Genomic DNA, 144,179 nt, shown 5'->3' on the forward strand with positions numbered 1-144,179 from the left:
TGCCCTCCCGGGAAGATGGGGCCACTAGTGAAGCTGTAAGTGGTGTTCCAAAAGCAAAATGGTATTTAACTCACTTTTTAAACCATTATTTGTGATTCATTGTCAAGTTTAATCAGAGCTCTCATGTTTCCCAATTCTGTTCATGTGAAAGTCACCCTGTCCAGCTGTTTTCTCAGAATTCTGGGACTTGTCGTTTTCTCAATTTAAAATGGAAAAGAAAAAAACTGCGTCAGAAAACTCAAAAGAAAAAACAGGACTGTAAGAACTTCTGACGCATGTCATGGGGAAACCTGAGCCCTCTGGTTTAACAGAAAACCGAATAATGATGAATGCAGAGCAAAGCAAGAGGGCAAACTGCTGAAAGTGGTGCGTTGGCCTGTCCTGTGTGCCAGCTTGACTGCAGATTCTGTGAGACCAACATGTCGCACAGGGGCCACAATCCCATAGGCCTTTGCTCAAACACATACGAAGTGCTGGAATATGGGCATGGGTGAAAATTGCTGTATTTCTTAAACATGTGTATTCAATCCAGCAATTTTGTATGGTTTACGGGAACTTCTTCAAGTCATTGAAGGACAGTGACCATGACGCAGAATGACTTTTCATTCTCCTGAAAACATATAGATCCAGTAAAATAAGGAAGATATGGGATGGTTGCCTTGGGACTCACTCCTCACCATTTCAGCACGACTGTCCCATCCTGGTGGCCCGCATTACACCTTCACCCATCACTGGGGGAAACCATAAGGATTACACATCATCCACAGTATGCAGGGCACAGTGAGGCAGGACAAAGAGGATGATGCCAGGCCCTCTAACCCTTATATGAGGGTTTCTCCAGTGACGTCCTTTATGCCCCAAATGCCCAGAAAAGGCAATGATGCACGTCACGTGACGCTCCGGCACAGTTAGTGACCCCTAATCGCTGCCACAACATAGGGTGTGATGTCATTTCCATTCCATTTGGGAAATGCTAGATGATAATTCCAGAATGCAAAAAAGATAAAAGCAGTACTGGGCTATCATCACACGCAAGATGGAGAATGGGACATATTGACATATTTATGTGTGAGTGTGGTTTTAACTTTTAAATGGAGGACTGATAGTAGATATGGAAGTGGTGAAAACAATGCAGATGTGATTAGCAAAATTTGTGTAGAATTGATTGAAGATGTATGTCTTAGAACGTCCTCCCTGGCTGTCCCCTCCCACCTCTTTGAACACCCTGAGATTGGCTAGTTGGCATACTGGGCACACTTCGGAGAGGAGATTGTTTTCAGTGGGTAATGGTCACCTCATCTTCTTAATTTCACCGTTCCAACCACAACCAAGTAAGTCTAGTATTGAGCTATTGGCAACACAGAGTGCAGAAAGCAGGCAGGTTTACACAGTGCACCCCACCCCCCCCCCGTATTTGCCCTCACTCCATAGCTAGCAGACGGTCACCACTGGTAGGAGCTGCTGATTTGGTTAGAGGATCTTATAAAAGAGTAGCTATCCACATGCATAGGAGCTAGCAGGCTGCATGGATCTAGGGCACTGTCCCTGCCTATGCTGTGCAAGTTGCCTGCTGAGCAGTGGAGAAACTTTGCTGAAAATGTTGGGGGGGACATGACCTCTGAAGAAAAGGCGGCCCATTCAAATGAATGGGGACAAAATAGTGTGCCATGAAAGTTGGGGTGACAAACATCCCCGTACCCCCTAAAATTACGCCCATGCTGCTGAGGGAGCTTGTCACGGCTCTGACCATGTTGCATCTGTACTAGTTTAGAAGTGAATCCTGCACGGGCCTTGCACATGCATGCTGTACCTGAACCAGTGTGTGAGTGCAGCTTGCACTGATCCTGCTTGTGTCAGAAATGTTTGAGTGATGTTTGCACAGGCCCAATTTGTTGCTCTTCCAAAGCTGTACTTGTGCTTATTTGTGCAGGAAACTTGCTCTGGCATGCTGTGTGAGTACCTGTTTGCACAGGACTTGCACTGACACTGTCCATGTTGTAACGGTTTGTTAGGGAAGCTTGCAGTGAGCCTGCACAAACTTGGTCTCATGTTGAGTTCGGTGGTGTGGCCAAAATAGGGTGGTAATGCAGTGGTAAAACTGCATTACTGCTGCATTACCACAACACCGAACTATGGGGTTGGAGGTAAGGTGGAGAAAAAAACGCCAGAACAATGATGGAGATAATTCCGCCACCATACCAGCAATAAACAGCCAATTATGGCAGAATTACCACTGGTGGTAATTCTGCCAAAATTCCATAAATGTGGAGTAACACAGCCATACTGCTGCAATCCGGCAGTAATTCTAAGTGCTGGTAACGGTAAATCCATTTGCTAGGAAAACATGTCATAGATTTGTTAATGCTGTACGTGTACCCAATTGTGAGGGAAACATGTACTGGTATGTGCACTCTATTCCTGTACTTTTTGTGAGGGACGCTTAGGTTGGCATTTTTGTGAGGCAACTTTCACTTCACCATGCTGAACCGTTTGGAAGAGTAGTTTTCTCTTGTATAAATGCTGTGTTTGTTTGAGGTGGAATGTTGCACTAGGCATGTCCATGCTTTATTTATTTTTGGTTTCTTGGTCTCTAAAGAGGCTTGTAGTGACCCTTCACATGCTGTACCTGTTTGTGGAAAGTGTCCAATGACCTTACCCAGGTTGCTCCTGATGGATTTTGAAGAAAGCTTGTAATAGCCTTGTCTATGTTGTACCTGTTTTGCGGAAAGCCTGGCCTGGTCCTGCCTATGTTGTGCCTGTAGCAGTTCTGTTTGTGAGGGAAGCCTGTGCTGCTCCTATGCATGTAGTAACTGTATGTGCTGCATTTGTAAGAACATATTGCGCTTTTGGAAACTTTGCAGCACCTCTGCCTAGACTGTGACACATGCATGCCTATGAAGGAATTTGGAACTGCTCCCTCATGCTAACCTGTGTGGTGAATGATAGTAACTTGCAGTGTTGCTGTCCATGATGTATCTGTCCAGTGTGTGATGGAAGTGTTCAATTCTGATCCCTATGCGGTTCCTGTTCTTTGTGTGAGGGTAACTTGCACTTATACGCATATTATACCTTTCCTGTAAGTCAGGGAAGTTTACACTTCTGCTGCGTGTGTTGTCTTGTATTTCCTGTGTGTGAATAATGTTTGGACCGTTTGTGCTAGTACTGTACCTGTTAGTTAAGGAAGCAGTGCTGCACACATTTATGAAACACATTAATAACCTTACAACGCAAATTGAGTAGTACCAGGAGGACCTTTTTTGGGGGGGAAGTTTGTGAGAAATGGGCCGTTTTAAAGAACATTGAGCCAGTAAAATTGCACCCCAGCTGTACAGCGCAATAAAGCCCTGTAAGGGTGCAGAAGTAAGACTCTGACACAGAATGCTCATGGTGTTGGCTATATACTTTTACTAAAAAGTTAAAAGGAAAAGAAAACCCTAACTCACCCTAACTCTGAGAGGGGTTTCCCTGCCTCAATGGAAATAACTAGTTTCAGAAGGTCTAAAGTAAACGTCCCAATGTCCAATGTCAAAATGCTAACTCTGTCCCTTACACACTAAGCTAACTAAATCAAAGTGATGTTTTCTTAAACCAGAGGAATGACTCCCTTACCCTGGACAAAAGGAAGTTCTCATTTTGATGAGGTTCTCCTTATACAACTACAGCCAATCCTTGCCTGTTGGAGAAATGTCTTGCTTTCCCCCAGCCTTCCTCAGGCTTACAAGTCAGTTACCTGGGGTCCCAGACCCAGGTTGGCAGCTTTGGCTTCCTGTCACCAGTTACTGCGCTCAGGAAGAACACCCTGGATACTCGTCCTAAGCTGTAATGGGTCCTCAACCGTTGGATGGAGACCTGGTTCTATCTCACCAAGTACTGCAATGAAGAAGCGTTGCCTAGATACTCTTTCCAAGCTATAATGGGTTCTTGACCTTTGGGTGCAGACCTGGTTCCCTCTCACCAAGTACTGCGATGAAACAGCGCTGCCTGGATTCACTTCCAAGACTGTAGTGGGTCAGAGATATTGGTTCAGTAATCTGCCAAGTACTGTGTGGACCTTCCATTATTTTCCAATTCTCCTTATTTGGGTGCAAGTCCCAGACCCGCAATTCCGGCTTTATTCCTTCCTTCAGTGGGCCTAGTTCACTCTCCAGCCAATCCTTATTTCATATCCATGTACAATTTTAGTTGAGATTCCCAGACCCACCTTTCTGGCTTTCATCTTCCCTTTGGTGGACATGGTTCACTCTCCTGCCAAACCTTAGTACAAGTCCATGTATGATTTGGATGTGAGTACCAGAATCGTCTGTCCAGGCTTTGCAAGAATCTCCTTGAGGTCTGAGAGATCCTATGGTTACCTGTGTACCTTGTGTTATGGCTCACGCAAGTGCTGGCTCCCTTGATGCAGATGGGCTCGTTCACATCACTGCAGTAACTTTCCGGAGCATTCCTCTCTCTGTGGCGGCTCCGCAGTGTAGAGGAGGAGCCAAGTGCCCCGACCGAAAGTCCTGTGCCCATTTTGCCTATATGTTGTAAACCGGAAATTGCGACATGAGCAACGCCATTGATGGTATCAATACCACAAAGAGTCCTTGAAACAAGGGATCCATTGAGAAAACCCTATATGATGTACCCACGAAGAAATGCACGTCTTCTGAAGGAGGTTCCAGAAGAAGTGGGAAGATGAATGAAAGAGAAGGCTGGTGATGTCACATAAAGCATAAAGCAGAAATGACGCATCCAGAAGAGATGCCAATGAAGAAGGTGAATAGACCTTACAGAGTCTGATGGCCAAGTAAAGAATTTAGCAACATTTCATGAGCAAAATGAAGATTGTACGTGCGGAGAAGCACTGAAGAAAATGCAAAGCTATTTTATAATTTTACAGATGCAGAAACACAAGTAGACTAAGTGATCATAAGGCTGGCTATACGTAGTGAATAGACTGCAGGCGGTGCCACCACTATATATATAAGTGTGTACAGAATCTGGATGTTCCACGACACATTTTAGCAAACGTGGACCCTGTGAATAGAAGGGCTGAAAGTGTGGCGCAGTACATGAAAACAGCTGATGCTGAAGTAAGATTCAAGAAGGCTTGTCTGGCCCAGTGTCAAGGTTTGGGGCAGCCAAGAACCTGGTTATCTATTTGAGAAGATACATTGCAGGTGAGAAGCGAGCCAAGCTCCTGGTGAGGTGTAATGGAAAAACACTAGAAGTGCCAGGTTTTATTCATTTAATAGTGTTAAATGCAAAGAAGGAGCTCAAATCATGGTCTCCTGTCACATGGTCAGATGAAAATAGACTTTGGGCAAGCTACAAAGAGACCAGAAGATAAGGCCATGCTCACACTCCCTTTTATTCTCAGGCACAGTGATCCTTTGCAAGGCAAAGTTCAAAGGATTAATACAATAGCAGACAGCAGGATTGATTATGGATGTTGGCCTAATTGGGTGGGGAGGCATGGTCAAGTCAAACCCTCCAGCACCTGGGGTACCAGCTTCCGTGCTGCTAGCGAGTGGAATATTCCAGAAGGGTACAAGCATGCCATCCAATTTTAGAGGGCCACGTAGCAAAGAGCCCTATAGATTGAAAGCCAATGAAACGTGTATTTTTATGACACCAAAGATGACTTGCAATAGGGGTGGGCATAGCTGTCCACCTGAGCTTAGAGACCCAATCATGATCCCATACCCCATAGAAAGTATACTTAGATGTTTCTTTTAAGCCTATCACAAATCCCCATAGGTTTTGTTTATTTTTCCACATAGTACGATGTCAGTGATGATGAGTTTTTGCTATATTTTGTCATGTGTATCGTTGAATCGTTGAGAGACTTGAGCGAATGTACGTTGATGTCCGTTGTACTCCCTGTTTTAGAAACATGTTAATAAAACAGCTTAAAGTGTTGCCAACTTCCTGTGTTGGTCTGATTATTGATGTACGAATAAGATCTGCAGCCCCATTCATCCCAGGTAGTGCTACCTCGTCTTAAAGGGCCTTTGGGTTCACTTAGTAGCAGGAAGAGATGGTTCAGATCCGTCGGTTAAGTAGGATTTTCAGATAGTCGGACACCCTTCGCCATCTAGCCAGAGGATTGAAAGGTTTCCTGTGGAGAGCGGCCGATACAGAATTCTTGTAAGAAAATCAATACAGGTGGGACCGGTCCACTCTATCACGAAATCCCCCCTGGATCTTGAGTTGAAAAACGAATGGTGAGTAGATTGAGTGCACTGGCAAAATAAGGGAATAGGGATTGTGGTAATGTAGAAAAGTAACAGGGGTTTGTTCAGTGTATGATGAAAAGTGTTTGAACGAGGAGCGTCCTGTAGAGCCCGGTTTCCTAGCTCAATGAGCTTTAGAAGGAGTCATTTCAAAACCCAAGTGGGTACTTAGGCGGTACATAAACAGGCTTATGATAGGGAATGACTCAAACTCCAATCGGGGTATTTTAGGTGCTGAGAAAAAAGGAGTATCATGATGAGATATATGTAAAGTCGACTAGGCTGTCTGTTTGTTTATTTTGAAAATGAAAGGAAGTGTCGTGGAGCGACAAGAGCAAATTGTGAGGTTAAAGAAGAGATCAAAAGTTGTTACCTATTTTTTAGTCATTGTTGGCGCCGGATGAAAAGATAGGTTGAGATAATTGAGAAATAGAGGCTTTGAGCAGCGAGGTTGGAGCGTGCTCATATTTGTTAGTTTTATGAAATGTATCTGTGTCATTAATGGTGAGTATTGACAGTCAATTGAGACTTTTCACAATGGGGGAAGTTACTCCACTGATGCACCTGTGCAAGACACTGCTAAAACACGCACCCAAGCTCAAACAGTATAGTGCGGAATGGGTTAAGGACACAGCAGATAAAATGTTCCTGCCATGGCCACAAGGGGGATCGCTGTCAAAGGTGGTCTTGCAACACGTGATCACATACTTGCACGCTGCGTACACAGGGAAGAAATTGGAAATGAAGTTAGCTATTCTAGAGCTCTGGAAAATGTACCAGGAGGAATGGGAAGACCCGCCTCCTGAGGACTGTATGCTTATATCAGTGTAGGCAGGAAGGTGTTGAGCCTCCTGCTCCCCTTACCTCACCTGATGTAAATGGCGATGGTACAGCAGATGTAGAATTGCATCCATTAAGGGAACTGAAAGCAGCAACGGGATATAGTAATCCGATATATGAACCACCTACCTACGGCACTGACGATAGTCCAGAGGAAAGTAAGAGAAAAGAGGACATCTTTAAGGTCTTACAAGACAAGGAGGAGAAAAGCAAACAACCAAATGTGTCCCTAGATATAGAACGAGAGATTAAGAGATAGAAAGGAGAAAAGGATAAAGCTGATGAGGTAACGCTCATGCAGTACGAATGGATGAGTGGACAGATATTGCTCAAGCTCGATGTGAAAAGTATCGAAGAAGTTAGGCAAAGGGAGGATCAAGATGAACAGGATAGAAAAGACAAGGAACGAGAGAAAAGATTGAAAGAAAATGAGCACAAGAGAAAGAATAGGCAAAGATGAGAACAGATGTATCAGGAAGAACAGCAGAGAATGGAAGAAAGGGCAGAGGAGCAAAGGAAGTATGACAACAGACAGAATCAATCAAAGAAAGAGACAGGCAAGAAATGAAGTGACAAGAGGAGGAAGCGCAGAAATTACAGGATAAAAGAATGCAAAGACGAAGGGAAGAAGAAGAGTGTGGAGAGAATGAAAGAACGGAAGAAAAAAGACAAAAAGAGGAAAGGGTTGGACAAGAAGCAAGAAGCCGAAGACAATTAGATGAAGAAAAGGAGCGAAAAAGGAGGCAAAGGGAACGCGATATTGATCGCATTCAAAATTAGTTAATGGAATCAAGCCCAGTAATATCGTTGAGCCACATAGAGAAGTTACTCCCTTCAAAGGTTACATTAGATGAGAACGTTGAGATAGGGCGTATCGGGGATAGGATCAGCAGACCCTATCAAGTTTTGAGAGCATGAGGTGAATCGGGAAGCCGTGGAAAAAGAAGATCGATCAATAATTGCCCAATTGCGAGGTGAAGAAGGAAGCCTGTTTAGTCTGGAGGAAAGAGCCTTGTCCTTAGACAGGCTGACATTAGACAAGGGCGAAACAGAAGAAAGCCATACTAGTTGGGCACTAGATATGTCAGACGAAGAAAGAGAAACCTTCTGTGGGGGAGAAGGAAGAAAGTGCATGCAGTCCCAAGTAATGTTTGCAGACAGACAAGGAAGTGAGATTGTCTGATCTAGAGCAACCTAAGGATAGGAGGCCAGATCCTATAGCATATCCAGAGCACCCTAAAGGACAATCGAATAGTGAAAAGGGAGAGACACCATCATTTATGAACAGGCTGAGGGCATTGCCAGTTAGAAGGCGATCAGTAACCACTGTCCCTACTATGGATAGGCAGATGATGGGAGCTGATTGCAGATTTGGGTTCAAGCCGTTCCCTTTATTGGTGAAAGAAGGGGCCAGACCGCAGTATATCCCCTGCCCACAAATGTATAAGGATAATTTATGGTGCAAACTCCCAAGTTTATCGACTGGGGTGAGTAAATGGATTTATGAACTAGAAAAAATGACAGGAGGAAATACTCTAGCAATAGGGGACGTTAAGGGTCTCCTATCAGCCGTTCTTGGGAAAAGGGCTGATGACATTTGGACGTGAGCAGGCTACTCAATTGTTATGGGACAGAACACAGTTCAGGACGGAAAGCCATTTAATGATAGTAGAGCAGAGGTATGGCGGGCACTCAGGGTACAGTATCCTGATACGTCAGATATGGGTGCAACTATGGCACGTAACATGAAAGATGATGACGATCTGCTTGCTTATATTCAAAGTATTCAGGAATGAGGGAGTCTTGGGGGAAATCAGTGGCAGTATTTTACCACATTTTGTGTCAGGGATTACCAGAGCAGGTACAGAGACAACGCAAGAAATTAGTGGGAATGGAAGCAAAGCCATGGGCAGATATACAGTTGATTGTAGCACATCACTGTCGGCTGTTGGAAGAGAAAAATAAGAAGAAGGAAGATGCTAGAAAACTTGAGGAAGCCAGGTTAGTTCAGAAGAAATTGTCAAAGTATGCCATTGAAAGGGCAGTACTGACAAGCGGAGAGGGATTGGGAATGCACCAAGCAGGTGCATCGCAGGCGAATTCTCAATGCCAATGTACCAAGGAGGGAATGGGTTTATGCCACGAGGTAGAGGAGTGGTCTACAGAGGAAAGGGTGGTTTTCAAAATTACAAAGGCGGGTTTCAGAATATGCAGAATTATAATCAGAATATGCAAGGAGGTATTAGTCAAGGGGGGGGCTAGTCAGAAGAGCTCCTCCTATATCCTGGGACATGTGGAATGACAGGGCCAATTGTGCAAACATGTGGCAGTCAAGGGTATGTACAAAATGGGCAATTCTCAAGAGGGGGGGCAGCTTATACTCCAGCATATAGCTCACAAAATACAGATGGGTTTGCCCAAGATCAGACAGTGTATCAAACACAAGTGCCACAAATGCAACAGGCATTGCAACCACAGCAAGCACCATTGAATCCACAGCAAGGGCAGTCACTGCACACACCCATGCAGAAACAGCAGAATGCAAACACAGGCAGTTATTGACACCTAGAGTAAGGGGTTTCACTATGGTGGGAGGAAGTCCTTTTACGGGTACATGGATAAGTATGTATCCACAATAAAACAGCTCACAGGGCAAATTGATGTGTTCTGTACTATCGGTGACACCAGACCCACAAGAGGAACCAAGGGTTGATGTTACCATAGGAGGCAAATCTTTTTCTTTTTTAGTAGGCACTGGGGCTACTCGTTCATGTATATGAGAGGGCAAATATTCAATGTCGGGAAATGCCATGAATGCACAAGTTTTCTCTGGAGCTACAAGCAGAGTTTCTTTTACTGATGAATTACCAGTCTCTATAGGAGAGTGTGACATGTCTGTTTCATCATTGTATTCAAGGCAGACACTGGTTAATATTCTGGGTCGAGATTTCATGACAAAGCTAAATATGAGAATTTCTTTCACTGATGAAGGCATAGTGTGTTCCACTCCAGGGATAAATTATCTGAACTGGGCAAAATTTATATTGGCATTTACAGGGCAAATGGCTCTGCGAGGAATGCCATTAGAGCCAGAAGTATTTCTTTATGGGTTACGCATTTTATTGACGTGGGAAACATTATGAGAATGCCTGATGAGTTTTTATTCAGGCCACAGATACCTATGGATGAAGAGGTGGGACAGACTATTCCCCTAGGGTTAACTGTAGCCATAGTGTGAGGGGAATTGGCCATGCTCGAAGGAACCAATGAGGGGGGGCAGGCCATGGAGAACAGTGATTGCTATTGGGGAAGGGTATAGATTGACTGATGTCACTGATGAAGATATGTTCAGAGATGATGCATCAGATGATGAAGTAGTATTCGAAATGAGTATTACGTACTGGCTCAGAATAGAGAAAAGGGACATCCCACAGTGAATGATGATAGTGCAGCAGCGCCCAGCATTTTTTTACAAGTATTTGGAAAAAGTGCCAACCTCTTTATGGACTATAGGGCCCTATGACGCAGGCCTATTGAAAGGGCTAGGTGAGGTTAAGATTAAGCTGAAGCCAGAAGCAATTTTACCTTGAGAAAGACAGTACACCATGTCTTGAGAGGCGGACGAGGGTATTTTTAAGACTATTTCAGCACTACTGGAACAGAGTATCTTAATGATGTCAGAGTCATCATGCAATACCGCAGTGCACCCTGTGAAGAAATCAAAAGGGCGGGCATTTTGACTAATCCAGGACATGAGGCCAATTAACTAGATTATAGAGGCAGAGTTTCCTTTAGATCCAAACCCGGCGATGATTTTATCTAGTATCCCCACAGAGGCACAATATTTCATGGTGATTGACACAAAAATGCATTTTTCACAATCCCGTTGCATAAGGACTCCCAAGAACTTAATTCATTTATGTTTCATCAGACTAAGCTGAAGAGCACTTGTTTGCCCCAAGGCTATTGTGAATCTCCATCAATCGTTAATAGGGTCCTGCAGATGGACCGAAGCAACATTGATTTGCAAAGTGTTGTGCGGCAGTACGTAGATGACATTTTAGTTTGTAGCACAACAGAGGATCAATGCAGGCAAGATTCAATTCAGTTAATGACTAGCCTAGCCGACAAGGGATATAAAGTAGACCAGGAGAAGTTTCAATATTGTCAAAAAGAGTTGTTGTATATTGTCAGTTAATCTCACATGAGGGAAAGAAAGTTACACCTGAAAGGGCTGAAGCGATTATGAAAACAGCAAAACCGCTCACGATAAAACAAATGCAACTATGTTAGAGGATGGGCATTTGATTATAGTTAATACACAAGACCCCTTTTGCAGGCTCTAAACAAAGAACAAGTGAAAAAGGAAAAAATATAATGGACTGAGGAAATGGAGGGATGGTTTGAGGAATTGAAGAAAGCCATTTGTATAGCTCCAGTTTTAGGAATTCCCAACTTTTCAGAGGAGTTCTCCTTGTTCTCGCACATGAATGGGACAGTTATGACAGCGGTGCTTGCACAGAAGACTACACTAGGGTGCAAACCTCTGGCATATTATAGTGGGATTTTAGATCCAGTTATGAGAAGACACTTTCCTTGCTAACAATCGCTGCCAGCAGCCGCGTTCGCCATTGAGAAGTCTACCAGCATTGTGATGGTGTGTTCTATGATGTTGTTTGTTGAACATACTTTGTTTGCTGTTTTGGAGAAACCTGAGGGTAAATTGACATCTCAGAGGGCTTCTGCATACGAGGTAGCTACATCGATTCCAGCGCTCAAAATAGTCAGGTGTAAAATAGTGAACCCTGCCACGTTTGTAGCTGAGCCTGTGGCAGAGGGTGAGCAGGTGCATGGTTGCTCTAATTACGAAGAGTTCTATGATGATATTGCAAGAGTAAAGTAGAATGCGCTAGCAGGAGGGGAGGTTCTCTTTATTGACGGGTCTTCAAAAATTGATCAAACTGATGGGAAAAGGCATTCAGTTTCAGTGGTAAGTCAAAGAGCCAATGGGGAATGGGGAGTAACGTTTAGCGCCCAAACGATGATCCGACAGTAATACAGCCGGATATGTGAGCACTAACGCAAATAAAGTTGGCCGGGATACTGCCCAACTTGTTATGAGGCCCTATTAAATATCTCTGGTCTTGCCTTGTTTAGCATCCTCTGGCCATCATAAATAGCTCTCTCATAGTCCGCAACTTGCTCTAGTGAGGGTTGAATCAGAGTACGATTATCATTTTTAGCAGTAATGAACTGCTCAATAAATCTCATTTTTCACTGCAACATTGCTAGTAGTGTTGCATGATCTTTGAGGTTAATTATTTTTTTCAAAATTTGTTTTCCTTTTTTTCAAAAAGAAACAAACAAACAGACAAACAAATGTATACAACCAGTACGACTAATGGCTGAAATGTGTCTCCTTCCAGACGATCATAATGTTCAACTCAGCATATAACAGTCCAGTATAAGTGAAGTAAACCATGCTAGAATCACACCTGGCTTAGATAAGTACAAACAAACACCCCCCCGTCCCTCCCAAAAACCAAACCCATTACTAAGAATACGTACAACAGTAAATGCTTGTGTAAGTGGGATTAAGGCTGTCGCTAACTGAAATAGGGATCCACTTACGCATCTTGGAGGGGCTCTCATTCATAAAGTCTAGTATTATGGCCATAGCCAATTGCTATGGGTCACCTATGGGGGCATGCCATCTGGAGAAGCAAACATTGCCTGAACCAAGGCCTGCCAGGCCAACACATCGTCACTTACCTCCTTCAATCCTCTACGCACTTCTCTAATCCAGTCCGAGGTCTCTGCTACCGCCCACATCTTCAAATCACTCCACCATGCATTCACATTGGGTCCTTCTTTCGCCTTCCAAGCCATCGCAATCCTGCATTTAGCAAGCACACACAAATTCTTTCTTCCTAACGACGTGCGCAGTATGTTTCCTTACATCTCAACAACATTCCCAGGAGACAAGCCTCCAGGGGCCATGCATGCATCTCAATACCATCCCGGGGAACCCTTTCTGCAATCTCCATCCATTGTTTCCGTACTACCGGACAATTCCAGAATGTGAGCAACATATTTGCCTTCTCATCAGCACACCGGGGACAGACCTGCAGCACTGCTCCATGAAATTGGGATGTTGTGTAGGGGGTCATATACTCCCTGTGCGTAACATACAGCTTAGACAACTTGAAGCGGGCATTCCTGGAAATCTTCCAGATGGAAAGCAAGGCCCCAGCCCATTCTGTGTCATTGAGGGGCCTGCCAGATCCGACTCCTATTGTGTTTGTACTTTCAAATCCTACCCTCTCAATTTGCTGAGGGCTAGTTTGTATACTCTGAAGACCACATGGCCCCCCTCAGACACATACATTGGGCCTCATTCCGATGTGGGCGTAAGGGGTTAACGGCGCCGATATGGGTGCTGGTGCCGTTAAACCCTTACCGCCGCATTACAAGGTCCTTTAGCGGGTCCCGCTAAGGGCGGCTGGTTTTACCAGGCGCCCTTAGTGGGAGCCGCTAAAGGACCAGCATGCTAACAACGGTCCCGTTATTAACGGGCCCGTTGTTAGCATGGTCCCCATTCCCATTGAGCCCTTGGGGGGCTCGAATGGGGATGGGTTCCCTGAATGGGGAAATACCGGGTCCTCCAAGGTTGGAATGGCCCGGTAATTCCCCATTCAGGGGACCCGGTATGCAGTAAGGGGTGTAGCCATGGTGCTAACAGCCATCTGGGGGTAGCCATGGCGCTAACAGCGCCATGGCTACCCCCAACCTCGGAATGAGGCCCATTGTGTCCAAAACCTGATTTGGTTCAGCGCCCTTAAAGGCAGGCCACCTCTTATTAATCTCCTCAGGATGCCCAAGTACAATAAAAATTGGCCCGCTGTATCCCGGAAGTCTGAGTTCATGACTCAAAGTTCATTACCTTACCATCCGCCATTAGACCTCCTATTGTGGCCACCCCATTCACCTCCCAATATCGTCTAACTTTTTGGACCCTCTTGAGTTTCACTCCCGCCACCATCATGAGGGGGATGCTCGATGAGGAAGGGTCCAGGGTTGACAAGAGCCTCCACATCCTCTGCCACACAGATTTCACCAGGGCTAGAAGTTGAGACAGTTGGGATAACGCACTGGTATCCACAGGACCTCTTTCAAAAAATATCCTAGAAGGGAGGACTGCAGTAGACTAGTATCTAAGGATGGTCCGTCTTCCAGCCACTGCATAATCAACTGTAGCTGCCCTGCCAGAAAATACAGATCAAAATGTAGGAGTCTGATCTCCCATGTAATATAATCCCTCTGCAAGGTACTCAGTGCGAACCTGTTTCTTTGACTCTTCCAGATGAAACCCCTAACAAAAGCACTAAGCTCTATAAAAAAGCTTTGCAGGATTTGTAGGGAATATTAACAAAGTAGTATAACCATTTTCACGAGCGCCACTCTCCCTGCCATTGATAGAGGAAGTATATTCCAATACACCACCGACTTCTGTATGCCATCCATGGCCTTCAAGGTATTATGTACACAGGAAGCATAGAAATCATGGCGCACACTCACCTGCAGATATCTAAAGGTTTCCATCTGCCATGCCAAACCCAAATGGAGTAACTGACTTCCCTTTAGACTTTGCAGCCTGGCTAATGGGAACAGGCAGGATTTAGCCTTACTGAAATGCATACCAGAATAGACAGCAACACGATCTATCACATCAAGGAGGTACTGCAGGTTCTCCTCCGGGCGTGCAACATAAAGGAGCATGTCTTCTGCATACAGTGAAATCAAATGTCTATCCCCATCAATCGGAATTCCCACTGCAGAGTATTCAGATCTCAGATATAACACAAATGACTCTAAAGCTAAGATTAACAACCCTAGGGACAGTGGACAACCCTGTCTCGTGCCCTTCATCAATTCCCCCCAACATCAAAAATATGCCTGCCCGTTTTCACTCTAGCCCTGCGATTGGTATACACCAAGCGGACCCACTGTATAAAGCCCTCCCCGATATTGATGCAGTGCAAGAACTTGTATAACCAGTTCCACCAAACAAAGGTCTTAACGGCATCCAAGGAGGCGATCGGGCACTCCAAGTCCAGTTCTGCACGGCCATCAATAACATGGTGAACCCTGTACAGATTCCATGCAGTGTTCCTACCATGGATATACCGCGTTTGGTCTTGGTGGAGCAGGATACCAATCACTTCCTTTAATCTAGCTGCTAGTACTGCCATAAGGATTTTACAGTCCTGGTTGACCATGGACAGGGCCTGTAAGAGATATAATCTAATGAGTGTTTATTTGGTTTTAACATAGGGATTACAATGGATTCCTGCAGGCTCCTTGGAAAGAGTCCCACATCATAGGCCTCCTGTAGTGTGTTAAGATGTCGAGGTGCCAATATTTCTGCATAATCTTTCTAGAATACCATCAAGAGCCATCCGTTCTAGGGGTCTTCCCAGATCAGCAATTCCCCAACAGTGAGTGGGGCGTCAGGCAGCTCCCTTTGCTCTGCCCCAAGACACAGCAATGTTATGTGTGTCAGAGCCTCCTCCATGTCATAGCCACATTCTTCTGTCCCTGGCGAGTACAGAGCCTCATAATACCTAGTGAACACTGTGATAATCTCCCTCTGTACATATTAAATGGTCCCTTGCTCATCTCTGATAGCACTAATCACCACCCTCTTATCCTCCCCACAGCCACACCAGTAACTGACCAGGTTTGTCCCCCTCTGCATGCAATTTCTGTTTGTACTCTGCAAAATCAAATTTTCCCAACCAGTCTCATGCCAATAGACACTTCTGCAGTAGTTTAATCAAGTCACTCGATTCCCTCCCAGTTTCCGCACCTCTGCGTTCCATCGCTGCAATGTCTGCCTCAATACTCGTGGGGGAGTGCAATAACTCTCTCCGAAGCCCTCCCATTTTGCTTATGGCTTCCGCCGTACAACTACCTTAATGGTTTTCCATAGGGTGCACATCCCAGTCACACTACCTGTATTGGTGTCAAAGTAGGTCTCTATGACATCCTGCAAATTCTCCGTGAATACACTGTCCAGTAGTGCCTCGATTCCTAATCTCCAAGTGGTAATCAGTGGTCTGCCCTGTCTTCCAAACCATGTAATGACCAATAGGTCATATTCTGAGAGGACTCTAGACTGATGCCCTGCATCCTCGAATTCCCTGAGTGTTTTGCATCCCATGAATATATAATTAATGCAGGTGTGTATTGTGTGAGGAGCTAAGAAATGTGAGGAGGTTCGATCCGTCAGATGAGTCGCCCTCTATATATCTGTCAACTAAAAGTCTGCCAGTAGCCTGCCAGGGCCTTTTCCGGAGGAGTAGGTCTCCGAAATCTGTAATCTGACCGATCCATCTGCGGGACTAGTGTACAATTAAAATCACCTCTCCATAGCCATCGGGCACTCCTATACGAGGACAGCCTCGACAAAAGCGAGTCAAAGAATGGCGTAGTAGCATGATTAGGGGCACATGAGTTGATAATACATACCTCTCTACTCTCCAGGAGCCCCAGGACCAACACCATCCTGCCTTCCCTCATCGTCCCCTCTAGTTTCCAGGAGTCAGAAAGGAACAGCCTGCACAATCCATACCAGATTGCCTCTAGCATATGCAGAAAAGGAAGAGCCATATAATTACACTCCCAATTTCTTCGACAACTTAGATTGCCTATCCCTCGTGTGGTGTGTCTCCTGAATATAATCATTTAGATCGCGAACATTCCATGTGGTCACCCTCACCTGCTAGCCATGCTTCAACATTGTCTGGTCCTGCTCTGTCCCATCAGCCCCTCTCCCTTCTCCATAGCTCTCAACCATTTGTTTCGCAAAGGCGGGTGAAATCACCCGATTTTGTTTTTGGCGGGTGAGACGCCCATTGGAATGAATGGGCGTCCAGGAGGCTTGGCGGGTGAGTCAGCCCTTTAAAAGGCGGGTGACACCCGCCAAAAGCGTGTGAGTTGAGAGCTATGCCCTTCTCCAACATCTTCACCTCCCATCTCCATCTCCAACACCCAGACTAGCTCCCCGCTCCACACACCACCAGTCAGCATACATAAAGCCAACCATAATTAAACCTCCTTGCACAAGCAAAAAGAACCCTGATCCCTAAAACCAAGCACCAGGGTCGGATTGGTCCCTCGGCCTTTCGGCCCGTGGCCGGGCCGAAATCGTCACTGGGGTGTTGGGGCTGGTTTCTGGCCATGCCTGGGCCGCTTTGGAAGAAAAAAAATAGAATTGTTTTTTTTTTCCAATGTTTTGTTTTTTTTCTTTTCAAAAAGCCCTTCATCCTTCTTAGGTCGATAAATAAGTACCAACACAGGTTGAGTGATATTGTATGCATATTTGTTTTTGAAAAAAGAGCTTAAGTGTAAGTGATATACAATAACATATTATCATTTGGCCTTGGACATTTGCTTGGATTCACAGTAACTTAGTGTACTTTCGAACAATGCTATTTGATGCCACTTACTGTTTTGTCAAGGGGTGAAAGGTCATGTTTCATCGCTTCCTGGGATGTCACTTTGGGTTGGGGTCAAATGACATCACTTCCGGTGATGTCATCAGAGGTCAAGGGTCGGGAGGGGTGGGCCACTTTATTGAGGCGAGGGGTGGGCCACTTTTTTTGGGTGACCGGGCCTATTTCTTGTCCCAGTCCGACCCTGCCAAGCACCCACCAGTCAACCACTCCCTCACCCCCCAACCAACCAGACTCCCCAATGAACAACATGTAAATCCATGTACCAGGGCCATCCTGCCCTCATCATTTGTGCTTCCCCTTACTGTCTAAGAAATTCTGAAACCCAAGAACCGCAAGTGCAATGGCACTCAGAAACGAACTACAAAACTCAAAGAACAAGGTAGAGTCCAACCCAGATCTATCTCCCAACTCAAAACACAAAGACCCAGTAGCGTAAATCCCACTCAGGCCTCACTGCTTCTCCCGCTCCCCATTCTCCCACCAAGGGTAGTGCATAGCAGATAGATGTCATAAAACGGGCATTCAAAATAACGTCTGTCAGGGTGTCCCAGCGTCCAATGCATGCGCCGGACCACCTATAGAGATTAAAAAAACTCTAGACTGACAGCTCCCACACATTGTTACATAGACATTGCCCAGTGTGATTCTTGTGAGGCAGTCTCCTCCCCTTCCCCAGCGTCACAGAGTCATGTGGCATTGTTCCTTCTCTCTGGGAGCGGTGCGATGCACATAGTGTCCATCCAGGTGTGCGCTGTAGTTGTGTGCATGAAAAAGTGGGACTGGCCGCCATGGATCACCTTGAGCCTTGCAGGATACATGAACATATAGAAAATGTTGGCCCTGCACAGTCGTTCTTTAGTGGGGCCAAACATAGCCCTCTGCTCCTGGTCCAGCATAGTAGTCAGGATAAATAGCTAGCTTTGCTGACACGTGCACAAATTCTCCCGCTCCCTATAAAATAATAGTATTCAGTATTTATCTTTAAAGTTCATGATCTTCATGATCACAGGGTTCAGGGGGCTCCCGGCGGTGGTCTGCCGGCCAGCGACCTGTGCGCCCTTTCCACCGTGAATCCTTACGTCAGCGTCACAGGGCGCACTCCCTGTAAGAGTACATTTTCAACATAGGTGGTCTGGTCGTTCCCTTCCTCTCCTTCGGGTAGCCCTAGGATCCTGATGTTTTTCTTACAGGCCCGACCCACTGAGTCTTTCGCCTGGCACCCCAGGACACTCGCGCTGCTCATCAGCTCTGTCACCTGCGCCTGGGCAGTAGTGATGTTGGATGTGTTTTCATGCACCTGTGTTTCTACCATCCCAATTCGGTCAGACAGTGTCCACAAGTCCTGGCGCAGCACTCCAACCTCCATTATAACTGTGTCTACTTTATCTACTAAACTGGACTTCAAGGATGCAACATTCGCCAGGATTTGGTTCTCTTCCTGCTGGCCCAAAGACGTCATATGTCCACCACCCTCCGTAGTCTCAGGCCTCTTCTCCGCATCTGTGTCGTCCTTCCAGACATATGCATCCATCACTGTTTGCTTCCCCTTGATCCAATGATGTTTATCTGGCAACTGAGGGCTGGGAAGGGGCACACACAGCCAAAACTACTCAATCACTATCCTCAGTCTAGCGCCTCGAGTGCAGCACCAAGTACAATGAGGTATTTTCCACAGGTTACCGCAGGTCCGTCCCTCACTCGGGAAAGGGGGGAGAAGCAACAATGCAATGGCGGGTCTTGCTGCACCCTGCAAAGAAACATCGTCCCATTGCCCAATGCCTCTGTTTCCAGCATGCGCAGAAAAAACACTGGTGCTCCTGAGACACCCACCATCCACCATCCAGCATTGGCAGGGCCAAGCCTCCAAAATGTCCTGGCATGTATGATCACAGCCCAGAGCCGCAACTTCAGAGGCTGTCTGCCTCATCAGGCCTCTATCCCAGCTGGGCTCCAGCAGAATCTGGGATGCACACACCCCTCAATTCCCTGTGCTTCTCCAGGCCCCGCTCCTTCAGTGTCCTTGGGCGTCCTACCTCTCTTAGCAGGGAAACTGGCAGCACACCACGACCGGAGCCAGTGTGTGTTGTGTGCTCCAGCACTGCACCGCCATTCCCCCAAACTGCACGCAGGCCTTCCTGGCCACCATGGACGCAGACTCCCAGCGGTATGCTGCGATCCTGGGCCGTAGTGCTACGCACTCACTGGCAACGCTGTAGCTCATCCCACATTTTTTTTGTTGTATTTGGTTTATTTACATACAAAACCTTTACAAAAAAGAAAACGAATTAATTAAAAACAGAACACCAATTAATAAACAATCTTTAATTGTACAGTAGAAAAAAGGACAAGTTCAAGCTTATTCATAACAGAATCAACAGATTAAAAGAATAGAAAACAATTTTTGAAGCATATTCACAATGCTTACATATTAAAACAACAAATTGTTAAAAAAATACAAATAATGATCCTTGCAAAATTATTCATATAGTACATGATAAAGATTCATTTAATTTTAGTTCGATTATTGTCAGAAGTTCGATCAACTTTAACGTGAGACGTAACTTTGCGCCACCCATACACCGTTTCCAAAGTGATTCCATGGTGATAAATGTCTGACTCTGGGAATCAAGTTCAAAACCTCTACATCGCACTATTGTAAAGTATGAACAGTATGCTACTAAATGTTTAAGTGTTTCCTTTGCCTCCATAACAACACAGAAGCGACAAGAGACTGAACTATTAGTTCCATTCAATCGATTCCAGTTTTTGGTTTTTATAAGTGTGGGAAGCTGGTTTAATCGAAAACGAAGAAAGGTTTTTCTTCCCACAGAGGAGGGGAATTGAATTAGGTAAATTGGTCGGTCACCCCATTTCCTTCAGAACATATTGTATTCAGAATATGAAGAATAAGTTCCCATCGCATCAGACATAATACACCAATGGAAAAGATTGTATTTCTTCTTTTGAGCAGGAAGAAGCATGGCCATTGTCTTTGGAGTTTTATTAATTGATTCCAAAATGGAATTCAATTTGTCGGTTTTTGTTTTCAATGAACGGATACATGTATTATCCAGGATTTTGTTAAGCTCAACATATAAAGTATTTTTGGGTGGATCAATCATTTTTATATAGTTTTTTATTTTTCTACAATTTCTTTTTGCAGATTGTGGAAGCAAATTAATTTCATGACATATGATGACGTTTGGAATGGATTGGGCTCGGCCCAATGCAGACTTCCACAATCTACCCTGGAGTACGTCAAGGAAGGCATCAATATCGTAAGAGCATATGTCAAGAGGATATAAAAGAATTGGTTCCACTTTTAATAGGTAAAATTGAATAAGAGGCAGTAATGAAAATAAACAATATTTATGATAAATGATTTTCATTTGAGAAGAAAGCATTTTAGCTTTATTATTGAGGTAAGTTTTCCACATGCATATGGAGTAAGTGTCAGTCCAGTCAAAGGATAACCTAAATAACGGATGGTAGACGAGTAAGTGAGGGCAACTCCATGTAGAGACCAAGAATATTTGTTTACCTTACAACGCCCTGGAAAGAAGGTTAGGATGAACGATTTTGCAGGATTAACTGTAAGGTTATGAGCCATTGCAAATTCGTCAAACAAATCAAGTTTTTTTTGCAGGCCAAACAGTGTCCGATCGAAAAATAACAGATCATCTCGAAACCAATCCAGTTCAACTTGATGGGCCCCAATTTAGCAGTAAAAACTGTCTGATCTTTTCAAAGCAGGTCTATACCTTGCAGATAGAGGTTGAAAAGCACGGCCGCCATGTTACAGCCTTGCTTCACTCCAATTTCAGTAATGATTGCATTAGTTAATGCACCATTACGATTTAAACGTATACAATATGTGGTGTGTTGGTGCAAAAGAGCATTCAAAGCAACCAAGGAATAGGAGATGCCCAGATGGATCAATTTGGCCCAAAGAATTTCTCGAATTACACTATCAAAAGCGACTGTCAAATCTAAGCTGCCCATGTACACTGGCCCCATATGCAAACTAGAGATCTGTGCTTGGAGATGTGCTAAAATAGTAGCATTGAGAGGACAACCGATGTATTTACGAAAGCCAACCTGGTAGATAGACAATAGAGAATGTTGCTCAATAAAGGTTTGTAGTTCCCGTAAGAGTAATAATGAGAAAATCTTAGAAGAGGCATCAGTAAGAACTATTGGGTGATAGTTAGTAGGAAGATCAGGCGGGCCTTTCCTGTAAATTGGAATAATATGAGCCGAACACCAAGACGGTGGAATAGTACCAGTTTGAAGAATCCGGTCAAAACAGATCTTTAGAAGGTGTGCCCAGAATAAAGGATCAGATTTGTAAATGCATGGAGGTAGCCAGGGCCAGGCGCTTTAGAGTTATTTAGTTTTCCAATAGCATCAATGATGTTGCAAATAGTCCATCTCGAGGGCATACTGGGTTCGACTTTAGGTTGATTACCTTTGAGAAAGGCAAAACGATCAGGGATCTGGTATTTCTGCTTGATGTAACTCATCCAAACATCTGCGGGAATTACAGATTGCATGTCAGACGTCTGATCTGATTTAATAGAACGCAGAAATGACCACACTTGTCTAGTGTCATGCTTAAGCAGATGATAGAATATTCTTTGATTATCAGCAACATAGATAGAAGTTTTCAACAATTTAATTTTATTTTTATAAGTCTGCTTAATTTTCCTTATTTGTGTCAAAGTTTATTTGGTAAAAGGCATTAATCTTGAAATCTCTTTAATGGTACGGTTTTTTCCTTCTTTAAATTAGCAAGTGTGAGGTTGTATGTATGTGCATGGCTCGAAGTCAAAGAGTCTACAGACTGAGTGTCAAGGGCCATTTCAGTTAAATGAGAATGAATACGACTCATGTTATTGGCTTCAATTTTTGACAATGGAAGAGAATTTCCCGCCAAACAAGTAACAATATTGCAATCAGCGGCAATCTTTTTCAAAACTCTTTGACAGCATTTGAAACTCCAGCGGACAGACAAAAACTGTCTATCAGGTTCCAATAAGGTTAAACAAGGATTCGCAGAGAATCGGGCAAATGGTAGGTGTACAATTAGTTTGATAATCATATGATCACCTAATTCCGGATTAGAAATAGTAACAGGGGCAATATTTGGATATAAGCAAGATGAGATGAAAAAGAAATCAATCAATGGTTTAAACTTGCCCCTGTGCCAAGTATAATTGTAAGGGTTTAAAATAACAGGGGTTGGTTGAATATCCCATTCTAGAAAAAAATCTAACCATATTTGCCTGTTTCTTGCAGAAAGAACGGAATGGGGTGGTATCGAAGCATTATCACATTGTAGGACATCATAACAAAAATCATTAAAGTCACCACCAAAAATTATCTTAACCAAAGGATTGGCTGCAATTGCAGATTCTAATACAGAATTCACTTCATCTAAAATAGAATCAAGAGTTGAGGTCAGCCTATTCCAATAAATGCAAATCAGCAAAACAGCAGTAGCTGACAATTCATCAGGAATTAGCTCAATAGCCAAAAGACCATGGGTACAATTAATCAACTTGACAACACATTTGCATACAGTATTTATCAAAATGGCCAACCCCCCGAAGGTCGTCCCAACAGACCACGCGAAGCCTCCTGCGTAAATACAAGAAAACCCTCAATAGTAAAGGGTGATTGGCACATGGTTTCCTGTAAGAAAACAACATCAGGCTGGGGACAGGACCCTTGGTTAATCCAAGCTCTGAAATTGTTTGGTCCACAGGAATTCCATGAGACAATAGTTAGCTCATCCAAGTTAAGAGTGCCCTAAGGAACCAGGTTGCAAATCTGGAGGAGCCAGGGAAGATCCCAGTGATTGGATACTCTTCAGTGCGGACACAATCGCCATCAGTTGCGAAAGAGTATTGTCATCAATTCCTAAAGACCCTCCTTGAACATTCTGGCTAGGAGGGTTCTGGACCACAGGGATGTAGGTGTTGACAAATGTTTCTGCATCATCAATGGAGTAAAATAGCATAGGTACTAGCCCTATTGTGATAAGGTCTTCCTTTTGTTCCCAAATTACTTTCATGACAAGAGGCGAGTTATATCTGCAGATCATTTTGTTGTTATTAACAGATGCAAGTTTGACCCAATCTATATCATTTGATCTAATCATTCCAAGGGCGGGAATCTGTTGCAGTGTAGTAATAAAGTAAGATCAGTTTAGCCTTGCTTTGCCATGACGCTCTGTAACACTTTCCCATCCCATTGCAACTGCTGACTTAGGCTCGTCGGCCGAGTTAGCAACAACTGCATTAATAGAACTTTTTTGCAAAGGAATGCAGTTGGCTGCTAAAGAGATGGTCCGAGGACAGTCACTAGCAAGGTCCTGAATCGGATTTACTATCTGCGGCTTAACTATCCTTTTGTCCTGAATTGCCGCATTGTTGGCCGAGATAGCTTTAGGTGTATCTATAGTCCCCTTTTCCTTTTGTATTTGAGATTTTGCTTGAGTTTTAGAGGACTCATCGTTACACAGGCCAAGTATCACTCTGTCAGTTTTCTTTGGTGCCAGCATAGGATAGAACTTAGATAACATTGCTTGTTTTGGGACCTGCATGGAATCTTCAACCAGAGGCGAAAGGGTTGAGGATCCCTTATCTTTGCAGGAGTCAGCCATCGATTGCTTTTTTTTTTTAAGATAACGACTTCAGCTCCTCCCTGCCAGATTTCATGCAAACTTCTTTAGGTTTGCAATCGAGTGTCAAGGGATTTGAAGTCGAGGGATCAGAGAGATTAAGCTTTTTTTAGACTCAGCGTTTAGTTGATTCAAGTCAATAGTACAATCACCACCCGATAAATTACATATCTCTTTAATATTGGAGTTATGTCGATCGAGTTTGGGAGCAGCTTGATTTTTAGATTTTATTTCTATTTTTTGCTTCATTCTTTTGTCAGTTGCCTTATGTTTTTCCACTCTATCCAGTGCTCTTTTTTGTTTTCTGGTAAGGATAACCAAAGGTGTCGCACACGAATAACTAGCATCATCAAGCATGTCACCAGATGTATTCAGCTCAATATCATCATCAGATAAGTCAATTAAGTTTGTAAGAGCCGATGGACTATCTGGAGATCAAGATTTAGGAAGATCATGAAAAGGAGGAACATCAGCGTTATTTAAAGCAGATAGGGCCGTGGGTATAATGTGGACCTCTTTGATCGCAATTAGCAGTTTATCAATATTTGCTGCATTAAGAGCGACCAGTTGTGCAAGCGTTGGATCAAGAACTGTCGGCACATGTGGCAGAAAATTCGGGCTATCTGAAACCATTTCTGCAAAGGTTTTTGTCTGAGTGCATTTATGGCTAGATAACACTGATGTTGTATGGTTCGAGGATAAGGAAGAAATGGCATTGCAGGTGAAAAGCAGCCCTTCTATTTTGTTTATTTTAGTTCAGTGTTTTGAATTTGAAGGTATCTAACTTCTTCGTGAGTTCGTTAATGACCCTTATCTAGCAAATTGAGTATCCGAGTAATAATTGAAAAAAGCCTCAGGATTAAGCGGCAGGTCACTAAGGGGCGAAGCTTTCGATGTATACATATTGTCAGCGGTACGGCCGGATGTAACAAGTTGTGGTAAGGGAAAGCATTCGTGAGGAATAACAGATTGAGATGGTTGGATATCTGACTTTACAGAGATAGGAGAACTGTTGTGTTGCACGGGGAGCGTCGTCATTGAAGGTCTGCTTGCAGTGGATGTATTCCCACTTTTGCCCCCATCATATTGAGCAGTAAAATGGTTGGGAACGGAGCATGAATAGTTTGGCGCATTATTGAAAAGAAATACATTTTCCACGCCATATTTTCTTTGTGTAACCAATGTAGATGGTTCATGGGACAGTCTAATACGTCTACCCAGTTCAGATTCTATCACCAGAGGAAGAATTGAGAAATCAGCCAGCTGATGATTAAAGCATTCAATTCCCTTTTTTTTATTGCATCTCTCACAAGGCTGTCATCCAAATTAACACTGTCATCCATCCATCCTCTTGGTGAGATGGAATTGGCCTCCTTGATGGTTAAAGAGCCCACCACAGGGGCTAACTTAGACTGGTCAATATACAAGCCAGTTGGCTTTGGAACAGCCATAGGAGGTAAGGAACCTTGGGATATGTTTGGGGGTGCGGAGTCTCTAAGTTGCAGCTCGCGACCAGGGGAAAGACCCAACAGTTGATTTTCTAATTCACCAAAGCCCTTCCCAATTGAATCAGTTTCGGGAAGGCTGAAAATGACATAGGGGCATCTGTATGCCCCAAATCCTTAGAGGTATTGGTGATATCAGCACTGGGTTCCAGCATTGTAAGATTCTCACTGCTTGTATGCGCCATATCCTGGGTACGGGGATTATCAATAATTGGAATAATAGCAGGAATACTCTCAGTTGGTAAACAACCCTCAGCTTTTAGCAGAGTGGACTGATTAAGCTTGTGCCCACTGCGCAATCCATTAACCATTACTTTAAAAAAAAAAGAATATAAACCAATATGCTAATATGCAGTCAGAGAATTACAGGAGCTTTTCTAACTTTTAAGAAAATACTCACAAGCCCAACCAGCCCCTCAGCCCAACAGCCACTTACAAAGCCACTTCTGATGCGCGCGCGATGCGCGTGCATCAGACTAAATATCCGAAGTGGAGTCCAACAGTGGCGCAAAGGCAGGAGGTGGGAGGCGGGACCAGGGGGCGGTGTTGACTGAAGAGGAAAGAAGAAAAAAAAAGAAAAAAAAAAGAGAGAAAAGGAATTCAAGTCAGTTACGCTTTGTGTGATGATTGAATCCAGCGTAAGTAATCATACCAGTGAGCTGCGGCGAAGCCGCGGTTCTGTGAGTTAAAAAAGATACAGTAACAAATTAAACACAAAGTCCATGTATCAATTACTTGTAGTTAAGTCCAAAGAGGGAGTCCACAACAGCGTGTTGCACCCAGTAGCGAGCTTCCTCTTGCAGACAGCGCTTATCCTTGGGCAAAGATAGGAAGGCAGAGGAGAGTAGAAGCAAAGTATCTGGCAGACGGCAGCCCAACAGCCACTTACAAAGCCACTTCCGATGCGCACTTCCCACATTGGTGCCCTTTCCGCAGATGCAGTCCCGCAGGTGGTGATGCTCAGCGTTCCAACCGGCGTACAATGATTGCCATCTTCCCCAAGGCCAGCTACACTCTCTGCGGCTCGTGCCCACCGCAGTCACTGTCCTCGGCCGCCACAGGGTGTCTCAGGCAGCCCACCGAGAGACAGCAGATGCCACCTTGGGGGCTCGGGTTGCTCCTGATCTGTGTCGCTGCACTCACCAGCGGCCGATTTTGATGGCGATTTGGCTGTCGTTTGCTCCAGTTTGGGGCTAGCTGCTGTCCCACCCCAATTATTGCCTTTAAACCTTGAAAATGGGCAATCTAAAGCTGCTAATTGAAAGGATCTGGCGGGAGCTCACGAGGAAGGCAGCCTCACTGCATGGCTGCTGGCCCGAATCTTTGAGGTTATCGTTGATAGTCTCATATAATGCAAGGAGATGTGCAAGGGTAATTGTGAGAGCTGACATTATGTTAATGTTCACTTGTTTATGAGGATCATAACTACTTCTCACATGTCTAGGCACCTTCCCAGAGGGGCCAAGACCCAGACCTAGTGTTCTTTCTCCTAAGGAGTTTGTTGAAAACGATGAGTCGTTCGACTCTTTCTCTTCATCTTTGCTCAATACTTCTTCCCTTGCCTCTTCTATCACCAGTCTGGAATGCAAATCTTTCTGATTCATTTGACTTTGCTTCATCTTCCTCTTCACTTGTGCTTCATTTGCTTGTTCCTACTCACTTTCAGTTGAAGCCACAGGTGTACGTAACATGTCCGTTACCTCTATCATATGATTTATGTGAGCAATGCCAGATGATATTAATTGCGTTAAAGTCTCCTCCGCACTTCCCCGGTTCATACAATCCTGCTGAGTTGATGGAATAAGCAGATCGAGTGCTTCATTGCTTTCCAAGGTCTGCTGATTTGGTTTCCTGGCACTCTCTAATGTCTCCAAATCGGTGAGCTCTTTAGCTCCCCATGAGTCACTCAACATTTCTGACACCATCAGTCTCTTCGGAAAATACAAGGTGATTTTTGAGCACTCTAACCTTATTACCTTATCAATAGTCACCAGCTCCAATCCCTGCTCATCTTGCATGGCGTTGTCAGACCCCCTTTTAACAACGGGAGTTAATTTTCCATTCAAGGCTTCTCATTCTGGTTCCCTATTACAGTGACCACAGGTGGGGGATCTAGTAAGGTAACCCAGGCGTTCTCACTTTGATCAGGCTGCAGTATTGTAGTACATCTACCAACAGTCTCAATGGTCTCAACCGTTTCTAAGCTCTCCATACATCTTTCTCTCACCAGGCCATCAGGTACTGCTTCATCCTGATGTCAGAACTGAAGCCTGATTCTTAGTGGATAGTTGGACTCCATCCTCTTTTAACTTTGTAACCTTAAACTTAAGCGTATTCCTCGTGTCACGCTGCTGCCATACTGCACCAGACCATACATTACACAGTACCTCACGCCGGTTCTTCACGCATCCGGCACAGGTGTTAAAAGGTCCTCCTCACTGCGAATTAAAGGAACAGTGCACACCAAACTCCAGCCAGTGGAAGACACGTCTCTGCACAGCCTCCCACAGCATACTGCACTTTACACTGCATTCCCTCCTCCTCTCAGTACTAAATAAGTATTGAGCAGGAGACTCACTACTACTCCTTGTCTCAGTACTCTCTATTGGAATTGCCTTAGCAAATTACAGAGGGTATGAGGGTAGGTGTGAAGAGGAATGAGGAGAATAAGGGAAGATGGGGTAAAATTGGGAAGGGTTACCAGGGTCATATATTTGGTGGGGATACCGCATTCTCCCGATGTGGTCATCACTGGTCCCAAAGGGGGTTTCACCTCCCACGGGATTTGCCTGCTGAGTACCACCCCATTGGGACTATCAAGTAGCGGCCTCACTTCACGGGAAGAAGCAGCCCGAATGGGATTCGTCACTGCTCCTATTTAGAAAACCTGGTGGAAGCAGAGCTTTCACAATATCCTCACTCCATCTCATGGCGACCTGGCCGGGAGACAGAGGCATTTCACCATTTTCGTCTCAGGAGGATAGTTCACGGGCAACGTGCTCGCCTTGGAAGCAAGATGATGCAGAGCAGCACATGTTCGATCCCCGGGTCCGCGCTTAGAAACCTCTGGGTATTAAGCGCATTACAAATAACCTATCATATCATATATCTGTCCCTAATGGCAGTCAATTGTTGGTCATCAGACTGGCCAAAGAATTTTAGACAGGTGAATGTCTGATGGTCATTATTTTCAATTCTACTGATATAATAACCTTTTTGTGCTTCTGCCTATTGTATTGCTAATCCTTTCTGATCTGGACAAAGTTTCTAATCCAGCCTGTATATGATTTATTGTGTGTGTAAGAGAGAGTGATTTAAAATGTACCTTGCTGTTCGAAGGTCTAAAACATGAAGAAGATGCTGCATTTGTAAACATGGTGTGCAAGATATGAATGTGAAGTGGTGAGGACACCTCTAGGATGAGGGGGTTTGCCTACTCTCTACCGGCCCCCCGGTCAAATCATCTCTTTTCTCTCTGATTGGGCAGACCTCTCATCTTCCCTCCTGGCCTCAACCACTCCACTCATCCTCCTTGGTGAAGTCAACTTCCATCTCGATTCTCCCTGTTCCTCATCCTTACTCCTTCGCGACCTTTGCGATTCCCTCGCCCTTTATATCCTCCCCTGTGGCCCGACTCACTCTGCAGGACGTACACTCAATGTCTTGATCTCCTCTGGTCTCCCCCTCTCTACCGCTCTGACCACTCCTCTCTCCTGGAGCGATCACTGCCTCCTCGCATCTCATCTCTCCCTCTCTTCCCCCCAAGCCAAGCCTACCCCAACACTGCCACCGGATCTATGTGATCACTGCGCCTCCCGCATCTGCAATGCCGAAAATGTCGACAGCAGTTATGGCGCGGCGCAGTGATCATATGGATCACTGTGCCCCCTTCCACCTCCCCAACCCCAACACCAACACACTTACCTTTAGGGCGGCACACTTCTGCGTGTGCCGCCCGCACTCTGTGATCCCTGCGGTGTCGGCTCCTCCCACTAACGTGGGTTGGAGCTGATGCCGCAGGGTGCTTTTCATTTTTATTTTTTATTTTTATTTTTTACCGTGTCCCCCGCTTTCCGAATTGGTAAGCGGGGGACACCCCCGCAACTCCTGACCCCCATTACTGTACCCAGGAAGAGCGGGGGACACAGTAAATGTCACCCTCATTTTGTGCGCCTCCAAAGTCGCAGTGTCTGTGGGGGCGCACAAATGAAGATGACATTTTTGTACGATACTCTGCCACCTACCTTCTCGAATATCCAACCCATGAAGTGTGTGTCAGTCAAGGCTTTCGCTGCCACCTTCTCTCCCCCCCTGCATCCCGTGCTGACTCACACCCTGACACAGCCTTATCGCTACTCTACTCTTCTATTTCTGATACTCTTGATGCTCTTGCCCCTGCCATGAGGATCCGTTTGAAGTCCAAAGCCAAGTGCAATTCCTGTTATGACTCTGACCTAGCTACACTTAAACCTAAGTGTGGGGTGGCTGAGAGGAAATGGAGGGCTTCTTGTTCATCCTCAGACAAACTGGCCTGTTGCCTGCTCCAAAGGCAATACAGACTTCTGTCCTCACCAAGAAGAGAGTCCACATTCAAGCCCATGTCTCTGCAGAATCTAACAATTCAGCCAAACTCTCTAAAATCTGCTAGGAGCTGGCCAACCCTGCTGCAGTCTCTACCCCTCCTCTTGCCTCCCAGGCTCTTTGAAATGGCCTTGCCTCTCACTTTATCTCAAAAACCCAGGACAACCTGCCCACCCTCTCCTCCACTCCCTCCCATCCCCCCCAATGTTTGCGTTTACTGACCCTCCCTCAGCCTCCCCCCTACCCTCTTTCTCATCCTTTCCTCTTTTGTCCCCTGATGAGGTCGCTAGACAAGTCCGATCTATGAAAGCCTCATCAAAACAGATTCATTCCTGTTCCTCTAAAACCATCAAGGACCCCATTGATACCCTCACTCTGGCCCTTGCTGATTTCTGCAACCTCTCTTTGCCTCAGGATGCTTCCCCTCCCGTCTTAAACACTCTCTTGTGCATCCTCTTCTCAAGATACCCACAGCAGATCCTACATGTCTGGCTAACTATCGCCCAATTTCCATGACTCCCTTTTTTGGGTAAACTCCTTGAAAAGCTGGCCATCTCTCAGCTAAACCTTCATTCCGATTCTGTTGGTTCTCTCCATGACCACCAGTCTGGCTTCAGAGCTGCCAGATGCACGGAAACACCCGTGAAGATCTGCTCTCCAACCTTGACTCTAACATTCCCTCCTTATCCTACTCGATCTCTATTCTGCCTTTGACACGGTCAACCATATCACCCTGCTCAACCGTCTTTGTGACCAGGTCCAACTTGGGGCCTTCCTCTCATCTATCTCCCTCTCTACTTGTGGTGTTTCCCAGGGGTCTAACCCCTCGCCCTGGCTTTTCAATCAATACCTGGCAACTCTCACCCATTGCATTGTCATTTTCTGGTCAAATTTCCAGTGCCACGCTAACGACACTCAATTATTTTTCAGGCTGCCCTCGGCCACCTCCTCTCCTTCCCTCATATCAGATTGCCTAACTGCCATTCAAGAATGGTGTGCCACCAATGATCTTTGTCTAAATGCCAACACAACTGAGATCCTCTTCATCGGTACACCTTCACCATCCTTTCCCCTTACTCTCTGGCTGGCCTCCCTTGGCCCTCCTCCTACCCCTACATGTGAGGCTAAGAACCTCAGGGTCATCTTTGACTCCACACTTTCCTTCTCCGCCCACATCTCTGACGTCTCTAAAAAGTCAAACTTTGCAATGCACCTCCTCAGAAGTACTCTGCCCTTCCTCTCCTTCCCCCAGAAGCTCACTGTTTCCCAAGCTCTGGATCTCTCTAGGTTGGACTATTGCAACAGCCTCTTTCTAAATCTACCTGCCTCTACCCTCCAACCTTTACAACTAATCCAGAACAGGACTGCGAGACTTGTCCTTGGCCTCAAGCCCTGGGATTGTATCTCTCCAGCTCTGAAATCCCTTCATTGGCTCCCAGTGGATGCAAGGATTAAATGCAAAACCATCTGCATTGTCCATGAGGCTTTCTGGGACCTGGGTCCAAAATACCTTCAACTATCCCTCCATAAATCCCTCCCCTCTCAAGCTCTTCGCTCCTCTACCTCTAACTCTCTCAAGGTCAGTCGTTTTTCAAAGAAACAAGCCAGGGGTAGATCTCTGTCTTCGGCTGGGGCCTCCCTTTGGAACAGCCTCCCTGCCACTCTGAAACTTGAGGAGAACCGTTTCCGGTTTCGGAAGCACCTCAAGACCTTCCTCTTTGCTTCTGCCTCCCCCTTCTCCTCTGCTGATCTGTTTCTCTCTCGACACTCACTGTGCACTTAGCCGCCCGCTATCCTCTGGATCCAGGTACCTGCTCACCCTGCCACTCTCCTGCACTGCCTCCGGGCCACCCCCTGTACTGGGGTCTGTATCTGTACCCATACAGTCCCCCACCCCCTTTATTTTCTTCTGCACTTATCAGACATACCCTGTTGGCTAAACTCAGCACTTGCCACTTGTTGGCTGCACTACCACTGTCTATTGCCTTTATTATTTATTGATGTTATTATTTATTTATTTTACTTATTTATTATTATGTATTAGTTTTCCCTCTGCTCCGCCCTTCCATTTCTCACTGCTTCCATGCACTTTTCCCCTTTTCCCTTCCCATGCACTTGTGCATTCTCAATGTCACTAGGCCTAGTAAGATCAGTGTTTTGTTCTCCCTTGTTCCCCGCCCTTGCCTTATCGCGCTCTGAAACACTTGTGTACGAGCGCAATATAAATAAAATATCAATTCAATTCAAGCTCCCAGGATTTCTGTTTCAGGCCCCATGTCAGGGGTCTAAAGAGAGTGGGTGTGGGTAGAGGTATGGATGAGGTGCTTAGTAAACAGAGGAAGACTGTGGACGGATCATGAAACGAAGGTAAAAAGAAAGCTGGGCCGTGGAGAAATGGAGAGAGGTACAGTGTGAAGTCCATGAGGGGAAATATTTACTGGGGGTGAGGGTCACAAAGTCAAGTTGGAAACAGGGAGAAGCAGAAGGGGTACTATGCACTGGGAAGGTGGGTTTAAGAAAATAAAAGAAAGAGGGGGACAGTTAGGGTGACATTATATAATGTGCTAGGAAAAAGAAGAAAATAGGGGTTTGTTGGTCAAGAGAGAGAGAGAGAGAGAGAGAGAGAGAGAGAGAGAGAGAGAGAGAGAGAGAGAGAGCAAGGTAAGTCTGGGGAGTCAGCACACACTGTAGTGGAGGCTTCGAAAGATGAAATAGGGGAGAGAGGGAAGCAGGAGATGAAAGAGGAAAGTGGAGGCATGTATGAGAGAAGAAGGAGACACCATATCTCTGAGCACAGGGGCGTTCCTAGAGGCAGGTCAAAATTGCCAACAGCCCCAAGCACACTTGGGATGGGGGCACTGCAGGACAGTCTGTGCATTCACCAGTGAACCATGAGAGCGTGTTTTATTTTTAACACTGCAGCAACAACGGACAGTGGAAGAAGACAGAAGCCTGCCCCGGCAATGTGAATCTACCCTCCATGAGACAGGCAAAGGCTTAAGTGCATTGCTTAACGATTTTAGATGGCTCACACCTCTTAAAAATATAACATGCCTTTACTGAACTAAACAACTTGGACAAAGAGTGACAATTTCTCAAGAGACACTGGTCTGTCCGAATGAAAGAATGGTCCTGAAATGGGGATTAAAATGCATTCTGTGTTGGTGCTGAAAGGGGACCAGAGACTGCATAGAGGAGGAGAAGATTTGGAGGGGGGGACATACTGGCAGGGGTGCAAGACAGAAGTAATGGCCCAAACTGGGCCAGGATACAAGAGGAAAGGTAGAGCTGGCATTAATGTATATTCTTGCAGCAGGGGGCTAGGCTAATTTTCCTGGGTTTGCTCTTTTAAGGCAATCCAATGATTGATTCTTCCATTAGGACTCCACTTTTCCAATCTACGTTTCTATTGAAAATAACTTTCTGGTACATACATTTAACTGAAGCCAACACGACCACTTCTCACAGAATGCAATGATTTGCTACATGAAAGCCTATGAATCGAATAAAGGTGTCCTTGGACATGGAGTCACATGCTCACCCTAGGCAGTTAACTGGAAAAAATGAGAAACAAGCAATTGTGCAAGAATGACAAAAGAAAACACGGATTTTGGAGGGATGGACAAATGGTCCCTTTTCGCAGACTGAGAGAAGACTTTGGCCTGGGTCAGAGGGAATTTAGATGGTATGAAGAATTGAGTGAACTCATATCCCAGAGGCAAAGTATGTTAGATGTTCCAATAAGAACAAAGCCATTGACCCGTAACTTGTTTGATTTACCTTCACGCATGGTATTCACTTTTGTGAAAATTATGACTTTGGATTCTTCCTATGCTGCCTCCTGGGACAGGTTACGACAGGCTTGGTCAGAGGAATTGGGTGAGGGAAATAAGCGCTAAGGAATGTGATTATTGGTCACGAGTGGGGATCAGATCTAAGATGGACCTGAATCTGCGATTCATTTGGCAGAAGATTCTGTTTTGTTTGTATTGAACACCACAGTGGATGTTTAAGTTGGCTATGGCGAATGATGAGTCTTGTTTGGGGCTGTGGTCAAAGGGGAGGCACATTATCACATATGCTGTGTAAATGTTCTAGAGTGACTGATTTCTGGAGAGAGGTTCTTGACATATTGGATACATCTTGGGAATGACATTTCCTAGATCGCTGTGTGCTGTGATTCTGCTTGCAAAATCAGGAAGGTGGGAAGTGGCAAGAAGTCATGGTGTTTGGATGATTGATAAGACACTGGTAGTGGCCACCAAACAGATACTTCGAGTTTGGAAAACAAGGAAGAAACCTTCGGTAGATAGTTGGCTGTTGGATTTGCAAACATTGGGGAGCCATGCGAAATACATGATGCGTAAACAGAGACGTAAAGGAGAGTATTTGGAGATGTGGGGAACATATAATGAGCAATATGGTTGAAGACGGGTTTTGAACGAGTTTAGGACTTAATAGTGTGACGGGTTTAGGTATGATGTGTGTGTAGATGACTGTGTGATGTGTGGTGTGATTGATGTTTGTCTTTACTTTTTTCTTTTCAGACTCTGTCTAAAATGAAGGCATAGGCTTGATAGTTTTTGTTGGTCATGTACCAAGCATTTCTGGGATAGTGAAAGAACAAGTCTTTTTATTTGCAACTTACTAGGCTGCCACTTGATTCCCTGTAAAATTGACTTACTATTTTTCAGGCCTGTGTTGATAGTTTGTTTACTGTTACTGTTTAAAAATGACAAATAACATTTTTAAATAATATGTATGTTTTAGCACCCATGATATTGTTCCTGCACTTCACGTTTTATGTAAAAGGGCCAGAAGTTGGAAACATTGGAGGGTAACTGGTTAGAGTATTTGGAAAGGAGTGTGGGAGCTCCTCTACTGAGAACAAAAGTGGTCAAATACCATGTTCTATGGAATCCCCTCCACTCAGGAGGGTCTACAACCACGTTATAGCTCACTGCATCCTTCACAGAGTAGATATTTCCAATTGCATATCATTCTTTGTGCCACCCACAAGGGCAGTCCAGGACCGAAATGCTAGACAATTGTCTGAACAAGAGCACCACCAGCAACCCCAGACTTGCACTTTGGCCTTGTTGGGCCTCCTCAGTGAAGTGAAGATGAGCCTCTCTAAATGCACAGTGAGCAAGGGGTCCACGTCTGGATTACCCTTGGCTACTTAGGGTGAATCCCGTTTTGGTTAGAGTAGGCCAATTATAGAAGACTGATTGGGGTTGTTTAAGAGAATGACTGACATTGTTTTGTGTTGTAGGTGTCTGGGTGCAATATCCTGCGTGTGTGCTATTTATGTTAAAACATTGGTGCAACGGTAGAAAACAAGCACTGATAAAGGCAATAGTGTTGTCTTGTTAATAGTGAAAACATTTTCTATATTACTGCCTATTGACACCACATGCCTAGGTATCAACGCAAATGGCCGAGTGTTATGATCACATTCCCCGATTACCATAATTTGGTCACATACTCGCAACATATGACATGTCATGTATTGCCATCATATAGCAAGGTACTCACATAATTGACAGATATTGGTACACATTGCCAGATTTTGCCCTGACACAGCAGAAACGTATGCAATTTTCTAGGTATTTCGATAATTCACACCTGTAATTGCGTTATGTGCCAGCAATGCACACCAATTGTAATTTTTGGGGTTATATCCCCAGGTTCTCACTCCATCAGAAAATCAGTGCCATTTTGCGTGCAGGTAGTTGCTAGGAAAGATTTCTTAATTGTGGGTAATTTTCCTTCCATGTGGCAACCCCTAAACTTTTTGCTGTTGTTTTCACCATGATCTAGACTTTGCCAGAGAAGTGCAGCCTTCTGCCGCACTCCTCTGGGCTTTCGCTCCATTCTTACGGGGAAACTGACATGCCCTTAAGACAGTCAGTATCGGGAAACGTTGTTTTCCATAGTTTCTTTATCATGTTGCAGCTTTCGCGCAACATGGCACAAGAGGGCACTGTAAGCTAAATTACTGCTCTCTTGGGTCTCTAGTCTTCTACAGGCCCTAGATACTCTCTTTGGATTGTAAATGAACGGTGCAAGTGAATCACGGATGGGATTGGTGGCAGCGATCGTTTCTTGTGTTTTTGAGCTCCTTTTGGCGTTTTAAGTGCGTTTCTCGCGCTTAGCCCAAAATGGTGGCCTGGCTCCCAAAATGGCCAGACCATGAGGCTCTTTGTCCTGTCAGCTGACCGTCTTGCCCCCTTCACCTCCCCCAGGTCGAGCCGACCCGGGGCCTTCCTTATTTGGGCATGTACTTTCCAGCGAAACACAGATGCTTTCACGGGCTTCGACAGGCCTTGTGTGTGCCTCCAGGATGGGGGCTGGGATGTCTGGTCCCACTACACATCCTGGGCACCAGAGAGTCTAGGGTGGTGTGAATGCCTGGGACCCCCGTGGTCCGTGATAGGCCCACATATGGTGTGAGTGTTTTATGAGCGGATCTCCCATTGGGTCCCCACCGTTTTGGCGTGAAGGGAACTGTGGATAAGAGGGGGCTTGAAACGCCACTACCATGTCGATCTCCTGAGTTCTCACGAACAAAGCAATACAGGAGCCAAGTATCCTGCAACCACGAGGCTGAACCGAGGAATCACTGGTGACCCGCTGAAGGATTGCACCTCTGCACTGCTGTCGCTTTGTGAAACCCTTTCTACCTCGGATCGAACGAGAAGGCCTGTACTGGTACTTCGACCCTTGGAATAGTGGGAACAACTATTCTCGGCATCTTCACCATCTCCTGCACGTAAGCCTTCGGACGTGTCTCTGGGCCATCCAGCAGACTGACCAGCCTACCCAGGAGTCTTGATCTGTAACCGCCGTCAGGTTGTGTTGTATTACGAGTCCTTGTCACTCTCACACGATTTGTACACTTGGCATTCCCAGGTCTGAAGTGAGTAGTGTACATTTGGCTGAAATAAACCCGGCCGCTCTGTTGCCCTGCTGTGGTAACAAACTGTGCGGGTTCACTGTGTTTGGGACATCCTCAACTCAACTTCTGCTGCTGCGGGATCTACACGACGCCGAGACGTCCCCTGCTCGTATCTGAACCTGCCAGCACTGAAACTGACACGGAGAAGCCTGGGTCTGCTTGTATCGGGGACCGGTGAGTAGCATCGCTAGGAACTGGTCGCCCTCCTGCAGGAGCCCATAGCTTTTCCCCACTGTGTCTAACAGCATGCCTTTCCGTACTCGCGCTCTGCTTCTGCCCACAGCGGAGGCTGCGCTTGAGTCGCGGAGCTCTGTTCATCTTCATTTGTTCACCGAACTAAACTGCCTGATTCCCTCGGAGAGACTCCCCTTTTTGCCCGTTGGCACCAGCGTGTGCAGGTACTTTTGAGGACAAGGCTCCACTCTTCGTAGGGCTTTGACTTCCTTTTAGTTAGGTGCCTCTGAAGGCGGACTGGGTCTAATTATTATTCACACTGCCTGTTTTCCTCTCCATCTAGGTGGTCTGTACATTTCCAGCGTCTAACTCGTTAGACTTGTTTGTATTTGTATTTATATTGTACTGGTTTGGTATGTGTTGGTTTACTTGAGTTTTATTGTGATTTCTAGCTACGGTCAGTGTTACAAAGTCATTGTAATAAATGTGTATATATTTTAATATAACACCTGCTTGGAGTAATTTGTAAGTGTCCTTGCTTTGTGTGCTCATTGCAGGCTTTCAGTCACGCTCACCCCTCTTGCGACCTAGTCTTGACTGCCGCGATCGCTACCCTGATTGATCTGGCTTGTCCAGAGGTTACCCTGTTCAAAGAAACTAGGCTGGCCTTCTGAACCTCTGCCCCTCCAGGACAGAGTTCAGAAATCCGTCTTAACAGTAGTCATGTCAGTTTCCAGATATGTGCATCACATACTCGGGTACTCTTATCATATGCCAGGTTTTCCAGTATATGTCCATGCACGTTTACCATTTGACAGATATTACCATTTGACTAAGTACTCATATTATATGACAGCATGCCTATATCTCCTCATAACCTACCTACTTATCTCCCCTCTTCCCACATAAGTGCTTTGAAGTAGCCTCAACGTGCTCTTATGCACCAATCATGTCACCTAATGTTATAGCTTCAATATTCTCCCATTTCCCCATCTCATAACTCATTCCCGTTCTTCCACACCTGCTTCCATTTTCTTGGGGCATTTACAACAGCACCTGGGCCGTATGTTAAGTACTCTCTGGGTAGCCTAACATTACATACATACTTGAAAGATGTCTTTCTCAACGAGACACATTTCCAATTGCTCTTTCGAATGGTTGGAAAATAGATGGCACAACGGCAATTGATGCTTCTGTGGCAGCAACATCTAGGACGGTGCCCTTCATTTAAACGAATACATAAACATGAGATAATGGTCATTGATTCGTGTTCTAAGATCTTTGTGTTGTCTATGCACTATTTTAAAGTACAAGTCAATAAGACTTCATTTCAATCCTGAGAATTTAATGAGGTTGGGGAGGGATTACGTATAGTTATGCAAACATACTTCAGCCCTACTATTGACCATGAATTTACTTTGGGACTTGCAGTCCAGGATTGCAGCGTTATTACTCCAGGACTGCAAGTCCCAGAATCCAAAGAAAATGAACAGATCTGGGCAAACACCTCCCGAACAGAATGGGTCACGCTGGCATGCATGTTTGTGGTAGCGGAGCAAGGAGTGGGGTGGTGGGTACATGCTAGTGTTTTGCCCTGGGCACATTATTGTCTAGACACTGTTCTGTATGGACAACACGTGCTGATTCAGGGACACGTAGGTGTCAAGGAATGAAAGGGATCAGAGGCAGAAGTGGCACGGTAATTTGGAAATGGAAGAAGGAGAAGAATCACTGAACATTAGTGAGGACGGTAAAGGATAGCTGCGGGAAGACTGATGCAATATTTCCCTTTACAGGCTGGGAGAGCCTTGGGGTATAGAAAAACAGATGGGGTCAAGGAAATGAACAGTACTATCGGGGGACCATGCGGGCACAGAAAACCCAAAAGTGAGAAAGAAACTACTTGGCAAGGAAAAATAGACCCACAAGACGCATTAGTCTCGGGAGGATAGTTGAGGGGTGCCTTGTAAGCAAGATGACGCAGAGCAACACAGGTTCGAAACCCCGGTCCATGCTTAGAAACCTCTGGGTATTAAGTGCGTTATAAATAACCAAATGCAATTACAAAAGAGAGCAAGGGGGTAAATAGTGCAGAGGTGCAGCAATAGAAATGGGGTACACAAGTTTGCATGATGGCTGTTGCTTTAAGGAAAGATTTCACTTCCAAAATAAAGTTGTGAACTTGTGCATAAGTTCAGAGAGATATGTATCGATCATTTGTATCATGAAACCTAGAACAAGTTTTAGTGGGCCAGAGTTATATATATTAAAATGTACTGGAGTAATCCGAATTGAAACACGTTGATAAGGGTTCTCGGCATTGCATACAAATGTATTGCAGAAGTCTAGTAAACTGAAAGAGATTCTGACCATGGCACAAACTGGCATGACCATTGCAATACAAGTGGAGACAATGGACAAAATCCAGCTTAGCGTCTCCTCCACTGCATCTCTTCACAAGATACCATCAGCACCACAAACTCCAAGACAATCATGCAGAACCTGTTACCACTGTGGCTACAGATTTCCCCACAAAGCTACATGCCCAGCTCTGGGCCCATCCTGAGCTGTCTGCAGCAGAGAAAATGTCAAAGCTGTGTGCAGAGCTTGCAAGCCACCTATTCCAATCCTTGATTCATAGGATGATCACCACAAGGAAAGGACGCCCCAAGGACATCAAGAGGTGACAGATACAGACCTCAATAGCCTGAACCCAGGAAACAGTCATGTATTCATCGTCAATCACCAGGGTGAAAGCAACGTCAAAGGTCGAAGCACCACATATGATGCCTTACAACAAAATCACTGTCTGGCAGTGGATTGAGCACATCATCATCTGGAACAGATCGGAAGAATTGATATGTTTTTTTCCGTAGGAAATAAAACAGCCCTGGAAAAATAGTGTGGTGCTATTGCGATAGTCAGCCGTTCTAGAGAGCCCCTAATTGATACAGACGCTACCGTAAATGTGATCAGTGAAGTGTCCCTATGTCTGCCACATCCACCAAAAGTGTGGCCATTAAAGGATGACATATGAGTCGCACATACCCTTACAATGCCAAAGCAAGTTGGTTGCCACATGCCAATACAAAACGCACTCTGCAAAAATACTCAGCTTTAAAATCGCATTAAACACATAGGACTGGTACACTTACTATACCAATTAATGGTGACTCAACATTTCAAGATGGAAGACAAGATATATGCATCTTTCCCATTTCTCTCTAAAGGTGTTGGAAAGTTAAAAGAAAATATCAATATTGTGTACACAAAAAGAAAATCATCTGCGAGCCCCCCACCTTCCGCATCCATCTCTCCCCCACCCCCCCGCCTCCCAGCCCTCCCACCTCCCATGAAAAGGCCATCTGTTCTCTACTGTGCCTGGCCTTGCTGCCAGCACCATCGTGTGTTTGTGATTTCACCCAGGCATCGTCCCAGGTCAGTGTGCTGCCCGCAGCCCTATCTGAAAAATCATTTGCGAACCCTCCCTGGACCCATCGCCCCTGCTTGCTTCCCTTCACCTTCTGCATCCCATGGACCGATAGGTCTTGTTGTTACACTTAACAGACCTTCCGAGGGCAGCCCTCTGCCTGGCAGCCCCTGTGGCTAAAGGCGCTCCTACTGAGGCGGCTCCTGATAGTGTCAGGTGTCAGCAGGGGAAGCCAGTGGGCAGCCATCAGCCAGCAGTGACTAAGCAAGGTAGGAGTGGCCTAGGTGTGTTCAAAAAATAGCATTGTGAAACCTAGCCCTATTTCCCCTTATACAGGACTCTCAGACTTAGGAGTGCTTTTGTAGGTGTGTTAAAAAAATTGCATTGTGAAAGTATTTAAAATTGCATTGAGAAACCTAGGCCTTTTCCCCTTATACAGGACTCTCAGACTTGGGTGTGTTTTTTCCCCAGTATCTAAACGACATTGTGAAAGTAGTGCCATTCAGTGGTTTTACTTCTTAGCAAAGCATTCACCCAGCAAACTTTCTACTATTGTCTGTGCACCTGTCGTCTTGTCCGATTGTCTACTATTGTCTCATCTCTCCCTGTCTCGTCTGCTTATGCCTTCATTCGTGTTTTTCCCCACCCCCTGTCCTCTTCTCTCCTATCCCCACGCACTCTATGGTGCTCTCTGTCACTCCTATCTTTTCTAACTGCTTCTCTATCGACTATACTGCTCTTCTCACTAAATCTGGTAGGAAGAAGTTTAAAAAGGATATCCTGGTCTCCAACCCAAGCCTCCCTATCGTTGAAACCTATACCAGTGCCTCTTGTAGGTAAACTCTCACTGACATCCTCTTTGTCGTTCACTCGCCAGACCTATGGACTCTTCATATGGTCTCTGTGGTTTCTGCTCTCTCTTCTTCTCCCATTAATGGTGGCACCCGGTGGGAGGCCTGCCTGTCTCCTTCCACTCCTCTAAGGTCATCATTTATGTTTACTTGAATGGTACCGTCTTGGTCCAAGGCCCTCAGGCCAATCTTCTCTTTGATAGATGCTTCCTGCGCCTCATCAATTTCGTCCCTTCTCCTGCTGTCCCCTCTTTTCCCTCCATGGCTTCCTTGCCACCCCCTGCTGTCTCCTCTTTGGCTACCTTGCCCTCTCCTCCTTCTTCTTCTGCCGCCCCTTTGGGCCTCTTCTATACCTCTGCAGGGCATTCCTCTGATTCGTACCCCTCTCCGGAAGTCTTTCAAGGATGGCAACCTTCTCCACATTGCCACTCTTAACTCTCGTTCAGCTGTCAAACACTCCTCCGACATCTGCGCCTCATGGAGGAACTTGGCCTCGATGTCCCCGGGCTCTCTGAGACATGGTTCACGGCCAGCTCTTTCACAAACTTTGATACTTTCCTCCCTGATTGCTACAAGATCCTCTCCACACCCAGGTCCAACCGTTCTGGAGGGGGTGTAGCCCTGATCTTCCCAGAGTGCATTTCTGCCTCTGTCATTCCTACGCAAGCCTACTCTTCTTTTGAATGCCTCATCTGCAGGCTCTCTCTCTCTTCTAGCCATTCCCTAGCTATGGCTACTATCTATCGGCCACCTGGTCAGATCTCCTCCTTCCTCACTGAATGGATGGACTTCTCCTCATCCCTCCTGGTCTTGACCACTCAACTCCTCCTTCTTGGAGACTTTAACATCCACTTGGATGCTTCCTCTAATTTCTCTGGACTCATTTGCAACTTCTGCGACTCTCTGGGCCTCCTTCCGAGATTGGAGGTAGCCATGGCGCTATTTGCTCCATGGCTGCCTCCAATAATGGGTCCGGCACCGGTCTTGTTCAATGGGGACTTACCGGTGTAATCTGACCTTTGCGGAACCGGTAAGTTCCCATTGAAAAAGCCATTCCCCATTCCCATTTGAGCACCCATAGGGCTCAATGGGAATGGGGAAGGAGCTAATAACGGTACCGCAAATTGCGGTACCGTTATTAGCTCTGAAATCCCTTAACAGGTCCCATCCATAACGCCTGATCGACCAGGTGTTAAAGGAGGGACCCGCTAAAGGACCTCGTAGTAGGGCGGTAAGGGATTAATGGCACCGATCTCCTTAATGGTGCCTGGTATCCCTTACCGTCCTACTCGGAATGAGGCCCTCTATCACTCGCCATGCTCCCGTCTGGCCCGACTCACTCTGCAGGGCACACTCTGGATGTTCTGATCCCTTCAGACCTTCCCCTTTCTATCCCTCTCACCACTCCTCTCTCCTGGAGTGATCACTTTCTCCTTTCCTCCAAGCTGTTACGGATTCCAATCGGGCGTCACACACTGGACCAGGACTCTTGGTTTTAGCCTGGAATGTGGTGCTCAATAGGAATGTTTTTTCTTTAATCTCAATTAATTCAAATTGAGCCGGTACCTGACCCATTTCACACACCCTTTTACAAATACACTGGGTCACAATGGACCACGAACCAGGCCGGGTGGTGAAAATGCAATATTATTTATTTTTAGAATTCACAAAAATCACACAAATATTTAATTTGGGCAGCAATCACCAATGGGGTGATAATGACAATGTAAATGGAAGCAATGCACTTAGTTAACCTTCTGTTATAACATATTCAAAGCACAAATAAATAGGAGTACTTTTTGAATTAGGATAGATAGCACCCAAGTTAAGGTTCCCTCATGCAATGTTCCCTCAACCCACAAATAATCAAATTCTGAGTGGATAGAAAGAAGCAGCAGGCAGTCAGAGATAAGAGGCAGCAAACAAAATCAAAATCCTGACAAAATAAGAGGCAAAAACCCTTTGCAAAGGCCTAAAATGACACTCAGATTTTGACAAATAATTAATTATATGTTTGTTTAAATAATGATATACATATGTTGTATCACTATATTGGGGATGTTATATCACTATCAACCATAAAGTAAGGTATCACAAAAGCATACAGTTCACAAAACAAATTGAAATTGAAAAGCCAGTGCAGCTGAATTCACACATGGAACAGTTGCATTTTCTCTAGTTTGCAGTTTTAAATGCCAACACTTTTTTTTTCAAAAAACGGGTGAAAAACACTGAACCGACATGTGGTTTTGGGGCAGGGTGATAGATGCACTACACCGGGACAATACAGAAATTAAAGGAGGGCTATAGCTGAAGAATTGAGAGAGATTTGGAAGGTAGACTGAGGTTCGTTTTAGGAAAATCAAGCCATTCAAAAGAGAAAATCAGTTTTGAAATGAAATGCAAGAACAGGGTCCACAGAAAATTAGAACAGTCTATACAAGTTATCAGGGTATGGATTGGGTTGCTTAGAGAGTGGCACAAAGACAAAAGTGAAGATGGGGTAGACTATGTGTTATGGGATGGGGGATACTCACAGTCGGCTCTTAAATTTGGGATTAGGAACAGTCAACCGGGTTCTGGACTCCAGGGCTCGGGTCACAAGGTAGTGGCAAACTCTCCTAGCAGAACAACAGCTGGGCCTGTCTGGTCACTGGATACAAGGACAGCTGGATGGCAGGGTTGCGCTAGGCATGCAGTTAGTGGGCAAAAAGCCAGTCTGGTCTCAGAATGCTTCCCAAAAGAATACTACAGCTTTTCCCTTTGGTTATTGGGATATTTTGTGGGATTTCTGGATTCAGGCCTTGCTGGGACGGTCAGCTATGCTTTGGCTTTGCAGTGGGATCTGGAATCTGGCAAGATGAATGTAGAAGATCAGGAATGCAGGTGCAGGAAATTCAGGAAAGAGTCTGTCTAGAGTTCTGTCAAAAACCCTTTTTATAGAGCATGGTGACATCATAGAATTATATGGTAGGGCCTCTAAACAACTGGATTGGTCAGAGGTGATAGTTACCACCTTCCTCTCAACTGGTTGGGTTTCAATGGCATGAGGTCAGATTTATGTTGTGCGTTTTACAATGTCCAGAACCTCCCACAGTTACTTTAGCAAAAAATCCAGGGCGCGGGTCACAAGGTAGCGGCAAACTCTCCTAGCAGAACAACAGCTGGGCCTGTCTTGTCACTGGATACAAGGACAGCTGGATGGCAGGGTTGCACCAGCCATGCAGTTAGTGGACAAAAAGCCAGGCTGGTCTCAGAATGCTTCCCAAAAGAATACCACAGCTTTTCCCTTTGGTTATTGGGATATTTTGTGGGATTTCTGGATGCAGGCCTTGCTGGGATGGTCAGCTATGCTTTGGCTTTGCAGTGGCATCTGGAATCTGGCAAGATGAATGTAGAAGATCAGGAAAGCAGGTGCAGGAAATTCAGGAAAGAGTCTGTCTAGAGTTCTGTCAAACACCCTTTTTATAGAGCATGGTGACATGATAGAATTATATGGTAGGGCCTCTAAACAACTGGATTGGTCAGGGGTGATAGTTACCACCTTCCTCTCAACTGGTTGGGTTTCAATGGCATGAGGTCAGATTTATGATGTGTGTTTTACAATGTCCAGAACCTCCCACAGTTACTTTAGCAAAAATCCAGTTTTGCCATAAATGGCACAATTGTACAGTTGGGGCCTTTTAACAAATTACAAAAGCAGGTTACATATTTTATGCAGACCATGTCATTCCAACTCCCCAGTTTGTGAGACATTGTTTCGCCCTTCTAATAATTTTTAGTCATTTGTAGTGTGAACTATTCGGCCTAAAACTAACTTTATACATGTTTATGGATTATCATTAGGCATATCAGTATTGATTTTCACATTGGCATCAGTTACACTTTCCGTGGAATACCCAATTCTCTGCCATTTCTGTTCCTAAGGTGGCAGAGAAGGCTACAAAAATAAGCAAATTAAACCCCAAAAAATTACATTAAAACTGTTAAATTTTTACATTCCTGCGAATTTCTGTTGCAAAAATAACCATCTTTAAAAGTTGCTTAATGAAATAGTTTTTTGAAACAAATGGGCATCCTTTGTCCTTCACTGGAAAAAAATATTTCTCTTCAGCTACCACCAACTGTCAATTCAGCCCAGTGTGGGGAGGGGGTTTCCCTAGTTTGATTGAAGTTTTGTGGCCGCATCCACTTCACAGGTTGGTGTCCCAGAAGTTCCATTGTAAGCGGCCTCAGCCCAGACAAAAGTATGCCAAGGTAGCAATCAGCACTTGTGTGTTCTAGCATCTACTGTGAGGGGCCTTCTGTTGATAGCAACCCCCAAGCAGAAACCTGTTTGGGGCCCATTTCCCCCATATAGCCAATGCAATTTAATTCCTTATTTTATTTATTTTTGTTATAACTCAGAGTAAAGCCTGTTGAATAAGATCCCCCTTATATGTTTCACAGCCCCAAACCCCTTCACATTGCTAGATAAGGGCAGCGCCTTATCCAACATACACTTTTAAACAAGTATTTTTTTTTTATTTGCAAAAGTACATTTAAACATGTGATGACTGCTAACATTTTCCTTGCAAATTCGGGTTTTCTCTTCCCTCTGAATTCCCACATTATTTTGTAGCCAGAGTTAGTTTCTTGTATGCAGCAATTTGTTTAAACACAGATGCACTGAAATTGGCATAGGCCCAGAGAGCCAGGGCCTCTTTGACGCATTGATCTTTGATATTTTGTAGTCCCAAAAGTAAAGTGTTTCCCGTGTAGCTGAAGTGAAGCTTCTTTTGAACTCTTCAGAGCTGAACAACAGCCTGTCATTCAGGGATACTCTTCTTGTCTGCTGGAGCACAATGTGAATGTGGATACGCATGGAAGGTTTTCATTAATAAAAGTAGTGTGATGAGGAACAGAGGAAAAAGCATCAGAGTGGCATCATTTTGAAATGCAAATATTTCCCTTTTTCAAATGGAAACTTTGGGCTTGCAGTAAAGCAGCGCTGCTTTTTCACTCCCCTTCTTTTGTACATGTAAGAAGACACTGGCAGGCTTTCTCAGTGTGCCCCCTTGTTCCATCCTGCCCAATATGTGCTTGGCAAGATGGTGCAGCCATCTTTTTGTAGTTGCAAAACTCAGTTTTGCCGTGAGGCAGTGGTGCTCACAGGAGCCAGCGCAGCCATTTTGCTGCTTCTGCTGAAGTGCAGGTAGGTTGTGGAAGGGAGTACAGCTGAGTGGGTAAATATATCCCACACAGCACACCCTCTCTACCCCTCAGGCCAAGCCAACTCCAGCACTGCCACCCACCTTCTCGGTTATCCGACCCATGAAGCGTGTGCAATTGGAGGCTTTCACTTTAGCCGCCACTTTCTCACCCCAGCATCCTTTTGGCTGACTCACACCTTGACATAGCCCTTTCCATGCTCCACCCTGCTATATCTGATACTCTCGATGTTCTTGCCCATGTCATAAGGATCCACTCGAAGCCCAAAGCCAAGTGCAACTCCTGGTATGACTCAGACCTCGTCACCCTCAAATGCAAGTGCAGGGTGGCTGAGAGGAAATCGCGTGCTTCTGGTACATCCTCTGACAAACTGGCCTACCGCCTGCTCCAAAGGCTCTCTGTCCGCACCAAGAAGAGAGCTCACATCAAAGCCTGCGTCTGTGCGGCATCTAACAACTCGGCTGAACTCTTTAAAATCTGCAATGAACTGCCCAATCCTGCTGCAGTCTCTACTTCTCCTGTCCCCTCCCAGGCCCTCTGTGCAGCTCTGGCTTCTCATTTCATCTCTAAAATTCATGACATCCTGTCCTCTCTCTCTTCCTCACCCACTCCTCCCTCTACTCCCTGTTCTTCCTCTGGCCCTTCTTCAGCCACCTCTCCTCCCTCCTTCTCTGCCTTTCCCCTGTTCTCCCCAGATGAGATTTCTAGACAAATCCGATCTATGAAAGTCTTGTCAAAACAGGTTCATACCTGTTCCTCCAAAACCATCAAGGACCACATTGACTCCTTAGCTCCTGCTCTGGCCGACTACTAAAACTATTCCTTCCCCACCGGAGACTTCCCATCCCCCCTGATGCACTCCCCTGTGCACCCTCTTCTTAAGAAACCCTCTGCCGACCTGTCCTGCCCAGCTACCTATCATCCAATCTCATCACTCCTTTTTTGGGCAAACTCCTGGAAAAGCTGGCCATCTCCCAGCTTAATCTTCACACTGAATCTGTTGGCTGTCTTCATGACCATCAGTCTGGATACAGAGCTGCCAAAAGCACTGAAACTGCGCTCTTGAAGATCTGTGAAGACCTGCTCTCTAACCTCGATTCCAACACCCCCTGTGTCCTCATCTTACTTGATCTCTCTTCTGCCTTTGACAAGGTCAACCATGCCATCCTGCTCAACTGTCACTGTGATAACCAGGGTATCACCGGTAAGGCCCTGGTGTGGCTGACCTCTTTCCTCTCTGATCGACCATCCCAGGTCCAACTTGGGTCCTTCCTCTCCTCTATCTCTATCTCCACCTGTGGTGTTCCCCAGGGGTCTAACCTCTCTGCCTGACTGTTCTTGCCCACCACATGGCCGCTCTCTGCCCCAACTTTCAGTGCTATGGGGATGACACTCAGCTCATTTTCAGGCTATCTTCAGCCACCTCTTCTCCTTCTCTCATCTCTGATTGCCTGTCTGCTATCCAGGAGTGGTGTGCCGCCAATGATCTCTGCCTTAATACCAGTAAGACAGAGATTCTCATCATCAGCAAACCCGCTCCCTCCTTCCTGTCACTCTTTGGCCAGCGTCTTGGCCCTCTTCCTGCTCCCACCTGCGGGGCTAAAAATCTCATGGTCATCATTGACTCCACACACTCCTTCTCTCCTCACATCTCTGACGTCTCTAAGAAGTCTCACTACCAGCTAAACCTCCTCAGAGGTATTCTTCCTTTCCTCTTCTGTCCCCAGAAGCTCACTGGCTCCATAGCTCTGGTTCTCTCTAGGCTGGACTATTGCAACAGCCTCTTTCTAAATCTGCCTGCTTCTACTCTCCGCCCTCTGCAAATCACCCAAAACAGGAATGCAAGACTTCTGCTTGGCCTCAAGCCAAGGGATCGTATCTCTCCAGGACTGAAATCTCTGAACTGGCTCCCAGTAGCTGCGAGGATTAAGTTAAAAACCCTTTTCATTGTCCATAAGGATTTCTAGGGCATGGGGCCTCAATACTTTCAACTCTCTCTTCCTAAATATCTTCCTTCTCGAGCTCTTCGCTCATCCGCCTCCAACTCCGTCAGGGTCAGTCGCTTCTTCAAGGAATGAATTGGTTCTTCAGCTGGAGCCTCCCTCTGGAACAGCCTCCCTGTCTCCCTGAAACTCATCTCCGGTTTCGGAAGCAATTCAAAACCTTCCTCTTTGCTTCTGCTTTCTCTCCTCCTCTCCCCTGCTGAATTCCTGGCTGAAACTGAAACTACACTGGTTACCTGGCCACCCTCTGATCTCGGACCAGGTCGCCCCCCCCACCAGTTGCACACCTGCACAGCCTCCCGACAACCCCTGCACTTGCAGACTGTTTTCTGTATCCCTACAGTCCCCTACCAGCACTTTACACCTGATGTCTGCACTTACCCTAGCACTTGCCACCAGCGAGCCATACTTTTTACTTATTGCTTTTATTTATTCTATTCATCCCTTGAACTGAGTGTTCCCTCCCCAACCCCTATCCTTCCCCCTTCCACTGCACTTGCGTGATCTGAATGACACCTGGCCTAGTAAGATCGTTGTCTCTGTCTTCCCTCTGTTCCCCCCTCCCTTGCCTCGTCGCACCTTGAAACACTTGTGTATAGGCGTGTTATTAATGCCATATCATATCATATCTGTCAGACCAATGGTTCAACACTACAGAGGGATACACTTTAATATTCAACAACAGAATGAAGATGAATTACATCATCAACTGGACCATCAACTGACCCCACACCTTGGGTATCTCCCATCGTCCCTGTTCCGCAGAATGGATCAGACAAGTGCATTCACATTTTGTAGACATGCATGTTTGCAATTCAAGAATTTCAACGAGAAAGACACCAGGCACCCAGAATTACTGATATGATCCACCTTCTCAATGGAGCCACCATTTTCTGAACCTAACCAAATGCTACCATCAGCTGGAACTGGGCCTGAGTCAAGTTACATTGCTACAGTTTCCACTCACCTAGGTCTTTACCGTAGAAGTGCCTCAGCTTTCTTATCTCATCAGCAGCAGAGATATCCCAGTATGAAATACATAAAGTCATTCGGCATATTCCAAACTGCATAAACTGTAGCAATGATCAAATGACATTCGGGAGTACCCATGACTACAATAATGAGACACTACACTGTGCATTTATGGCACTACAAAATTCCCATCTCACACTATACAAGTAAAATGTGAATTCTGGAAACCTACACTGAAGATCTGTAACACATTTTTTCATAACAAGGCATCGAACCAGACCCAGTGAAGGAGTCTGCATTAAACAATACTCCAAGACCTTACCTTCTATCTCTTCAGGTCATTTTTGGGTCTAGCTAGGTGCTGTACTAGCTACATCAAGGACTTTGCTTCGATTAGGGCCCCATTTTAAGCTCTTAAAAAACAGTATTTTGATTTTGCCTGGTCCCAAGTATGGCAAAGAGCATTTCAAGGAATCTGTCAAAGGATCACATTGGCTGCATGCATATCATACTTTGATTCCAAGCATTTCAGTGAATTCACAGTCAATGCAAGCCCGGTAGGACCAGGGGCTATTCTGGCACAGAATGACTCCACACACCTGTCAAAAAATACTTTGTGTCATATGACAACAGGAGACTGATGACAACAGAACAAACATATTCTGAGCAATGAAATCTAGCGGTGGTGTGGGCATGTAAACATTTCAACTACTCCTTTATGGAAATGCTTTATTGTTATGAGAGACCACCAGGCGCTGATAACCATCTTTGGAAATCCCAAATCATGCATGCCTACTAGAATTGCCAGATGGGGATTATACCTCCAGGACTATGATTTTCAGATAAATCACAGACGCGGAAAATAAGAAAACCCTGCAGACTACCCTTCTCGATATCCGATACACTCATCCCAAGTAAAGCTGTTCATAACTAACAGGTGCATAAAAGATATCATACATCATGCCAAGTCTAACATTTAAATAAACACAATACAGCAAAAATCAGAATAAGAGGCACTTCTTTCCATTGTCATAGAGTGCCTCAGATCAGGCAAGTGGAAGCATGTCAAAGAAATGGCATTGAAAAAAGGTCTGAGATCACAGTGAAATTCAAATTACAACCGCACACAATGTACTAGAGCCACTTCACATGAGACTATTTCCCAGAGTGTAAGCCTTTCGGTAGTCATAGATGAATACTCCAGGTATCCTAAAACAAATACTTATGTTCATTGCTGCTTCCAGTGTCATTCATACTTGTGACAAGATATTCACAGCATACCAAAGGTGGTTAAGTCTGACAATGGACCATCTTTCACGAGTCAAGAATTTGAAGTATTTGCTAAATATTTAGGGATCAAACATCACTGCATCATGACCATGTGGCCTCAGGCAAGTGCTACTGTTTAACAGTTCATGGCTAACATCAAGAAAACCCTGTAAATATTGCATCTTATGAAGAAGCCCCTGGAATAATTTTTGTACCAACTGCTACGAGATTATCGCAGTACTTCTCACAGTACCACAAGAATGTGTCTGTCAGATGTCATGTTTGGAAGAACTAGCAGACTATGATTATCACACCCTTCACTATCTAGTGATATACCTTCAGAGAACCATGTACTTCGAGAACAAGATAAGAAAGTCAACAAGAAATGAAACAAAATGAACAGAAAAGAAGAAGAGTAAAGGCAACTTTGCTAAATGTAGGTCACGTCGTTCTGGTAAAACAACCAATGTCTCATAAGACAATAACTCCCTTCCATCCTGACCCCGTCATAGTTACAAAGACAAGTTATAAAGTCAAAAGTGTCCTTAATCACAGCAGCAAATGGAATGAGATAAAGCACTAAAGACATCATGTTTCAATAGGGGTCATGTACTGACACCCAGAGTAGCACCATCAGAACTGATAGAACCAACTACCAATGACACTGATTGGCACTACACAGGAGACAGACCCTTCTGACACTGAATATGATCCTGACGAGGAACTGGCAGCCAAGGATGCATCTTCTAAGCTGGTTGCAGAAACTCTGGCATCAGCTTGGCTCTAAAGGAAGTGGTCCAAGCCATCATCCATCCTTTCCTTGTTCTTTCTTAGTCTATTATTGTGGCAGCAGTCTTTATTTCGAGAGGCGAATACCTGAAACTGCGCCATGCCGGAGCCTCCCAATCATCTACTCAGCAGGCACTGAACGGGCAGCTGCACCCAATGCTTCCTGTCCCTACAACCATGCCCTAGGCCCTGTTATACAAAGCATCACGAGACCACTGGTTACCTTTTCTTCCTGAGGAGTGAGAAGGTGAGGCTGCCAGACTGTCGGTAAATCTTCACAAGGTGAATGAGCGACGCGGGGTACTGATCCAACACCCTCCTGACAAAAAACGACAGGACAGAGCTGAACCCGCTCCCAACGCCACGGGACAGCGCTTCTCTGATTATCGTGACGTCAGGACAGTGTAAACACTGACAAAGAAGGCCTGGTAAAGTCTGCTGCTGAACAGGTAGGTCGATGGTCTGATCTTCGGAGATTTCTTGGAGTGAAGGTAGGCACGGGCACAGATACCGGCAGGGCACAAGACCAGTAGAAGTAAGATGGAGTTTTGAGAAGGTGAAGGCGGACCCTCCAAGAAAATGAAGAACAAAAGAAGGTGTGAACCCCTGACCCTAGTCACCCCAGGACCAGACCCCAGGCAGAACCAAGGAAGGAGGCGGGACCCCAGGGAACTCGGGCAAGGGACAACTGGGAACCCCTGGGGGAAGGAACTAGGCAGAAAGACCAGAGGAAACTGGCAAAACCAAGAACAAGACTGGGGCCCCAAGAGGGGCAAGGCAGGAGCAGGCAAAAGGAATACTGAACCCCAAGGGACTCTAAGGATAGCTAGAACTGGAACCAGGGACACAAGCAAGGCAGGCCCCTAGGAGCACAGACAGGGCCAGAACAACCGCATTGAGACGTGTTGTTTCCTGGTTTGAGGAGGCTATATATAGCCCGGGGCCAGAACGAGGCTTGGAGCGCAAGCGTCTGTCACTGTGCATGCACGGAACATCGAACGCTGTCGATTGCGCATGCGCAGGACATTCACAATGGCGGTGCCCAGGGAGCCGGGAGATTCCAGCGTGGGTACAACCTCCAGGAGGGAGACAGAGGACCCTGACCCTTCGAACAGGTAAGTGGTGTGACACCATACCCCCTCCCAGGCAACCCCAGGGCACCAGGCTTCCAGGGATAGCGGAGGAAAAAGTTCTGAACCAAGCGTGGAGCATGCACAAAGGAGCGAGGCTCCCAGGTGCGGTCACAGGCCGGATAACCTTTCCAGCTGACCAAAAACTGAAGCACCTCACGCCTAATCCGTGAATCACAAATCTCCTGTACCTCAAACTCCGGAACCCCCTGAACCAAGACCGGAGCAGGGCGAGAACAGTTGCGGCCAAGAACATCGGGCACACAGGGTTTCAAAAGAGAGATGTGAAAGACAGGATGTATCCGCCAGGAGCATGCAATGATAAACGAAAGGCAACTGGGGATATGCGTCCAGTGACACGAAAGGGGCCAAAGTAATGGGGAGCCATTTTCACAGGCAAATTGCGAACTGGCAGATTCTTAGAGGATAGCCTGTAAGTAACTCCAATCAAGCAATCCCACTAAGTCAGTGCCTTGTCTAAGATGCCCAAGGGAAGCCCTTATTTATATATTGTTATGGCAAGTTATAATCTGGATGATGAACCCTTGTATAACACCCCTCTCTGAGAATCCCCCTGACCCCACTGAGCCAAGAAGTAGATTTGTTTTGCAAATTTAAAAGGTTTATTTGAAAAATTAAACAATATATATATATATATCACACTTCTATAAATAAATTGATAATGGATAGCACACTTGTGAATATGAGCAGTAATCAGCAATAGGTAATCCTACCGTAGCACAGTTCTTGGTTACTTATGAATAGGAAAAGAAAAATAAGGTAGAGAATGTCTTTATGGCTTCAAGGATAATGCAATGATGCATGAAATGCACTACAGAAATAACTGGATATGATTTTAGCAAAAGATAATATAATCACTTTTTCTCTGGTAATTCACCCCCCACTCCTCCTATGCAATGTAAGAAATGGAAGGAGAGCACACAATCTTCAAGAATCCCAACAAAATGCAATACGAAACACAGTTCCCCCCTGGCAAGCTTAGAGAAAAACAGGTATGATTTTAAAACACAGGCCCAAAATGCATTCAATGTGATGACAATGAAGTGAGAAATGTGCTAAAAAGGCTTTTAATTCCCTCTAGAGGTTCAGGGTGGGTGATATCTAGTTTATATTAGCTCAGGCTCACTTTAGCAATGTTCTATGAGTAACTAGCAGGTTAAAACGAATTTTAGCAAAGGAAAGCAAGGAGCTTATTACACGTGGCTGAAATTGTGCAAAATGTCAAATCGCGGCAATTTTAATCACGTGCGTTGAGCGTAATTACGGAGGCCCTATAAGGAGTAGCAAGTAAAATTTCGCTCCTAGCACAAACGGTTCCGGGGATACGGACGATTTTGTGAAGGTAGTTTTTCGGATTTGAAATTTAAAAGTTCAAAATGACAGGTGACAGTTTTCAGCTTTAAAAAAGACAGAATGACACACACGATTCCTATGAGGTAGTTCTATATAGGTTAAAATAGTTTTAATTAGATTATTTTAACTAAGAGATTAGTCTGGCACAGTCCTACAGTACTCACACTATCTTTTGGACAGGAATGGCTTTGTCACCGATCGGGTCAGGATTGGCTGGACTTCTGCTAGTGGTTCTTCACAGCGGTCTGGTCTCTGGTTCTGCTCTCAGCACTGCACAGTTCTGGTCTCTCTGGATCACTGGTCTCTCTGGATCTCTGGTCTCTCTGGATCTCTGGTCTCTGGAGGTTGATGGATTTGAAGTCTGGAGTCTCCCGGCAAAGCGTCCCGCAAGAAAGTGGAAAGTGAATGTCCTGCCTGTCTTTCAGTGGTCCTTTTTATGTCTTTAGAAAGTGGGTGTGTGCGTTGGTCATAACTAAACCTGCCCCTCTCACTTATCATTGGCCAATCCTCCTCTCTCCCTTGATTGGGGGAAGGAAATGTGAGTCAGAGTGATGCTGTAGGTTTTGTGGTCCGAGGATCCTTCCCCTGTCAAATTGCACACAAATCTATATTTGATCCAAACACACATTTATCTATGTACCATTTTTCTAATATTATAGGTCCAGTTAACATAATTTCTGTAGTACCAAACCATCCGATCCCTGTCTTTGTACGATGTTGTGTCCACTTTTGACAGAATTCTGCCCCTTTTCATCCAGATAAAGACCTTTAAACCTTTACAGATTTGACACAACTGTACACCCCCTTCTACACACATTCCAGTAAATTTTCATTTGTCTATCTTAAACACAGTGTCTGCAATATCAATAAAAAGCGGGGTTCTGCCTCAGAACATGGTACAGAGTCCTAACGCCTTTTAAAATGTGCACGGAAAAATCCCAAGAATAATGATATTATTTATATAATTTTGACCAGTCCGCACTATGAGTTATCCATCTTTTTAAAATTATGCCCTGGTCAAAAAGGGGTGTGGCTTCCCACATCACATGGTGGAATAACTGGTTTATCCACTTCCCCCAAGCTCAGCTGGCTCTCACAGGCACTGCCCCTCCCAGTTTCTCCCAAGAGGAAGCCATTTTATGACCCCCCCCAATATAACATTTGCCTGAGCCCAGGACAGGGCTTTGTTCAACGTCCTGCAGTCTGCAGGTACCCCTCCCTTAATTCAATCAGAGAGGTGTGATCTCCTTTTGGTGGGGGCAGCAGGATGCATCCAGGCCTGGGAAGAGTTGTTGAGCCAGTTCAACTCCTGTCAGGGGTAGTTGTCAGGCAGAATTCAATTTCTTTAAGCCAAGCTTCAGCTAAATGTCCTGTTTGTTCCCAGTTTAAATCAAACTTACAATCTTTACACATGCAGCTAGAATGCTGATGCTAAGTTCAAAACCATGACATTTAACAGTTGCAAACTATGTGACACTCAAAAGTAGGTCACTCATTTAATTTAAACATTTCAATTTTAGTGGTTTTAGTCCAATTTCACTTATGCTGCTGACATCCCCAGCTATTTTTTTATATATACATTAAATAGTTACTTCCTTCAAGTCATTTCAGAATATAGTTTTACATTGTATCCACCTCTTGGCAAGTCTTTCCTTGGCCTGGTTTGGGTTCATTTGTTCAGTTTTACACAAAAGTCTGGTGGTTTTAAAACGCCGGCTTTCTGATAGTGGTGAGCACCCGTACTGCATCCATTTTTGACATTAAGAAAATGAATTCCCCACAGTTCTGGGTTGCTTTTGGCAAACAGCATTGCCATTCCCAATGGTTTCAGGCTACTGTGTGTGTAGCCCAATGGTGGTTTTAGGCAGTGCCCTCCTGTGCTCACAACATAGACAAAAATGGGTGGCAGCCTATTCTTCATGTTTTCCCTGTGCACTCTCTGGGGAGTTCTGGCCATCATGATGTTTTCAATGCCAGTAATGCACAGTTTTATGGTAGGGCTTGGATGCATGGGTAAAAACATCCCACAAGCCTCACCATGTCACCAACCCAAAGGTCGGGCTTGGGGGTCCGCCATTTATCGGCCTGAGCCTTCATACGTACTTGTGTCTCTGCTAAAGTACTGGCCGCCAGATGATGTTGATCACAGATAAGAGCCACCATGGCATCAGCTGTCGGAACGGTACTAGGCAGTACCGGGCCAGTGGGTAGCAACTTGGGATGCAGGCCAACAGAACAAACAGAGGGACTGAGTCCAGTAGCTGAATGAACTAAGTTGTTGTATGCTACCTCCGCTGTGTCCAACCAATCCGGCCAGTTGTCTTGTGTAACATCGCAGCTACTGTTGAAGGGTTTGATTGGTACGCTCCGTTTGCCCATTGGTCTGGGGATGGTATCCAGAACTCAGAGCTCGCTGAATGTCCAAATGACAACACAGTTGATTCCAAAAAGAAGAAATAAACTGAGAACCACGGTCCGACAGGATCTTCTCAGGAAGGCCGTGAAGACGATATACCTCATGCAATAAACGCCATGCCATCTGGGATGCTGTAGGCAGCTTCGGAAAAGGTATAAAATGAGCCAGCTTGGAGAAACAATCCACCACTACCATGATACACGTATTCCCACCCGAGGGTGGTAGTTCAATGATGAAGTCCGTAGCAATGGTATGCCAGGGGTACGGTGGTGTGGGAGTAGGCTGCAGTAGACCAAGGGGTTTCTTGCGTGGAATCTTCACCTGAGCATAGACAGGGCAGGAGTCCACATATGGCTTAACCTGCTTGGCCCATCCCGGCCACCAGAACTGTTGAGCAACCAATTCCTGGGTGGTCTTGACCCCTCGATGACCACTGACAACGGAATCATGGCAATTTGGTAGAACAATTCTCTGAAGATCTGAAGTGGGGACATACAGGCGATCCTTGAAGAAGAGCAATCCATTGTGTTCAGAGGTGTCAGATTGTTGCAGTAACTGAGATTTGGATGGACCTGTCCGGGTAGCATCCAAGAGTTGCTGAAGATGAGGAGTCAACATTGACAGGAAATGCTTTGAAGCAATTAAGGGTTACTTGATTTTGGCTCTGTCGATGTCATTTTCCAAGGAACGGGACAAAGCATCAGCCTTTATGTTCTGAGAGCAAGGTATGTAAGTCACCATGAAATTGAACTGAGAAAAGAAAAAGGCCCATCGGGCATGCCGAGAAGGTCTACATTGCAAGGAATGTAAGAATTGGAGGTTGCGGTGATCAGTGCGCACTTCCACCGGATATCTACCACCCAGCAAGTGATGCTGCCACTCCTCGAAGGCTGCTTTTATGACCAAGAGTTCCTTCTCGATTACTGCGTAATTTCTTTCGCTGGGTGATAGTTTCCAAGAATAAAACGCCACAGGATATTCCATCTCCGTAAGTGGATCTTGCTGCAACAGGACTGCACCAATAGCATAGTCGGATGCATCAGTTTCAACTAAGAGTGGTTTCTCGTCATGAGGATGTTTCAGAATGGTTGCCGACATAAAGGCCTTCTTCAATTCCTGATATGCCACGTCAGCCTGGGAATCCCAAAAGAAAGGTACCTTGTCACTGGTCAGACGAGTCAACATGGCAGTCAAATGGGAAAAATGGGGAATGAAGCGTCGATAGAAATCAGCGAAGCCCAGGAACCGCTGCAGTGCCTTTAGATCGTGGGGCTGTTTCCATTCCTGTATGGCTCGCAGCTTTGTGGGGTCCATCCGAACTCCTGTGTTGCTGATCACATAACCCAAGAATTCCACACTTTCCCGATGAAACTGGCATTTCTCGGCCTTGGCATACAAATGATTGGCAGATAACCTACGAAGGACCTCCTGAACATGTCCGACATGAGCCATGCGGGTAGAAGAAAAAACAAGGATGTCATCCAGATATACCAACACCGGCACTCCAACAAGATCTGAAAAGACAACATCCATGAACCGTTGGAAGACGACCGGGGCATTACAGAGACCAAACGGCATTACCTTATACTCGTAATGCCCGAAGGGAGTCTTAAAGGCCGTCTTCCACTCATCGCCTCCTTTAATCCGCACCAGGTGGTCGGCCCCTCTTAAATCCAATTTGGTGAAGATCTGAGCAGATTTCAATTATCCAATTATATCCTGGATGAGTGGCAGGGGATATCTGTCTTTGCACGTGATTTCGTTCAGCTGGCGATAGTCGATACAAGGGCGCAATGTACCCTCTTTCTTCTTGACAAAGAAAAGCGGAAATCCCGCAGGGGACTTTGATGGTACAATGTAACTCTTCTTAAGGCACTCCTCGATGTACTCCTGAAGGACACTCTTTCGGATTGCATCAAGGAATAGATCTTGCCATGGGGGATGATGGCATCAGGTAGAATATCGATGGAGCAGTCAAACTGTCTGTAAGGCGGTAACGGAATGTCCTCTGGCTCGGAAAACACCTTAGGAAAACCAGCATATTCCTGAGGTATGAACTGGGTAATGCAAGGCAGACGAGGGTGTTCCCGGGAGTGGATGGCCCTATGCCAAATTCCGCAGGAGAAGTATCGTGAAGGCAACACTCTTGAGAGCAGCGTGTAGAAGAAAAGACCAGTGTTCGGGAGGTCCAGTGAACATGCGGATTGTGATAAAGAAGCCAATGGAAACCAAGTACTACTGGAAAGGAGGGAGACTTGATTACATCCAGGGAAATCCTTTCTCGATGTCCCTCCACCGATAGCCATAACTGACCAGAATGTTGGCAAACAGGACCTGAAGACAACGGGGTACTGTCGATAACCTCCACAGCTGCGGAGTGTTCCTTGCGATGCAGGAGAATTCCATTGGTAACCGCAAACGTGACGTCGATGTAATTGCCCAATGCACCACAATCAAGAAGACCCAATGTCTTTATGCGTTTCCCTTGCCATGCAATACCGACTTTCAAAACCAACAAGGGCACAGATTGCATGGATGGAAGGTCTGATTCAGAAAAACGTCCCACCGCTGCCTTCTCACCACACAGCGGGCCCGTTAGTTTTCCGACTTCCTTAGAGGACGCAGTGGACAGGTCCCCAGATAACATCCAGTTCCTCCACAATACAGACATAGGTTTTGCTGGTGTCTTCGCTTCTTCTCAGCATCCGATAATGGTCCCCGGATAGCTCCCAATTGCATAGGCTCAGGGCCCGCGTTAGTTGAAGTCGCCGACCCAGAAGGGGGTACAGATAGTCCCGGGTGGTATCTTTCCGTCCGACGACATTCACTTCTCCTTTCTGCCAGTCTGCGGTCGATACGTAGAACCTGATCCACCAATGCTGGGAGAGTATCCGGTTCTGGAATATGCAGCAATTTATCCTTGTATTCGTCTCATAGACCACGAAGGAACAAAGTCTTCTGTGTGATTTCGGGCCACTGTGAGTCCGTTTCAAGCTGACGAAAACCGACTAATGTAGTGGATGTTGTCACCGGATCCTTGTTTGATATCCATCAACTGGTTCTGAGCAACAGATGCCAAGTTTGGTGGTTTGAAGACATCTAAAAAAGCCTTCTCGAAAGCAGCAAAATCACTTAAAAAGGGACTGTTGGAGGAAACCAGAGGAGCGGCCCAAGCTAGAGCGTTGCCAGTTAGATTACCAAGGATGTACCCAATCTTGGCCTTGTCTTGATTGAAATGGCCTGATCGAAACTGGAAATGGATTCCACAATGGGTACAAAAGTCTGCCACTCGACGCGGATCACCATCGAACTTCATAGGAGTTGTATGGGCCTAGTACTCTCAGGCTGTGGAGCAACACTCAACCCCCGACCCATGGCTTGCCGAAGGGTGTCGTTTTCCTGACGAAGGGTGGTCATCTCGAGACGCATGGCCTGAAGTTCTTGCCGAAGTTCCTGCATTTCATCCATGTCAGTGCCAGAAGAGAGGCGTCTCAATCTGTTATACAACGCGTCACAAGACCGCTGGTTACCTTTTCTTCCTGGGGAGCGAGAAGGTGAGGCTGCCAGACTGTCGGTAAATCTTCACAAGGTGAATGAGCGACGTAGGGTACTGATCCAACATCCTCTTGACAATAAACGACAGGACAGAGCTGAACCAGCTCCCAACGCCACAGGACAGCGCTTCTCTTATTATTGTGACGTCAGGACAGTGTAAACACTGACAGAGAAGGTCTGGTAAAGTCTGCTGCTGAACAGGTAGGTCGATGGTCTGATCTTCAGAGATTTCTTGGAGTGAAGGTAGGCACAGGCACAGATATCGGCAGGGCACAAGACCAGTAGAAGTCAGATGGAGTTTTGATAAGGTGAAGGCAGACCCTCCAAGAAAATGAAGGACAAACGAAGGTGTGAACCCCTGACCCTAGCCACCCCAGGACCAGACCCCAGGCAGAACCAAGGAAGAAGGCGGGACCACAGGGAACTCGGGCAAGGGACAAATGTGAACCCCCGGGGGAAGGAACTAGGCAGAAAGACCAGAGGAAACTGGCAAACACAATAACAAGACTGGGGCCCCAAGAGGGGCAAGGCAGGAGCAGGCAAAAGGAATACTGAACCCCAAGGGACTCTAAGGATAGCTAGAACTGGAACCAGGGACAAGCAAGATTGGCCCCTAAGAGCGCAGACACGGCCAGAACAACCGCGTTGAGACACATTGTTTCCTGGTTTGAGGAGGCTACATATAGCCCGGGGCCAGAACGAGGCTTGGAGCGCAAGCGTCTGTCACTGCGCATTCGCGAAACGTTGAACGCTGATGATCGTGCATGAGCAGGACATTCACAATGGCGGCGCCCAGGGAGCCGGGAGACCGGGCCGCGGGATGCCGATGAAGACGCCAGCGCGGGTACAACCTCCAGGAGGGAGATTGCCGAAGCAGAGGACCCCGACCCTTCGAACAGGTAAGTGGAGTGACAGGCCCTCACAAAAAGGCCACCTTCTTAACTGGGATGGAACAGCCTGGATTCCTTTGCACATGCTATGGTTATTTACTGTTAACTCTTTGGTGCAAATTCGTAGCAAGTGTCGGGTGATCTACTGAATCCAACACATCGCCTTCTTTTCCCCTTGCTGAGTGTGCTGCACTGATGGATGGTCCACGAAATGGTGGGCTTGGGTACCACAAGCTCCACTTTTTGGGACATTCTGGGTCCAACAAAGTGCCTCTGCAGTCAAAGATTCTAAAACTATTTAGTTTGTTTCCAATTGCAAAGACTGGTGCCCCTAATGCCCTGCACAGTGTTGTGCCTGGGTCAGGGCCAGTGCCTTCTGCTGCCCAGATCCTCTTGCATGTGCAGCAATGTACATGGCATTAGAGAGACCTGAGAGCATGTCACATGATGTAATAGCCTTCAATGTTCTCAATGGGTCCTGGGAACACTTGATGTTGAACACAATGATGGCATCTTCACCCATTTTCCTACATGCCTTTCTCAGGCTAGGGTGGAAATGGTGACCCCCCAAACCTGATATGATTCTAAAGCGGGGAGAAGGAGGTGTGAGAGAATGGATCTGATCTCTGACACTGCTGCAAGGTTCCTGCACCGGAGGGACTCATTGCCACCAGGAACGATAGGAGAAGGAGGGCACCATCACCAAGCTGACCTGAGTTCAGATATGTATTAATAAATGAGTATGTGTATGGGCGTTTCTGTGAAGTTATGTGTATATGAGAGAGCTTTCATGAGAATGCAAATGCGTGTGATTGAGAGAGAGAGAGAGAGAGAGAGAGAGAGGGAGAGAGAGAGAGAGAGAGAGAGAGTGTGTGTGTGTGTGTGTGTGTGTGTGTGTGTGTGTGTGTGTGTGTGTATGTATGTATTTGTATTTATTAGAATGTGGTGTTTTGATAAATCACTTACAGAGATACAGTAGGCACGGCTATCTTGCAATACCAGTGCCATACAACAGAGGTAAAGGAATGATGGATTATTAGCCAAGCAGACATAGGTGATCACGGGAACAGAGACCAGGGATGAGAATAAACAGGGAAGGCCTACCGTGAGGAATATTTACTGTGAAATATTAGGGTATACAAAGTGTGGAGGAGGAGCAGTTGGAATTACGTGGGGGATAAGCAAGGACAAGAAGGAGTTCCCTTCAGAGATGGAGCTTGAGGGCCAACTTGAATGCATGTACGTAAGCTTTGGATGTCAGAACGCAGAGAATAGTGTTGGAAGGAGGGTAAAAAAACAGAAGTCAGATGGAGAGCAGGGTTTGTGGGTCACAGAGAGATTGAGAATGGTGCTATAATACAGAGTGTGTGGAGGAGGAAAATGGTGACAGTTGATAAAACAATATATAAACGGTGTGCCCAAGACTTTGGGGGTGTGGCGAAACCTTCCTACTGCCTGGGACACAGTAACCATTAGAGTATATAAACGGAGGGTTGCGCCTCAAGTTTATGGACCAACAGACATACTTAATACTCCATAGTCCTTCCACGATAGACAGGTACAATATGTGGTAATACAAAAAATACTTTCATAAGTTTAGAATTGTATAAAAAACAATGATAGTAAAAACATAAGATCACAGGCACTTACATGTGAAAATAAAAATATTTCTTTACCCAAGAAAGAACATGCACGCCCTTGTTCCTGGGATGTCATACACTGTCAAAATATATCAATCTGTGTTCAAACATGGCCCAACATGTTTCTGTCCTTCAGATGGAACTAAAAACAAAACCAGGCAGACGCTGTCTTAGTCGAACAATTGAAAGGTTCTTCAAATTTTGTCCTGTCCTATTTTTTTTGACTCTGTGTGTTTTTGTGGATGGCGCCCTGATGCCTGCGGGCTGTCGGCGTGGTATAAAAAAAAAGAATAAAATGGATTCACCTTAAAGAGAGAGTGCATGTGTGTATGTGTGCATGGAGGGGTCGGGGTGTTTTAATAAATGGGCATGAGTGAGTGTGTCTGACTGTGATATATATATGATATATATATATATATATATATATATCCCCTTCCTGCCTCCCCTCCCTCCCTCTCTTTCCCCTTTACCATTTCCCTCCCCTCCCCCACCTCCCCACTCTCTCCCTTCCCCTTCCCTCCTCCTACCCCTCACCTGTCCCCACCCCACCTAGTCCTACTCCACTATTCTCCCTATCTCCCTTCAGTTAATTGCTCTTCTTGCTGTTTTATTGACTGATACATATTGTAACTTCGCTTCTACTGTTATATTGTTTACGTTTATGTTTTATGTATTAAGTTGTTCACTTGTATAGCGCTTTGGTGTAAAGCGCTTTATAAATCAATAAATACAAATACAAATACAAATATGATGGCAGGCCGTTTCCCCACCACCCTTTGCGCCCATTTGAAAACAAATGCAAATTCCATTCAGGGGGCAACCAACATTTGCACTTCCAGGCTTGTGGCTCCCTTGCGTGCAATTTCCAACATTTGCAAGGCGGAATGTACTTCCAGGCTTGTGGCTCCCTTGCATGCAATTTCCAACATTTGCAAGGCGGAATGTAAAATTGAACAGTAAAACGAGACGAAACTGTTATACTCTTCAGTTTTAGGCTCTGATTTGCAAAAATGTAAACACAGCTTGCAAATTACACTTTGAGGGCAGCATTTACTAATGGAGTCCTATGGAATCCACCTGTTCTTTAGCAGCTGCTAATTCGAGGTGGATACAATAGGAATACATTAATTTTACACTGCATGAAAATCTCATTCAAGCGAAAAATGAAATGCTTACACAAGCCGGAGAAGAAAGCATTGTGGGAAGGTTGATTCACCTCTGTGCCCCTCTACCGCCTTGTGTAATCACAAAAACAAGCGTGAAAGGAAAATATGCCTTGCTTTAACACCTCCTTTTTTATAACGCCGATTTCAAAATGATCCCGTTCATGTGTTTGGAGGGTGGCCTACCGTACAACATGGAAATGTTATTGTGGTGCAATATTGGTTTTAGTGAGGGTACACTTGGCAGAGACAGCTAAAGCATGTTTTATTGCAGTAGTAATTGTATATTTTGAGCACAGTCAGCATGAAAATGTAGCAAAACTGACATATAGAAAGTTAGGCAAATCAAGCATTAGTGAGTTCTTACAGTGCAAATATTTGTACATATTGTTCACAGCTAGCATCAAAATGTCTTCTTAAAGTGGCAATACTGGCATATATGGTGTGCACAGGGCATGCATCATTGTGTGTGTTTTACAGTGGAAATGCAGATGTGTTAATTGTGGCTCTAGGCATAATGAAGCTGTCCTGTACAGTGGGAATGCTGGCTGACAGTGTCAACGCTTACACCATGAAAGTGTTTTGCAGTGGCATTATTAGTATATATTTTGGGCAAATGCATAATGAACATATACTTCCAGTAGCAGAGCTGGCATATAGTTGGGCAAAGACATCATGAAATGTGTTTTGCAGTGTCAATGTTCGCATGTATCCTGGGCCTATGCATCATAAAGTGAGATTTACAGTGGTATTGCTGGCATATATTGTGCACAAAGGGATAATGAAATTCTGTTTTAAAGTGCTGTTGCTGTCATACAATGCAAACACTGGCAACACGAAAGTGTATTTTACAGTGACAGTGCTGGAATATATTGTCGCGGAAGACATCAGGCAGTGGGTTTTACAGTGGCACTGCTCGCTGAGGTTTTTGTAATTTAATATGACATCATGAACGTGCATTTTACAGTGCACAGGCACTGTCTTCTGTAAAAAATGTGCTGCAAAATGCACTATTTTAACTCATTATTTACATTTTTATCTCAAAGTGTTACATTCCCCGAATCACCTGCAAGTTGGTTCAGGTTCCTTCACTACACGTATAATCTTCACAAACTGAATTGGGGATTAACCAAACCAGCTGAATTTCACGTGGGTGGACCGCCCGCACTTTTTTCAAACATTTCTGGGAGACTTGTCTTTAAAAATGTGAAGTTCACAGATGGTCAACAGTTAGTTGTCGTTTTGTTATGTGGAAGTCAGGTTGTTGCCATCCCGATGACAGTACTGTTGCCACAGGGCTCTATTAGCATTCCCCACTTACCAACTGGTGCCTGGATGCCCTCAATAGGGAAGTCGGGCATGTCACACGTTTTTCAATTGTAGGCACTTGTGCTGTTGCTGGAAATAGATTATTTTTTCCCACTTAGGACGCATTGAGGCCAAGCGCTGTGGTCCAGTGGAGGGGAAGGAGCGCAAAGCGTACACTGAAGGGTTATTGGTGGCTGAAATATCTGCAAGTCCACAAACATTTGAATAATCAAGTCTTGCTTTTTAGTAATTGAGGCCATCATTGCACGCCCTGTCGCTTTCGAAATTCAGGGGAAGCATTAAAACCCCAGCAATGAAAACAATTCAACAGCTGTCACTAGTCCCTGGACCAGCTGAGGGCTGAGACACCCCAGCTGAGAGACCTCAGCAAACGTGCATTCGGCTCGTGCTGATGCAGCTGCTCCAGGGGCGGACAGGGAGGTGGACTACGGGCATATGTATCAGCCCCATGGCAGGGGGCCAGGCGCAAATTAGATACAGTGATTTATGCGCGGGTCATAAACCAGGGAATGCGACCTAACTTCCACACCGAGGCTGGGGTTTTGTAATTTAATATGACATATTATTATTTAAGCTCCTCAGGTTTACTGGAGCCCGCTGTTAGCCGGGCCATTATGGATTCCTCATGGACGGCCTAATAACAGGCTCTGATGAGAGTTCTCCTTGACACTGCAAGCCACCCCAGCTGAACGCTGCGTCTGCCTTGTGTAGGTTAGGGACGGCCTACCTCACTGCAAATCCACCCCAGGTGTTTCTGTACATACTGCACAGGAGCTGCTCAGCCCGATATGTGCAATATGCGTTTCCGCACACACCATGTCCACAAGATAGACACCCATTGGCCTTGACTGAGCACTTTAGTTCATAAACAAATTCAGCAAAAGTGAATTTAAAAAGACAAACGGTAACGATTCCCCTCAATAAAATTCCATCAACAATTGCTATGTTTTCTTTTTAATTGTGCACCTCTTGCCATGCACTCATTCCCACTGCAGCACCTACTACCCTCATTTTGAAAATAAAGCAGACTTTTAGGCAAGCATTTTGCTGTCTGGAAGGGATCCGCGTGGACTCGGCCTACTCTGCTGTGTGCATGAACCGACTATGCCTTCAGCCTTTTCGTTCAGCCTAACGCTTCCACCTGTTCCTGTTTTTTTTTCATCTCTGTGTAATTGCAGAATCAAGACATTCTGATCAGATGTCGGATGTGCCATCGACACGGGGGAACGTCCAATACACCTCCTGCAAGATCACGGAACCCAAAGCGCCTTGGTATCATATCAGAAAAATAGGTCATGTCGATGTGAAGTCATCTAGGGCAGAAGTAATACTTTTTTTGGATGAAGTTCTCAGTGGACCAATTTACGGGGGGTCTGCCCAACATCACAATCATGTGTTCACAGGCGGCAACCATTAAATTCGACAGCTCTAGGAATTGATGACAATATTAACTCAGAGTTTCCCCCATAGATGTCACCCACAATGTCATTTCTGATCTCATTGTTGATCTCTTCTGTCATCCCATGTATGTGCTCAGGGCCTGAGCAACGGGTGACATAAGATTATATGTTCTGTCACTATGGTAGCACGTGGCAAATGGAAGGTTAAGTAAAATAGTCTATAGAGTTTCTGAGAAGAACATTTCATAATACATTTGGAACCATTTTCTTTATTGCTGCTTTCCTCCTATAGACGTTTGCATTTTACCACATAATGCCATTTAGAGTACAGTATACGCTAAAATGACTGTCCCACAAGATGTGATGCCTGTCTTTGGGACAATGTGTGCCTTGCTAAACCAGGGGGTTCGCCGTGATGTCACGGAGAATGAACTGAGACACAGCAATAGGCAAATCAATGATTTTGCTCACTCGTTAAATCAATTCAACCACTTCATTCAAAATACAAATTTACAAGAAAAAATGTTTTGTGCTATTCATCTGTATATTATTCTGTGCATATATATAAATCATCCAAAGCAAAGCTTTGTACACACAAATCTCTTAAATGTTTGTACTTTTTCAAAAGAAAATAATTCATCATTCAACAATACAGTAATTTTGTCCACATATTAAATTCATAGGTCATAGATTGTATTTCCCAACTGTTACAGTCCAATCATCTTTATAGGGGTCAATTCCTTCTCTCTTATGGTGGATAGAGAGTATGATACCCTATCTATAACTACGCGTTTCGGCGCTTCTCGCCCTTCTTCAGGTTTCAGATATTGGATATAGTTGCCTGCATTCTGAAAAACATAAATAATGCATTTCCCAATTACTGATCTGCATGTCAATGTCTAACCAAAAATAGTCTTTATGTGCCAGAAATTGGTATTGACTAACCTTCAGAATGATCTTCTGCTAAGGGCAGAATGCCCCAACAAGTGAGATGTGATTTGGTGGCTGTAAAACAAGAGCAAAGTCAAATGTGACTTGCATGTTAAATGGTTTAAACTCGGGGGTGAGCAGGGAGACTAAGCGCTTCCTTGGCCTGCAATCTTCCTACCCTTTTGGGCTTAGAATTCTCATTAATGGGCAGCCCTTTCCTGGACAAAGCCTCTGCTTTCCTGGGCAAAGTGACAGTCTGTGTGTGTTGACATATATGGGGGGCTGTGTCTGTCTGGACCCAGTTCACTTGCAAGCCACTGTGTGTCTGGTGCTGGGCAGACGTTGTGGCGAGAGACTGTTCATAATTGAGAGCCCCTGTCTGTTTGAATGGTGAAAATCCTCACCATTAATTAGTGTGATTGGACTGGTGAGAACAACCTGTCCCAACCCCTCCATAAGAATCCATGTCTGCTGAACCTCAAAAGTGTCCCAGGACCATCTGGTACACTGACCACCTCATTGCACATGGGCTGCCTCATTGCTCCAGTCACCATTCTAATTTCAGCCTTGGAATTCTGCAGATACTCAACTTGTGGAATGAGATGCTTGTCCCTGTATTTTCAGCCTTACTGACCAAAGAGAACTCATAAAGGTCTGCTCCTTTGATCTTGCCACAAGGATCGCCTGTCCTGCTTTCTTCATGTTCTGGAGGTCTCCTGAGGGCCTGTTCCATGGAGGTCTTCATCTTGTCATGTCAAGGGTGTCAAGATGTCCAGTCTCCAGAACCATCATGTCTCAGTACAGAACCACTGACTAGCCAGACCCAATTCCGATGCCGAATTTGACCTCTGCACCCACGGCCCCTGGTGTTCCCTCAACCGGCCAATGCTAGAAGTGAGTGGGCCCAGCAGATTCAAGAAATCCAGAAATGGTTTATGAAGCAATAGGAGTAAGCGGGGTGAGTTTAAATACTTATTCCCGCACCGCACCTGCCATAGGGTTGTATGTGGTTAAAATCCTAACCCTATTTACCCCATTACCTGACTAAGATATGTAGTAGTCTGGTCAAGGATCCTCCTACGGACTTCTCCTAGATTTGTGGGATTGGGAGAGAAATTAGTAAGAATTTACATTTGTATTTTGTTTCTGTAACATTTACTTGCAACCATTGGCTTTGGCGCCCTTTGTTCACAAATCACATAGTGAACCCTGCTGCAAAGTATATCTTGATGAACTGGGGATTTTTGGGCACTATGCCCTAATTCCTAGCACGGTTGGATTTACTAGGAATTACTAAATTTAGCTTAGGTTTTGTTGTGTGTTCTAACTGCTTTCTAACAATTTCTTTTTCTGTATCCAACTGGTTCTAAATTGCTATTTCCTCTGTTTCTCACTTGCTATAGCATGTACAGTAACCTAAAATGTTGCTCTTAACACTTCTGACTATTGCATAACTGTTTTAAAGGTAAAGTGTTCTGTTAGCAGAGCCCCTAAACAGTAAATGCATATATGCGTAAAGCCGTAGTTGTATGAAACTACTTACCTGTGGTTTTCATTGCTTACAGTTAATTCAACGGCCTCATAAATAATTGTATATTTTTGTACATATTCTATCTAACTTGAATTATTGGAATGATCTGTGTATGTCGCATTGCAGCCCTAGAACACTCTCATGCCCTCCTGAGTCTAAGGCTTACTGCTCTGATACCTTACCTTGTTTGAGTTTGGCTGGACATAAATGCCTTCCCCCTGTTCGCTTTAATAGGATGGCCTCTTAAAATCCAACCCATGGGTTGATTCTGAAAATTGATCTCAACACCTTCCTTGAAATGTTCTGAAAAATCCACACCGTACAAGCCACCCAAACATGGAAAATGTCATTAGAAGGCTAGTTTCATATTTAAGAAAATAATTGTGTTCGGGACGGTTTTAACATTAGGGTTTCGCCATTGGTAAAATCAAATATATATTTTAGCCTACATATCTCAAAATTGGCGACTTTGATTTTCAAGATTGTTGCCATGCCCCTAGATGTTAACATGAATTTATGCACTGAAAGACAATTGTTAAACGTGAGCTGGCCAATTTTAACTATATATCACACGTGCAGATCATAAGCATACAACTTTTATAAACAGTATACATTTACACGTAGGAACAATTACATCTTTAAACATATCATAGCTATATCACAGCCATCAACATAAAATGGCATAATGAAATTCAATTTGCAACATTTACAACATTTACAACTAAAATTTCAAGAGAAGTACAGCAAGCAACAAAATTGCAAAGTAAACATCCTGTCATATTTTGTTAGCAAAAAAATATAACTGCCTTAGAAGAAAATATTAACTTTGTTAGTTACCAACAACAAACCTTGGTTACCTATCTACATATAGGAACAACTAGTGGTAGGGGTATGAACATATATTTAAAACATGCAAAACATTCAAGGAATTCCTGGGTAAAAAGATAACAAACAAACTGAGGAAATACAAACATGCAAGTATCGCCTTCAATATCAACATTTATCTTTGCCTCACATTGCTTTCAGCACTCAGTTATTACAAATCCCAGAGCCTTCAGGCTGTTATTAGCATGCTACATTTAAAACCTTATTTTGGGTGCATTGTGACTCTGGTAAGTCCAAATTACTACAACAAAAAGACAAAGAATAAATAACTATTATTGATGTGGGCTGAAGGCACACTAAACACTATGCTTCCATGGAGAAACAATGCCAGCTAAGCCTCAACATTTCAGCTAGACAGTACCTCTAAGGAAGGTGCACTCTGTAGTGTGGACATGTGTCATGACCCCACGCAGGAGAAACATCCACATCAGTCATTTGCTCAATAAATTGAATCATTTTACAAACAAGCACATGTCAGAAGTAGAATCGTGTGAGATGTGTAGGTAAAGCCACATTGTCCCATCTGCTGTAGGTGAGACATATCCCGTACCAAAGCAACAATTTAAAATCCACAACAAAGCATGGATAGTATATGATAGGTACCACTGATGAGTATGAGCAAGATGTGTTGGTGAAGAATGGGGCAACACACATTTACATTATGAAATTTAAACTACAGGGCAAATGCTTCCTGTTTCATAATTCAACAAATGTCTAAAGAAAAATAAAATAATTACGTTTTTCTCCATTTCTTGCAACAAGGCCACACTTCGCCATGGCATGATGCAATAGCAACATCTCTCAAATGTCTCATGCCCACCATTCATAAATAGGGCTGCTACAAAACCTCTGTAATCTTAAACCAACAAATACAAACCAAATAGATAATGCTTCATTTTCAATAGACAAAAGAAGGACCACACAGGTCAACTTCACCTAAAACACGTCTGACAAACAAACAATGGAACTATACAAAACTACATACAGGTCAATGTCCTTGTTGGTGAACCTACAATCCAATAAAACAGTCATCCTGATGCACATGCAATATCATTGAATTGGTGTATCTACTAAAACAATGCAATACAAATGAGTTTGCTACACATGGAGCCATGTTTGATCCATCAACCCAATATAAAACCCAATTCCGTGACAAAATCCTTTTGCTACACACAGAAAACCACTTCATCTGTGAAAAACCTTGGTGTCATCTTCGACTCCACTCTCTCTTTCTCTCCTCATATCTCGGACATCGCCAAGAAGTCCCACTACCAACTGCACTTCCTCAAAGGGACTCTCTCTTTCCCCCAGAAGCTCACTGTCTCCAGAGCCCTGTTTCTCTCTAGGCTGGACTACTGCAACAGCCTCTTTTTTAATCTGCCCTTCTCTACTGTTGGCCCTCTGCAACTAATCCAAAACATGACTGTGAGATGTATCCTTGGCCTCAAGCCCAGGGACCAGATCTCTCCAGCCCTGAAATCTCCCCACTGACTCCCGTGGTGCAAAGATCAAGTTCAAGACACTTTGCATTGTCCACAAGGCTTTCTGGGGCTGGGGCACACACTACATCCAACACTCCCTTCCAAAATGCCTTCCTTCTTGAGCCCTTCGATCAGCTACCTTCAACTCTCTAAGGGTTAGATGCTTCTCCAGGCAGAGATTGGCGGGTGGGCCTTTCTCCTCTACAGGTGCCTCCCTCTGGAATGGCCACCCTGGCCCTCTCAAACTTGAGCCGGACAACCTGAAGTTCTGGAAACAGCTCAAAACCTTCCTCCTCTCTTCTTTCTGTCTCTCCCCTCCCTGCTGACCTACCTGACCTTCCTTTCTGCTGTACCAACTGGTTGCATTGTCTACCCTCAGAGTCTCACTGGGTACCACGCGCTTTCTTGATCAGTCACCATTGCACTGCCACCAGACCTACCATGCACTTAGCGTCTGTAAATATAACCCTACAGTCCCTTGTTCTGCTTGTACTACCCAGATCCGCGCTGCCTTGGCTGCACTCGCTTAGAGGATTGCTGCCCGGCTTTCCCCTCTCCTCTCCCTTGCAATTTCCTCACTCCCTTTCCACTTGCAATTCTGGCTCCTGCATTTACACGATCTGAATGACACAAGACCTAGTAAGATTGTTTGTCTTGTACTTCCTCTGTCTTCCCTCCCTTGTCTTGTCGTGCCTCGAAACACTTGTGTACAGACACATTATAAATGACTTATCATATCATATCTTAATGCAACTGTATCTACCCAGAAACATTATTTTCAATACACATACCATATGATCTGTGAAAAAGTTAAGAATACATTTGCCCAATTGCATGAACCTAAAACACACTGCACCCTAATCCGACAAAAATCTTGAGACATAGGGCCTCATCACGAGTCTGGCAGTAACCCTTAAATGCGGCGGTAGCGCTATTACCACCGCATTTAAGGGTCCGCCAGATCATGGCCTTGGCGGATTTCTCCCCAGCCCTGAGCTGGGGGAAAATCTGCCGAAAATTTGTGCTCATACCGCCGGCGGGAAATCCACTAGCGGTATGAGCGTGAAATTTCCCCATTGAGCCCAATGGGGAATGGGACATTCCTGAATGGGCTCAATGGGAAATTCCAAATCCGCCAAACACGTGACCCTTCGCTAATAGCACCGGTGGGTTTGGCGGTAGGGCAGATAGCGCCAGCGCTATTAGCGCCGGCGTTACCGCCCAACTCGTGATAAGGCCCATAGTCTGAAGCACATGCTAAAAAAATGATATTTATTTATTTCTATAGCGTTGAAGCCTGCAGGCCTCAGGGCGCATTACATGAAGACACGGACAACATGAAACGTGACCGGACAGTAGAGCAAGATTATTGGTCCTGAGTAGATTACTTTACATGGAGTTTGGCATTTATACAGGTCCTTTATTTGAACAGCAGTGTCTTCAGTTTCTTCCTAAAGGGTAAGTAGTTAGATTCTAGCATTAGGTTGTTTGGGAGTACATTCCACTTGGATGTCGCTTTGGTAGGGAAGGCTCGGCCAAGTCCATTGTTTTCTTTTGGAGTGAGTTACTTTCACAAACCCTTGCACCTTGGATTTTAGGGTGTGGCGAGGTTCCTATGTGGTTATTTGTTTTTTAAGGTAGACAGGGGCGGACCCAAATATTCGGTGATGGACAATGGTCATTGCTTTACATGTTATGCAGTCTTCCAGGTCTAACCAATCAAGGAACTTTCTGTCCTCTGTAATATGTTTTGCCCTTTTGTTCCTGGTAATTGTCCTCACCGCATTGTTCTGTATGATCTGACATTGTTTGATACATTTTTTATTAGCCCCCATCAGCAGTGCATTCCCATAGTCCAGTCTAGAAAGGATTGTGGCTCTGGCAATAATGGTGCTGTTTTGTTTACTCAGTACTGCCCTGTTGCGACTGAGCAGCCTTTCGTGGTATTAGCAGTTGCTTTTCAGATATGTTACGTGGGCATCTGTTCCCAAGGATGCTGTCATGATCCGCCAACCTTGGAAACTGTGGTAGAAATGGAAGAAGGGCTAACAGCTAGCAGAAGCAAATGCAGCGTTCTAGTTTTCCCTACGCATCTTGCGATGCGTACATATATGCGTCAGTCAGAGGCATCGGTGGGTTGCAACCCTTCGTCGTCTTTGGGTTTACACTCTGTATTACCTTCTGCCTTCTGCAGTAAGTGGCATCTCTTCTCCTGTTATTCCCTCTTCGGCTCTTTCCTCTCTGTCTGCCCGTCTGATCTGCTTTTTCCTTCTGTGGCTCTCTCTCCTATTGCTGGTTCGGACAGCACCTTCTCTCTTCGCCTTCCTTTTCTCCGCATTCCTTTTGGAGCGCCTGGTCTATCCCGCCTACTCGGCATTCCGCCTCTGTGCCTGCGCTCTCTGTAAAGTTCCATATCTTGAATGTACATAGAATACTGTCTCAGCCAGCAAACCTGCATTGGTATAAGCTCCACTCCACTCATGGAGCTCCTCAGCTTTGATGACCAAGAAGGAGATATTACGGGCAATTGGGTTCACACAGTGCCTTCTGGGAGTCATGGTCTGCTTCATCTCTACTTCAAGCAAACACCCTACCTCAGTGCCCGCAACCTTACCAACCTTCCCAGGGTTTTTCAGTTCACTTCCCTGGCCGTGGGGTGGGCTCCCTGGAGGTCCCACTGCCAAGCATATAGCTGATAGGCAAGGTGGCCTCCGGCGGGGCTCGTCCTAAAGTCCACAACAAAAAGCCTGACATTGCGTGGAGAGAAAGAAGGGCAATATTGTCCGAAGACTTGTCTAACGACGCTCACACAGGTGAGGAGGAGGAGGAGGCGGGTCCTGGGGGCATTGATCAAGCTTGTCCTGTACCTGTACCTGAGAGTTTGCAACGCGACAAGATGGCCAGCCTGGAACAATATCAAGAGCTAGTCAAAGCCATACAAGTGATTACAGTAGAATTACACCTGTACCTGAGAGTTTGCAATGCCACAAGATGGCCAGCCTGGAACAATATCAAGAGCTAGTCAAAGCCATACAAGTGATTATAGTAGAATTACAGACATTGAAAACAGAAAATAACGTGCTAAAAGCAGGCAACACTGCCTTGAGACAACAGTGCCTTCAAAGAGAAGAAAATCATGGGGATCTTTCACCATTGACTTTGCCCTGTAGCAAATATGACGTCAATCCCAAAAGATTAAAGGAATTCTTAGATGCATGTCTCATTTACTATGCCTTTCGCCCTAAGATGTATGAACTGGATCGGCTAAGGTCGGATTTCTCATTTCTAATTTAGTGGGAAATGCTCTTGCATGGGCAACCCCATTGGTTACTAACTCCGACCCAGTCCTAAATGATTACGAAACATTTGAACAGCAATTCCGTGCCAGGTTTGGGAGACCAGAGGTATTATACACTTCATACGAAACCCTCCTGGACACCAAACAAGGTTCTTTGGACGTACAGATGTACGTATCCAACTTCCAGAGAATTGCACTAGAAACCGGATGGCCTGACTCAGCAAAGCAGACTCTATTTAGAAGAGGCCTGCCCGACGAGATAAAGGACGAATTGTCAAGGGTTGCCAGACCTGTGTCATTTCAAGAACTGGTCTTCTTAGCTCTACGGATCGAATACCGGCTTTCAGAATGACAAGCGGCAATAAGAAGACCCAGGCACTTTACTCCACACCTGCCTCCTCCCTGCCTACCTGTCTCTTCAGAGAAATTCACCCCCCAGACGGAAGAACCCATGCAAATCGGAACAGCCAGAGACCCTATGACTGCTGCTGAAAGACAACGACGAAAGGACTTGAGCCTTTGTTTATACTGTGGTTCTGAAAAGCATCTTCTGCATGATTGTCCTGTGGTGCCTCCAAGGAGGACGGGAAACGAGCGACCCCGACCCTGAACAGTGACAAGGAAGGGGCTTCAATGGCCAATCCCTGTGTCACCAATCCACCTGCAGCTCTGGACACCGCACACCAGTTAATGGTGTTCAAGGTGGTAATGGAATGGAAGGAGGACCACACGGTTGAATGTCTTGCCATGCTAGACTGTGGAGCAGCTGGTAATTTTATGGATGACGAATGGGCAAGGAATCATGCTGTCCCAAGAAGAGAAAAGCACCAACCGATACCAGTTGAAGGCGTAGACAATACTCCTCTGTCTTCGGGTCCAATCCGACAAGAGACCCACGAGGTCACAGTCAAGATGAAAACACACCAAGAAAGAATCATATTCGACTTAATAAGAGCGGCCCATTTCCTTGTGATCTTGGGAATCCCCTGGCTGAGGAGACATAATCCCAGTACTGACTGGAGTTCCAAAACAGTGGAATTCCGCTCCGAATTTTGTTTTCATACCTGTCTGTTCCAAGAAGAAAAGCAAATCCAACAAGGAAGTTCAGTACCAGTCAGGAGTATCAACTTTATACCATCAGAATACCAGGAATTTGCTGATGTTTTTACCAACGCTCTGCCCAGACCGCTACCTCCACACCGACCAGAAGACTGCAGGATAGACCTAATACCTGAAGCAGTGGTTCCATTTGGGAGAATGTTCCCGTTATCTCTACCGGAGAAAGAAGCCTTAAGGGAATACCTAGCAACCAATCTTCAGAACGGTCTTATACAGGAATCTACCTCTTCTGCTGGTGCATCCCTATTCTTCATCCCCAAGAAGGGTACTAAAGAGCTCCGGCCTTGTATTGACTGCCGAGGTCTCACGAGCCTGATCATCAGAGATAGATACCCCATGCCTCTGATAAAGGATATTATGGATGCGGTGCAGGGGGCTAAATGGTTTACCAAATTGGACCTTAGAGGAGCATACCATTTACTAAGGATACAAGAAGGGGACGAATGGAAAACAGCATTTCAAACTCCTCTAGGCCATTATGAGTACAGGGTGATGCCATTCGGATTAGTAAATGCCCCAGCTCAATTCCAAAGATTCATGGACAAAGTGTTTTCCAATCTACTATTTACTACAGTGGTGGTTTATTTAGACGATATCTTGGTCTACACAGAGACACTTGAACAGCATCGCAAAAACGTAAGGGAAGTACTTAAAAGATTCTGCCAGCATCACCTGCTGGCAAAACCAGAAAAGTGCCTATTTGAAGTCTCTACTGTCCCTTATCTGGGCTTCATACTCTCGAAAAACCAGCTAGAGATGGATCCAAATAAAACTGCAGCTATTACCAACTGGCCCACTACCAACTCTGTGAAAGAAGTACAGAGGTTTTTAGGCCTAGCAAATTTTTATCGGAAATTCATCACCGGATTCTCCAACATAGTTCTACCCATCACAGCCCTGTTGAAGAAGGGGGCAAGATGTAATTGGAATCAAGAAGCCGACCTTGCATTTAAACAACTGAAGGACCGCTTTACTACAGCTCCGATCCTCAGGCAACCCGACCAAACATTACCCTTTATAGTGGAAACGGATGCCTCCCATGAGGCCCTCAGAGCTGCCCTTCTACAGAGTAAGGAAGACCAGCTGGAACAACCTATAGCTTACTACTCGAGAACACTTACCTCCAGTGAAAAGAACTATTCAGTAATAGAAAAGGAGCTCTTGGCTATCAGACAAGCCTGTGAAGAATGGAGACATCTCCTACAGGGGGCTAGGCACCCTTTTCAGGTATGCACTGACCATAGAAATCTCAGTATCTTACAACATATGGAATGTAGAAATTCTCGTCATGCCAGATGGGCATATTTCTTTTCCCAATTCGATTTTGAGCTCACATGCCTGCCGGTGAAAGAAAATCATTTAGCGGAACCGCTCTATCTCAGAGTCATGGGGAAGAATCAGGGAACTACTACGGACACGAGTTTTTGTTAAAAGGGAAGAATTTCATAGGTGTCATTAATACCTTTCTGCAAGATGTTTTGGAAGCACAGAAGAAACCATCCAATGCACAAGTTCCATCTTTAATCCAGAAGGGGAATTTCTAAAAAAGATGTGTTATTTCTACCCACTCAAGCACTCAGGTCCAAAGCCCTAACATGGTTTCATGATATACCAACAGCAGGACACAAGGGCCAATCAGCTACCCTGGAATTGTTAAGGCATCACTTGTGGTGGCCAACGATGGTAAAAGATATCCAGGAGTACGGCTCCTCTTGTCCCACTTGTTCCCAGAGCAAGTACAGTACAGCAAAACCCTCGGGGCTCCTCCAACAAGAAAATCCTCCGGCAGGACCTTGCAACACCTTTCTATGGACTTTATTGTGGAGTCAAAAGGGTGCACAGCTATTATGGTGGTTATCGATTCTTTCAGCAAACTGGCACATTTTTCTCCTTTAAAGGGCACTCCGTCAGCTTCCGTCACAGCAGAGAACTTTCTTAAAGATATAGTACGACTGCATGGATTGCCACTCACCATTGTGTCAGACCAGAGGTTCACAGTTCACTTCCAAATTCTGGACTTCTTTATGTAAACAATTGAAGATCCAAAGAGCATTATCATCGGGATTTCATCCCGAGAGCAACGGACAAACTGAACACCTAAACGCTACCCTTGAGCAATACCTCAGATGTTTCTGCCATCAAACACAGGACAATTGGTACCATCTCTTACTGGTAGCAGAGTTATCATATAACAATACTGTTCACTCAGCTATCGGAATGAGTCCTTTCAGATGTACTTATGGGTATGATCCCAGACATCTACCCTTTTCAGCTATCCAGCCCACCACATTGCCCACCATCAATCAGATGTTGAACTCTCTCACAGACATCCACAAGAAGGTCCAGGAAACCCTGTCTGTCAGTCACCAGAGTTTTAAGAAATGGGCGGACAAGGGCCGAAGGCCAAACCCAGAATGGCAAGCCGGAGACAAGGTTTGGCTATCAACCAAATAGGTGGGTTTGGTTGGGTACATCCCAGGAAGTTCACTCCAAGATATATTGGACCCTTTACCATTGACCGACAAGTGAATCCGATGGCCTTCAGGCTATCTTTGCTGTATTCCTTACATGGTATACATCCTGTGTTTCATTCATCCCTTCTTAAGGAATACAAACCCGATCCACATAACAGACGGATCAAGAAGAAAACTCCAAGCCTTGATGACACCCAGGAGTATGAAGAATCCCGCATTTTAGACTCCCAGTATAAACACGGAGTAGTACAATACCTTATACTTTGGAAAGGATATCCCTGGACGGAAAGATCGTGGGAACCAGCGAGGAACCTTAGGGCACCCAGACTCCTGCGTCAATTTCATAAAAACCATCCGGGTAAACCAGGAGGGGTGCCTTTGAGAAGGGGTTGTACTGTCAAGTATGCCTCAGTCAGAGGCATCGGTGCGTTGCAACCCTATGTCTTCTCTGGGTTTACACGCTGTGTTGCTTTCCGCCTACTGCAGTAAGTGGCATCTCCTCTCCTGTTATTCCCTGTTATTCCTTCTTCAGCTCTTTCCTCTCTGTCTGCCCGCCTGATCTGCTTTTTCCTTCTGTGGCTCTCTCTCCTATTGCCGGCGTTCGGACAGCACCTTCTCTCTTCGCCTTCCTTTTTTCCGTGTTCCTTTCAGAGCGCCTGGCCTATCCCGCCTTCTCGGCATTCCGCCTCTGTGCCTGCACTCTCTATAAAGTTCCATATCTTGAATGTGCATAGAATACTGTCTCAGCCAGCAAACCTGCATTGGTATAAGCTCCACTCCACTCATGGAGCTCCTCAGCTTTGATGACCAAGAAGGAGATATTACGGGCAATTGGATTCACACAGTGCCTTCTGGAAGTTGTGGTCTGCTCCATCTCTACTTCAAGCAAACACCCTACCTCAGTGCCTGCAACCTTACCAACCTTCCCAGGGTTTTTCAGATACACTTTTCCCTGGCCGTGGAGTGGGCTCCCTGGAGGTCCCACTGCCAAGCATATAGCTGATAGGTAAAGTGGCCTCCAGTGAGGCTCGCCCTAAAGTCCACAACAAAAAGCCTGACATTGCGTGGAGAGAAAGAAGGGCGATATTGTCCGAAGACTCATCTGACGACGCTCACACAGGTGAGGAGGAGGAGGAGCGGGTCCTAGGGGAATTAATCAAGCTTGTCCTGTACCTGAGAGATGCTTGCTGGTAGAGACCTAATGTCTTGACCTTACCAGAGACCCTTATATTTGTGTCTTTGATTTTAAAGGTGGTGTAATCTATGTCAAGTTTAGCTGTTGCCTGGGGTGAGTCGAAGATCATGAGCTCGGTTTTGCTTCCGTTGAGGCAAAGCCAGTTTGTCATCATCCAGGCTTGAATGGAGCTGTAGATGCTGGCAAGTTTATTATTGTCAGTGGTATGAAGGCCGGTCAGTTCGATGACTAGTTGTGTATCGTCGGCATAATTTGTAAAAAAGACCCCTAAGAAGTTTAGTAGGTACATATGCACTGCAGATAGAGATTAAACAAAAGCGGCAATAAGCTGGCCCCCTGGGGTACACCACAATTTATAAGTCGGGGTATGGAGGAATGATCACACCAGTGGATCTTGGAGCTCCAATCTTTAAGGAAGGATGTTACTCAGTCTATAGCTCCTCGAGAACAATTACCTGATTTGTCTGGAGCCTGGCAGAGTTTTTGATGATCGAGCAAGTCAAATACTGCTGAGAGGTCTAATAATATTAGCATCCGTGCTTTTCCCTCATCCAGGCTACTAAGCATTTTGGTCTGACGGTTGTTAAGACGGATTTCTGAACTCTGTCCTGGTGGCGCAGAAGTTCAGAAGGCCAACCTAATTACTTGGAACAGGGTAACCTCTGGACAAGCCAGACCAATCAAGGTAGCGATCGCGGCGGTCAAGACTAGGTCTCAAGAGGGGTGAGGGTGACTGAAAGCCCGCAATGAGCACACAAAGCAAGAGCGCTTACAAACTACTCCAAACAGTTGTTATATCAAAAATAGATACACATTTATTTTAAGGCCTTTAAAATAATGACCGTAGCGAGAAAATCACAATATCACAATATTAAACCAACACATACCATATCAACACAATATATATACAAATACACAGTCGCAAGCGTTTAAAGCACGAAATATGTAGTCCACCTGCCAGGGAAGGAAAACAGGCAGTGCGATAATGCTTTCGACTCAGTTCGCCTTCGTAGGCACCTAACTAGATGGAAGTCCGAGCCCTGCGAAGAGTGGAGCCTTGTGCTCAAAGTACCTGCCACGCCGGTGCCGACGGGCACAAGGGGAAGCTCTTCGGAGGAAGTCAGGCGGTTCACGTTAGTGCACAGCAGAAGAAGAACAGGTTCCGCAACTCAAGCGCAGCCTCCACAGCGGGCAGAAGCAGAGCGCGAGCGCGGCAAAAGGGTGCTGTTTTTACACAGCAGGGAAAAGCAATGGGATACTGCAGGAGGGCGACCAGATCCTAGATATACTACTCACCGGTCCCCGAAGCAAGCAGACCCAGGCTTCTCCACGATAGTTTCAGCAGCTGGCAGGTTCAGAAGAGCAGGGAACGCTTTGTAGTCGTGTAGAGCAAAAAGACGTCCCAATCGACGAAACCGGCACAGTTTTGTTGCCGCACAGGGCAACGGAGCGGCCGTGTGTATTCGAGCCAAATGAACCCTCCTCCCTTCAGACCTGGGGACGCCAAGCGTACGAAGCGTGGGAGAGGGACAAGGACTCGCAATACAACACAACCTGGCGGCGGTTGCAGAGCCAAACTCCTTGGTAAGCTGGTCAGTCAACTGGATGGCCCAGAGACGCTTCCGAAGGCTTACTTGGCAGGAGATGGTTGAAGATGCCGGGAATAGCTGTTCCTGCTATTCCAAAGGTCGAAGCACCAGTACAGGCCTTCTGGTTCGATCAAAGGAGGACAGGGGCTCTCCGGACGACAGCAGTGCAAAGGAGGATTCCTTCAGCGGGTCACCAGCGATTCCTCGGTCCAGCCTCGTAGTTGCAGGATACTTGGCTCCTGTATTCCTTCGTTCGTGAGAACTCAGGAGATCGACATGGTAGTGGTGTTTCCAGCCCCCTCTTATCCACGGTTCCCTTCGCGCCAAAACGGAGGGGAGCCAATGGGAGATCCGCTCATCAAAACACATACCATACGTGGACCAATCACGGACCACGGTGTTCCCAGGCATTCACACCACCCTAGACTCTCTGGCACCCAGGATGTGTATTGGGACCAGACATCCCAGCCCACACCCTGGAGGCACACAAACGACATGTAGAAGCCCGCGAAAGCAACCACGTTTCGCGGGAAAGTACATGCCCAAATAAGGAAGGCCCCGGGTCGCCGGACCTGGGGAAGGTGAAGGGAGCAAGACGGTCAGTGGACAAGACAAAGGAGCCTCGCGGCCTGGCCATTTTGGGAGCCAGGCCACCATTTTGGGTTCAGTGCAAAAACGTGCTCAGAACGCCAAAAGGAGCTCAAAATAAACAATACGATCGCTGCCACCATTCCAGTCCCTGAATGACTTGCACCGATCAAATACATTCCTAAAAGAGTATCTAGGGCCTGTAGAAGGCTAGAGACCCAAGAGAGCTGTAACTTAGCTTACAGTGCCCTCTTGTGTCGTGTTGCACTAAAGCTGCGACACGATAAAAGAAACTACGGGAAACCACGTTCCCCGGTACTGACTGTCTTAAGGGCATGTCAGTTTCCCCGTAAGAAAGGAGCGAAAGCCCAGAGAAGTGCGGCAGAAGGCTGTACTTCTCTGGCAAAGTCAAGAACAAGGTTAAAAACAATAGCAAAAAGTTTAGGGGTTGCCACATGGAAGGAAAATTCCCTACAATTACGAAATCTTTCCTAACACTCGCCCCTCCCAGACTATGGACAGGGGGAACTAATCCACCCCTGGATGAGTCTCTTGTTCAGGTCGGTTAAACATTCTGGACAACCCATCAGCATTGCTATGTTGGACACCTGGTCTATGCTCAATAGTGAAGTCGAAGCCTTGAAGACTTATGGACCACCTAAGCAACTTTGGATTCTCCCCCTTCATGTTCATTAGCCACTTTAACGGCTTATGGTCAGTCTGCACAGTGAAGTGGGTCCCATAGAGGTAGGGCCTCAGCTTCCTTAGGGCCCACACAACAGAGAAACATTCTTTCTCTACCGTGGACCACCTGAGCTCTCTGTCCTTAAACTGGCGACTAATAAAACCGATAGGGTGTTCCTTACCCTTCTCATCTACTTGTGATAGTACAGCTCCTATCCCAGTGTCAGAGGCATCCGTCTGCACGATAAAAGGTCTTTGATAATCAGGGGCCCTGAGCACAGGGGCCTGGCACAAGGAGTCTTTTAAGCCATTGAAGGCCTTCTCTCACTCGTCGGTCCAAGTTACCTTCTTGGGTTTCTTCGGAGTGGTGAGGGCAGTCAGAGGAGCAGCTATGGTGCCATAGTCTGCCACAAAATTGCGATAATACCCCGTGAGTCCTAAGAAGGCTCTCACTTGGGTTTGCGTAGTGGGGGTAGACCAGTCTTGTACTGCTTGTACTTTACTGGGTAGAGGCTGTATCCTCCCTCCACCTACTTCATGTCCAAGGTAAACCACTGAGCCTTGTCCAATCTGGCACTTACTAGCCTTTATGGTCAAGTGGGCTTTCTGAAGAGCCTGGAGCACAATCCCGAGGTGTTTCACATGGTCTTCCCAGGTGGCACTGAAAACTGCTATATCGTCCAGATATGCAAGACAGAATTCGTCCAACCCATTCAACACATGATTCACAAGCCTCTGGAAAGTGGCAGGTGCATTCTTCAACCCGAACGGCATTACCCGGAATTGGTAAAGGCCGTCTGGTGTAGAAAATGCCGTCTTCTCCCTGGCATGTTCTGCTAAAGCTATTTGCCAATAGCCAGCAGTAAGGTCAAACGTGCTGAGGTACTTGGAGGCACCCAAAGTATCCACCAGCTCATCTGTTCGAGGCAAGGGGTGGGCATCTGTCTTGGTGACAGCATTCAGAGCCCTGTAATCCACGCAGAACCTCAATTCAGAAGTGCCTGCCTTTGGAACCAGAACCACAGGACTGGACCAAGGACTACTAGAGGGTTCAATCACCCCAAGGTCTAACATTTTGTTGACCTCGGTCTTAATATAAGACCGTACTTTATCCGACATCCTGTATCCCCTACTTTTGGTAGGTACACTGTCTCCTGTGTCAATGTTATGTTTGCACCAAGGTGTCAAACCAGGGGACTGTGAAAACAGGGGGGAAAACTGCCTAAGCAAACTTTTCACCTCAGCCTGCTGATCAGAAGTCAGGTGAGGGGCCACTCGGACACCCTCAACGGAGTTATCTGAAGGACCGCTCTGGAACAGGTCGGGGAGAGGTTCAGACTCCTCTTCCTCAACGTCTGACGCCAGTAGCAGTGCTGCGATTTCGACTCTTGGGACGAAAGCCTTCAGCCTATTCACGTGGAACACTTTTGGAGCCTGTCCAGGCCTTCCAAGGTCCACTAAATAGTTTACCTCACCCAGGGGCTCCACCACTGTGTAAGGGCCTGACCATTTGTCCTGTAAAGCGCGAGGCCTTATTGGATTCATGATCAGGACTTGCTGACCAGGTGTAAAGTTGATGAGGGAAGCTTTCTGGTCGTACCAATGTTTCACCAGCGCTTGCCCTGCCTTCAACTTATCACTAGCCAAGCCCATCAGAAGTACCATCCGTTTTCTGAGCCCTAGCACATAGTCAACTACATTGGTAGTAACAGGGGGAGTGGGCATCTCCCATCCCTCCTTGACAATGGCTAAGGGTCCCCGTACGGGATGACCGAACAGAAGTTCGAAGGGGCTGAAGCCAACACCCTCCTGTGGTACCTCTCGGTAGGCAAACAGCAAGCATGGTAAAAGAAGATCCCATTTTCTTCTCTGGGGCTCCTCCAGAGCCCCAATCATGCTCTTTAACGTTCTGTTGAAACGTTCCACCAGACCATTGGTCTGGGGGTGGTATGCAGAAGAGAACTTGTAGGTGACCCCACATTCTTTCCACATAGCCTGCATATACTTCGACATAAAGTTGCTGCCACGATCTGACACAACTTCTTTAGGGAAGCCAACCCTAGTAAATATGCCGAGTAAAGCTTTTGCAACTGACTTGGCAGTTACAGTTTTCAATGGGATGGCCTCAGGATACCTGGTGGCATGGTCGACCAGCACCAGGATAAACCTATTGCCCGAGGATGTTTGCGGGTCAAGGGGACCGACGATGTCGATCCCTATCCTTTCAAATGGTACCCCCACAACTGGGAGCGGTACCAACGGAGCTTGGATTGTCGCGCCAACCTTACCAGACAACTGGCAGGAGGCGCAACTCCTGCAGTGACTTTCTACTTGCACCCCCATCTTGGGCCAGTAGAAGTGCATGGATAACCTTTGCTTGGTCCTCTTCATACCAAGGTGACCAGCAAGGGGAACTTCATGCGCCAACTGCAGGAGGAAGGGTCTAACAGCAAGGGGAACCACCAACCTCCTATGGTCTCCTTCTGTAGACTCTGTGGGCTCACTATACAGGAGTCCACCTTCCCAATAAATCCTATGCTTCCCAGTAGGTTCACCCTCAAGCTGGGAGCAGGCCTGTCTCCTTAGGCCTTCCAGAGATGGGCACTCACGTTGGCCTTTACTGAATTCGTCCCTATCAGGACCTCCTTCAACTAACAAGTCTTTTAGTTCAGGATGATCGTTGGGGTCGAATACTTCAGGCATCGCCACCTCCTCGTCAGGCTCGGGCGATGGACCAACTCCCTCCACCGCAGTGGTAGGCGAGCTCGGGGGAATATTCTCTTTCCCCCGTCTTGACTTGTAGACTCCTTTCGCCTTGGGTTGCCCCTTCGGCTGGGGCGGCGTATTGGACTTGGCCAATGCCGCCCGTGCTTGAGACCGTGTGTAGGGTCGTTCGGCAGTGTCTCCTACGAGCCCTAAAGCTCTGAGATCATTACCTAATAAGACCTTTCCCGGGACGTTTCTCTGAATGCTCACTGGAATCCTGACAGCTGTACCATTTAAAGTTAGATTAACAGGGATCACGGGAAACATACGGAGGGGGCCGTCAGCCAACTTAGTGGGCATCAGAGTAGCTCTGGCAACTTCCTCTGAGTCTACCAAGGTAGAATCCACTACAGTTCGACTGCACCCACTATCCCTAAGAGCTGGAGTATCCACTCCATTGATCAGCACACTGTCTTTAAAGTAGTGCTTGGTATTATCCGGAATCCTAGCATACGCCTCTGCGACTTTAGGCTCCCAGGAACCCAGGGACACTAAAACTACCTCGGCCTCTATTCCGCTGAGAAATGAGTCCGAGGAGAAGGATGCTCCTGTAATCTCTTCTTCCTCGTAGGAGGAGAAGGCCAGATTAGCGGAGTGGACCCCCAAAGGTCTAACCTTACAACGGGGATCCCCCTTCACATGGTCAGTTGCTCCACAAGAAAAACAAGCCCCAGTGGGTCTGTTTACGTAGGGAGGCTTATTGTAACCAGAGTTCTGTTTCGGAGGCGCACCTCCACTACCCTGTGAGTTCTCTTGTGTCTTACCCTTGTTTTTCTTTTTGTGGCCCTTTTGGGAAGAAGATTTAGCAGATTCCCCACCCTCCACATCTTTGGACTTTTTCCCCTCCTCCTGCTTACCAGGATGAGTTTTGTCCTTATGGGACACTCGATGTGACACCCATAAGTCTGCTGCAATGGCCAGCTTCTTAGGATCTATCTCCTTCGAATCGGCCAAATGCTGCTTAAGCTCCGGGGAAGAAGAAGCAAAAATGTGTTCCAGCATGACAAGATTTATCATGCCGTCGAAGGTAGAAACCTTATAGCCTTCGACCCAGCCAGTTAAGTTTTTCAAAGATTCAGCGACATAAGATACCCAAGTACCACCTTCCTTTTTCTTATACTCTCGGAAACGCTTTAAATATTGGGCCGGAGTCTTCCCAAACTTTAAAATGAGAGTCTGCTTTAACATTGCGAAATCAGCCCGCTCAGCCTTCGACATTTCCATAATGGCACTACAGCCAGAATGGGGCAGTCTACTGAGCAACCACGCAATCTTATCAGCATTGTCAACTTCCTGGACCTCGCATGCATACTCAAACGCATTCAGCCAGTCCATAATGTCATTCCTCTCTTCATACACACTGAGCAGATCTTTTGGAAACCGTGGATGAGAGGAGGCCCCAGACCCATGTCCAGGACCCTTGGACCCATTTGCAACCTGAAGCTTGGCCAGTTCCAACTGGTGATCCCTGTCTTTTTGTTTTTCTGCCTGTTCGATTTTTAGTTTGGCTATGCTGAATTCAAGCTCCTGCTGCCTAAGCCGCAGCTCTTGCTTCTTGAATTCAAGCATAGCCTCCCCATCAACACTGGCAGAGGAAACATTAGACAGCTCGTCCTCCCTGTCCTCGTGGTCGCGGTGGAACAGTGCGGCGGCAGAACCGTCGGTTCTACCAGTGAGAGCAGCCCCACCACCTTCCGCACTGTCCTCAGAAGTAATAGCGTCAAGCTGCGCTTCTTGCCACGCCACGATTCTTTGGATCATTTCCAATTTCGTGCCTTGAGAGGAAACACCTCTCTCCGCACACATCTTTTTCAATGTTTCTGACTTGGAAGCATTTAAAGTTAACAACGTACTTGTTTCTATACTGTTTGATAGGACTATGGCCTTTTTAAAGTTATACTATAACAATTCACTACGTGTACTGTTTGGAATAACCTGAAATGCCTTAGTTCGAGCGCAACACTGGATACCTTCAGTCGTATCCCACCGCTGTACACCAATTCGTTAAGACGGATTTCTGAACTCTGTCCTGGTGGCGCAGAAGTTCAGAAGGCCAACCTAATTACTTGGAACAGGGTAACCTCTGGACAAGCCAGACCAATCAAGGTAGCGATCGCGGCGGTCAAGACTAGGTCTCAAGAGGGGTGAGGGTGACTGAAAGCCCGCAATGAGCACACAAAGCAAGAGCGCTTACAAACTACTCCAAACAGTTGTTATATCAAAAATAGATACACATTTATTTTAAGGCCTTTAAAATAATGACCGTAGCGAGAAAATCACAATATCACAATATTAAACCAACACATACCATATCAACACAATATATATACAAATACACAGTCGCAAGCGTTTAATGCACGAAATATGTAGTCCACCTGCCAGGGAAGGAAAACAGGCAGTGCGATAATGCTTTCGACTCAGTTCGCCTTCGTAGGCACCTAACTAGATGGAAGTCCGAGCCCTGCGAAGAGTGGAGCCTTGTGCTCAAAGTACCTGCCACGCCGGTGCCGACGGGCACAAGGGGAAGCTCTTCGGAGGAAGTCAGGCGGTTCACGTTAGTGCACAGCAGAAGAAGAACAGGTTCCGCAACTCAAGCGCAGCCTCCACAGCGGGCAGAAGCAGAGCGCGAGCGCGGCAAAAGGGTGCTGTTTTTACACAGCAGGGAAAAGCAATGGGATACTGCAGGAGGGCGACCAGATCCTAGATATACTACTAACCGGTCCCCGAAGCAAGCAGACCCAGGCTTCTCCACGATAGTTTCAGCAGCTGGCAGGTTCAGAAGAGCAGGGAACGCTTTGTAGTCGTGTAGAGCAAAAAGACGTCCCAATCGACGAAACCGGCACAGTTTTGTTGCCGCACAGGGCAACGGAGCGGCCGTGCGTATTCGAGCCAAATGAACCCTCCTCCCTTCAGACCTGGGGACGCCAAGCGTACGAAGCGTGGGAGAGGGACAAGGACTCGCAATACAACACAACCTGGCGGCGGTTGCAGAGCCAAACTCCTTGGTAAGCTGGTGAGTCAACTGGATGGCCCAGAGACGCTTCCGAAGGCTTACTTGGCAGGAGATGGTTGAAGATGCCGGGAATAGCTGTTCCTGCTATTCCAAAGGTCGAAGCACCAGTACAGGCCTTCTGGTTCGATCAAAGGAGGACAGGGGCTCTCCGGACGACAGCAGTGCAAAGGAGGATTCCTTCAGCGGGTCACCAGCGATTCCTCGGTCCAGCCTCGTAGTTGCAGGATACTTGGCTCCTGTATTCCTTCGTTCGTGAGAACTCAGGAGATCGACATGGTAGTGGTGTTTCCAGCCCCCTCTTATCCACGGTTCCCTTCGCGCCAAAACGGAGGGGAGCCAATGGGAGATCCGCTCATCAAAACACATACCATACGTGGACCAATCACGGACCACGGTGGTCCCAGGCATTCACACCACCCTAGACTCTCTGGCACCCAGGATGTGTATTGGGACCAGACATCCCAGCCCACACCCTGGAGGCACACAAACGACATGTAGAAGCCCGCGAAAGCAACCACGTTTCGCGGGAAAGTACATGCCCAAATAAGGAAGGCCCCGGGTCGCCGGACCTGGGGAAGGTGAAGGGAGCAAGACGGTCAGTGGACAAGACAAAGGAGCCTCGCGGCCTGGCCATTTTGGGAGCCAGGCCACCATTTTGGGTTCAGTGCAAAAACGTGCTCAGAACGCCAAAAGGAGCTCAAAATAAACAATACGATCGCTGCCACCATTCCAGTCCCTGAATGACTTGCACCGATCAAATACATTCCTAAAAGAGTATCTAGGGCCTGTAGAAGGCTAGAGACCCAAGAGAGCTGTAACTTAGCTTACAGTGCCCTCTTGTGTCGTGTTGCACTAAAGCTGCGACACGATAAAAGAAACTACGGGAAACCACGTTCCCCGGTACTGACTGTCTTAAGGGCATGTCAGTTTCCCCGTAAGAAAGGAGCGAAAGCCCAGAGTGCGGCAGAAGGCTGTACTTCTCTGGCAAAGTCAAGAACAAGGTTAAAAACAATAGCAAAAAGTTTAGGGGTTGCCACATGGAAGGAAAATTCCCTACAATTACGAAATCTTTCCTAACAACGGTCGAGTAGGGCTGTCTCTGTACCATGTGCTCCCCTAAATCCCGATTCTTGTGTGTGTAGGAGGCTGTTTCTGTAGACATAATCTTGTCCAAGATTTTTAGGAGAAAGGTACAGTTTGTTATTGGATGGAGATTGGAAGGGTCATTTTGATCTAATCCAGGTATTTTAACTATAGGTGTAACAGTAACTGTTTTAATTTCAGTAGTGACCTTGTTGTCTCTAAACGAGGCATGCACCATTCTACGAATATAAGGGGCAAAAATCCTGGCATTATCCAGTATTAGCATGAGGGGTCATATATTTTCCAAGCAGGCTGTACATCTGATGGTAAAAAGTACAGAGTTCATGTCGTCTTGGGATATTGGGGAGAACTTGAAATCACTCTTCTCTTGGGGGGTTTGCTCTAAGTTATCCTGGAGTTGGTGTGGTTGGACGTCCACCTTACAGGATTTTATGACTTCCTAAGCTTTTTGACTTTTATTGTAAAATGCTGTTTGGACCTTCTCGCAGTCTTCCTGAGATGGCAGAAAGGGAGGGGACAGTGTCGGGTTTTTTCTTCCAATTTAAGGATCTGAAACAATTTGCTGGTCGAGCTGAAAGCAGCATTGATTTTTTCATTGTAGTAGATTTTCTTTGCTTCCGTCAGCTTTTCTCTATATAGTCTCTATATAGTCTATCCACTTCTTTCCATTTCTCTTTCTTGTTGTCTGTGGGATTTCTTTGCCATTTTCTCTCCCATTTCCTTTTTAAGTGTACAGGTTTTAACATTAAACCAATTCTAATGATTAAGGTTGAGTCCGACTAGCATGTTTTTGATGGGAGCGTGTTGGTCGATAAGTTTTTGTAATTGGTTATTAAATTTTGCCACAATTTTGTCACACGAGTCCTTGTCTACTGTCATATTCATAATGTTTTTGATGCCTTGTGCCAGAATGAGGGGCGTGATCTTTTTAAAGTTCAGACTTTGGGCCTCGGTAACGGTAACGCTATTAGCGCGGGCGGTATTAGCCCTACCGCCGAACTCCCCGGCGCTAATAGCGCCGGATCACGAGTTTGGCGGTAATGTGAGTCCCCATTCCCCACTGAGCCCATTCGGGAATGCCCCATTCCCCATTCGGCTCAATGGGGAATATTTGCGCAAATACCACCAGCGGATTTCCCGCCGGCGGTAATAGCGCACATTTTCGGCGGATTTCCCCCCAGCTCAGAGCTGGGGCGAAATCTGCCGAAGCCCTGATTCGGCGGACCCATAAATCGAGCGGTAATAGCGCTACCGGATTAAGTATTACCGACAAAGTCGTGATGAGGCCCTTTGTAAGGTACATTGTTCGCGTTCCTGACATTCTCTTTGGGTATCAGTACGTGTTCTTGCATATTAGCTGAATATATAATGCTGTTGTCGATGTATACGACTGCACAGACGTCCAGCAGTTCCCTGAGTACATCGTTCATGAAGCGTTGAAAATATGCTGGAGCATTGCAAAGCCCAAAGGGCATCACCTTGTATTCAAATAGACCGTACATGGTGCGGAAAGCGGTATTCCATTCATTGCCCTCTTTGACGCGTACTAAATGGTAGGCGCTGCGGAGATCCAATTTCGTGAAGATCTTAGCTCGTCGCACCTGGCCGAGAAGTACTGGAATCAGTGGTAAGGGGTATCTGTTCTTAATCGTTACTTGGTTCAATGCCCGGTAGTCAATGCATGTTCATAGGTCACCTTCTTTCTCGGATACAAAGAACAGCGGTGAGCATGCGGGGGATTTAGAGGGTCTGATGAAACCGTTTGCCAGATATTGGTCTAAATAGGTCTTTAAATGAGCATTCTCTTTTTCGGCCAAGGCGTAAATCTGACTAGAAGGTATCTGCGCTTCAGGTATCAGGTCAATTTGGCAATCATTTTGATACTCTGTGGGTAATGTTCCTATCATACCCAAACCCGATATCACCCTAAGGGTTGCTGGTAATGGATATTCCGATTCCCGGTCCTGACTGTAACAATGGGTGCATTCCTTGGGGAAGGTTATTGTTTGTGCGTGCCAATCTATAAGTAGTTTGTGTAGTTCCAGCAAGGGTATGTCAAGTATCACCTGGAACTGGGGAGCAACATGAGATCAAATGAGATGTCTTCCCTTTGGCCGTCTTGACAGATTAATGTGATATCGGTGGTGCATTGGGTTACTGGACCTGAAAGCAACTGGGTTCCGTCCACTGCGGTTACATTCTCAACGTTCCGCTTCGTGCAGATTAGCAACCCTATCCTGCCCGCGGTCTACATGTAATTCCCAGCAGCACCGCTGTCCACAAACGCCTCAAGTGCATGCATCTTGTTTGGTTGTTGCTGGTATACTAAAACCACCGGAATTGCAAAATTGGAGGTCAAGTGAATCTTTCTTGTGCTCTACAAACCGACCACTAAGTCTGCCGGGCATTGGCGTTTCCCGTCTACTCTTCTCCTTTGGTGCTGTCCATGGCTCCTACTGTCTTTCGTGGAGGCTCTGTGGGACAATTTCAAAGAAAGTGACCTGAATGGCTGCAATACAAACATAGTTGTTCTTGGAATCTTCGTTCGCGTTCTGCCTTGGTAAGAAGGCCGTGGAGCACCCCCAATTGCATGGGGTCTGAATGCGATTCCGTGTGTTGTCGGGTCTAGTTCTCCTTAGGTTGCACGTAATTTTCCGACCTTCCATACGGACCCGGTCGGCTTTACGGTTCTGTAGGTGGTGGTCTAGTTGCATAGCTAAATTTATATACTCAGCACAGTCGTCCGGAGGATTAACTACTTGAGCAAGGACATCTTTTAATTCACCTCGTAAACCCTGGTAAAACAATGTGATGCGTTTTTTCTCTAGCCAGTTTGATTCAACAATCAGGCGGTTGAAAGTGGCTACATAAGCTATAATTTCGTGGTTACACTGCCGAAGGGACAGTAGTTCCTCATCAAATGCTTGACCCTGTATGCGGTGGGCCAAGAGCTTCTCCATCTCGCGTTGAAAACCAGCATAGTTCCGTAGTAAGGGGTCATCCCTACTGACCAACGGAACAGACCAATCCACTGCATGACACCCTAAATACGAGAGCACAAAAGCTACTCTCGACTGGTCTGTAGGGAAAAGTCTGGGCTTACACAAAAAGTGTGAGCTACACTGATTCATGAAGGTTCCAAACCTTCTTGGATCTCCTGTGAACCGTTCTGGAGGGCCAAGGGTACATTCCCTGGGATGACTACTTGTACAGGCATCGCCGATGAAGGTGCTGGGCTTGGCCCTTGGGGAACCCCACCCGGAAGAGGGGACAAACATGCCTGAGTCTGCAGTAACTGTCTTGCCAATTCCTCGGTCTTGTCTCTATTTACCACTAGCTCCCACCTCAATGATTTGGTCTCTGAGCGAGCCGCATGTACTTCAGCCCGCAACTCCACTAACAACAGTGCTAACTGGTCAACCTCAGAAGTCTCCATCGCTCAGGCAGAGAGTTTCAGAAAGGCTTTGTGTTCTGTCACACTCACCTGGGTCCCTGCAGGAGCGATGAAGCCTTCAGGACCCCTTCCCTGCTTTCTCAGGACTAGTAGCGTTGGACTGCAGTACCTGCCAAATAGAGAGGTAAGATGCTTAGCCTACCAGGATTTGGACCCAGAGTCCTCTTTCTCTCTCCCCTTGTAGTGTGTCGTGATGGTGGAATGTTAGAAGTTTGGCTCACCTTAGGGGTTAATTAGGCGACCTCTCCATCCTGAACTAGACAGGGATGCTGTGTCTCTGGAACCCACGGATCAGTTGCTCCACTTGACCCAGGGTCTGGTAAGTCTCTGTTCTGCCAGTCACTGTGTTTCTTCACCCAGCAGAGATGTTGCAGGTAATTTCGGATTTCCAGTTGAATCACTGGATCTGGTGCTGTTGCAGGTAAGTTCAGATTTCGAGTTGCTTCACTGGATCAGGTGCCGTTGCAGGTAAGTTGGGATTTCCAGTTGCTTCACTGGAATTGGTGCTGTTTCTCAGCTTGTGAATGGATGAGTATCTGAAGGTAAGTTTTCTGATTACTCCGAGTGGTCACTGCGTATTCTTAGGTCAAGACGAGTTCTGCACGCAAGAAAGAAGTTGCAATCTAATTCTTATTCTCTCTCCACAGGTTTCTTCTGAAGAGTTTGCTGAGAGAGGATGTTGGCGAGAGCTCAGAATGCTGCTCGGGAGTTCCCAAGAAGATCGGGTAATTGGTGCTAAGGCTTGCGTGTACGCTTGCAAGAACGAGACAGAAGTCGGGTCGAAGTGCGAGCACTTACAGGTATTGTCTTTTGTATTCCCTTTCTCGGTGCAGAGTTCAGGAACGTGCGTGCAGAGATTCCGAAGTGGAAGCCAAGGTAGGTGAAGTTTGAGGATCGCGGTGAGCGTGTTTCTTGAAGCTACAGATGCAACACGAAGCACGAGTCTGCCTTTGGGCGTGGTTTATATAGCCAACCATGCCCAGAGGCTAGAGCGTGCTACTAGATTCACTGAAAGGCTGACAGGGGCCATCTTGGTGTACAGGAAGTGTGGCTGAACCAATCAGATTCCCCCAAGGGTGCAGGGGCTAATTGTAATATGTACCTGATTGTGAGATTGTAAGAGAGTGGAAAAGGAGTGATGGATGCCTGCAAGGCGTGTTTAGTCTGCCAGGCTCTAACCCATCTTGCCCTGCCTGCTCTCCAGTATATGTGACAAATTGTTCCCTATCCACCGGAGGACAAATGTGTTTTCCTGTATGCAAAAAATAATTTATTGAAAAGGCGGCGTTCTGTAGGAGTGCTAAAAGTTTGTCAGGTTTAATCCCAAGGTTACAGATAAAAATTGAACCTCTACTGCCAGGTTTGCTAAATGGGTACGTAGTTTTGCTTGAGGAAAAGAGTGATTTCTGTCATGGGTGGGGGTTTATCCAGGGAGTTTAAACATGTGTTAATACAAGTGCAAATATAAATGTTCGAATTCATTTTTTTAATTCTTTTTTAATTATTTGCATTCATTTATTACAAAATCTGTGCAAAAGAAAAAAAACTATACCTAGTCCTCCTATATTTACCCAAGGTCATGAAAGTCAGTAAAACAACAGAAACTCATAGACTGCTGCAGCAGAAAGCTTAAAATAAGAGACCAAAGGAGAGGAAAAGAGAAATAAAGAAGAAGAGAAAAAACAAGGCAAACCAATAGATCTTTAACATACCGAGCACCCAGAATCTATGCCATAGGGTACCCCTATGGCAGGATCTCAGTCAAAAATGCTATTATTGCAAGAATCACCAACACCTTTTCTCAACTTAATACAAATGTCCACATCAAGTCCACACTCATGGTTCAGGTGTTTTTTTAAGAATTGGCTGAAATGTTTGATTCTTATTTCAGTCAATCCCGTGCATTGCAGTAGAAGATGTTTCAGGGTTTCTACTTGATGCTTTCCTGTACAAAACCAACATTAGTTGTTTCTTGGTGATTTTGAAAGTGATCCTGCCCCATTTATTCAGTTTGTGCGATAGAGGTTTAATCTGAACCAAAGAAATTGATATCTCTGGTATCTTGATGGGAACAAAGTCATATATTTGGATATAGCGCCCAATGTCCTTGTTTCGTTCACCATTATTCGATATAGCTTATAGGTAGATACTTTCTTTCTGGTCTGAATCCAATCAAGGTCCCCCAATTCTGTTTTAAGCTTAGATGGGCTGGTGTTCAGGTCACTTACAGTAGACCCTAGTTCAGTTGGTTTGGCTAAGTTTCTTTTGACCCATTCTTTCATAGCCCCATTGTTGCCTTTCTCGATTTCCTTATTAATCAACTCCATTATAGGGGTGCTGGAGGAAAACAGGCACTTTGTGTATAGAGCTAGTTGTTTCCACTCCACAATAGATCTCAATGATTGAAGACCTAGTTCTTTCCTCAAAATGTGGGCACCCGGAAAACATTTTGCCAAAAGATACCCTCTAATATGGGCCAGAGTTTGGTTGGAAAACTCTTCATTGCATCTACGCCGTATGTTAAAGATTGGTACGACTTTTGTTTTATAAAGGTTCAAGACAGGGATCATCGAGAACCTGCAAATTATTTATTCAGGATTGTTGCTTGAGTTGCCAAGGATTTTGCCTTCAGCCGCAGGGAGTCTGTTATCGGAGCTTCGCTGTAGCTGTTGTTTATCAGCACTCCTAGATATTTGAATACTCCAACTTGTTCAATTTTTTTCTGATCCATTTTACACACAAAATTTGATTTGGACTTTTTTGATTTCTCCAGGACTAATATTTTTGTCTTGGCTATGTTTATCTTGAGGTCATTTCTGTCCACATATTTGGTTAATTTGTCTAGTTGACGCTGTAACCCGATCGGTGTCTGGTCAAGACCAGTTCATCAGCGTACAGAAGGCGGCTTAGTGGACACTCACCTATCTGTGGAGGAAAACTGTTTGCCAGGTGCAGAGTTCAGTTGATGTCTGGCAAGAATATATTAAATAAGACAGGGGGCAAAGGACATCCTTGTTTTAGGACTCTCTATGTTGGTATATCTTGAGAAAGAAGGCCACTTTTATTCAGTCTGATTTTCATGTTGGTATATGAGTGTAGCGCGACCAATGGTTCTAGGATTGATGATGGACAGTCTGCAATTTATTCCACTGTCACGCTCAACCCACCTGGTCAAAGCTTGAACAAGGTCCACGAATGCTAGGTAAATCTTTGGTTTATTATCCCAAACCATCCCCTTCAGGATGCACAAGGCTAGAAAGTGTACCCTTTCCAATGCCATTGGAAGGGATCATTTATACCTTCAGTTTTTGACAATTTGTTTACATTTTTGAGGAGTAGGGAACCAAAAGATTTCACAATGACGTCAAGGAGAGCAATACGTCTATAATTCTTGGGGTCTTCCCTCCCCACCTTCTTAAATTGGGAGAACTATTGCAGTCAGCCAAGATTCCGGAAGGCATTGGGTCTCCAGAATGCGTCTGAACAGGAATTGGATGAATTTAGCCCAGAGCACTGGATTTTGCTTGAGTATGATGTTGGTTAGGCCATCTGGGCCCGAAGCACAGCAGTTAGTAAGGTGTATAACCTTCTCTGTAATTTAGCATTTTCTCTGAGTCTTTCTGGTATAATTTCAGCCAGTGTGCTTGGACCCAGTTTTTATATTGGCTGATTTCTGTTTTTGCTTGGAGGAAGCCGTCCAGGTGTTTGGAGGTCTTCGCTTTCCTTTTTAGCTTTCACATTTCCTTTCATTTCTTCCCAGAAGTTCATCATAGAGGGGTATAAAAGACCAAGTCCACCCCTTTGGATAGTTCCTTTTGGGTGGAGCTCTTCGCAAGTTGAATAGAGAGTTTTTCAATAGCTTCTCTTGGGATTCGCAGATGAGAGCCCCTGCTATGTATGGCTTGTCTCGTCACCTAGTTATATTCTTTGGGTTTAATTTCTGTTCGCCATGACATTACAAACAGATTGTTATCATTATGGATAGTCCTCACTACTTCAAATGACGATATCAATGGGAGGAGGCTACTAGAAACAAATAGGTAGTCTATTGTTTCTTCCAGGCCATCCTTTGCCCAAGTTGCTTGGGCAGGCTGGTCATCAGGCATGTTACCATTTAACATGTGTGGGTGTCTTGAGGACATCACTTGTTGCCAGGCTGCTGCTCTTTTTGTTAGCCGAGTTGATTGTGGATTGGTACTTGAGATCTCCTTGTCCAGAAGACACCTGATGTTCAGGTCACTGCATAGAATGATGTTGCACACATCATACGTTATGCAAGCTTCATCTATCCGTGCAGTCACCAAATCCAAAATGTTGTCTATTTGCATTGCTCTTGGGTTCCAGTAAAGGTTTATGATTGTTTCATTTGTTGGAGACCAACTCACAATTGTAACATGGGCAAGAAATTGTCTAGGCCCCTCTCAACCAGTTCAAGGCGATCCCTGATTTAATTGCAGTGAACAGGCATGATGTTGGTCTCCCTTTAGGGCCCTTATGTGCAAGGTTAAGCATTACGCTAAATCCATACGGGCATCGGTTTGACTGGAGCCAGGTCTCCTGGAAACACAGTATATCAAAGTCACCAAGGTTTATTTCCATATTAGAGGTGAGGTGTTTAAATCCTATTATGTTCCATGAGCCCAGCTTCAGTTGCATAGAGTGAACCTTCTTTGGTGGCTATGTTTTGCTGCTAGTAACCAGGGCTCACGAGGTCCAGGACCAAGATGTATGATCTGTCACTCCGGAGATGTTCCCTTGGGATATCTAGATCTTTCTTGTGGCAGGGTAATTATTGTCGAGCTTCAAGATAATGCTGAGGTTAGATGTTCCTGGGCTGAACAACCGTCTATTGTGTGCTGGAGAGTCTTGGGGGGGTTCCCTTTCACCTTGGGGACACCAATCGGACATGCCCAATAATTGCGCTTGAGTCATTCCTGATGAAGTTCGAACGTGAAAGCTGTTTCTTTGATCCCTTACTTCTTTAGCCAGTGAAGTTCCACCCATTGGGACTTTGGTCCTTCCAGATTAATGTTTGGTTAGTTTGTTGGTGACACCTCTTAGCCTTTAAGTTTTTCTAGGATGCCGGTGTCTCCATTGAATATTTTACTGCTGTAATGTCAAAACCAAGCATTTGTTGACTTTTTGCTGCTTCCAACAGCATGCCTTTTACAATGAGGAGTTTGTATACAAATAGACAGTGTCTGTGCAATGTTCATCTACAAACTCGATGATCCTGAAGCCGTCAGAAGTTATTTGCCTGAGGTTTGGGATACATTGTAAGAGATTCATGACACTTTTGCGATTCAGGGTCAGATCATCTACCATATCCACTACTCTCTCTCTCTCTAGTTAAACAGAACGTACCGTTTTTGCAATCTGTCTGTGGTCTGGCTTGTATTGATGGCCCCTGACTTTGTCTGACCATTTCCAGGAGATCTTGCATTCTGAAGCTGGTCTTAGAGGGGGCAGGCTGTTTGAGTGCCTCAGTGGGGGGCCAAGGTCCTCAGGTCCTGATGCCAACTTCGGTTGTTAGGGTCACTTTGGCCACCCTTAAATCCCACGATTTTGGAGCCCAGCCTCTCCTGGCTGCACTTTGTGAGCATTAGGCTACCTTTAGGTGTCTGGTAATTTTCCTTAATCAGACCAGCTAGGCGGGTTTGTTGTTCCACTCGCTTTCTTCTTTCTTCTAGGGTTAAGAACTTTGTTTGAGCTTCAACCACTCTGTTTACGTTCTCGATATCTGCCTGTAAAATTTGTTGTGGACTTTGTGAGGACACTGTTTTCTCCTGCAAAGGCTCTCTATCCGTTTCAGATTTTGTGATGCAGTACACAGATAGGTTCATCAGATCCTGTGAGAGGCTGGCTTCATCCTCCACCAGGTCCTCCTCTGATAGAGCCTCTCGATCATCAACAGTCAGGAGAGGTGGAGTTGGTTTGACATTTTTTGCTTTGTTAACTTCCACAAGCAGATCGTTAGTAACCACAGCACATTTCATGGACTACCAAGAGCCCTTACCTTTCGTGCTGTGATTGCTGCTCTGGACAGGATTGTTAATAAGTGTTTAGGTCTTGAAGGAAGTCTTTCTCCCTTTTTGATCTAAAATAGGGAATCTGCTGTATAGTTTTAGGCAGTTCCCTTTTGATAGTTGTTGTGAGGAGGCAATCCATTTTGAAACAACTACGTCGGCTTTGGCGACAGCTGGCAGTTGCCGGAGTGCTTCTTCAACAGGGGTTGCATGGGTGCCATTTGTGGCTAGCTGAGTATTCATTCCTGATGTAGGCTGTGCCTTCATAGATGTATACCTGGCTGGGACCTGAATCTCCTGGTCTTGTTTATTTAGCTGCTCCGTCCCATTCAAGTCATTGACTGCAGTGATTAGGCATTGTGGCTCTCTTGGGCCCAAAGATCAAAGTTCTGTGACCGTGATGAAGCCTTTGACAAATAAATGTTTTGAGTAAAGCATTGCCAGTACTGTGGCTTTGTCCTTTATTGTATCATTTAAAGCTTCATATAGCTTCATGAAGTGAGCCAGAGCTATAGTGATAGATAACATGATGGTCAATAAGTCATGCTTTGCTGGTTTTCTTATTGGCTCAGTTGTGAATGATCTGTCCCCTTTGATAGATCTTGTTTGGAAGTGCCTCTTTAGAGGAATCCGAACCTGAAGAGGAGATCGATGAGCCCTGTGAGGGGAGGGACTGAACCACTTTGATGTTTTTCTTCCCTCCAGTATTTCCACCTGGCATTGGGACAATGAGCCCCAACTTCCCCAACTCGTGGTGACCCACAATGCTGTTTCTTTCTTCATTGGTGGGTTGTCCCATCTCTCTACAGGTAGGTAAAGGATCAGGGTCGAGGGTATTATAGTCAGACTCGTCCATCTCATTACTCATTCCGTCCTTAGATGGCTCATTATGTGTGGTCCCGCTTAGAGAGTGGTTTATTCCAACCTCTCCACCTGATGGAATTGAGTGGAGATTATTGTGGGTAGTTCTATTTCCCCACTCTGTTTGGCTTTTCTGGGTGTCATACGTTGCCTCTCTGACTTGGAGGCAGTTGGGTAAGCTTGAAGAGTCCCTAGGAATTAGGCTAACCCCTGCACCTTCCAATCATTCACGGGAAAGGTGCTATAAATAGCCACGCTGAGAACACTGGGAGATGCAGTTAAAGGGACAGCACAGGTCCACAGATCCACTTGCTTCAATACCGCCAAACACTTTGCACCACTTCACTTCTGATGAATTACAAAAGCTGCGCGTTTGTAAGTTGCATAGTCTGACTCGCTCCTGTTGATAACATGGATGGTTGGATCTGTTGATTTATTGTAAGCTTTGCTGAGGGAAAAAGGAACCGATAACAAGTGGGGCTAGTTCTAAGGTGTACTTGGCTCATTGAACTGTATGTGAAGGTATATTCCAAATTTACCATCAGTCCACTAAAAGTATACAAGGGAGGGATGGCAAATGAGGTTGTGCTGTTCCACAAATTGTAGAGTTTTCTTTCCCAATGCAAAGTGGATAGTAAAATGTGAAATGGCATGTTATGTTTTTTTTTTCTTCCTATTACAAAATGCACATCCGGATTGATGTTTTGGTAATGTTTTTCTCATACCCTGTGCATGTAAATGTCTCATTATGTTGTTGAATTTTCAAATGTCCTTATAAAGGTGCAAAATTATGAAAGCCTGTGTGATAGTCTGTTTTTAGTGTGGCCTAGTCAATCTTTCATATGCAATGTCTGGTGCATCTGGTACTGCCAGTGGAAATATTTAGTGTGCTTAGCTCAGCATTAAGTCTTGCAAGTCACTTCCCAGAGATCACGGAATAAAAGCATAGCAAGAAATCAGTAGCCAATGAACTTAACTCCCTACATCTTAGTAACAAGCTTATACAAGTGTTTGCAGAGAAACACATCTTCCTGCACATGGTGAAAGTGGCCTAGATATATTTCCCTACATATTTGATAGAGAAAGCAGGCAATTGTTGGCTAGGTGCATTTGCAAGGTCTGGCCTCTTTGTAGCGTGGTCATACTGTGTTGTGCTGGGTACACTTTGAATTTTATTTTTATTTTATATTTTTTTATTGCTTTCGTGGCTTTGTGTGAAAGTAACATTGATACACTGCAGACATGGCAGGCGTTGAAATTGCTGACCCCCTGCACATACGCAGAAACCAAATTCTATGCTTTAGCAACTACGAATACCTCGGGATGATGAGAGCGTATAGCTTCTGAATTAGATAAGGAATGCCCTGAGCAGCTATTTGCAGACAGGACCATGTTGCAGTCATGTTTATTGAGAGATTTTAATTCCGAGGACCGGAAGATGCAAAATTATTGTTTAATTCACCTTGGTGCAAAAGCATGGTTCGCTTTACATAGTCTCATCAAACTCAGAATGAACGATAGTGAGATAATTGCAGGCTTGCAATGTGACTTGGCAACTATGCGGGATAAATGTTACAATTAGAAGAGAATTCAGAACAGGCTGAACTTTGTGTACAATTACAGGCCAGATATGGCAATTTGAACGTGCAATTTTCAAAGAAGGAGAGGCAGATGATTGAAGGGTAAAGGGAAATTGGCCATTTGAAAATGGTTTAAGAAGATGTACAGAAGGACAGAGACCTTGTTTTATCAGAAGTGCAGGGACTACACAAATGTGGTAGTCAGTGTTCTAGGGATTTGCAAGCATTGGAGGATGAGGTGTTCAAATTAATGTATGAGAATTATAGAAAGCTGGAAGTGATAGATAATTAAAATATTCACATTACTGAAAGGAATGAGTTAATAGTATAATTGAGAAAAGAAAACTGCATTATATAAGGAAACACAAGAGCTACATGCACAGTTTAGAGAGATGAGGCGACTAAATTTGGTTTGTAGAAAACCAGAACTGTTCTCAAAAGGACAGCAGGGAACTACTCTCATGAAGGCTGGATGCAGCCACAGTTTGGGAAATTTGCCAGTTGATGTTCGCTCAGAAAGAACTGACTACACTCCAATACCTGACATGGGGCCTGCTTACTCAGAGCAGGGAAAGGGGGGATTAAAATGAAGCATATTGTAGCCCATTAAAAATCATGAAGAATATTACAAATCTGATTAAGTCTGATTAAACCTTTTAAGAAAGGTTTAGATGTTTCTGTTGAAGAATCCGTTGTTGAACAATGTTGGACTCCCTAAGCCCCAATATGGCAAATGTTTTCATCTCACAATGGAACCAAGTTCTGCTAGATTTATACAAAGTGAATGAACAAGTGAATTTACCATGGGATGAATATGAGAGAGAGGTTAGAAAACAATGTTCTCCATATTACTCCATCCAAGATGCCAAAAAAGCAGCATATACCATGACACCACAATTAGATGAATCACGATGCCATTTCTTGCGAAACCTGATAAGAGCTTTGCACGTTTTGACACTAGCTGTAACACGGATTGTTGTGAATTTACTAGAGACCAGAATTGACAATGGTTTCGCGAGCAGCCTACCAAAATCTATGAGATAATCTCACATCAGGGTAGAAAAAAAGAGTCAAAGCAGCAAAAAGTGAAAGAATCTGCCCCTACAGTGTTAGAAATCAAACCTGGGAAATAACATGCCATTAGAGACTGCTCGGGTGAAGAATGACACACTACATAATCAGAAAGGTATGGCCATGCAGGGAAAAACAGCATCATCCCAAGTTTCTTTGCTTGAATCTACAGATCCCAGACAGAGAACAGATCCCAGACAGAGAGACACTTATATTAGTTCTAGGTGTGTAGGCAGTTCGGCAAATGTGGGATTTCCCTATGATATGGTAGGGTCTTTTAACACTCAAAGTCAAACGCATAAAGGACTCTACCAGGCATTGGATCCCAGAGTAGGTTTAATCCTGCTACAATGATATATGACAATCAGACGGGGCCAAGATATGTAGATAGGTTTACTGAAAGTGGAAATCAGCAAAGAGAGCAAAGAGAGCATTATCAACCACATGAGAGACAAAATATGTTCAGTCCCCCCCACAGATAGAACACGGACAAAGGATGGTCATCTCATGCTCCCGACCCCCTTTGTTCACGGTGTCCACAGGAAACACTAACAGGAATCAGTCTCCTGAAATGAGACAAAACGTGCCTGATCAATTTGAATTCAACCAGTACCTGCCTAGAACACAGAGGGATGAGTTTAGGGATCTGGACAGATTGCAGTGCTTAGAGGCACAAGTGAAAATGTTGGCTGAGCATATAGGAAAACTGTGTGCAGGGCTAAAACAGCAGCTGAATGAGAGTGCAGAATGCCAGAAGAGTGACATCAAACAGGGCAGCAACACATGTCTACTTAGCCAGGCTTCCCACTATGAAAGCGCAAACGACAATGGTCCACCATTAAGTGAACAAACCAAATTGCCTAGCAATTTAAAACAAGTGAACAATGATGACATAAGAAGTAAGAACACACATAAGAAGGGAGTGTGGCTTAATTGAACCAAACCATTCATGTATGTGAAGATGAGAAAGAAGAAAAGAGAAATGCACAGGAAAAACCCATATAGCAAATGGTCAGAAAACAATTTACAAAGAACATGCAACATGAAATGAATGAAATAGTAATTGGAAACAGAAAAACAAATGAAGGGGTTTCATTGCCTGACAATTGTAATAGTGAACATATCTCCAGAGAAATTAAAATGTTAAAAAGAACATGTGTAAATAAGTCCCCTGAGGAGTAATTTGAGCCACAGATGTTCCAAGAGGCAGAGCTGACAGGTGTGGTACAAGAGACAGGTACGTTTCAAACACAAAATGCAGATGTTCGGCCACAAAATGCAAATAAAAACATAAAACAATCTTGCTCTAGAGTGCAGGTAATTGAAGGAAATCCAAATAATGAGGAAAAAGCAGGAAAAGAATGGAGTGAAAACATACTTGGCCCCAATGTAAACAGGGGGGCAATCAGTGGCAAAGCGCCAAATGAATTCTCAGGACAGACAAATAAATACACAAATTGAAAAAGAGATGGGCAAAAAGGGGGGGTAAGATGTCACTTTATATGCCCCTTTGCTGAGCAAGAAGCCAAGCAGTCCTAAAGAAAATAAGCCCTGAGATTAGCAACAATTCAAACTTCCTTTGCGTACTTGAAAAATGTGAAGACAGGTATTACCCTTCTGTTACCATTGAAGAGAAATGTAATGTTTTCGCAATGGTGGATACGGGCCCCCAGGCAACTGAAATGTCAAGGTAAGTGTTGGACAGCCAAAACAAAGATATGTTGAAATGGAGGCAGATTGAAAGCCCTGTGAATAATTTCAATGGGGAAGAAATACCAATGAAAGGTGCCACTGAAGTTGACATCAGGGTAGGGAAGCATAGACTGAGGCAAGAGGTGGTGGTCACATCCATTGAGGGGACCCCATTTATATTAGGAACTAATTTTCTCAAGAGGCTGTCACTCCTCATTGATGGGGTAAATGGGGTGCTATGGTTTTCGGCCAAAAATCCATTGAAGTCTGAAAAAGTGATGAACCAAGTTAGCAATGCAAACGAATGTCACACCATTGCTAGATCAGAGAGAGCAATGGAAGTATATCTTCAGAATGGCTGTGTACCTAGCGTCACAGTCATTCACATGTGCCAGGATGAAATGTATGGAGAAAAAGAAAAGCACTCATTCAAGATTCACTTGGAACCCTAGAAAAACTGGCAGACACAGATAGATGAAAACACATCACAGTTTTTATTAAGTGATTAAGAATGTGAAGACTATGAACAAAATCTTGTTCTACAGTCAGATCAGGGAAAGCATATTTCAATAATTGCATAAATGCAGATGAAGGAAGGTCAGGGGCTTGATACCTGTGCAGGTGAATCGGCATCCAGAAATGATTGAGGCACGTTTTGCCCTGAAACAGAAAAGGAGTTTTATTAATGAGAAAGTGTTCAAGAAAAAGCTTGACAGTGAAGAAATACCAACTTTCAAAATAAAAAATCTGCACATTTTTGGTTTAGATGGCCCTAATTTGTGGGAAGATTCATGTTGAAAATCACAATAGGGTCCCAAAACATGCATCACAATGTATGAATTGTAAGTGGAAAAAAAGCCAAATTCTAGTTGAGAAATGACATCATGCACAGAATGTGGATGGTTTTAGATTTCTTGAATCAAAAGTTGTGGTCTAGACTGGGTGGAGCAGCATCTGAATTGGAGGATAGAGGGCAAGCCTACCATTGTGCACAAATTATGCCATATGTAGTTGAGCTGGAAGTGAAGAACGACATTACCATCCCTGCATTCACAATGCAGTTCACAATGGCATTGAACTATAGGAAGCGACAAAAATTGAAGGAGCGTGATGCATTTGTGTGTCTCAATGAATCCATGAGACAGCAGGGGCTAGAATGCAAATATACGCCTTTGGTGGAAGTTGGGGATGGTGCCATTTAAATTCTGCAAGAATCACACTACACTGCAAATTTAAACAACCCAGTCATTGGGAATATTCCTGAAAGTTATGTCACCTCACACGCTGAACTGCCTGAGTCTTTAGATTATTGCCAAAAGGGATTTTTTAAATTCATTCAGTATACCCTTATGAACCAAAGGATGTGATTTGTTGCCATGAAGACGATTGCATCCTATTTCTGGTGAATGAACATGGGGAGGAAACACAGAAAATTGAAGAAGAGGCTGAAATGCCAAGATACTGGAGGGTGCCGTTCTCCAAAGGGATACTGCCACGCATTTAGAAGAAAGTACAGAGGTTCCTCCTTTGGGGGATTTTCCAGAATTTTCTAAAATGGTTGAAGAACACATTCAGACAGCAGGTGCTTGTACCAATGAAGAAGAGAAAGACCAATTGAGGAATATAGGTATTGAATTCAAGGAGGTATTTGCCAAAGACGCCTATGATTGGGGGCGTACTGATTTGCATGTTGTTACATTGCCAGAAGGATATGATAGGGAGCCTGTATTTGTGCAACAGTAACGTCCGCCTTGGGCTTGTTTAGTGTCCTTGGCAGAAATATTTTAAAATGTAGAGTCCATTGGAATCATTAGACCCATCCACAGTACTTCAAATACACCCATATTTGGTGTTCTGAAGCCCAATGATCAATGACGTTTGTCTGCAGACTTGAGAGAACTAAATAAGAGGGTGCCTGTGTCAAGGTGGCTGCTGCCATTTAGTGATCAAGGCCTTGCACAGATCCAGGGGTCAAAGGTGTTTACTACCTTGGATCTAACAGCAGGAAATTGGTGTGTGCCCCTAGTCAAAGATATATAATATCGATTTGCCTTTTCGTTTAATCGACTACAATATGAGTGGAATCATACTCCCTTCAGGTATATCAATAGTGGAAGTGAGTTTGGGATCTTCCTGAACACAGTACTCTCAGATACAGCCGAGAGAGGGACTATGATCTATGTTCTATGTGGAGGATGTCCTGATAATAAATTAAGACATTAAAAGCGATTTCAATGTAATTAGACATGTGCTCAGCCAGTTGTAAAAGGCTGATGCAAAAGTGTAATTACAGAAAGTGCAGTGGTGTAGGAAAAGGGTACATTTCTTTGGATATGAAGTGAAAGAACAAGGGTTAAACTCACAAAAGAAAAAGTTGGAAGCCATTCTCAGGTTAAAAGATCCCACAAATCTGAAGGGCTTGAAGAGTTTTTTTAGGGATGAGGACATTCATTTAAGAATATGCAGAAATCACACAACCACTGACAAAACTATGGGAGGCGGGAATGCCATGGAAATGGGGAAAGGAACATCGTTAGGTGGAAGGCAAATTGAGAAATTATCTGATAAAAGCCCCATGTTTTGCTTATCCAAAGAAGAACGAAGATTTCTTTATAGAGATAGGGTTCACAGGTTAATGTATGTCAGCGATCTTATGTCAAAATCATGATTCAAATAGCAAAACTATTGCAGATGCTAGCAAAGCATTGTCACAGGTAGAAACAACATTTAATGAATGTGAAAAGGCACTGTTGACCACTGTCTGGGCACTGCAACATTTCTGCCTCTTTATTTAGGGGGAGTGGGTAATTGTTGAAACTAATCATCAGACCCAGCAATTCTTGCAGAGTAAAAGGATCAGTTCAGGGAACTTAGTTCAATCAAGAATCACATCATGGACATTAGCATCGAAGTGATTGCCAGTGGAAGTGATATATGGGCAGAATCAAAAGAGTCCAGTAGCTGAAGGGCTGGCAGACTTACAAGCCTGTGCAGCTATGGGTGCTACAGATGATGCATAGTTAGAAACACATTTGGCTGAATTTGAACAGTCACCACACAAGGCCTTTGATGAAGAAGCATGTAGGTATCTCCCAACTGTATATGTGGGTAAATGCGCATACCACGTGAGAGGAATCTGAAAAGAAATTGGTAGCAGAAATAGGGAATGTGTAGGTCAAATGTTGTATTCCGAGAGTGAGCATGAGGTTAGGTTCCAAAAGAAGTCAATGGGAAGAATTGGCTACAATTTACATGGCAATATACACAGAGGTGGAGAACAAATTAAGAGAACTAGTTTTGGTTACCGATTCTGATTATGCCCAAAACAGTTTTGTAGAGTACTTACCTGTGTGGAAGTTGAGAGGAGTGGTCACTTGTAACAAAAAGCCACTCAAACATGGAAAACTGATTCAGGACATTAATAATCTTGTTTCAGAGTATTACGTGATCATTCACTGAAAGAAAGATACAGGGCTATTTGAAAATGCATGGGGAGGACAAAGAGGGAAATGACAAAGCAGATCGGTTGGCCAAAATGGAGGCAGTGGTGGGGCAGTTATTTCCCATTGAGCAATTCCTTGGTGAGATCCAAGTGGATTTGATAGCACGTTCCAAATCTCAAGAAACAGTTGATCAGACCGCGATGCAATGGAGCTTTGATACACCTGACCAGGACTTGATCAAGGCTCAAAATGAAAATCCCATTTTACGCCTGTTCTACAATCATTTGTCAGATGCAGAGCAAAATCCTTTAGCAGAGGAGGACCGCAAAGGGAGAGAAGATCTGAGGGTGTTGTTAAAGAATAAAAAGAGATTTCAATTACAAAATAGACTATTGGTTCAAGAATCCATGTCAGGTCAAATTCAATGCGTGGTCCCCTTGTCATGTGGGGGTTTGATGTTACTTCATGCCCATGATGCAATAACAGTGAGACACAGAGGATCACAGACAATATTGAAGATATTGAAAACATATGCTTATTGGCCACATATGTCCCAAGATGTTGAGTTGTATACCAGGGGACATTTGGTGTGTGCACAGTTTTAGCCTACCTCCCCAACACATAGAGCACCATTAATGAAAAGAGGTCTAACACTACCCTTCTCAGATTTGCAGATATATTTTGTTGGCCCAGCCCAAAGATCAGCACGGGAAACAGGTACATCTTAACAGTTACCTGTTTAATGTCTAAATGGTTGGAGTGCATACCAGCACCTGACTGCAGTGCACAAACAGAAGCTACTTTGCTAGTGAATCACATATTTTCTAGATTTGTTTTACCTCAAAGAATAGAGTCACACTGTGGAAGTCATTTTACTAGCACAGTAATTACTAAGATGTGGCAGATTCTGGGAGTAAAAATGAAGCCATCTTCTTCTGGTGGTCTGGAATGTTGCAATAAATCAATAATTGACATTCTGAAAATAGGTATAGCTGAAGCAGGGTCCAGTTGGGATTTGTGACTCCCTTTGAAACTAATGCCCATTCAGTCAACACAAGTCCACAAGTCTTAGTCCACATGAAATGATGACAGGTAGGAAAATTGTTTTGCCTCAACATTTGTTTTACAGGATCAATGAACAGGTCCTAGTAAATGCATCCACAATTCAGGACTATGTGGAAGAGTTGATAAAAAACCTTTGCAGCACGCGTTTGCATTTGCACGGTGAAATCTAGGAAGGGCAGCTGAGGGTGCCAAATCGTACTATGACAGCAAAACATCTGTTAAGGAGTATGAAGTAGGTGATCAGTTACACAAATCCAATTTTTTTAAAGGGAAAGACAAAAATGCCAAATTCCTGGCATCTTAACACAGGCCGCTCAAAATCATGGACAAGGTTTTGCAGGTCGTAACCAGGACTGGGATGAAGGAAGGTGATCTTGCTGCGGAGTAATTTGTCCATGTGAACCAGATCTAATATCTCTACCCAAAACATGAAATCAGGAGGTTGGAACAGACTGGAGAAACCAGTAGAGAATGAAAGGTGCAATGTCTCAATAAAAATCAAAGTGAGTAGGTCAGTGAATGGCAGTGAGGTAAGTTTTTTTTTTTATTTGTTTATGACTCAATGAGTCTTTACAAAAAACATTTAGAAAAAAAACACAGAAATTTACATACATTAATATATACAATAAATCCAACTTTGTTTCATATTAAAAGATTTCATCCCAAATTGACCATTAGTGTTCCAGACATTATTTTTAAAATTAATCAATTAAGGCACTTGTATTTTTGATCTCGCTTTACTCACCAGCACTCTTGCTGGTACAGAAAATGTTGTGATCATATTGATCCAAATTTCCCGTTCACAGCAAGATCGCTCTAGACATCTATTTCACAGTTTTCACCTGAATTGCAGCTGCAGAAAGTGCGATGTTTGAATCTGAAATAATTCTGTCCCACAGAAATTCTGATATAATATAATTTTAATTTCGCACAAAATTTCTGAAATGTCTGAATCGATGTTTCCATGAACCTTCACAGGGCTTTAGCAAGTGCCTTAATGTCTGTTTGGCTGGGTTTGTACTGATTGAGCATAACCTTTTAGCCTTATGGCCCTGATTTCGTTTTTCCAGCACTTCCCCACAACAAACTAGATTCAGTCTCATTCTGAGAATATTTATGCGAAGTTTCCTATCAGGGGATTTCATCAACTATCTTGAAATACATCCAAGTTTCTTTTCTCCCCTTAAAAATGGGTTTGCTACTGGAACCATTCTTACTTTTTATATTGTCTCTATCCAGTCTAGAGCTTCTAATTCTTTTTTAACTTGAAGTGGATTTGAGACCAATGTTTCTATCTCAAGTTCGGTTTTGGCAAGTACCTTCATTACTTTTTCCCTTAGGGCTGAAAGGATTTCTGATTTGCAATTTATCATATGCTTCCTGATGTCACTATAAAGACTAGCTTCTTTTCCTGTGATTATCTCTCTATATAGGGTGATTAGTTTCCAATTTGCCATGCACCTTAGAGACTTGAGTCCTAATTAAAATCTCAGACTACCGATGGGTGTACAGTTCAGAAGTCCCAAGGCTTTTTTCCATACTCGCCCTTCAAAGAGCTCCCAGTTTGCAAACCAGAGGCATGGTCTTGCTTCTAAGCCATACAATATTACCGGTACCACTTTGGCTAAATAGTACTTCACTAGTGGCAGGATGGAGAATTTACAAAGCTTATGATTTAATTTAATCATTTGTGATGCTGCTTGAACTATCTTAACCATCGCTTCACCCTCTTCCTTGTTTATAGCAGAATGGGCGTGTATTTTATAGCCCAGATACTTTACCCTTTCTACCACTTTGACTTGCTCACCACCTAATTTCCAGCAGGTAAATTGCACTTTTTTCTGCGGATGTTTAAAGATAAGAATGTTTGTTTTGGCTGGATTGATTGAGAGTGCGTTGATCTTTGCATACTCGTTCATTTTCGTTAGCAGGCGCTGAAGGCCTATCTGTGTTCTATCTAAGAGAACTATATCATCAGCATAGGCCAACCAGCAGATCTTTCTCCCGTTCAAAATAGGGCTGGCCAATGCTGATGGTTCTATAAAGGGTCCTATGTCTGACAAAAAGAGATTGAAAAAGAGTGGTGCTCCAAGACAGCCCTGTCTTACTCCTCTATTTACTTCTATAAATTCAGACAAATCGCCTGCCTCGTCCAAACGGACTCTCAGATTGGTGTTTCTATGCAGTTCTACTAATATAGACAACAGCGTTCCCGGTATACCCTAACTTTGCAGTTTTTGCCAAAGTAAAACTCTTTCAACTTGGTCAAAAGCCTTGGATAGATCAATCCATGCTCCGTATAAAGGGGGGAGTTGTCTCTTTTTGTCTGTTCATTTAACAGATTTAGGGTCAAACCATTTATTATTGTCGACATGCCTTTTCTGAAGCCTGTTTGGAAACGTGAGAGTATTTCATGTTCTTCTACCCATTGTAAAATTCGATTTAAGAGGAGTTTCATAAAGATTTTGCTTTCTATGTCGAGCAGGGCTATTGGTCTATAATTAGCCGCTGCAGGACGATCTCAATTTTTAAAGAGTGGTATTACCAATGCAGTTTTCCAGGATATTGGAACTACTTGTTTCCTCAGGATTTCTCTGAAAAGACATGACAATAATTGTGACCATAATTCTGGTTCGTTCTTAAGTGCTTGATAAGTTAGACCGTTTAGGCCTGCTGCTTTTGAGGTTGATGCATTAATTATAATCTCCCGAATTTCTTTTACCTCAAAATCTAGTTCCCAGGATGTTTCTGGATTTAACAGAAATTGTTGGGTATTTTGGCTTCTAAAAGCTTCTGTTAAATATTCAACCCAGCCCTCTTCCGAGACTAGATTAAATAAGGAGTTGCCTGTTCCCCCCTCTAAGTGACTAATCATTACCCAAAACCTTTGGAGCTGTGTTCTTTGAGGATTTTTAAGACATACTCCCCATCTTTTTTGCATTCAGGCTTCTTTTTGTAGGTATGACCAAGATCTATAATTGGTTTTCTCTTTCTTTAAATCTATTTTATATACCTCATCTGAAAACCCTGATGCTCTAATTTCTCTTAGGGATTTCCAATGTTCTCTTTTTTTCTTTTGGGTTACTTCATAAAATGCGTGTAGATGTTTTTGTTTCTCTATGCCTGTTAATTCAATTGGAGCTAGGGTTTCCCAGAGAAAGTTGGTAAATCTCTGTGGTTTGCATTCTGATTCACAGATGTAGTTTGGAATTTTGTTTAGTTGTTTATTGAGCTTTGTTCCTCCGCTTTTATATTTAACAACCCTCACCTTACCTTTCATGGTCTGGAGGTTCTGATTGTTTATATTTGGGGTAGAACTAAGCATGTTTGAAAAAGTAAGCTCCAATCTACTATGGTCACTTCCCCCATCTTGCTTTATTCCCAGGACTAAAGAGGATGTATATAATCTCTGAGAAACAAAGATGTAGTCCAGGGTGGAGGCAGAGTTTCCTCTATGCCATGTTGTGGCTAATCCTTGGTCTCCACCTGTTAATCCGTTAACCATTTTCAGATCCCAATGTTTCATGAAGTCTAGTTACATTCTTCCCCTTCTTAATTTCTCATTTGTACGAGATTTTAGAGTATTTTCTTTAAATTAAGTACAGTTTGTGTTTAAATCTCCGGCTAGGATTATGTGACTACAGGTCGATTCTATTTTTATTCTTTCTAGTAGGAGACCTAGATTTTCTAAGAATGTGGTCAGTTTTGAGCTGGCAGGGTTCCAGTAAATATTAATCAAATTCCATATTGAGGGCTTCCCTTCTTGAACTGAATGTGCTTTACATGCAAGAATACCTATGTAATTTTCCCATATTGGGACTATAGTTTTAAATATTTTATTTTTTAGGGCCATGAGAAGGCCACCTGACGGCCTTCCCTGTGCCTTTTGCAATGCTGATAGGCACAATACTGTATACACTTCGATAATAAGTGGGTTTACTAACCACGTTTCTAGTAATAAGATAATATCTCCATGAGTAAACAAATGAGCCCGCATATTTTTGGCTATGATGGTACTGGGACCCCGCGAGGTCCCACTGATCACATTTAGGCTCTCCTTTCTAAAGTTGTTGCGTGCCTCGGCCTAGTTTCTGAAGTACTTGAGAAAAGATCTCGGGGAGGAGAGAGAGTGCATTTTATTGTGGTTTCAATTCTTCTTCTCTGATTCCCCCCTTACTGGGTTTCGATGCATTTGAGACCTTCTCTATCACCTGATTTTGGTCAGGTGTTTTCATAGGGATGATGTTTTTATTAGCAGAGTTTTCTGAGTCATTGACTGAAATTTCAAGTCCGTGGGTTTCTAGTTCTCTTGATTCTTTGAGCAGAGCGCTCTTTGCATCAGTTGAGCTAAGTACTAATTCTACCAAAAAGGGGTCCTGTGACATTGGGAACATTACGCTGTCTATATCTTCTGATGAAAAGGAGTAAAGATTTCTTACTTTCTTTGTTATATCCAGTATGACTGAACGGCTTAAAGATTTATGTTGTCTGGTATTAGAACAAAGTCTCAGCCAAATTCTGGGAATAGCGAAATCCTTGGAATTGCTCACATTTAGGCTCTCCATAACCTTTGGCAATGCCTTTACTGCCAGATTTTAAACCTCTTGTTTGTCTTGATCATTTAAAGACACACATTTTCCTTGTCATTTTGTACCACATCTGTTTCCAGCTGATTTGGTTTCATAGAGACCGCAATTGTGTCCAACATACGTGTTTTATCAATGGCCAGGTCTTTTTTTCCTCTTACTCTTTGATGCTAGAAACATTCGGGCTATTTTTACCTTTAAATCATTATGTACTGGTGAAGGGTTAAAGGATGTATTACTCTTTCCCTTTAATTTTGAACCTTTTTGTAGAAAAATAGGTGCCCATTTTATTGCATTTGTTGCAGGGTTTTTTAGAGGAGCTTTTGTTGCTTTTTTGATGCTCTCCGAGTTTTTTGGGTTTATTGAATCCTCTAGAATGTTCATTTCTGTGTCACTTCTCGATTTACTACTGCATCCTGGTTTACCATCAGTTTGCAGGCCGATGCTAATTTTCTTTGATATGATAATTCCTCCTGATTCCTTGCGATTGTCTGTCTTGGTCTTTCCACTGTTCTTTTTGTTTTTTTTCTGAATTTTCTTGTCTTCGCTTTTTATGTTTTTCTCAGAGACATCCGTTGCTTCTCGAGATTCATCAGCTAGCTTTCCCATTTCCTCACTTTTTTAGTGGTTTTTGGGGTCAATTGGTTGTTTGATTTTTCCATCGCATTTTTGCTATTTATGTTTCTTTGTTTCCTTTTTTTGTGTGATCTTTCTTGTTCTAGAATGCGCCTTTTTTGTCCTTTCTTTCTCCGCTTGGCGTTTTCTCATTTTTCTCCTACTTCTTGAGGTTTGACCGTGTCGAGGTTGCCAGTCAAGGAGTGGACCTGTTTGCTTTTCTGTGGATGTTTCACAGTTGCTTTTAGATATCACCTCGATGATTTCCGTTTCTTCATCCACTACATTGGCTAGCATCCTGAATTCTTCTAATACAGAGTATGACAATGGTGTGACATCAAATAAGGACTCCTGGATGTTTTCATTTCCTCAATTTGGTGCACCTGACGTTGGATTTCCTCTCAAATGATTTACAGCCTCTTCCAATAGCATGTTATTGTGTTCTTCTATTTGACTTCTTTTGTTCAAGAAGCACTGTATAGAGGAGATGTCAAGACCTTGTTTTGTTATTTCCAGTCACAGGTCCCAAAGAGGAAGGGTCATATTGGTATTAATGGCAGTCGCTAACCCCACCAGTGTTGATTCACATGATGTTACTTCTTTTGTGACTTCTAACAGTGTACCGGTTTGTGTCTGTACCTCCATCTTGAGCATTTCAAAAACCGATACTAATGAATTCAGAACGAAGTTCAGAGCCTTTAGTGTGTCTGTTTTTGAATCTATCTTTTCCATTTAGCCTTCGCTCAAAGCTGAGTTTTTGGATTCTCTTAAGTTCTGGTTTGGATTCGGGGATGACATTACTTCTTCCTCTGCGTCTGTCACGAAGAGACCGTTCCCTCTGTTTCCAATCAGTACTGGAAATGATGTGCTTGATAGTGGAACTTGGGGGGGATTGTGGATTTTCCCAGCATATGAGTGACTCTCCTTCAACGTCGCTGTTGCTCTTGTGTCTTTACTTGCCAAAGTGATTCTTTATTTTTTGCTGAATCTTATTTGTTGTTATAGTATATTCTAATCCCCGTTTCCATTTATTTGTTACTATAGTGCATGGATTTTTTTCTATACTTATATGTGCCAGGTTTTCGTTTATTTCTTCGGCATGTATTTGGACCTGGATTTGTTCAGGAGTATTTAGGTGTATATTACTTTGAGTTTGCTGGTTGATGAATACCTCAGCACCATGATCCTCTGCCAAATATGACCCGTCCTTCTCTCCCTCCATTTCTTTTGTGCTTCGCAGTCTCATTGCTAGCATCCAAGATGATTCCCTCTTTTAATGGGAGGAGCCTAAACTGTGGTCAGGGGAGTAAAGGCTGATCGCAATGAATATTTCTCTCCACTCACCCGTTCAGGTTTTATTGAATCTTAATGCTACTTTCACCTGGAATAAGGGAGATTTATCATCCATACCCGACCAGCTACAGTTTGTGTCTCGGGTCAGTTATTGAGATCTAAATTTTACAGCAAATAAATGCCCATTAAAGTGTTGCTTCCTGACGATGTAAAAAAGAAAAATAAGGGGGGTTAGGGGGGATATCATACACGGATCCAGTCAGTATAGTGAGGCGAACTGTTAACAATTACTGTTCCAGTCTGTTCTATTGGTTTAGTGCAGCGGGATCAAAGGAGGTAACTCCCGCAGTCTCCCGCTCACACCGATTTCTGCTTTGATGAGAGTAAACGTTAGTCCTACCTTTTCTTATTCTTTTTTGCTTCTCTCGGGTTCGTGCCTGTTATGGTCGGCCAGCAGCAGCTCAGCACCCCAGCACAACAGCAAAACAGCGCTATGGAACGCTTCCGCCCTTTTCTCCTCCGGGCTTCTCGCCGCAAGTGTCAGCTGGCTGTGTTTTATGCCGCTCCCCCTTGTGGGCTTGTCACGGGCGTTACCAGAATGCAGAGACTCTGATGGATTCTCCCCCACCCGCGTTAGCCCACAGGCTACAATCCACTGCAGGGTCCGTGCTGCGTGCTGTTTACAGTAGCAGTCTGAGGGCAGCTTAGCCGGCAGGTGAGTTTAAGTATTTCTGCTCTCGCTCTTCAGAACAATAAGGTCTGCAGGAACTCCAGGAACTCCAAAGAAAACACTTCAAGGGTACAGCAAAACAGCGCTATGGAACGCTTCCGCCCTTTTCTCCTCAGGGTAACCCATTCAAACACTATAAGGGGTCATCAGAGAAAGTAAATAGGTGAGTTGGGCATTGCATGCATGAAAGCAAGAATGAAAGGTGCACATATTGAAAAATCAAAAATGTTCAGGCTTATAAATATTATGTTTGTTTGTTATATTATGCACATATATACGTGTCCAGGTAGTTGAAAAGGAGAATCGTAAAAAAGGAGAAAAAAGTAGATTGATAATTTGTTTCCCTCACCAGTGGCCCTGGAGCCGGGTATCGACGGAGGAGGCCCCTAGATGGACGGGAGACCCGGGATCGCAAGGAAGGAAAAAGCAGAAAGGAACTGGCGAGCGTAAAGAAGGGACCCACATGCAAGGGATGGAAACCTACATCCATGTTGTGATGACATTTGTGTTATGGACACAGGGCTCTCCGGCAAACTGACGCACTTTGCAAACCTGCCGGGGTCAGCATTAGGTCTTGTGATGGATATGTCACTGCTGGGTCTGAAGAAGTATTCATTTTCCATGTTCTATGCTTGCCCTATGACCATTGGTTGAAATGTATTCCTAGGTATTGACATTTACGGCCACTTATTCCTAAGTATGGATAACTTGATGGTATGGAAAAATATTCCTCATTTTTTAAATCTGTGATTCAGTATAATTTTTGTTTTTAGGAAAAGAAGAGGAAGGACTCAGTTACTGCAATATTTAGCAGGCCACATACTCTCACTAATGAATTCATAGTTTATAGTTAAGTTCATGAGTTTGGTTAAAAAGCTTTTAAAAAATCTATTTGCAAAACATAGTTGAAAAACACATGCTCACATGATTACATGAGTATTTATGATATGGTTAGGGCCATGTCTCCGCAGAGTGCAGAAGAGTGAAGTATTGGGTATGGAGATGAATGCCCGCTAACATAATATGAACGTGTCAAATCCACCACGGAGGGTCATTTGTTTTATCACATGGATCAAATAGGTTGGTGAAGTGTAGATAAGACTCATGCTTTTGCAGAGGCCTTTGTTTATCCAGGTCTCTGCAAAAGAAAGCGGGAGAATGCTGGAGTAATTTGTGCACACATTTCAACCATGCACTAATTTCATTGGCACCACTGACTTCAATAGGGGTAATGTGTACATTTTTTAAATGATGATAGTGTTGCAGTGTGTGTTAGGTAAGACTTAGGACTGGTGTGAGGTACTGATGTAAAAAAAAAAAAAGTGGAGGTTGATCTGGAGCATACCATAGCATAGTAGCAAAAACATATCATAGGGTAGTTTAGGGTGCTAACAATCTTAACATTACTAAATACTAACACCACTAATAACTAATTATAATCCTACTGAAATTCGAAATTAGACAAGGACGAGAGTGGTTTGCTTAGACCATAGACCTGCTGCAGCCTATGAAATAAAGGAAAAAATACGAAAGATGCATGGCAGTGCACTTTGCAGATGTTAGATTCAGGGCACAATGAGGCATCAGAAAGTGTTTTGCAAAAACAGCACCATTAGTTGTGTAGATCTCTGGTCCAGCGCAGAAGCAGCACAAACTCTTACCTCCCTAAATGGTTTTGGTGTCTGGAACCAAAAGTGCACAGACCTCCGCAAACCACCACGGGGAAAGAGGGTTAGGGTCCACGGATTGGATGGGTAGAGGGTTGAAGGAAGACCGGAAAGAGGGTTAGGAAGAGGTTATGGGCAGAGAAGGGGAGATCAGGGAAACGTGCTCCTTGGCTCTTGCTGCGTTGTCCTTGGAGCTTCTTAACACACCTTTTCTTTGCTTTGCGAGTGACCCCTAGAACCTTTGTTCAGTTACACTTTCACTCATTGACTTTGTATTTGGTAATTACACTTATGCACTATGAATGCATCACCTGGAAGTCACTCCACTCAGTTAGCATGCACTGAGTGAGTTGCTTCCAGTCTGTTTTGAATTACTCTGGCCCACTGACACTGATTCAGGAGCTGAGCGCTTACCAAGTAGGCACCTTACCAAGGTGTCACAAAAGGAGAAGGATTGCCAACTAATCACCTCACATAACCATCTGCCTTTACAAAAACCCAGCAGGATGACACTCAGAATCACAAGTACATAAAAAAGAGTAGGGCTGGATCCCCAGCTACTATGCACACACTTTTGCCCTTTAACAGACCCCCTTTTTTGTGATTCCCACATCAAGGAATGCATTTGCGTGCTAAATACACAAGCAACACTTAGCTCTGGTGTTTGCTTCGGAGTCCGGTGCCCAAATCCGGTTTCAGCAGTGTCCGGGGGAAAAGGAAGGCACAAAGCATCTGTCAGAAGAAAATATAATTAATATGCGTTCAAAGCGTAACGTGTTCTGAAGGGTTAATACACTCGGATTAGTCTATGCTGCATGCCACTGCATCACCGCTGCCATACGGTATTAGTCTCCACACAGGGTTAAGTCGATGCGCTTCTGCGCGGGAGTCTACGTTCCAGAGCACTTTCACAACAATGCCCCCCGTGATATCTCAAGGCCCAGCTGCATTACACTGTCAACATAAGCATGCTTCACTCACGTCGGATCAGCTTTCACACCAAACTTTCACTTATCTTTTTAATCGTGGGGCCTAAGATGATGTCTTTAGGCGAGGAGCGGCCCCGCGTGAGTTTTCTGCCCAACCGGAGCCTTGGGAAATGCGTCCGCCCAGAGGAACATCTGAGCGCGAACAAACGTCCCGTGTTTGCGCATGCGCAGAAGCTGGGGCGTTGGCAGGGGCATTCGCAAGCAAGTTTACAGGTCCTGTGTGCCTGATCCTCTTGTTCTGGGAGTGCGGAGACTGCTGAAGACGCTCAGGATGCTCTGCAATGTAGTCTCTAGCCTCTGGTTGCTTCAATGCCGGTTTCCTTCCAGCAGATGCCAACTTCCCCCACCTGATGATCCTACAGGAGGGACAGAGGTGGCATCTGCTGGATAAATATGCGCCCATAATAGTACTGGCCACAGTTTGTCCCCTTTTTGGTCTAGCATGCTGGGGCTTTATGACAGTACAACCCCTCCCCACAGAAGGGCCAGGTTTCTCTGGATAATTACGATGGAATAAACATAAGAGCCGAGGAACATGTATATTGCTGGCAGGTTCCCAGGAGCGTTCTTCAGGGCCATAACCTACCCAATCAACTAGATAATACAACACTCCAGCTCTCTTTCCGGAATTGAGAATGGTCTGAACCTCATACTCAGGATAGCCTTCTATCAGAACAGCAGGGGGTCTTTCCATGCATGTGTGTGGGGCCGCCGGCTTCAACAAGGCAACATGAAACACCGGGTGCACCTTCATATGCAATGGTAGTTGTAAGCGCATGACCACTGGATTAAATATGCGAGCTATACGAAACAGGGTTTAAATTTAGGTGACCCTGGTAGCTTCAGATGCCGTGTTGATAGCCACACTTTGTCTCCCACCTTATATTGCGGGCTTTCCCGAGGCTTGGTATCTGCATAACGCTTGGTTGAGTCTTTAGCTGCAACTAGGTTTTGATGTGCCTTGGCCCATGTTTGCGATAAGACAGTCATTCGTGCCTGCACTGATGGTAAAGGATCCTGTACTTGAGCAAGTGAAGGTTGCACCTGAGGGTTATAACCATAAGTGATGTAAAACAGTGAGTATCCAGTGGCGGTGTGTCGAGAATTGTTGTAGGCCAGTTCTGCTCGCCACAGGGTGTCTACCCAAATCCCTTCTGCACTATGTGTGTAGCACCTTAAATACTGTTCTAACGTTTGGTTCAGATGTTCTGTTTGTCCATCGGATTCTGGGTGATAGCTGCTGGACATCTGTAGCTTGATTCCCAACTTTTCACAAAATGAGCGCCAAAACCTAGAGGTAAACTGTGCCCCTCAGTCGGAAACTACATGTCGGGGTATTCCATGTAAGCAGACTATGTGTTGTAGAAAAAGATCCACCAGTTCATGAGCAGTTGGTACTCCCTTGCAAGGGATGAAATGGCGAGTTTGGAAAAAGAATCCACTACCACTAATGTTACGGTATGCCCCCGATCTGAGGGTTACTCCACGATGAAATCCAAGGAAATAGTATTCCATGGTGCTGTTGGTATAGGTAGAGGTCGGAGCAAGCCCATGGGTTTATGATGATCGGTATTGGTTTGTGCGCACACTTCACATCGCTGTACACATGCTTGGACTTCTTTATGGAGATGTGGCCACCAGTAATGACGCTGAACCAATTCCTGTGTCTTATTAATCCCTGGATGACCAGCTAGTGGAGAATCATGGCACCATTTCAGCGCTGGCATTCTCAAAGCAGGAGGGGGCAGGTACACAACTTTACCTTGATAGGGTATTCCATCTAACAGATAACGTTCCCTTTTAGGATCTTCCCACTGGAGCAATTCCTGTGCAGATTTCCCTTTACTTATTTGCTCGTAGCGATCATTAGTGGTTCCCCCAATGAACTTCGTTGGTGCGATGATGGGTTTAGCTGTCTCCTCTGACATTGTAGGTGAAGGAACCTCTGGGTATCTGGATAGGATGTCAGCCTTTTTGTTCTCTAATCCTGATCTATACGTGACTACGAAATCATTGTCTGCAAAGTACATGGCCCATCTCAGTTGACGTGGGGTGAGCGCACTTGCAGATTTCAGAAATTGAAGATTACGATGGTCCGTGAGCACTGTAATAGTATGCCTTGCTCCCATTAAATAGTGTCTCCATTCAGGAAACGCCACCCTAATGGCTAGGAGTTCCCGATCTGCTAATGTGTAGTTCTGTTCCGCTGGGTTCAGTTTTCTTGAATAATAGGCTACGGGATGCAACTGACCCTGGTCTCGTTGTGAAAGAATAGCGCCTACTGCATAACTGGAGGCGTCCGTCTCTACAATAAATGGTTGTGTTGGGTCAGGATGCAACAAAACTGGAGCGGAAGTGAAGGCTTCTTTCAATTGGTTGAAACTTCGTTCTGCATCCGTATCCCAGACGAACGGCGCTCCTTTTTTCAACAAACGGGTAATAGCCAGGACTTTCTTGTCAAAATCTCGAATGTAGCGCCGGTAAATATTTGCGAATCTCAAAACTGATTGCACTTCTTTGATGTTCTTAGGAGACGGCCATTATAAGATAGCATGGTCCTTTCGTTTGTCCATTCTCACTCCATTTGGAGACAATATAAAACCCAGGAATTCCACTGTAGTGCAGTGGAAGCTACACTTTTCAAGTTTTGGATATAAATGATGTTCTCTCAAGCGTTGTAACACCGTCTTCACATGTTCCACATGTTCTTCTCGGGTTTGTGAGTATATCAAGATGTCGTTGATATACACGACTACGAAAACATCCAAGAGACCATGGAGGACCTCATCTAGAAAATATTGGAAGGCAGCGGGTGTGTTGTAGAACCCGAAAGGCATGACCTGATAATCGTATAGTCCATATTTCGTTCTAAAGGCCGTCTTTCACTCGTCTCCTTCACGCACCCGCACCAGATGATATGCTCCCTTAAGGTCCAATTTGGTATAGATGTTTGCTCCCTGTACTTGGTCTAATAGAACCGGAATGAGCGGGAGAGAGTAGCGGTTTTTAATCGTGATGCGATTTACCGCACGGTAGTCTATACAGGTTCTGAGGTCACCCGTCTTCTTGGGTATAAAAAATTGTGGCGAAGAGACGGGTGAGGTTGAATGCCGCATGAACCCATTTTGTAGATTTGTGTCGATATACTCCTTGAGGTGTTTGTTCTCACTATCAGTTAGGGCATATATCCTACTGCACGGTAACATCGCGCCGGGTTCCAGGTCGATCCTACAATCGAACGAGCGGTGCGGTGGTAATGTCTCTGCCGCCACCTTGCTGAACACTTCTTGATAGTCTGTATATTCTGATGGTAGTTTTGTTATTTCGGTGCTTCCACCCTGAGCAGCACTAAGCACCTGGACTGCCCGTCCACTTTCTCTGGAGCAGTGAGTGTTACAGTACTATGATGAAAACCATACTGTGCCTCAAGTCCAATCGATTGCTGGGTTAAGAAGTGCGAGCCATGGCAATCCCAATATAAACCCGAACTGTGGAGCTGCAATTACGTCAAATCGAAAGGTTTCCTTATGCCCTTGGACATCCAACACCATCTCTTCCATATGCTGGGTTACTGGTCCGGATTTTAGCAGGGCTCCACAGCACAGACTCTACAGCACAGACTGATTCCTGACTTCATTTAGCCAATACAGGTAAACCCAGTGACTAAGCATGTTGGATGTCCACAAAATTTCTAGTAGCCCCGGAATCCACCATAAGGGTAGCTGACACGTTCTTCTGACATGTTTGCAACAAACCTGAACCGTAACATGAGACCGATGAGTGTGGGTAACATTGGCTAGGATAATTGGGGGGTCTTTATGGCTATGTCTCGGCAGGTCCACCCCACTCACTGGCGAGCATTGGAATTTCCCAACGATGGGTTCCCTTTTGGTTTTGCTCCACATTCCTTTACGAAATGTCCTGATTTACCACAATACATACACAGCTTATCTCGCCTCCTTTTCTCTCGTTTTTCTTTGGAGATGGGACCACAAATTGTGCCTATTTGCATGGGCTCTACTTCTGAAGCCTTTTCGGATCTCCCCACAGTGGGTTTCTGGTAGTCTAGTCTGGCTGGAACTTGTGTCCCATCCCACCTTTTCTTATCCTGGCGTCTTTGACCTCGCCAATGGTCTAGACATAAGGTCAAGTTGATAATGTCTGTGCAATATTCTAGTTGTGGGTCAACCTGCACTAAAAAAGGTCCATGAGTTTGTCCCTAAGACCCTGATAGAACAGGGCCAAACTTTTCTCGTGGGGCCATTCCGCTTATACCAACAAACGATTAAAAGAGGTTGCGTAAGTTATTAAATGTTTACTGCCCTGCCGCAGCATTAGTAGTTCTCGATCTTTCATGAGGGAGGCTGCTCGTCGGTTGAAGATCTTACCGAATTCGTTTTGGAACTCACGCCAATCGTATAATACTGCATCATCCTTTTGAACTAACAGGGTGGCCCAGGCTGCTGCGTCTCCAGTAAGATAAGAGATGACAAATGCAGTCCGTGCCTGGTCAGACCGGAAAACACTTTCTTTGGTTAAGAAAGGCAGCTGACACTGTACGATGAAAGTTGTTTACGTTTGTGGGTCGCCCCCATACCTCTCGGGCGCGGCTAGGGGCACCGGTGGTTGAGTAGTAACTTGTACCTGGACTGGGGTTGGAGCGGCTGTACCACGCTCAGGGAGTGGTGCCCCCTGTGCTGTAAGCACCTGTACTTGGGTGGCAAGGGTTGCGTAATCTTCCTCGGTAGCGGCTAACTCCGCTTTAAGCTCATGCAGGGCCTGCGCTATTTCCTCCATGAGGACTGAAATTCGTGCTGTCTGGGCGCTTGGCTATACGTGGGTTTGTGCTACTGTTGTGTAGATCTCTGGTCCAGCGCAGAAGCAGCACAAACTCCTACCTCCCCTTAATGGTTTTGGTGTCTGGAACCAAAAGTGCACAGACCTCTGCAACCACCATGGGGAAAGAGGGTTAAGGTCCACGGATTGGGTGGGTAGAGGGTTGAAGGAAGACCGGAAAGAGGGTTAGGAAGAGGTTATGGGCAGAGAAGGGGAAATCAGGGAAACATGCTCCTTGGCTCTTGCTGCATTGTCCTTGGAGCTTCTTAGCACACCTTTTCTTTGCTTTGAGAGTGACCCCTAGAACCTTTGTTTAGTTACACTTTCACTGAATGACTTTGTATTTGCTAATTGCACTTATGCATCACCTGGAAGTCACTCCACTCAGTTAGCATGCACTGAGTTGCTTCCAGTCTGTTTTGAATTACTCTGGCCCACTGACACTGATTCAGGAGCTGAGCGCTTACCAAGTAGGCACCTTACCAAGGTGTCACACAAGGGCGGTGAATAGGAGAAGGATTGCCGACTAATCACCTCAAATAACCATCTACCTTTACAAAAACCCAGCAGGATGACACTCAGAATCACAAGAACATACAAAAGAATAGGGCTGGATCCCCAGCTACTATGCACACACTTTTGCCCTCTAACAGACCCCCTTTTTTTTTATTCCCACACCAAGGAATGAACTTGCGTGCTAAATAAAAGGGCAACACTTAGCTCTGGTTGTTGCTTCAGAGTCCGGTGCCCAAATCCGGTTTCAGCAGTGTCCGGGGGAAAAGGAAGGCACACAGCATCTGTCAGAAGAAAATATAATTAATATGCATTCAAAGCGTAACGTGTTCTGAAGGGTTAATACATTGGGATTAGTCTATCCTGCATGCAGTGCATCACCGCTGCCATACGGTATTAGTCTCCACACATGGTTAAGTCGATGCACTTCTGCGCGGGAGTCTACGTTCCACAGCACTTTCACAACAATGCCCCCGTGATATCTCACAGCCCAGCTGCATTACACTGTCAACATAAGCACGCTTCTCTCGCATCGGATCAGCTTTCACACCAAACTTTCACTTATCTTTTTAATCGTGGGGCCTAGGAAGATGTCTTTAGACGAGGAGCGGCCCGCGTGAGTTTTCTGCCCAACTGGAGCCTTGGGAAATGCGTCCGCCCGGAGGAACATGTGAGCGCTAACAAACGTCCCGTGTTCGCGCATGCACAGACACTGGGGCATTGGTAGGGGCATTCCTAAGCAAGTTTACAGGTCCTGTGTGCCTGATCCTCTTGTTCTGGGAGCACGGAGACTGCTGGAGATGGTCAGGATGCTGGGCAATGTAGTCTCTAGCCTCTGGTTGTTTGAATGCCGGTTTACTTCCAGCAGATGCCAACTTCCCCCACCTGATGATCCTACAGGAGGGACAGAGGTGGCATCTGCTGGATGAATATTCGCCCATAATAGTACTGGCCACAGTTTGTCCCCTTTTTAGTCTAGCATGCTGGGGCTTTATGACAGTACAACACCTCCCCACAGAAGGGCAAGGTTTCTCTGGATAATTACGATGAAATAAACATAAGAACCGAGAAACATGTATATTGCTGGCGGGTTCCCAGGAGCGTTCTTCAGGGCCATAACCTACCCAATCAACTAGATAATACAACACTCCAGCTCTCTTTCGGGAATTGGGAATGGCCTGAACCTCATACTCAGGATACCCTTCTATTAGAACGGGAGGGGGTCTTTCCATGCATGTGTGTGGGGCCGCCGGCTTCAACAAGGCAACATGAAACACCAGGTGCACCTTCATATGCAATGGTAGTTGTAAGCGCATGGATTAATTATGCAAGCTATACGAAACGGGCCAAGGAACCGGGGTTTGAATTTAGGTGACCCTGGTAGCTTCAGATGCCGTGTTGATAGCCACACTTTGTCTCCCACCTTATATTGCGGGCTTTCCCGACGCTTGGTATCTGCATAACGCTTGGTTGAGTCTTTAGCTGCAACTAGGTTTTGATGTGCCTTGGCCCATGTTTGCGATAAGACAGTCATTCGTGCCTGCACTGATGGTAAAGGATCCTGTACTTGAGCAAATGAAGGTTGCACCTGAGGGTTATAACCATAAGTGATGTAAAACAGTGAGTATCCAGTGGCGGTGTGTCGAGAATTGTTGTAGGCCAGTTCTGCACGCCACAGGGTGTCTACCCAAATCCCTTCTGCACTATGTGTGTAGCACCTTAAATACTGTTCTAATGTTTGGTTCAGATGTTCTGTTTGTCCATCGGATTCTGGGTGATAGCTGCTGGACATCTGTAGCTTGATTCCCAACTTTTCACAAAATGAGCGCCAAAACCTAGAGGTAAACTGTGCCCCTCAGTCGGAAACTACATGTCGGGGTATTCCATGTAAGCAGACTATGTGTTGTAGAAAAAGATCCACCAGTTCATGAGCAGTTGGTACTCCCTTGCAAGGGATGAAATGGCGAGTTTGGAAAAAGAATCCACTACCACTAATGTTACGGTATGCCCCCGATCTGAGGGTTACTCCACGATGAAATCCAAGGAAATAGTATTCCATGGTGCTGTTGGTATAGGTAGAGGTCGGAGCAAGCCCATGGGTTTATGATGATCGGTCTTGGTTTGTGCGCACACTTCACATCGCTGTACACATGCTTGGACTTCTTTATGGAGATGTGGCCACCAGTAATGACGCTGAACCAATTCCTGTGTCTTATTAATCCCTGGATGACCAGCTAGTGGAGAATCATGGCACCATTTCAGCGCTGGCATTCTCAAAGCAGGAGGGGGCAGGTACACAACTTTACCTTGATAGGGTATTCCATCTAACAGATAACGTTCCCTTTTAGGATCTTCCCACTGGAGCAATTCCTGTGCAGATTTACCTTTACTTATTTGCTCGTAGCGATCATTAGTGGTTCACCCAATGAACTTCGTTGGTGCGATGATGGGTTTAGCTGTCTCCTCTGACATTGTAGGTGAAGGAACCTCTGGGTATCTGGATAGGATGTCAGCCTTTTTGTTCTCTAATCCTGATCTATACGTGACTACGAAATCATTGTCTGCAAAGTACATGGCCCATCTCAGTTGACGTGGGGTGAGCGCACTTGCAGATTTCAGAAATTAAAGATTACGATGGTCCGTGAGCACTGTAATAGTATGCCTTGCTCCCATTAAACAGTGTCTCCATTCAGGAAACGCCACCCTAATGGCTAGGAGTTCCCGATCTGCTAATGTGTAGTTCTGTTCCGCTGGGTTCAGTTTTCTTGAATAATAGGCTACGGGATGCAACTGACCAGACTGGTCTCGTTGTGAAAGAATAGCGCCTACTGCATAACTGGAGGCGTCCGTCTCTACAATAAATGGTTGTGTTGGGTCAGGATGCAACAAAACTGGAGCGGAAGTGATGGCTTCTTTCAATTGGTTGAAACTTCGTTCTGCATCCGTATCCCAGACGAACGGCGCTCCTTTTTTCAACAAACGGGTAATAGCAAGGACTTTCTTGGCAAAATCTCGAATGTAGCGCCGGTAAATATTCACAAAGCCCAAAACTGATTGCACTTCTTTGATGTTCTTAGGAGACGGCCATTATAAGATAGCCTGGACCTTTCGTTTGTCCATTCTCACTCCATTTGGAGACAATATAAAACCCAGGAATTCCACTGTAGTGCAGTGGAAGCTACACTTTTCAAGTTACGCATATAAATGATGTTCTCTCAAGCGTTGTAACACCGTCTTCACATGTTCCACATGTTCTTCTCGGGTTTGTGAGTATATCAAGATGTCGTCGATCTACACGACTACGAAGACATCCAAGAGACCACGGAGGACCTCATCTAGAAAATATTGGAAGGCGGCGGGTGTGTTGTAGAACCCGAATGGCATGACCTGATATTCGTATAGTCCATATTTCGTTCTAAAGGCCGTCTTTCACTCGTCTCCTTCACTCACCCGCACCAGATGATATGCTCCCCTAAGGTCCAATTTGGTATAGATGTTCACACCCCGTACTCGGTCTAATAGAACAGGAATGAGCGGGAGAGGGTAGCGGTTTTTAATCGTGATGCGATTTACCACACGGTAGTCTATACAGGTTCTGAGGTCACCCGTCTTCTTGGGTATAAAAAATTGTGGCGAAGAGACAGGTGAGGTTGAATGCCGTATGAACCCATTTTGTAGATTTGTGTCGATATACTCCTTGAGGTGATTGTTCTCGCTCTCAGTTAGGGCATATATCCTACTGCACGGTAACGTCACGCCGGGTTCCAGGTCGATCCTACAATCCAATGAGCGGTGCGGTGGTAATGTCTCTGCCGCCACCTTGCTGAACACGTCTTGATAGTCTGTATATTCTGATGGTAGTTTTGTTATTTCGGTGCTTCCACCCTGAGTAGCACTAAGCACCTGGACTGCCCGTCCACTTTCTCTGGAACAGTGAGTGTTACAGTACTCTGATGAAAACCGTGCTGTGCCTCGAGTCCAATCGATTGCTGGGTTATGAAGTGCGAGCCATGGCAATCCCAATATAAACCCGAATTGTGGGGCTGCAATTACATCAAATCGAATGGTTTCCTTATGCCCTGGACGTCCAACACCATCTCTTCCATATGCTGGGTCACTGGTCTGGATTTTAGCGGGGTTCCATCTACAGCACAGACTGATTCCTGACTTCCTTTAGCCAACACAGGTAAACCCAGTGACTAAGCATGTTGGATGTCCACGAAATTTCCGGTAGCCCCGGAATCCACCATAAGGGTAGCTGACACGTTCTTCTGACGTGTTCGCAACACACCTGTAACTGTAACATGAGACCGATGAGTGTGGGTAACATTGGCTAGGATAACTGGGGGGTCTTTATGACTATGTCTCGGCAGGTCCACCCCACTCACTGGCGAGCGTTTGCATTTCCCAACGGTGGGTTCCCTTTTGGTTTTACTCCACATTCCTTTACGAAATGTCCTGATTTACCACAATAAAGACACAGCTTATCTCGCCTCCTTTTCTCTCGTTCTTCTTTGGAGATGGGACCACGAATTGTGCCTATTTGCATGGGCTCTACTTCTGAAGCCTTCTCGGATCTCCCCACAGCGGGTTTCTGGTAGTCTAGTCTGGCTGGAACATGTGTCCCATCCCACCTTTTCTTATCCTGGCGTCTTTCACCTTGCCAATGGTCTAGACGTAAGGCCAAGTTGATAATGTCTGTGCAATATTCAGGTTGTGGGTCAACCTGCACTAAAAGGTCCTTGAGTTTGTCCCTAAGACCCTGATAGAACAGGGCCAACCTTTTCTCGTGGGGCCATTCCGCTTCTACCACCAAACGATTAAAAGAGGTTACGTAAGTTATTAAATCTTTACTGCCCTGCCACAGCGTTAGTAGTTCTCGATCTTTCATGAGGGAGGCTGCTCTTCGGTTGAAGATCTTACCGAATTCGTTTTGGAACTCACGTGAATCGTATAATACTGCATCATCCTTTTGAACTAACAGGGTGGCCCAGGCTGCTGCATCTCCAGTAAGAAAAGAGATGACAAATGCAGTCCGTGCCTGGTCAGACCGGAAAACACTTTCCTTGGTTAAAAAATGCATCTGACACTGTGTGATGAAAGTGGTTTACGTTTGTGGGTCCCCACCATACCTCTTGGGCGCGGCTAGGGGCACCGGTGGTTGAGCAGTAACTTGTACCTGGACTGGGGTTGGAGCAGCTGTACCACGCTCAGGGAGTGGTGCCCCCTGTGCTGTAAGCACCTGTACTCGGGTGGCAGGGGTTGCGTAATCTTGCTGGGTAGCGGCTAACTCCGCTTTAAGCTCATGCAGGTCCTGCGCTATTTCCTCCATGAGGGCTGAAATTCGTGCTGCCTGGGCGCTTGGCTATACGTGGGTTTGCGATACGGTTGTGTAGATCTCTGGTCCAGCGCAGAAGCAGCACAAACCCCTACCCCCCCTTAATGGTTTTGGTGTCTGGAACCAAAAGTGCACAGACTTCTGCAACCACCATGGGGAAAGAGGGTTAAGGTCCACGGATTGGATGGGTAGAGGGTTGAAGGAAGACCGGAAAGAGGGTTAGGAAGAGGTTATCGGCAGAGGAGGGGAAATCAGCGAAACATGCTCCTTGGCTCTTGCTGCATTGTCCTTGGAGCTTCTTAACACACCTTTTCTTTGCTTTGAGAGTGACCCCTAGAACCTTTGTTCAGTTACACTTTCACTGATTGACTTTGTTTTTGCTAATTACACTTATGCATTACCTGGAAGTCACTCCACTTAATTAGCATGCACTGAGTTGCTTCCAGTCTGTTTTGAATTACTCTGGCCCACTGACACTGATTCAGGAGCTGAGCGCTTATCAAGTAGGCACCTTACCAAGGTGTCACAGAAGGGCGGTGAATAGGTGAAGGATTGCCAACTAATCACCTCACATAACCATCTGCCTTTACAAAACCCAGCAGGATGACACTCAGAATCACAAGAACATACAAAAGAGTAGGGCTGGATCCCCAGCTACTATGCACACACTTTTGCCCTTTAACAGACCCCCTTTTTTTTGATTCCCACACCAAGGAATGCACTAGCGTGCTAAATAAAAGGGCAACACTTAGCTCTGGTTGTTGCTTCGGAGTCCGGTGCCCAAACCCGGTTTCAGCAGTGTCCGTGGGAAAAGGAAGGCACACAGCGTCTGTCAGAAGAAAATATAATTAATATGCGTTCAAAGCGTAACATGTTCTGAAGGGTTAATACACTGGGATTAGTCTATCCTGCATGCAGTGCATCACCGCTGCCATACGGTATTAGTCTCCACACTAAGTTAAGTCGATGCGCTTCTGCGCGAGAGTCTACGTTCCAGAGCACTTTCACAACAATGCCCCCGTGATATCTCACGGCCCAGCTGCATTACACTGTCAACATAAGCACGCTTCTCTCGCATCGGATCAGCATTTACACCAAACTTTCACTTATCTTTTTAATCGCGGGGCCTAGGAAGATGTCTTTAGGCGAGGAGCTGCCCCGCGTGAGTTTTCTGCCCAACCGGAGCCTTGGGAAATGCGTCCGCCCGGAGGAGCATCTGAGCGCGAACAAACGTCCCGTGTTCGCGCATGCGCAGACACTGGGGCATCGGCAGGGGCGTTTCCAAGTAAGTTTACAGGCCCTGTATGCCTGATCCTCTTGTTCTGGGAGTGCGGAGACTGCTGGAGACGCTCAGGATGCTTGGCAATGTAGTCTCTAGCTTCTGGTTGCTTGAATGCCGGTTTCCTTCCAGCAGATGCCAACTTCCCCCACCTGATGATCCTACAGGAGGGACAGAGGTGGCATCTGCTGGATAAATATGCCCCCATAATAGTACTGGCCACAGTTTGTCCCCTTTTTAGTCTAGCATGCTGGGACTTTACGACACCTTTCTTCAAACAGGAAAGCCAGAAAGGATATCATGATGCCATGGTGCACATTTCATGTGGGCTGTAGAAAAGAGCTATACAAAGCTCACGTCACTGTGGAGAACCAGAAAGGGTCTGGAAAGTTACTGGGGGTGTTGGCTGAAAGGGGAGGTCATGACCAAGTGATGACATTTGAGAATATGAGGAGAAAGAGGTAAAGGATCCATATTAAGACATAGGCAGAGGGGATGTAAATTATGCGCCCAGATGCCTCAGGGCAGGGTGCACAATATAAATAAACAAATACAAAATACAAATACAAGAGAGCTTAAAAACTGGGGGAAGAGGAGAAAAAGGGGCTGGCCAGAGAAGGAACAAGGACAGACAGAACAGAGGAAGGAGAAACAAATAAATGAAAATAAATCGGATTGGTGCTGGGTGGATGGCTGGTGAGCTGGGAGCTGAGAGAGGGGGGAGACGGCTGCCCAGTGACCTTGCTGTACTCCTGCAGGCAGCGGAGTATGGGCGCGACAGGGTGTAAGTCCCCGTCCCATTAGACAAAGGGCATTCAGCTGTGCAGGACAATTTGGCATTGCACCACTTGTGATAAAATAAAAGAGAAATATTAATTAGAGATAACTCATATTCTAATTAGTGAAGTGTCAAATTAGCTGCAAAAGGGGGAAACCAACTGGCTCTCTATGCACTGGAAGACAAATGAGTTTTCCTCCACGCAAATAATAATTTGTTGAAATGGAGGATGTTCTGTAGGAGTGCTAAAAGCTTGTCAGTTTTACTCCCAGTTTTACTTCCAAAGTTACAGATAAAAATTGCATGTCTGCTGCCACGTTTGATAAAAAGGTAAATAGTTTCAGTTGAAGAAAAGAGAGAGTCTGTCGTGGGTGGGGGTTTAGCCAGGAGTACAAACATGTGCTAATACAAGCGCAATTATAAATGTTCTGATGAATTACAAAAGCTGTCCGTTTGCAAGTTGCATAGTCTGACTTGCTCCTGTTGATAACATTCATGGTTGGATCTGTTTATTTATTGTAAGCTTAGCTGAGGCAAAAAGCGGCCAATAAGAAGTGGGGCTATTTCTAAGGTGTACTAGCCTCACTGACCTGTATGTGAAGGTGTATTCAAACTTTACCATCAGTCCACTAAAAGTATACGAGGGAGGGATGGTAAATGGCAAATGAGGTTGTGCTGATCTACAAAGTGTGAGTTGTTTTCTTTCCCAATGCAAAGTGGATGGTAAACTGTGAAATTGCATGTTAAATATTTTTCTTCCTATTACAAAATGCACATCCAGATTGATGCTTTGCTAATGTTTTTCTCATACCCTATGCATGTAAATATCTAATTGTATTGCTGACATTTCAAATTACCTTATAAAGGTGCAGTATAATGAAAGCCTGTGTGATAGTCTGTTTTAGTGTGGCCCAGTCAATCTTTCATATGCAATGTCAATGTCTGGTGCATCTGGTACTGTCAGTGGAAATAGTGTGCTTAACTCAGCACTAAGTCTTACAAGTCACTAGCAAAGGATCCCGGAATAAAAGCATAGCAGGAAATTGGTAGCCAATTAACGAATTCCCTTCATTTTAGTAACAAGTGTATACAAGTGTTTGCAGAGAAACACATATTTCTGCACATGGTGAAAGTGACACAGATATATTTCCCTACAACACTAACTTTCAAAAAGTGATTCTATCTTCGATAAGAGCTGCTTCCATTAGGGACATCCTTTTGCTTTCTTCAAGCATCTTTTTCTTATTGGCCAACAACTCTTTAGATGAACGCCTTAATTCATGGATCCTATCCCTACAATGCCTCCTCAGGATTATTTTTGGCCCGTAAGATTTCCATTTTAGCCTTGCAGCACTCATGGCTATTCCAGGGAAGATTACTTATTATTAAAGGTTTTACTTAACTACCAGGTTTTGTTACAAAGGGAAAAATACTACCTCTCAGGTCATCAAATAGTCTGAGGATTTTGCTGTTGGTTGGATTACCACATAAAAGGTTTTCAAGAGGGGTAAGGATGCTTTTATAACTCAGGTTAAGTATTGTTCACGTCGAGTGCAGCCCAATTAAAGAAGCATCTTGTGTGCCCTTTGGTGCTTATTACTGAATTGCTATTACTGTCAGCAAATGTCATAGAGTTCAGACAACCCTGTTGAGTTCCAATACGAAGCTAAGAGGACAGTGGTCACTTTCAAGTAGTCCAATAATTGATATGATTTTACGAGGTTCCAGTCCCTTACCAAGATGAACGCAAAATCAACGGGTGAGGATTTGGTATGTGAAGCCATCATGGAGTACACAAAGAAAACAGATACAAAAAATGTTTCACAAGTTTTATTTAATTTACAATCCAGGATGAAGTAAGGCCTCACTTGCCCTATGCTAAGGTGGGGTTTCCTTACGTGAATAAAACTAAGGATAGTCTGTGCCAGGAAGTCCAAATCAAATATCTGTAAGTGTCCAAAATCTATACTTGCCCTCAGAACTTATTGTATACAATGTGAAGGGCTGTCAGCATCAAAACGATAGTGTTCAAAAGAAAGTTGAGAGCTTCTTCCAGCTTTCGGCTTATGATAAGCTTCGTCTTCCCCAAGTTCAAAACAGTTAACAAAATATTGTTCCCTTCCCCAAGAGTTCAAATCAGCTTTCAAAATTAACACAGTTCCTTGGGACACTTCCCAGCTTCTTTGATATCAATACTTTCACTTAGGCAGTTCTGTTCCTTAACTTCGAATTCACAAATAAGCCTGTTGTAAAAGACAAGATTTTTTATGCATACTTTCATGGGCTTTTCCGTGCAGGGCACTCGGTCTAGGTGCAGTTGTCAGACTACACGGTCCACCCATTACAGGTCACGCAACTGATACTCCTTCTTACAATTTCCATAAACAATTAGCCACTGCTTCAATCTGACAGTGATGTTTAGTTGATTCCACAGTGTCACACCCTTCTGACACTGTACCCTGACTTGCTTAGCCACCATGCACTTTGTTACACTTTTTTGTTTCCTCTGGCTCTTTCCGGCCCAGGTTTCCTTTTAGCCTGCAATTCCTGGGCCCTTCTTAGCTTTGGAGCAATACTTGGTTTCTCATATGCTTCTTGGTATTCTCTTGACTTTGCTAATACTTGTTTCATGGGCCCCTCTTAGCTTTGAGCCAATACTTGGTTTCTCATTTTCATACCCTTCTTGGTATTCTCTTAACGTTGCCAAACTTGTTTCATACATTACATTTCGGTGTATCTGCCACATGAAATACTTTTTTAAAAATTTTATTTGCCTATACAGTTATACACTTTTACACAAAAATATAACCAATAAAAATCTAAAACTAAAATTACAGATTCATATGAAATCATCCTATTATTCTATTATCAGGTCATTTGAAAACAGAAGAAAAAAGAAAACAGCAAGCATATACAAAGCAAACAAAACGTAACCAAAATTAGCAAGTAATCAGAGAATACAAGTGTGCAATCATCCAGAACCTCATGCTTATAATACTATAGCTCACATAATAGTTTGACATCTTCCTCAAATTTTCTTAATAGTTCATTTGCACATTTCCAAATGTGCGTAATGGCTATGATTAAACCTCTATTTTGTCCTGAAAGGCATTTCAGCCAAAACAATTCATCGGTTGTATGTTCCATCTCATCTACATGTTTAATGAAATATCTTTTATAGAAGAAGAACACCATAGAAGAGCAATTTGTCAATGTATGCCTTGTTGATTCAGCTTCACTTTTACACCACATAATCTGCAGATCCTTTCATTGGAGGGAATTTTAGACCATGAGCCCCTACTTTCAATCACATTTAGATTATTAAATCTGATATTTTTGAATATACGTCTGGCAGGTACCAATGTGGAGAGCTTTAGGTAGGTCTGAAGTTCCTTATAATCAAAGAACATTCTCGAAAAAGGTATGTAGCGATCTCATTCCAGCCACCTTCTCGTGACTTTTTACCCAGTCATACTTTTCAGCTGAATTTTTCAAAGATTTTAAAAGCATACCCTCACCGTGCTCCCACCATGGGGTGCAGCAGATTTTATCAATAAATTGAACATTCATCTTCTTAAATCTATTATAGTACTAATTGAGCCATTACCCAATGCAGTTTGTATAGGAAACAAAAGAGAGTTTGGTTTGGCACACATTACCTTGATATATAGCTTAGCTCTATTATTATCTGTAATCTGATAGCCTCAATTGGCGTATAATTACTAAGACCCAAAATCTTTCGCCATACTATTCATTCGGTTATATTAGACCACGCTGACCATTCAGTAAATGATGCCTCAAGACAATATAAGAAGCCTGCTGCTAACTTCTGTTTATAGATAGTACAGATACCACTTAAACTATAGCCAGCTGTCTGTTTAGTGAAGGAAAGTATAGCTCCCATAGTAGCCATCACGGTGTCCAGTCAACTCGTCGAAAAAAAACTGGTCGACTGCAATTTGGTCGACGCAATTTGGTCGAAAACCATTTCGTCGAAAACATTTTTTTATTTATATATTTATTTTTGGGGTTTTCGTTTAGTTAAAAAAGGGGTTTTTAGAGAAAAAAAGGGGGTTGGGGGGGGACCCCCCCCAAAAAAAAAAAAAAAAGGGTTAAAATAGAAAAAAAAAAATTTCGACGAAATGGTTTTCGACCAATTTGCTTCGACCATTTGTCTGGTCGACAAATTTTTTTCAACGAATTGACTGGCAACCGCCATCACCTCAGTTCTCTTTTTACGTTGAACTATGTCATTAGATTCCGCCTTATCAAAAATGGCTTCAAAACCCAGATATTTATATGAGGTCACTTTTAGAATCTTACCAATGGGGCTATAGTTATATGTTCTCTTACATTGTCTGCGTCCAATGGCCATAAATTGTGTCTTACCAAGATTTATTTTAAGGCTATTATTCTCTACATAATCGCACACTGCCTTTGCTCTGTTACAGATTCCATTAAAGGTGTTATCAAAGATGACAGTATCATCAGCATAGCTGATCCAACCTAGCTAATCTGTGCCTATTTTAGGAAAGGCACTCATTTTCTCAATAAATATCCTGCCAAAGTCAGCCATGAACAAGTTGAAAAATGTAGGCGCCAGAGCACAGCCCTGGCAGACTCCCTTTACGACCACTATCTGGTTAGTCAAGAGGACCATATTATTGAGTCTTACTTGTGTACTATTCTTCTCGTTCATAAGCATACATATGAAGAAAAGATGAGCGGGAATTCCCATACTCTTGAGTTTGGACCACAGCAAGCTTCTATCTACATATCAAATGCTGATGCAAAATCTATAAACAGAATATAGAGAGGCAGACCCTTTGGACATCTAGGCTGTTCAATAAGTATATTTACCAATAAAATATTATCAATGGTATCATGACCCTTTCTAAATCCTGTTTGTGCTTTGTCCAAGATATTGTTTTCAAGTATCCCCACATTTATTTCCTGTAGTACATAAGTACAAAATATCTTTCTAGGGACATCGGTAAGTGCAAGTAATCAATAATTATTGGGCAACCTTCTCTGTCCGGTTTTAAAGATGGGAATTGTAATGGAGGTAGACCAAGAGTTAGGTATACGGCCTATTGCTATCACTTTTTGATATAGTGCAAGTAATATTTCAGTCCATTTATCAGCATTTTTCTTAATTATCAAATTACAAAGCCCATCTGGGCCAGGCACTTGAGATGTTTTTAATTTTATGATGATACCTTTAATATCTATGTAATTTATTACAAATTAGTGATAGTTTTTTTTACAACATATACCACAACACCTTTAAATTTCTCATATAGATATGTCGACCATGTGTCATTATCAATACAGCAGGCCATATCATGTTTACCTCCACAACTACCAGACCTAAAGTTTGCCCAACATTTCTTTGGCTCGCCTCATAGCAAAATATTCACCCATATTTTGCCAATTGGTATGATTATTGGAGGCCCTATATCGTACTATCCAATTCCTGTGTGTATTTCTCACCAGACGCTTCTGTAATAAGAGCTGAGCCACGTCAGAAGTGGTATGTTCCAAGACTCTAATTTCTTTTTGCATTTTTCTTTTCTCAAGACTTACTACCTTATCATATGATGCAGCATGTCGTATATAGGCATATTGGGGAGAAAGATTTGATTGACTTATCATCAATTCATGCATACTGGAAGAGATCAAGTTAACCATATCATCTGCTGACATCTTTACCATATCCCGAATTTTCAGATTCATACACCATTGGCTAGCTTCATCAAGATTCTTATCTGTCCATCCAAAACAGATACCAGCCCCTTACCCCCGAGGCTCTACTTCTCCAATGTTATCATAAGGGAGTACTATCTGAGATTTAATGTCAAAATTACTTGTCAAAATTGAGTAATCACTATAATCAGTAGGTTGAATATTAAATGCAATCAACAACCCGATAAGACATTCACTTAAAAATGCATAGTCAATGACAGATGAATGGATACCATTTGTCCATGTCACAACTTTATCCTTTCCCTCTATATCAAAAGCATTAGCCATGTACACTTCTATCTCATCCGTGAATGTCTGCCATCCTTCATATTTCAGACTGCCTCCAATCACAGTGACAGAAGCTGATCCATCAGGCTGATATCCCATCAGACTATTGACATTGAGGTCTCCACCCAATATCAGATGGATCTCCGATTCCACAGAGTATGTCTCAGTTATCATTTGGTATACTCATAGTTGAATATTCAGCATATGTTCATCTCCTTGAGGATCATGTACATTGGCAATTACTATTTTTAATCCATCTGCCAAAGTGAGTTCAACCATAAGCACATTTGAGTTTGAATTCATTAGCAAACATTCACAAGAGGTTATTCTGTTCCTCACCAATATGGCTAAACCACCATAGGGTCTCCCTCTTTCTTCTTTCTTTGCCAGATTAAAGTAGACCGTATAGCCATCAAAAACAGGTTTTTGGAGCAACCACATCTCCTGTTACAGGACTACCCTCGCATCCTTTAACAGCTCATAGGAACCACCGGCACCAAACAGATGATTATGCCCCCGGGTATTTCGCGAGATTACAGCAATCTTAGCTTAATTATGATTATTAATTGTTGGTAAAAAAAGAGTGCAGAGCCACTCCCAATGGGCTTTGATATTCTCCTCATTATTCACCAATTTTGTAGCTCTGCTTTTTTCCCAATTTTTATTGTCTGATTTTTACCTGTTTTATTTTGGTTATCACCACCATCCAATTCATATCCATTCTTGTCAAGGTCCAGTTTACAATTTCTGGCCAGCGCCACTACTGCTTCCGAGAAGCAATGGACTTTAGTTAACACGCCAGTACATTGCTCCACAAACTTTAAATCGCTACCTTTCACAATTCTAAGCGGGAGATGGGTATGTAGAATTCCAAGTAGCCTCTTAATATTAATAGCTTTCTTAAGCCTATTCCACCTACCCATAATGATGAAAGATATTTTTGGCAAAATGGGACTATTATCATTATTTTTACATCCATGTTTTGGGTTTTCCCTTTCGTTAATGTTAGAGCAAATGGGTATTTCATTCAGAGTCTTATGGATCTTCCGTTCAGGTGTTACAGCTGATAATACACTACTTCCAACTGTAGTGTCTGATTGCTCAGTATCATCTGCACTTGAGACATAGTCTGACTCATTATACCCATTATTGGGACTATTGTTTTTATCCTTTTGTGCCACTGCCCGGTGAGCCATGTTGTTAAGTTGCCTGTTTTTCAGTTTACGAGCCTCTCTTTTACTTGTCCTGTTTGAGGATTTTTGTCTGGGAGGTAAACCAGGCACTTCCTTAATAGTAGTTTGAACTATTTCTTCCTCTTGTTTAGTTTTAACATCCACTGTAGCTTTTGCCCTCCTTCTTGTCTCCCGTTTAGACAAATGGGGCTGCTCATTGTTTTCACTATCATCCCCAGCAGAATTTCAACCAAGCAGAATTTCAACTAATGTGGATTCTAGGTCAGAGGGTATTGTTATCTCCTCCGCAGGTGGCTTACAGACATTTGTCTTAGGCATATTCCCCACTTCCAAAGGCTGCACTATTGTTCCTACAATCACTGAGTTGAGCATTGGCGTGTTCTTTTCCAGTTGACACATAATATTATGAACCAGCTTTAGCAATATTTTTAATGCAAAGCTAGTGGTAGAGTTATACGCTTCTATAGCTTTACATTTTGCAAAGGAGATACTGTTCATATTTATGTCATTGTTAATCAGTGAGGCCTGATCTTTACTTTCAATGCGGGTTCCGTCTGTACAATCAGCCAGTCCAGTTAGGCGAGAAGAACAAGATAATCTGTTTGAGATAGGTAGTGGTGTTGGTTCAGGAGAATCAATATGAATACTATTGGGGTGCATCCCCGTATTATTTGTTTCAACTGGCACCCCAGAGGATCTATTCCGTTCCATGGACGTAATTTGTGCCTCTAAACTGTAGCACAGATTAAGAAGGGAGTTATTTTTATCAAAATCCTCGGATATTGATACACCTTCAATTGGGGAAACATTTGCTTCCATCATAGCTTTTGAGGGCTCATCATGTATTTCTACTGCCACAGTTTGTCCAGGGAAGAAGTCTGGGATTGTATTTGATTTACCAGGACCAGTTTGAGTGCTAGTTTCTCCCGTAATATTAGGCCCATTACTTCCTCCATTTTTCTTGTTCACTTTAAGTTTACTTCTTAGTTTCATCTTGGTACGTAATGAGATTGAGAGATATTTCTGTTCGTGGATGGTCAGGAAGCAATAATAGGGGTATTGCAGATGCTGCACCATCACTGACCAGCTAGAGTATCACAGTCAGCCCTATTTAAGGGTGGGATCACGCAAGGCTAAATCAACAAAGGGAAACGTTGTTTGACTCTAACATCAGCTTTACCTCTGCGCATGGTTCAAAGAGATATCTCCACAGTCACCTTGTGCAGGTGCAAGATATATCCCTGCTTCTTAATTATGCAAATCCTGGGTAGTAAATTCAAAAGAACAAAGCTCCACATGGAGCCTACCCAATTGAAGATTTTATACACTGCCTTTCATGCTGCAGCAGCCAGCAAACACAAACACAAACAAACTAACTACTGGCAGTTCTCCACACAGTGTATTTTTATGCTAAATCCGAAGTCCACCGAACATCACCTCACTGCGCCGCCACAAGAATGCAGGGAACCATACAACACCGTCTCTGAGCAGACTTACCCCCTTAAACTGGGTGATTAAGGCAGGTTGATCTCAGCTAGAGAGCTTCGTACATACAGCACCTCTCACCACTATTCGTGACCCCCATGGGGTCTGGGGGAGCTGAGGGCTATATGCAAAACAGAGCTAGACAAAGTCAAACAGAGTTGGAGAGCGGTGCACGGAGCAAGGCACACAGTAGCACAGTAGCACGCTGACTCGCCTCTCAGCTACTCAGCCTCTCTGCAACTCTGCTGTAACACTGCTCACTCGCCTCCTGTCTGATCTAATGAAAGTAGCATGTATAACTCTGTTTTATCTCTAATATGTGTGTGTATCAGTCAAATGAGAATGTGTTCTCCTAGTTGGTCGTGTTTCTGGGGGACAGTTTGGATGGAAGAAAAGGGAAATGGATGACAATAGACTACAAAAGAAGGCTTGAGGGATAGAGGGCTGCATGCGAAAAGGGGACGAGGGATACCATGTCTCACTTAAGGATGTCCTTTCCCCTCTCCTCAGATTCCCTCCACCCAGGTGATTCAAAAGCTATGGCCTTTCCCTGGCCACCTGAGAGGAGGATCCAGGGGAAAAAGAAGTGAGGACGCCCTCAGGTTCCTCACAGTTAACAGATATATATGTGGGCCCTGCTGGATGGTCAAAGGAGTTGTCCTTTTACATGGTCTGAATTTGAGGTTGTGCAAGATACATGCAATCATTTGTTATTGTTATTTGGCATTTATATAGTGCTCTATATATCATTGGTATGATCTCAAAGTGCTTGAGGGTTGAATGCCCTTGGGGACCCCAGGTCAGTCAAGAGAGTAGGGTAGTAAAGGGTACTTGGGTGCACTCAATATGTGAGCAGCTGATGCGATTTCCTGATAGTAGCTGCATCCTAACATTAGGTGTGGTGGTATTGTGAGATCAGTTGAATGTGTGCAGTCTGGTGGTTGGTCTCAGAGACTGCATTCTGGCACGCATTGGCCTGTGTGGGGCGTGTATGTGGGCAGCTAGGCCGATTTTTTTGTTGGTTATAGCTACATTCTAGTAGGATGTTGAGGTGTTCGTTGAGTATTGTTCATATGTGAGCAGCTAGGCCTAAATTGATTGAGGGGTATAGCTGCGCTCTATTGTGCGTTGGTGTAGAGTAGAGGGTGAGCATAGTGATAGGAGAGATGAGTGTCTGGAGTGGATTTTTTATTCTTACGAGCCCACTGTTCCGGATTACATTCTCGTTTCGTGATAGTTGCACTCAGGGGTAGATGGCACAGGAGGCTGTTAGGCCTGTGTGGTAGACTCAGGAAGCGGTTAGACAGTAATTACAAATCTTAGCACTTGCCGGACGTTAAGGATGCCATCTATGATATCTATTTCTTAATTCTGTCTTGATGACTAATTGGTCACTTCTGTATTCACTTGCTTTGTATCTTCTTAAACATTTGTCTGTGGGCTGTAATTATTTTCCAACGTAATGTCATTGAAGTCGTGGTCAATGGTGTTGTTGGGTTTCAGTGGCCCTAGAATGATCTTAACTAGATTTACGGAAAGAGCCAGGATTGTATGTCCAATGTATTTTCTGTGTTGCTTATTAAGCAAGCCTGTGGGAATCTGGGCAATTTCATTTTCACCAGTTTCATGAAATTGTGCACAAAATTTCACAATTTCACATCTCGTGAAAACATTAGGAAAATAGAGGCACCAATGACCCGAAAAACTGGAAAAAAGTATTTTAAAATTGCTTGGGGGGGGGACATTTTTAGAAATATTACAACTATTGAAATATATTAAAACAACTTGCACAAGTATTTAAATAAAACCTTAAACGGTTAATAACAAAAAAATGACATGACATTTTAGTGAAGGCCCACTGAAATGACACAAAATAACAAATGTATAAAATTAAAATACTAGAATTCTTATACATTGATTAATTGCTTTACATTGTTTTTAAAAAGGTTATAGGAAAGGTGATGTGAAATTTGGGTGCAAGATTATTAAATGTAAAGTGAACAATTACTGATCTTTTAGAATTTACTTTGGTATGATGATATCTTAAATCCAGGATGTCCCATGCTGCAGCCTTCTCCTCCATACACCTGCAAAGGTAGTTATGGGTTTGAATTGTAAATTAACGTCCCCAGCTATCATTCAGTAAGGTTCCTCATCATTATGGCTTCTCCAATTGGTGATGTGATTCTTCAATAGGCTTAACATACCCAGCCCATTGTTAGTATTTGTGTGAGGATAATTTGCTTGGAGTTCACTTTCAGGTGACTTTCTTAGATATCATTAGACCCTGTATGCTGGACAGCGATTTTCCATTTTCGCAGTGTTAACCCAGGTCTTTTAGCCACCACTGTGCTCTGTATGTAAAAGGACAATAAACCTTGTAGAAGTATCTCCAAGAGTGCCTAGCACACTATATGCTAGCTACTCACAGATTTGCACCATGAAATGTCTGCTACGTTTTTTCCCAAGGCTTGCTATATTACAAGGAAATATTTTTAGAAACCACAAATTTCTGACTGGGGAAGATGTATTTAAAGATGCATACAGGGTATTGGTTGGTTGTCAAGCAATCTCTTCCATTCCCTTTCCATCCCTAGTTGTTGCTGCTGATTCCTTATCAGACAATGTCATGGTAAATCCTGTCTGTGAGTTCTTAATTGCCTCCTAATGTGTATGCCTTCCTCTGTTTTCACCAATGATTGATTTACGATAATGTTATGTCGATCTGCCTCCTTTTGCGATGGGAGGGTATGCTCTTAATTCGATTTTAGACCCTGTAGATGGATATGTTTTATAATTGATGAATAGCAGTCTCTCAACCAATTTGGAGTCCCTAAAGTCAATACAGATGAAGTCTTTAGCAATTTCTGGTGAAATGGGTCTTCTGGTACAACATACAATGTCCTCCCGTAGTGTGAATGGCACCATCTAGTGGATATTATCCAATATATGCACCTATTAATTAATGCTTTTCGGCCTTCTCGTGTCCCTTCCGAAAGGCTGGGAACATTCTGCGTGCACGTCATGTCCATGGCTGTGCTGCATTGGAGCCTCCAATGCCTGTTCAACGCTTCCATTGATTTACCCAACTAAGGTGCAGTAGATTTCTCAATGGGAGTTATCTTAGCGATCTAAGACCCAGAATGAGGGGATGGAAAATTGGGTGGTGGATTACCAGCTTGGAGTCTAGTGATTGCCTGTGGTACTGCTTTCTCAGGCATGGTGGAGAATGGCTTATTCCCCATTAGGCCAGGTATTCTATCATACTTCAGGGAATGTACTCAAGTAGATTTTTTGTCAACATTGTTAAAAGCTACTTCATCCCCCGATGCCTTGCTTCTTTCATTCCTGTGATCTTGCTCTCAATGGTTCTTTGATTAGTATCAATTACCTTCCTTAATTCAATCAATTAATTAGTAGCACATATTGAAAGGAATAAGCAACTAATGAAAAGCTCTCTTCCTACTATGTGTCAATAGTAGAAATCTTGATCAGTCACATCACATCACTTTCACTTATATGTACTTCCAGAATGGCCTACACACTAATAAAAGGAACATCCACAAACACTATATTTATGTATCACCAAATGTCCAATTCCTTCCATCGTAAGCATCTACACATGGATCGTTTGCAAAATCTACCACTCCATTGATGTTCTCGACTGCATACAAAATGCACTTGGGGCTCTCACTTCTTTCGCCTTTCTTCTGCCTACAAAACACATGTTTATCTAACACTGGCTTGGCATTTTCCTCTGTTTACAAAAGGCATGTGTCATTCTTACAGTATTGGCATTCCCCAACCAAAAAATGCAAATGTGCCATAACACTGATTTTACTTGTCATCTCCAGCTAGAAAACGCATGTGTGGCTAGCACTGCCCTAGCTTTCTCTTTCTCCTACAAAATGCATGTGTGGTTCTCTCTGCTTTAGCATTCTTCTAGACTACCAAATGCATGTGTGTGTGTAACCCTGATATGGGATTCTCTTCCACCTACAAAATACACAAGAGGTTCTCACTGCCTAGGAATTATCCTCAACTACAAAATACACATTAGTATAATGCTACTTTGTCCCTCTCCCAACC

Source organism: Ambystoma mexicanum, chromosome 11, assembly GCF_040938575.1.
Source record: "Ambystoma mexicanum isolate Mex_15411 chromosome 11, UKY_AmexF1_1, whole genome shotgun sequence".
NCBI lineage: Eukaryota > Metazoa > Chordata > Amphibia > Caudata > Ambystomatidae > Ambystoma > Ambystoma mexicanum.